Raw genomic sequence first — 144,179 nt, 5'->3', positions numbered from 1 at the left:
GATCCTAGAGCCTGAGAAGGGAGATATGGAGAACTAAAAGAAGGAAGAAGTGGGAGTTTTGTTTGTTTTGGCAATGTACTATTTTTATTAGGGTGGATTGTTAGAATCACTATTAAGTATGGATATATTTATTTTAATTTTATTTTTGGTTTCAAACCGTCCAGTTGGTGGCGGCAATACAACATTTGGATGTAGTCCTCCATAAAACCCACAGAAGAAGAAGAAGAAGAAGAAGAAGAAGAAGAAGAAGAAGAAGAAGAAGAAGAAGAAGAAGAAGAAGAAGAAGAAAATTGACTACTTAAAAATGTAGATGGCCTTAATGGCATTGCCCATTCTCTCACAGATGACATAATGGAACAGATACAATGTTGTATCCTCTAATTACAGTGCCTTGCAAAAGTATTCATCCCCCTTGGCGTTTTTCCTATTTTGTTGCATTACAACCTGTAATTTAAATTGATTTTTATTTGGATTTCATGTAATAGAACTTTGAACATCCCATGGAGCACCATTATATCCATTATAAAAAAAATGGAAAGAATATGGCACCACAACAAACCTGCCAAGAGAGAGCCGCCCACCAAAACTCACGGACCAGGCAAGGAGGGCATTAATCAGAGAGGCACCAAAGATAACCCTAAAGGAGCTGCAAAGCTCCACAGCGGAGATTGGAGTATCTGTCCATAGGACCACTTTAAGCCGTACACTCCACAGAGCTGGGCTTTACGGAAGAGTGGCCAGAAAAAAACCATTGCTTAAAGAAAAAAATAAGCAAATTTGTTTGGTGTTCGCCAAAAGGCATGTGGGAGACTCCCCAAACATATGGAAGAAGGTACTCTGGTCAGATGAGACTAAAATTGAGCTTTTTGGCCATCAAAGAAAACGTTATGTCTGGCGCAAACCCAACACCTCTCATCACCCCGAGAACACCATCCCCACAGTGAAGCATGGTGGTGGCAGCATCATGCTGTGGGGATGTTTTTCATCGGCAGGGACTGGGAAACTGGTCAGAATTGAAGGAATGATGGATGGCGCTAAATACAGGGAAATTCTTGAGGGAAACCTGTTTCAGTCTTCCAGAGATTTGAGAGTGGGACAGAGGTTCACCTTCCAGCAGGACAATGACCCTAAGCATACTGCTAAAGCAACACTCGAGTGGTTTAAGGGGAAACATTTAAATGTCTTGGAATGGCCTAGTCAAAGCCCAGACCTCAATCCATTTGAGAATCTGTGGTATGACTTAAAGATTGCTTTACACCAGCGGAAGCCATCCAACTTGAAGGAGCTGGAGCAGTTTTGCCTTGAAGAATGGACAAAAATCCCAGTGGCTAGATGTGCCAAGCTTATAGAGACATACCCCAAGAGATTTGCAGCTGTAATTCCTGCAAAAGGTGGCTCTACAAAGTATTGACTTTGGGGGGGTGAATAGTTATGCACGCTCAAGTTTTCTGTTTTTTTGTCTTATTTCTTGTTTGTTTCACCCCAAAAAATATTTTGCATCTTCAATGTTGTAGACATGTTGTGTAAATCAAATTATACAAACCCCCCAAAAATCTATTTTAATTCCAGGTTGTAAGGCAACAAAATAGGAAAAATGCCAAGGGTGGTGAATACTTTCGCAAGCCACTGTATCTCTATGATATTCATACGGTAAGCATTACATTATTCCATGATTTAATGCATTTATTTTTTACATGAATAAAAATACATACTATCTCCTCGCAACAGCCCCCTTATTCCAAAGGTTTTATTTAGCAATTCAGAGGGTGTCTATGTATCCCTGTCTTTTAACAAAGCCTGCACTCCTAGTAAAGCACTTCAAAGGCCTATCTTGATTGTGCCAAGAGCAAGGAGAGGGAGAGCCAAGCGCTTCTCTCTAATGTAATATTAGAGTAATTAAAGCCAGGGTCCCACAGGATGCTGCTTCCTCTACAGAACTTCATCAAACTAATGACCTGTGCTCTGACACTAGGGGTCAACACTCAATTTCAATCCTTAATTTTGCTCTGATTACAACTGATGGGCCCGTGAGTGGCTGGGAGGGGAGTTAGCTCACTTAGTGGATGGGTTCACAGTTAACGATGGGAGAAACAAAGTTAGCAAGTTGTTTTCTCTTTAGAAGTTTCTCTAAGTTCTAGCTCATAAAAACATCCACTCCTACACATATCTACATCCGTCTCTCCTCCTCCCTCTTTTACTTTGACACAGACTGTTAGACAGCTGAGCATGTTTTTTATTTATTAATAAATACATTATTATCAGTTATTATAATCATGTTACATGATTATAATTCAGGCTTATCTATTTAGATGTATTTCTTACCTAGTAAGTTGTTTTGTAAAAATATATATAAAAAATAAGTGTATTTATTGAATCAATTGGTCAAAGGAATATTGGGGGAATCTTCTTCTTCTTCTTCTTTTTCTGCATGGTGAGTTCTCTGTTGTTCATCTCAGGCCTAGTTCCACAGGGAGGAGAAGCAGCTGCATTTCTTATTGGCCTTCTTGTCCTGCCTCTTCTGAGGCTTCTCTGGCTCCTCCACATTGGGCTCTTCCTCCTTCGTCTCCTCCTCCATGACCACCACCACAACCTGCTGCACTTCCTCAGGCTGAGGCTCCAGGTTGCCATGCCCCTGGGTGAGCACCTGTGACTCTTCCTCCCCCACCTCCTGTGGATGCTCCACCTTCTGGCACAGACTCTCCAGGGTGGCCTGCAGCCTCTGGACTTAGTCAAACACCTCGTTCCCCTCCAGCCTGAACTCTTCTATCTTATCAATGACAGCCATCAGTGAGCCAGTGCACTGCCCCAGTCTCTCCTCTTCCACAAGGAGAATGTTCTCCAGCTTGGCCAAGTTGTCTTCGTTCTCACGGACCCACTCCTCTGCGCTGCCCACTGAACAGCCCTCTCCTCCCTCAGTACCTCAGTGTGGAGCTAGTAGCTCTTCTTCTTCAGCTTGGCGTTCATTCTCCTCCTCCTGGACACAGATCTGCAGGTGCAGGTTGGCAAGAATCAGGACCAAGGGGTCGTCCGTCCCAGGGACAGATGTAGAAGCAGCCTCTGGGGCTGTTGGGAAATAGTTTGCCTAAGTCAGTCATTTTACTTCTACTTGAGTAAAATGTAATTAAAGTAAGAGTACTTCTACTTGACTGGGATACTCAGTTCTCTTTCCACCCCTGGTGATTGAGTGAAAGAGGGAGTTTGTCAGTGAGTGAGTGAGTGAAAGAGGGAGTGAGTGAGGGGAAAAAGAGGGTGAAGTGAGGGAGGGAAAGAGTGAGAATGGGTGAGTGAGTGAATGTCCCATTCCACACATCCCTTTCCTTCCAGCCAGATTCAACAGTACCAGTAATGTTTGCGTAGATCTGTCAATGAGAGATTAATATATTTTTGGACAAATCCTTCATTTTTTTACATACGGATGTGTCTTGTTGCAACTCATAAAATAAATGAACTTAATTCCTACTGTACATTCATTTCCTCTCTTCATTTTTCCATTTAATGCATGGAAAAAATCACGTGTAACAACGTTCAGGTAACCTTGGGGAAATTAGCTAATTATCAAGGTCGATGTTTTTATTTTAAAAGTAACTCAATTACTTTTACTCAGTACTTTTTAAATGAGCTACTTTTACTTTTACTTAAATAGTATTTTTAACCCTGTATTTGTACCTCTACTTGAGTAAAATGTCATTAAAGTAACAATACTTCTACTTGAGTAGGATATTTCAGTACCCTTTCCACCCCTTCCACAACATACACGAGAGGCTCCTGATCAGCAAGGGGTAGTCTGTGTTCAATTTAATTGTGTATTAAAAACACAGTTTGAAATCATTGTGAGGGGTTTTCATCATTGGTTTGAATGAGGAATTGGGCTTCCCATGAAAATGTTGACAGAGGTTGCAAAAGTAACCAAGGGGGGCGGGGCTTAGTGAAGAGCCAATTTGTTTCTGAATATTCCATGTTGTTGTGTTGCCTAGCAACAATCAATGGTAACGCATCATTTTGGTCAAACAATCTAAATCAGATTTGTTTTTGTTTTATATATGTTTTCAAGTGTTGTCAGCAAGTATCCATGGTAATGGAACATGTTGAACACATTATTATTATTATCATAATTTATTACATTTCTATGGCGCTTTTCATAGAATCTCAAAGCGCTTCAAGAGCAAAAAAACAAACAAGCAATATATCATGGCAGGTCAACCAATAGAGGCCAAGTCTTTGAAAGCTGCATCCTCCGAAGATGGAGAGGGTCAGTTCATGGCTTGAGCGAAGGGAGCTGGACAGAGGATGGTAGATGATGGTGATGGAGTCTGCTGATGATCTTGTAGAGGGCAAGTCTGGAAACCAGCCTGACTCTTATAGCCACTGGACCTCCGCTTCCACTCTGTTTAGCACCCACTTGGGTGATGCCTCACCAGCATTGGGCGCTAGAAAACTCACCACACAAAGTTCAGAATAGTAGCCAGTCGTCCTCACTACAAGCCCTCTGCCTCAACACTGCTGTATTCCTCTATCTCCCATTCCTCTCACGCTTCAGTTGATTCCTCAAATGATGTTTTCAGAAGATCAGGAATGTGCAGCCAGGTGAAACAAAAAAGCTGGTACTGTGTCCAGATGCATTTTTTCAAACAAGTACATTAGCCAGCTAGCTAGCTAGCCAAGCCAAAAAGTGTTAACCTGTCAGTCAATCTGCAAATCTGTGGCTCAAAAACACCAGATATATGCAATAAAAATTCAATGGGGGACAGAATGCGGTCGGACCATCATATAATTGGCATATACATTACTCTTACTGAATTTCCACGTGGGCGAGGATATTGGAAATTTAATCAAAGCCTATTGGATGATAACTTGTTTTTAACTAGGACAGAGGAATTTATAACTGATTTCTTCCGACATAACATAGGTACAGCAAATCCCCTTATTGTATGGGACACCTTTAAATGAGCCTTTAGAGGCCATGCAATTCAGTACTCATTTCGAAAACAAAAGCAATTTAGGTCAAAAGAGTCCATCCTAACAAAGGAAATAGAAGGTCTAACAGAACAGATAGATAGCAATAAAAACTGTAACATAGAGGCTCAGAATAATAAATTAGAGGAAAAACAAAAATAAATGGAGAAACTTATTCAAGAAAGATCAAGTGTAATATATTATAAAAAATAAAGCAAACTGGATGGAATATGGGGAAAAATGCACCAAATTCTTTTTTAATCTTCAACATAGGAATGCTTCCAAAAAGAATTTACTGAAACTGGTTACAAATGACGGAGTCACCCATGATTCACCAAATGATATTTTGAAGGAGGAAACAAAGTACTTTAAGCATATGTTTTCGTTTCAGTTGCCTCCATCTCCTCTAACTGAAGCTAATTGTAGATATTTTTTTTCTATTGATAATGTAAAATTAACAGCCATACAGAAAGACTCATGTGAAGGTGAAATTACAGAGGAGGAACTTCTGGATGCAATTAAAGACTTTAAGTCCGGGAAAACTCCTGAGTTGGATGGCATACCAGTCGAGGTATACCAAACCTTTTTTTATATACTCAGAGAACCGTTATTAGCATGTTTTAACCACTCCTATGTAAATGGTAGATTATCAGACACTCAAGAAGAAGGTCTGATTTCATTATTACTGAAACAGGATACAAGTGGATAATATAAAGATCCAGTCCATTAAAAAAATTGGAGGCCCCTTACACTTCAGTGTTGTGATGCAAAAATTCTAGCAAAATGTATAGCGCATAGAATTAAAAAGGTATTGTCGGACATTATTCATTCTAATCAGACAGGTTTTTTTACATGGAAGATACATTGGAGATAATATAGGGCAAGTACTGGAAACAATAGAACACTATGAAAAATCTGGGAAACCAGGCCTGCTATTCATAACAGACTTCGAAAAGGCATTTGATAAAGTACAACTGGGGTTTATATATAAATGCCTGGAGCATTTCAATTTTGGAGAATCTCTTATAAAATGGGTTAAAATCATGTACACTGCTCAAAAAATAAAGGGAACACTTAAACAACACAATGTAACTCCAAGTCAATCACACTTCTGTGATATCAAACTGTCCACTTAGGAAGCAATACTGATTGACAATACATTTCACATGCTGTTGTGCAAATGGAACAACAGCATGTGTTGTCAACAAATGGAACAACAGCATAGACAACAGGTGGAGATTATAGGCAATTAGCAAGACACCCCCAATAAAGGACTGGTTTTGCAGGTGGTGACCACAGACCACTTCTCAGTTCCTATGCTTCCTGGCTGATGTTTTGGTCACTTTTGAATGCTGGCGGTGCTTTCACTCTAGTGGTAGCATGAGACGGAGTCTACAACCCACACAAGTGGCTCAGGTAGTGCAGCTCATCCAGGATGGCACATCAATGCGAGCTGTGGCAAAAAGGTTTGCTGTGTCTGTCAGCGTAGTGTCCAGAGCATGGAGGCGCTACCAGGAGACAGGCCAGTACATCAGGAGACGTGGAGGAGGCCGTAGGAGGGCAACAACCCAGCAGCAGGACTGCTACCTCTGCCTTTGTGCAAGGAGGAGCAGGAGGAGCACTGCCAGAGCCCTGCAAAATGACCTCCAGCAGGCCACAAATGTGTCTGCTCAAACGGTCAGAAACAGACTCCATGAGGGTGGTATGAGGGCCCGACGTCCACAGGTGGGGGTTGTGCTTACAGCCCAACACTGTGCAGGACGTTTGGCATTTGCCAGAGAACACCAAGATTGGCAAATTCGCCACTGGCGCCCTGTGCTCTTCACAGCTGAAAGCAGGTTCACACTGAGCACATGTGACAGACGTGACAGAGTCTGGAGACGCCGAGACGACGTTCTGCTGCCTGCAACATCCTCCAGCATGACCGGTTTGGCGGTGGGTCAGTCATGGTGTGGGGTGGCATTTTTTGGGGGGGCCGCACAGCCCTCCATGTGCTCGCCAGAGGTAGCCTGACTGCCATTAGGTACCGAGATGAGATCCTCAGACCCCTTGTGAGAACATATGCTGGTGCGGTTGGCCCTGGGTTCCTCCTAATGCAAGACAATGCTAGACCTCATGTGGCTGGAGTGTGTCAGCAGTTCCTGCAAGAGGAAGGCATTGATGCTATGGACTGGCCCGCCCGTTCCCCAGACCTGAATCCAATTGAGCACATCTGGGACATCATGTCTCGCTCCATCCACCAATGCCACGTTGCACCACAGACTGTCCAGGAGTTGGCGGATGCTTTAGTCCAGGTCTGGGAGGAGATCCCTCAGGAGACCATCCGCCACCTCATCAGGAGCATGCCCAGGCGTTGTAGGGAGGTCATACAGGCACGTGGAGGCCACACACACTACTGAGCCTCATTTTGACTTGTTTTAAGGACATTACATCAAAGTTGGATCAGCCTGTAGTGTGGTTTTCCATTTTAATTTTGAGGGTGACTCCAAATCCAGACCTCCATGGGTTGATAAATTTGATTTCCATTGATAATTTTTGTGTGATTTTGTTGTCAGCACATTCAACTATGTAAAGAAAAAAGTATTTAATAAGATTATTTCATTCATTCAGATCTAGGATGTGTTATTTTAGTGTTCCCTTTATTTTTTTTAGCAGTGTATAATAACCCTAGGTGTAAAATAGTAAATAATGGTTATTTCTCAGAAAGTTTTAAACTGTCAAGAGGAGTGAAACAAGATTCTCCACTATCGGCATATCTATTTATTATGGCCATCGAGATGCTAGCTATTAAAATCAGATCCAACAATAATATCAAGGGATTAGAAATCCAGGGCTTAAAAACAAAGGTGTCATTGTACGCTGATGATTCATGTTTTCTTTTAAATCCACAACTTTAATCCCTCCACAGACTGTTTTAACCTCTCTGGATTACAACCAAATTATGATAAATGTACTATATTACATATTGGATCACTAAATAATACAATTTTTACATTACCATGTAGTTTACCAATAAAATGGTCTGATGGTGATGTGGATATACTCGGAATACATATCCCAAATTAAATAAATGATCTCACGCCAATACATTTTAATAGAAAGTTAGCAAAAATAGATAAGATCTTGCTACCATGGAAAGGTAAATACCTGTCAATATGTGGAAAAAACACCCAGATTTACTCTTTAGTATTATCCCAGTTTACCTATTTGCTTATGGTCTTGCCTACGCCTAGCGAACAGTTTTTTAAATTATATGAGAAAAAAATATTCAATTTTATTTGGAACGGCAAGCCAGACAAAATTAAAAGGGCCTATTTATATAATGAATATGAATTCGGAGGACAGAAATTATTAAATATTAAAGCATTAGACCTATCACTAAAAGCTTCAGTCATACAAAAGTTATTGTCACGATCGTCGGATACAGAGGACCAAGGCACAGCGTGGAAGGTGAACATATTTAATAAATAATGATTACACGAACAAAACCAACAAACGATAACGTGACGTCCAAAGGTGCAAAACACAAACCTATACAGGAACAAGATCCCACAAACACTGTGGGAAAACTGGCTGCTTAAGTATGGTGCCCAATCAGAGACAACAAGCAACAGCTGATACCCGTTGCCTCTGATTGAGAACCACACTGGCCAACATAGAAATACTAAACTAGAACGAAAACTCACACCCTGGCTCAACATACTAGAGTCCCCAGAGCCAGGGCGTGACAGCCCCCCAAAGGCGCGGACTCCGACCACGCCAACCAAACACCACAGGGGTGGGACCGGGTGGGCACTCCGCCTTGGCGGCGGATCCGGCTCCGGGCATGATCCCCACTCCCTCTCTAACCCCCCAAAGTACCCCTGGTCCGGTCTGGCCCTGCTGACCGGAGCTGGACTGCACACTGGTGGAGCGGATTGCTCTAGCTCCGACGTGAAGCAGCTGACCCGTGCCGAACCAGGCACCGGTGGAACAGGCACGGGCTGTGCCGGACTGACGACGCACACCACTGGCTTGGTGTGGGGAGCAGGAACGGGCCGAGCCGGGCTGACGAAACGCACCCCTGACTTGGTGCGGGGAGCAGGAGCGGGCCGGACCAGGCTGACGAAGCACACCACTGACTTGGTGCGGGGAGCAGGAGCGGGCCGGACCGGGCTGACGAAGCGCACCACTGACTTGGTGCGGGGAGCAGGAGCGGGCCGAACCGGGCTGACGATGCGCACCATAGGCTTGGTGCGTGGAGCAGGAACAGGCCGGGCCGGGCTGACGACGCGCACCACAGGCTCGATGCGAGGAACAGGAACAGGCCGGACCGTACTGGGGACACACACCACTGGCCCTACGCAGGGATCAGGAACGGCCGGACCGGACTGGTAACACACCCCAGTACCTCTCGCCGTGCCTCTACACTTTCCCTCTCCTCTGTGACCAGTGGCCCCCTTAACCTGGCGGCCTCCTCTGCAAACCCGCTGGACCGCTCTATCGCGGCCTCCTGCTGCCCCGTCGTCCACGGCGTGAGCCCCCCCCTGAAAATGTTCTGGGGGTCTCTCCTCCCCATGGGCCAGGCCCAGCCGAGGTTGATGTCCTTTAGCGATACCTCTGGCGCTGGCTCCTGGACACGCTGCTTGGTCCAGTGTGGGTGGGATCTTCTGTCACGATCGTCGGATACAGAGGACCAAGGCGCAGCGTGGAAGGTGAACATATTTAATAAATAATGATTACACGAACAAAAACAACAAACGATAACGTGACGTCCAAAGGTGCAAAACACAAACCTATACAGGAACAAGATCCCACAAACACTGTGGGAAAACTGGCTGCTTAAGTATGGTTCCCAATCAGAGACAACAAGCAACAGCTGATACCCGTTGCCTCTGATTGAGAACCACACTGGCCAACATAGAAATACTAAACTAGAACGAAAACAAACGAAAACTCAACATACTAGAGTCCCCAGAGCCAGGGCGTGACAGTTATACTTAAATCCGAACTGGTTCTCTAGCAAATTAGTAAGATTGTCTCACCCAATGTTCAAGAATGGCCTTTTTCCCTTTATTCAGATTACAACCTCTCACTTTCAGTTATTTGAAAAGGAAATCATCTCCCAAATATCACTATTTCTAAAACAAGCCATAGAAAGTTGATTGCAATTTCAAATTAATCCTCCAGAAATGACAGAACAAATAATGCAACAAATATTGTGGTTAAACTCAAATATACTAATTGATAGAAAACCTTTTTTTTGGACAAAATGTTTTAAAAAGGTATAATCTTCGTAAATGATATCATCGTAGGACTGGTGGAGTTATGTCGCACATGCAGATAACAAAAACATATGTAAATGTCTGCTCTACCCAAAATTACAACCAAATAATTGCAGCATTACCGCAGAAATGGAAGAGGAAAGTGGAAGGGGGAAAAAGTAAGGAACTTGTCTGTCGGCCCTGCATTAAAGAACATAATTGGTTAAAGAAAACTGTGATAAATAAAAAAGTATACCAGTTTCATTTAAGGACCAAAGGATTGACAGCCGTCCCATGTAGATTGCAAAATAGTTGGGAAGAGATTTTTGACGTACCAATCCCATTGCATAGTGTTTATGAACTGATACACAAAACGACACCGGATTCAAAGCTTAGAATTTTTCTATTTAAGTTATCATATAAAATTCTTGCTACCAATAGAATGTTATTTATATGGGGGATACAATCTTCCCAGCTCTGCAGATTTAGCTGCGAAGAGACAGAATCATTAGATCATTTGTTTTGGTACTGTCCATTTGTAGCTTGTTTTTGGACACAGGTCCAGGAATGGCTAAAGGATTGCAATATTTACCTGGAGCTAACCCTGCAGATAGCATTACTGGTTGATCTGAAAAGTCATAGTCAATCAATCAATAATATAATAAATCCAATATGGATGGTGTTAACAGATAGATGGGTGGTGTTGAATGGAGTTGAAGGATGGGACTAATAACAACTAACAACAACTAATAACAACAAGATAACTAATAATGTAAGCATACTGTGTCCATAATAAGTATATAGGTTATAGGTTGAGAGCTTTTGTGAAAGAGCACAGTTAGATAGATATGGTATATAGAAGCAAACCGGATGGACATCATGAAAATGATCGGAGAGGTTGAGGGTAGAGGAAGTTCAGGAGTAAAAACAAACAAAATATAATTATTGTAAAATTGACTGTGTCCATAAAATGTATAAAGTATGTATAAGCTGGAAGTAGAGGACTAAGCATTGTTGTTCACTAGTTTACTCCAATTAGGGAAGGGGTGGTGGGATTGGAAAGTAATAAAGGGAAATATATATTTTTTAAAGGATATGTATGTGTATATATGTATGTATGTATGTATGTATGTGTATATAGTGGGGAAAAAAATTATTTAGTCAGCCACCAATTGTGCAAGTTCTCCCACTTAAAAAGATGAGAGAGGCCTGTAATTTTCATCATAGGTACACGTCAACTATGACAGACTTATTTTCCACCATCATTTGCAAATAAATTCATTAAAAATCCTACAATGTGATTTTCTGGAATTTTTTTCCTCATTTTGTCTGTCATAGTTGACGTGTACCTATGATGAAAATTACAGGCCTCTTTCATCTTTTTAAGTGGGAGAACTTGCACAATTGGTGGCTGACTAAATACTTTTTTTCCCCACTGTATATGTATGTATGTATGTATACATATATATATATATATATATACAGTATATGTATATATATATATATAATTGTATTTATTTTTAGAAAAAAAAAACATATGGGGGATTGGAAGTGATGCAGACAATTACATTGATGGAAGTTACAATGTATCTGCATGTCACGAACGTTTATAGACGGGACGGACCAAGGCGCAGCGTGATAAGCATACATGTTTATTTAAATGAATAAACACACGACAAAACAACAAACGAAAAGTGAAGTCCAAGGTAGCACACAAACATACCATAACTGGAACAAGATCCCACAACTAACAGGTGTCAAAAGGCTGCCTAAGTATGGTCCCCAATCAGAGACAACGAGCTACAGCTGCCTCTGATTGGGAACCACACCGGCCAACATAGATCTACACATACTAGATCTCAACATAGACATAACCACAATGAATATACACAACAAGGAAAATCACACCCTGACTCAACAAATAAGAGTCCTCAGAGTCAGGGCGTGACCCCCCCAAGGGTGCGGACTCCGACCGCGCCACATAAACATAACAGGGTAGGGGCTGGGTGGGCATTCTGCCTCGGAGGCGGATCCGGCTCCGGGCGTGACCACCACTTACTCTCCACCTCCCTGTTGTGCCCCTGGTCTGGTCTGGACCTCGGCGCGCTGCTTCCCCTCTCCTTCCTCCCACGACGTACCAAGCCCTGTCTGGACCCTGGTGTGGGAGACCCCGAACCTGGAGAGGGGCTGACGTCTGGGTCTGGACTGGAACCGCTGACTGGAGCTGGACCCGACGACGGTGGATCGAACTGCTCTGGCTCCGGAGTGGAACCGCTGACCGGAGCTGGATCAGGCACCGGTGGAGCGGATTGCTCTGGCTCCTGAGTGGAGCCGCTGACCGGAGCTGGACTAGACCCCGGTGGAGTGGATTGCTCTGGCTCCGGAGTGGATCCGCTGACCGGAGTTGGACCGGACACCGGTGGAGCGGATTGCTCTGGCTCCGGAGTGGAGCCGCTGACCGGAGCTGGACAGGACCCCGGTGGAGCGGATTGCTCTGGCTCCGGAGTGGAGCAGCTGACTGGTGCCGGACCAGGCACCGGTGGAACAGGCACGGGCCGTGCCGGACTGGACACACGCACCACTGGCTTGGTGCAGGGAGCAGGAACGGGCCGGACCGGGCTGACGACGCGCACCACTGGCTTGGTGTGGGGAGCAGGAACGGGCCGTACCGGACTGGCGACGCGCACCACTGGCCTGGTGCGGGGAGCAGGAACAGGCCGGGCCGGGCTGGCGACGCGCACCACTGGTTTGGTGCGAGGGGCAGGAACAGGCCGGGCCGGGCTGGCGACGCGCACCACTGGCTTGGTGCGAGGGGCAGGAACAGGCCGGGCCGGGCTGGCGACGCGCACCACTGGTTTGGTGCGAGGGGCAGGAACAGGCCGGGCCGGGCTGGCGACGCGCACCACTGGTTTGGTGCGAGGGGCAGGAACAGGCCGGGCCGGGCTGGCGACGCGCACCACTGGTTTGGTGCGAGAGGCAGGAACAGGCCGGGCCGGGCTGGTGACGCGCACCACTGGTTTGGTGCGAGGGGCAGGAACAGGCCGGGCCGGCGACGCGCACCACTGGCTTGGTGCGAGGGACAGGAACAGGCCGGGCCGGGCTGGCGACGCGCACCACTGGTTTGGTGCGAGGGGCAGGAACAGGCCGGACCGGGCTGGCGACGCGCACCACTGGTTTGGTGCGAGGGGCAGGAACAGGCCGGGCTGGGCTGGCGACGCGCACCACTGGTTTGGTGCGAGTGTCAGGAACAGGCCGGACCGGGCTGGCGACGCGCACCACTGGCTTGGTGCGAGGGACAGGAACAGGCCGGACCGGGCTGGCGACGCGCACCACTGGCTTGATGCGAGGAGCAGGAACGGGCCGGACCGTACTGGGAACACACACCACTGGCTTAGTGCGGGGAGCAGGAACGGGTCGGGCCGTACTGGGAACACGCACCACTGCCTTAGTGCGGGGAGCAGGAACGGGCCAGACCGGACTGGCGACACGCACCACTTGCTTGGTGCGAGGAGCGGGACTGGGTTCCTTTATAAACCCCCGCTCCTTCTGCTGCCTAACCAGCTCCTCTCGCCGTGCCTCTACACTCTCCTTCTCCCTTATCGCCTCCTGTAGCGCCTCCCTCTGACCTAATAACTTCTGCTCCCTCTGAACCAATAGCCCCCTCAACCTGGTGGCCTCCTCTCCTAAACTGCAGATCCGCCCTGTCGCTGCCTCCTGCTGCCTCGTCGTCCACACCGTGTGCCCCCCACCAAAATGTTCTTGGGGTTGCCTCTCGGGTCTCCGTCGTCGGCACTGTTGGCGCCGTTTCTCCTCTCCTACCTGGGCATCCTCCTTCATCGCCTTCTGGTAGCGGACAGCCTCCTCCTCCGTAATTCTCCCCCAACCGAGGAGGACATCTACTAAAGTAACCTCCTGTTTAATTCCCGGCGTTTGCTCCTGAACACGCTGCTTGGTCCTCATTTGGTGGGATCTTCTGTCACGAACGTTTATAGACGGGACGGACTAAGGCGCAGCGTGATAAGCATACATGTTTATTTAAACGAATAAACACACGACAAAACAACAAACGAAACGTGAAGTCCAAGGTAGCACACAAACATACCATAACTGGAACAAGATCCCACAACTAACAGGTGTCAAAAGGCTGCCTAAGTATGGTCCCCAATCAGAGACAACGAGCTACAGCTGCCTCTGATTGGGAACCACACCGGCCAACATAGATCTACACATACTAGATCTCAACATAGACATAACCACAATGAATATACACAACAAGGAAAATCACACCCTGACTCAACAAATAAGAGTCCTCAGAGTCAGGGCGTGACACTGCAATATTAAAGCTGATCTACCCCCTAAAAATTTAATTAAAATCAACAATTAAAAACACCAAAAAAATAACTAAATATGTGCACATTTACAGGAGCTCTGTGCTTAGGCTGCTACTAGGGCACCATGGCAATTACTGTATAGAACTCAGAGTTTATAGTTTAATCCATGTTCAGCATTCGAGTCCTGATTTGTTTTGGCAGGTTTAGTGTGTGAGATAATAAATAGAAGGGAAAAACCTTTTTCACAAATAATCATTATCTCATGAATGAATACATAACAGACAGGTGTTCTAATAATTCAAATCAAAACAGGAGTGAATCAATAAAAACATATATAAATATATATTATTCAAGGTGTTCACAGAGCCTAAAATACACCAGTTCACAATGCGGTGGATGTGGTTTACAGTCCCTGTCTCTCCTCAGATGGGAAAAGAGCATTTGCAATGTGACGAGGAAAATAAAGGAGTAAATTACTGTAAAAGTAGAAAAGTTAATTAACTAGGTGAGCCTAAGGGCTCTTACAAAATGCCTCCCCAAGCAAGATCAGAGAGCAAGAATGACCCCCAGCTACCACAGACCTGCTTACTGATACAGAAAATGTGATTGCTTTTCATATTCCACCGCATTTTGAACATTTCCTATTTTACCTCCAGGACAAAGTGATGCCCAGAACACATTAAAATAGGTGCATTGTGGGAAAGGGGGGCAGGGCGTGTGGGCGTTATTAGATACATGTATTTTAATCAACAGCATTGAAACATAATGCAACATAAGTAAACATATTATTCTTTATTTAACCAGGTGAGTTGACTGAGAATACATTCTCATTTACAGCAATAATAATATGCCATTTAGCAGACGCTTTTATCCAAAGCGACTTACAGTCATGTGTGCATACATTTTTACGTATGGGTGCTCCCGGGGATCGAACCCACTACCCTGGCGTTACAAGCGCCATGCTCTACCAATTGAGCTACAGAGGACCACATGACCTGGGGAAAGTTACAAAACATAGGCCTAGTTACTGTACATACAAGATATAAGCAAGAAAAAAAAACACAACACAATAATAAAACAAATATTAATAAAAACATAACATCAATCATAGAATCATTTTAAAAAAACATATTGTTGCTTAAAAAGGTCCTCACTTAGCTGTCTGAACAGCTCCAGATGCACCAATTCATTCAATTTCAGTGAATTCTGTAGACCATTGACATGACACATAAAGATGGCCTGGTCTCTCATTGTATGTGTCCATGTGAATGTTGCCAGTAATGAACAAGCTGTTCTGTACACCCTGCTGTATGTGTGAGTGTAAAATAGATAGAGGTTTCCGCAACATACCACCACTCTCTTTCTGACACGTTCTACTGTCACCTCTGTGTAGCCTACTGTCTGTCTGGGTGGTACAACTACCTAGTCTGTCACATTGTCTCTCTTCATTAGAGTCACAGAAGAGGACGATGAGACAAAATATGGCATGCTGTTAATGTAAACCCCCTCTGGAGCATGGTCTTTGACCACATATACATTCTGTAGAAACACGGCAGGCTCACTGCCTCCCAATGACTTACTGTAACAACAAAGACATAGAACAACATCCTGTTGCTGATTTACGTGTACGGTAATGAACAGATTCTGTCAAATACAACAGTGTCTCTTATGAGCTTCTTAATGAGAGGCTTATTCCTCACCACAGCAGTGTATGGAGCTTCCCTGGGATAGAGGTGTAATCCAGTCACACTAATGGTGAGGAGCAGAGGGAGTGGAACCAGGACACCTGTGTCTGTCTGCTGAATGATAATGAATATGGTGAAGATGGATAACATATTCACTCTACTGACACTGCTCTCTGGTGGGGAATCATTACAGAAGTAGCTGAAGTCATTTGGGACTGCTTGAGATATCTGTGCACAGATGTAGATACAGTAACATTGATGTTACTTATTTCAACTCAAAACCAGATCAACAACAAATCACAGTTGAAAATGCAGTAATCAATATCAATTTAGCACTAAAGATAACATAAGCTAGAACAAAAACCCATGAGAAATAAAAACAAGAATAAGAAATAAGAAGATGCACCAATTCAGGGTTAAGGTTAAGGTTAGGGTTAGAGGAAGGGTTAGCTAAAATGGTTAAAAGGTTAGGGTAAGGCATAGCCACGGGAAGTAGGGTGCTGAGGGTGCTGCAGCACCCCCTGATAAATCAAAATGAAAAATCATTTAAAATATATATATTTTTAAAGGCCACCTACATTATGAGATTATAATGGTTATTTGTATTTGTCAAACGGCAGCCAAGCATCGATCAGTCATCAGATGAAATAAGTTATGATGAACACCACAGGGTGGTGAAAGTGCACGGTGATGAGCTTGATGCTTCTTTCAATAAATATCGTGGGTCTTATTCTGGTGACATGATGATCGATGCTCGGCTGCCGTTTGACAAATGTAAAATAATCTTGCACTTTTGTACATAATAATCATCATGTAGTAGGCTATACCCGCACTGTATCTGATAGCTGGTGGCTAGAGCGCAAGTGCCAATACCAGAGTGGGCACATTCGCTATACCTACGCAACATTTTTTGTGACAAAACCATCAGTAGGCCTAGAGTTGAAAATGCTATGGAAACCCATTTATCTTGTATTTTTTATTCAGTACAAGGGAATTTAAACGCAAAAGTAATTTTTATGTGCACTACGTATTTAAGCACAAACTCCGATCCACAACAAGTCAATTTGATAGAAACACATTGGGAGAATGTGCATATTATTTTTATGCAGATTCTAGAATATTTGCATGAAAATGTGTCACCAAAGGGATGGAAACCTAGCTATAGAGACCCTTAAGAATTTAGCAAGTGCGCTAGTACAGTGTCATTTAGATTATGCCTGCACATCATGGTTCACCAGCAGCTCTGTATCTATGTAATGTCTGTATCTATGTAATGTGTCTGTATCTATGTAATGTGTCTGTATCTATGTAATGTGTCTGTATCTATGCAATGTGTCTGTATCTATGCAATGTGTCTGTATCTATGTAATGTGTCTGTATCTATGCAATGTGTCTGTATCTATGTAATGTCTGTATCTATGTAATGTCTGTATCTCTGTAATGTGTCTGTATCTCTGTAATGTGTCTGTATCTATGTAATGTGTCTGTATCTATGTAATGTCTGTATCTATGTCATGTGTCTGTATCTATGCAATGTGTCTGTATCTCTGTAATGTGTCTGTATCTATGTAATGTGTCTGTATCTCTGTAATGTGTCTGTATCTATGTAATGTGTCTGTATCTATGTAATGTCTGTATCTATGTAATGTGTCTGTATCTCTGTAATGTGTCTGTATCTCTGTAATGTGTCTGTATCTATGTAATGTGTCTGTATCTATGTAATGTCTGTATCTATGTAATGTGTCTGTATCTATGCAATGTGTCTGTATCTCTGTAATGTGTCTGTATCTATGTAATGTGTCTATATCTATGTAATGTCTGTATCTATGTAATGTGTCTGTATCTATGTAATGTCTGTATCTATGTAATGTGTCTGTATCTATGTAATGTGTCTGTATCTATGTAATGTGTCTGTATCTATGTAATGTCTGTATCTATGTAATGTGTCTGTATCTATGTAATGTGTCTGTATCTATGTCATGTGTCTGTATCTATGTAATGTCTGTATCTATGTAATGTGTCTGTATCTATGTAATGTGTCTGTATCTATGTAATGTGTCTGTATCTATGTAATGTGTCTGTATCTATGTAATGTGTCTGTATCTATGCAATGTGTCTGTATCTATGTAATGTCTGTATATATGTAATGTCTGTATCTCTGTAATGTGTCTGTATCTCTGTAATGTGTCTGTATCTATGTAATGTGTCTGTATCTATGTAATGTCTGTATCTATGTCATGTGTCTGTATCTATGCAATGTGTCTGTATCTCTGTAATGTGTCTGTATCTATGTAATGTGTCTGTATCTCTGTAATGTGTCTGTATCTATGTAATGTGTCTGTATCTATGTAATGTGTCTGTATCTATGTAATGTCTGTATCTATGTAATGTGTCTGTATCTATGCAATGTGTCTGTATCTCTGTAATGTGTCTGTATCTATGTAATGTGTCTGTATCTCTGTAATGTGTCTGTATCTATGTAATGTGTCTGTATCTATGTAATGTCTGTATCTCTGTAATGTGTCTGTTTCTATGTAATGTGTCTGTATCTATGTAATGTGTCTGTATCTATGTGATGTGTCTGTATCTATGTAATGTCTGTATCTCTGTAATGTGTCTGTATCTATGTAATGTGTCTGTATCTATGTAATGTGTCTGTATCTATGTAATGTGTCTGTATCTATGTAATGTGTCTGTATCTATGTGATGTGTCTGTATCTCTGTAATGTGTCTGTATCTATGCAATGTGTCTGTATCCCTGTAATGTGTCTGTATCTATGTAATGTGTCTGTATCTATGTAATGTCTGTATCTATGTAATGTGTCTGTATCTCTGTAATGTGTCTGTATCTATGTAATGTGTCTGTATCTATGTAATGTGTCTGTATCTATGTAATGTCTGCATCTATGTAATGTGTCTGTATCTCTGTAATGTGTCTGTATCTCTGTAATGTGTCTGTATCTATGTAATGTGTCTGTATCTATGTAATGTCTGTATCTATGTAATGTGTATGTATCTATGCAATGTGTCTGTATCTCTGTAATGTGTCTGTATCTATGTAATGTGTCTGTATCTATGTAATGTCTGTATCTATGTAATGTGTCTGTATCTCTGTAATGTGTCTGTATCTATGTGTCACGTTACTGATGTGGATGTGGTGGAGGAGTCAGGCGCAGGACACTGAGGTAAAGTCCAACAGTATATTTAATAGTCCAAAGAAACTGGAAAACCTCTGACCTCAAAAACACAAAGAGGCGAGGGAGAATTACGCACACGCGTAAACACTAAACACAAAACAAACAGGGAGCAAAGACGTAGCTCCGACACTGTGGCAGTAAAAATAACAACACACAATAATACTAACACAAAACAAGGAACTTATAGGGCACGCAATCAACACACAAATGGCCACAGGTGATACAGACAGACAAAAGCAATCGACTGACGAAACATAGAGCGGTGGCAGCTAGTACTCCGGGGACGGCGCTCGCCGAAGCCTGCCCGAACCAGGAGGAGGAGCAGTCTCGGCCGAAACCGTGACAGTAACCCCCCCTTGACGCGCGGCTCCAACCGTGCGCCGACCCCGGCCTCGGGGACGGCCAGGAGGACGCGGACCCGGGCGCGTGGGATGCCCATGGTGAAACTCAGTCAGGAGGGATGGATCGAGTATGTCCCTCCTGGGCACCCAGCACCGTTCCTCCGGACCGTACCCCTCCCACTCCACGAGATACTGGAGACCACTCATCCGGCGCCTCGGGTCCAAGATGGTCCGGACCCGGTACGCCGGGGCCCCCTCGATGTCCAAAGGGGGCGGAGGGGTCTCTCCTATCTCATCTTCTTGGAGTGGGCCAGCTACCACCGGCCTGAGAAGAGACACATGGAACGAGGGGTTAATATTTTTATACTCTATAGGCAGTTGTAACCTGTAACACACCTCGTTCAATCTTCTCAGGACTTTGAAGGGCCCCACAAACCGCCGACCCAGCTTCCGGCAGGGCAGGCGGAGGGGCAGGTTTTGAGTCGAGAGCCAGACTCGATCTCCCAGTGCGTACACCGGTCCCTCACTGCGGTGGCGGTCGGCGCTCGCCTTTTGTTGACGGATGGCACGCTGCAGATGGACATGGGCAGCGTCCCACGTCTCCTCCGAGCGCCGAATCCACTCATCCACCGCAGGAGCCTCGATCTGGCTCTCGTGCCATGGTGCCAGGACCGGCTGATAGCCTAAAACACACTGGAAAGGTGTTAAATTGGTGGAGGAGTGGCGGAGAGAGTTCTGGGCCATCTCTGCCCAGGGGATGAACCTAGACCACTCCTCCGGCCGGTCCCGGCAATAGGACCTCAAAAACCTACCCACATCCTGGTTGACACGTTCCACCTGCCCATTGCTCTCTGGGTGGTACCCCGAGGTAAGGCTTACCGAGACCCCCAACCATTCCATGAACGCCCCCCAAACTCTGGAGGTGAACTGGGGACCTCGGTCAGACACTATATCCTCGGGGACCCCATAGTGCCGGAAAACATGGGTAAATAGGGCCTCAGCGGTTTGTAGGGCAGTAGGGAGACCCGGCATGGGAAGGAGACGACAGGCCTTGGAAAACCGATCCACAACGACCAAAATGGTGGTATTCCCCTGGGAGGGGGAAGATCGGTTACGAAATCCACCGATAGGTGGGACCATGGTCGTTGTGGAACGGGCAGGGGGTGTAGCTTACCCCTGGGCAAATGTCTAGGCGCCTTACACTGGGCACACACCGAGCAGGAGGAGACATAAACCCTCACATCCCTAGCTAACGTTGGCCACCAGTATTTCATGCTAAGACAGTGCACGGTCCGGCCAATACCTGGATGTCCAGAGGAGGGTGATGTATGAGCCCAATAAATCAGTCGATCACGAATCTCGAGCGGAACGTACGTCCGCCCCACAGGACACTCGGGGGGAGTAGGGTCGGTACGCAGTGCCCGCTCGATTTCCGCATCAACCTCCCATCCCACCGGAGCCACCAAACAAGACTCTGGCAATATGGAAGTAGGCTCGTTGGACCTCTCCTCTGTGTCATACCGCCGGGACAGGGCGTCTGCCTTACCATTCTGGGACCCAGGGATGTATGTGATCTTAAAAACGAACCGGGTTAGGAACATGTTCCACCTAGCCTGACGAGGGTTCAATCTCCTAGCTGCCCGGATGTACTCCAGGTTACGGTGATCAGTCAGAATGAGGAAAGGGTGTTGAGCCCCCTCAAGCCAATGCCTCCACACCTTTAGGGCCTGGACTACGGCTAACAGCTCCCTGTCCCCAACATCATAATTACGCTCCGCCGAGCTGAGCTTCTTGGAGTAGAACGCACAGGGGGCGGAGTTTAGGTGGCGTGCCGGACCGTTGTGACAGAACTGCCCCAATACCGGTCTCGGACGCGTCTACCTCTACTTGGAAGGGTAAAGAGGGATCCGGATGCGCCAGCACAGGGGCCGAGGTGAACAGGTTCTTTAGTTTGACAAATGCCCTGTCCGCCTCAGCCGACCACTGCAAACGAACCGGACCCCCCCTTTAACAGGGACGTAATGGGAGCTGCAACCTGTCCAAAACCCCGAATAAACCTCCGGTAGTAATTAGCAAAACCCAAGAACTGCTGCACCTCTTTTACGGTGGTTGGAGTTTGCCAATTACGCACGGCCGATACCCGGTCTACCTCTATCTCCACGCCAGACGCGGACAACCGATAACCCAAAAAGGAGACGGACTCCTGGAAGAACAGGCATTTCTCTGCCTTGACATACAGGTCATGCTCCAACAGTCTTCTCAACACTCGGCGCACCTGGGCTACATGCTCGGCTCGTGTAGAAGAATACACTAGGATGTCGTCGATGTAAACTACTACACCCTGCCCATGCATGTCCCGGAAAAATCTCGTCAACAAAGGATTGGAAGACTGAAGGAGCATTCATTAACCCGTATGGCATGACGAGATACTCGTAATGACCCGAGGTGGTGCTAAATGCTGTTTTCCATTCATCCCCCCTCCCTAATGCGCACCAGATTGTACGCGCTCCTGAGATCCAACTTTGTGAAGAACCGCTCCGCGTAATGACTCCGTCATCGTCGCAATCAGTGGAAGTGGGTAACTGTATTTAACTGTGATCTGATTGAGACTACGGTAATCAATACACGGGCGCAATCCCCGTCCTTCTTCTTCACAAAGAAGAAACTCGAGGAGACCGGGGAAGTAGAGGACCGTATGTATCCCTGTGCCAAGGACTCGGCTATGTAAGTCTCCATAGCCGCTGTTTCCTCTTGAGACAGGGAATACACATGACTCCGGGGAAGGGCTGCTCCTGTCTGGAGATTTATCGCACAGTCCCCCTGTCTGTGAGGAGGTAGCCGTGTTGCCCTCGATTTGCTAAACACGATTGCTAAATCCTCATACTCAGGGGGAATGCGCAGTGCGGGCACTTGGTTCGGACTCTCTACCGAGGTCGCCCCTACGGAAACACCTAGACATCTCCCTACACACTGGGCAGACCACTCCATAAGAGCCCTCTGTTGCCACGCTATGGTAGGATCATGGGTGCTTAACCAGGGAAGGCCCAACACCACGGGGTACGCAGGAGAGTCAATCAGATAAAACTGAATGGTCTCCTCATGACCCCCCTGCGTCGTCATCGTCAGTGGTGTTGTGACTTCCCTGATCAGACCCGACCCCAACGGCCGGCTGTCTAATGCGTGGACAGGAAATGGAGCTTCTACCGGCCGAAGGGGAATTCCTAACCTACCACAAAATGCCCGATCAATAAAGTTCCCAGCTGCGCCTGAATCTACTAGTGCCTTATGCTGGGAATGAGGTGCCACCTGTGGAAATCTCACAGGAATACTCATGTGACCAACAGAAAGCTCTGGGTAAGTAGGGCGCCTACTCACCTGAAATGACTTCCCAGTGCGTGGCCTGCTGTCACCTCTCCCAGGAGACCCTCCCCAGCACCTGGCCGCGGTGTGTCCTCCACGACCACAGGTGGTGCAGGGGATGGCCCCCCTCGGGTTCCCTCTCCTCCTCTCTATAGCGCCAGCACCCCCGAGCTCCATGGGAATCGGCTCGGAGGTGCTGGAGGGTGGAATGGACGACCCCCACTCAGGACGTCCGCGGGTAGCCAGCAGGGTGTCTAGACGGATGGAAATGTCCACCAACTGGTCGAACGACAGGTTGGTGTCCCTGCAGGCCAGCTCACGTCGAACGTCCTCTCGTAGTCTACACCGGTAGTGGTCGATGAGGGCCCTCTCATTCCACCCCGCATCAGCCGCTAGTGTCCGGAACTCCAGTGCGAACTCCTGTGCGCTCCTCTTCCCCTGTCGAAGGTGGAATAGACGCTCTCCCGCCGCTTTCCCCTCAGGTGGATGATCGAAGACAGCCCTGAAGTGGCGGGAGAACTCCGCGTAGGTGATGGTTGCGGCGTCTATTCCCCTCCATTCGGCGTTGGCCCACTCCAACGCCTTGCCGGATAGACAGGAGATGAGGGCGGAGACGCCTCGTATCCCGAGGGCGCCGGGTGTATGGTGGCAAGGTAAAGTTCCACCTGCAGGAGGAATCCCTGACACCCGGCTGCAGAACCGTCATATGCCCTCGGGAGCGAGAGCCGAATGCCACTGGGTTCCGGTGCTGAGAGAGGAGGACTGGCCGTTGGTGATGGGATGTTGTAAGAGTGCGTGGGCACCTCTCGATTCACCAATCGGCGCAGAGTGTGGGACACCTCGTCCATGGCGGTCCCGAGTTGCCGGATCATGTTGTCCTGGTAGTTGATCCGGTCCTCCAGGGATTCGGGTACCGCCGCTGTTCCTGCTGACTCCATGATGGTGTGTTGTTCTGTCACGTTACCGATGTGGATGTGGTGGAGGAGTCAGGCGCAGGACACTGAGGTAAAGTCCAACAGTATATTTAATAGTCCAAAGAAACTGGAAAACCTCTGACCTCAAAAACACAAAGAGGCGAGGGAGAATTACGCACACGCGTAAACACTAAACACAAAACAAACAGGGAGCAAAGACGTAGCTCCGACACTGTGGCAGTAAAAATAACAACACACAATAATACTAACACAAAACAAGGAACTTATAGGGCACGCAATCAACACACAAATGGCCACAGGTGATACAGACAGACAAAAGCAATCGACTGACGAAACATAGAGCGGTGGCAGCTAGTACTCCGGGGACGGCGCTCGCCGAAGCCTGCCCGAACCAGGAGGAGGAGCAGTCTCGGCCGAAACCGTGACACTATGTAATGTGTCTGTATCTATGTAATGTCTGTATCTCTGTAATGTGTCTGTTTCTATGTAATGTGTCTGTATCTATGTAATGTGTCTGTATCTATGTGATGTGTCTGTATCTATGTAATGTCTGTATCTCTGTAATGTGTCTGTATCTATGTAATGTGTCTGTATCTATGTAATGTCTGTATCTATGTAATGTGTCTGTATCTATGTAATGTGTCTGTATCTATGTGATGTGTCTGTATCTCTGTAATGTGTCTGTATCTATGCAATGTGTCTGTATCTCTGTAATGTGTCTGTATCTATGTAATGTGTCTGTATCTCTGTAATGTGTCTGTATCTATGTAATGTGTCTGTATCTATGTAATGTCTGTATCTATGTAATGTGTCTGTATCTCTGTAATGTGTCTGTATCTATGTAATGTGTCTGTATCTATGTAATGTCTGTATCTCTGTAATGTGTCTGTTTCTATGTAATGTGTCTGTATCTATGTAATGTGTCTGTATCTATGTGATGTGTCTGTATCTATGTAATGTGTCTGTATCTATGTAATGTCTGTATCTATGTAATGTGTCTGTATCTCTGTAATGTGTCTGTATCTATGTAATGTGTCTGTATCTATGTAATGTGTCTGTATCTATGTAATGTGTCTGTATCTATGTAATGTCTGTATCTATGTAATGTGTCTGTATCTCTGTAATGTGTCTGTATCTATGTAATGTGTCTGTATCTATGTAATGTGTCTGTATCTCTGTAATGTGTCTGTATCTATGTAATGTGTCTGTATCTATGTGATGTGTCTGTATCTATGTAATGTGTCTGTATCTCTGTAATGTGTCTGTATCTATGTAATGTGTCTGTATCTATGTAATGTCTGTATCTCTGTAATGTGTCTGTTTCTATGTAATGTGTCTGTATCTATGTAATGTGTCTGTATCTATGTGATGTGTCTGTATCTATGTAATGTCTGTATCTCTGTAATGTGTCTGTATCTATGTAATGTGTCTGTATCTATGTAATGTCTGTATCTATGTAATGTGTCTGTATCTCTGTAATGTGTCTGTATCTATGTAATGTGTCTGTATCTATGTAATGTCTGTATCTCTGTAATGTGTCTGTATCTATGTAATTGTATATATATTTATGTCAAAAATAGGGACCACAATGGAAATAAGTCCCCGACTTTATTGTGCAATCTCGGTCACTTTTAAAATAAATAATGTATCAATCAGTCAATCCAAACTGTGCAGCGGCCATTTGGTGAATGGAAAGAGACACCAAAACGTTTAATGACATTCGGAAAATGTCAAGCCAAGCCTTCGATACTGGGTAGGTCTACAAGGTAGGGAGAGAGGTTTGTCGAGATTGACATCTATTTATTGTGGTGTTGAAAACGCAAACCATGATATTGCAGTGCCCGAAGTTGGTATGCTTTGTTTATTGGTTGTGTTGTGCATTGGCACAGAAACCTGTTGTTGGAAAATTCATTGCATATATTTTATATCAGGGATGGGCAACTTCAGTCCTCGGGGGTCAGAATGGTGTCACACTTTTCCCCCCATCCTTAGCAAACACAGCTGATTAAACTACACTGAACAAAAATATAAACGCAACATGCAACAATTTCAAAGATTTTACTAAGTTACAGTTCATATAAGGAAATCAGTCAATTGAAATAAATAAATTAGGACCTAATCTATGGATTTCACGTGACTGTTCAGTTGGTCACAGATACCTTTTTTTCTTTAAAGTAGGGGCGTGGATCAGAAAACCAGCCAGATTCTACTGTGACTGTCACGCCCTGGCCTACAGAACTCTAGCTAGTTTGGTCAGGGTGTGAATATTCTAGATTTGTATTTCTATGTTGACTGGTGTGGTTCCCAATCAGAGGCAGCTGTCGCTCGTTGTCTCTGATTGGGAATCATACTTAGGCAGCCTTTTGGCACTGTCTAGTTGTGGGTTCTTGTTCCGTGTAAGGTTTGTTGTGTTGTACCTTTGGACTTCACGTTTCGTTTCCTTTGTTGTTTTGTCGTGTGTTTATCGTTAATAAACATGTACGCATATCACGCTGCGCCTTGGTCCGACCCTTCTTTAAACGAACGTGACAGAAGAACCCACCAAATGAGGACCAAGCAGCGTGCCCAGGAGCAGCAGACACCCTGGACACAGGTGGAGGAGCTGAGAGTATGGACTTGGCGGGAGATAAGAGAGGATCTGGCAAGGCAGATGGATGCCCTGAAAGGGATCAGCGTGGAGAAGGAGAGACAGCCCCAAGAAACATTTTCTGGGGGGCTAAAAGGGTGGTCGGGGAGCGACAGAGAGGAGCCCCGACCACTGCACTCGTGGGGGCTCAAGGAGGAGTCTTCACTGGAGGAGGACGGGGCGCGGAGTGTAAAGGACGGAGACAGTCATAGACCTACAGCACCGGTTCCCAGTCCGGTACGCCCCGTACCTGCTCCCCGCACCAAGCCAGTGGTGCGTGTTCCCAGTCCGGCCCGGCCTGTTCCTGCTCCTCGCACCAAGCCAGTGGTGCGTGTTCCCAGTCCGGCCCGGACTGTTCCTGCTCCTTGCACCAAGCCAGTGGTGCGTGTTCCCCAGTCCAGCCAGGCTTGTTCCTCCTCCTCGCACCAAGCCAGTGGTGCGTGTTCCCAGTCCGGCCCGGCCTGTTCCTGCTCCTCGCACCAAGCCGGTGGTGCGCGTCGCCAGTCCGGCCCGGCCCGTGCCCGTGCCACCGGTGCCTGGTCCGGCACCGGTCAGCGGCTCCACTCTGGAGCCAGAGAAGTCCGCTCCACCGGTGCCTGATCCAGCTCCGGTCAGCGGCTCCACTCCGGAGCCAGAGCGGTCTGCTCCACCGGTGCCCAAGCCAGCTCCGGGCAGCGGCTCCACTCCAGAGCCGGAGCCGTCACCGAGGCTGGAAGCCCACCCGGACCCTCCCCTATTCAGTCAGGTTTGTGCGGCCGGAGTCCGCACCTTTAGGGGGGGTACTGTCACGCTCTGGCCTACAGAACTCTAGCTAGTTTGGTCAGGGTGTGAATATTCTAGATTTGTATTTCTATGTTGGCCGGTGTGGTTCCCAATCAGAGACAGCTGTCGCTCGTTGTCTCTGATTGGGAATCATACTTAGGCAGCCATTTGGCACTGTCTAGTTGTGGGTTCTTGTTCCGTGTAAGGTTTGTTGTGTTGTTGTGTACCTTTGGACTTCACGTTTCGTTTCCTTTGTTGTTTTGTCGTTTGTTTATCGTTAATAAACATGTACGCATATCACGCTGCGCCTTGGTCCGACCCTTCTTTAAACGAACGTGACAGTGACCACCATTTGCCTCATGCGGCGCGACACATCTCCCTCGCATAGAGTTGATCAGGCTGTTGATTGTGGCCTGTGGAATGTTGTCCCACTCCTCTTCAATGGCTGTGTGAAGTTGTGAAGTACTGCCAAAATCTCTAAAACAATGTTGGAGGCGGCTTATGGTAGAAAAATGAACAGTAACTTCTCTGGCAACAGCTTTATTGGACATTCCTGCAGTCAGCATACCAACTGTACGCTCCCTCAAAACTTGAGACATCTGTGGCATTATGTTGTATGACAAAACTGCACATTTTGTGGCCTTTTATTGTCCCCAGCACAAGGTGCACCTGTGTAATGATCATGCTGTTTAATCAGCTTCTTGATATGCTGATTATCTTGGCAAAGGAGAAATGCTCACTAACAGGGTTGTAGACAAATTTGTGCACAAAATCTGAGAGAAATAATCATTTTGTGCGTATGGAAAATTTCTGGGATCTTTTATTTCAGCTCATGAACCATGGGACCAACACTTTACATGTTGCGTTTATAAATGTTTTCAATGTAATTGCATTCTAAACTGAAGATCATGATTAGTTGATTATTGGAGTCAGGTGTGTTAGCTGGGGCTGGGGCAAAAGTGTGACACCAATCAGGCACTCGAGGAATTGCCCATCCCTGTTTTATATAATTACAAATATGGCATCAAAAATGTTGAAAATCTGATTTCTTCCTAGCTGAGCATTGTTAGGATACTCATGGCCACTATCGACAGGGGGAGGTGGGGGTTTACGAATACACAATAGACCAGACTACATGCAACCAAATAGGCCTACCCCAGGTGGTTCCTGGGGCCATGTATTTCACGCAAGGCTATACAGTTGTAAAAACATGAAATGTTGTCATGTAAATAAACCATGGCTAGCCAACACACCAGACATTGGAGATTATGATTCTGAAATGTAAGATGACACAATTACTATCTACTATCTCCTCAACCTATGCTAACCGGTAGAGCGCCTAGGCTACAACACAATAAGATCAACTCGAACTTCAATGATTAGACTATATACCTCCGCACGCTAGCTTTGATGCGTCGTCTTCTCAAAAGCACCTCTGTATTTTGGCACGGCACCAGATACAGTCAATGGGAACACAGAAGGTACAGCTGTGTCTTTGAGTTTTCTTCAGTGTTTTGTTCCTACCATTTCCGACTGTATATCTATTTCGTAGTCATCGTCAATGAAGTGCTTACTACAGACGTAGATTTGCAAGATTGGCTGTAGGAGTGTTTACATTGTATTTCCTGTTTTTTATCGCTACTAGCCATCTTCTGCATCTGTCTGTATCTTTCAACAGAAAACAGTGAAATGTTGTGCCTTTTTCCTTCGATGTCTTATATAAAGTGCAGCCAGGGACCGAAGACCAGCTTACTCTTGCTGCCATATCTTTGGATTTCCACTTTTCAGTACTAACTTCAGGCTATCTGTGATAAGTCTTTCAACTTTTGCGCCAACTCCTTCTCCCCCCCATAAAACTTGCATCTGCAAGCTCCAAATAATGGCATATACGTCACAGACCTTGCCCACGAGAGCGCACATGCGCGGTTGTTACCCATCTCCGCTGTTGTTGCAGTCAGCCACATTAAATAATGATATAAAATAATCGCAATCATTTTAGGTGGAAAAGTACACATTTCCTGACTGAAATCCGATAGTGCTTTTGATAAAAATAGCTCAATCGGCCATAGACATTCAATAAAACAAAGAATTTGTCCACAATTCTTGGATTTCTCAATCGTTCTTTGACTGACAATGGAGCAGAGCTAGCATTGCCGGGAGAGAGAGAGGGGGAGAAGGCAAACTCCACCTAACGAGTTCCAATGTATGGAATCACTTGGGAAATGTTTGATTTTAGGTCAAATTCCCCTTTAAGGCCCCCATTATTAACCAGATAATGATCAGTTTGCGCAAAAAAAAATAATAATTAGACAGGCTTACTGGGCTAAAATTGGACCAGCCCATCTGGCATTTGCCCAAAATGCCAGATAGCAAGTCCGCCATTGCACCTGCATCCCACACAGCTCTACTGGACAGATGGGACATGGAGGAAGAGAGAAAGAATAGCCTATGTCTCTAACAAGCCTTATAAGACCTGTATAGAAAGACACCGTAGTCATCATTCTACTGCTGAAGTTAGAAAGTGATGAGAAGCACGATCAGGGTGAGATACTGAGATAAAGGTAGCTAATTACCGGCTTAAAAGGGTAACACAGCTTCCGGTTAATCAGGTGAGGTGCCTGTCATCAGCAGTACATATGAGACTGTGTTATGGGAATGTTCTTACCAACATACAGTAAGAAGCCTCCACTAATACAATATGGCCAGATTTGATTTCCCGTCTGACACTTTACAAACCCCAAGTCAATTGCAAATAGGTTTTCATTAATTCTCTGGCCATGCAAACATGCTATCATACTGTCAAGACATTCAAGAAATGTTAACATCCAATCTCACCAAGTCAAATACTAGTTACCACTGTATGACATTGGATGCAGATTGTCATTAAAAGTTTGCTTCATCACATGGAATGTGTCTGAAAAGAAACTTAGAACAGGCCTAGCTAGAGTCATTGTCAGGTGGCCTCTTGGGAGTTCCTCCACTCCAGTGAGGGGTAGCTAGTATGACTATAAAGTGCAATTAGAGGGGTGATGTGATGGGTGTCCTCCACGTAGTGTCCCAGTAGAAGGAGGAGGAGGGGGGCTATTAATGACCATCTGCTCAGAGAGCGGCCAGCATCACCTCTTTAATGAAGATGAATATGTAGATAGGAGGGCCTGACCAGGAGGTACCATGCAGGGGGCTAATGACACATGGAGGGTCCACTGCCCAGGCTCCCTACTGAGAGAGATTGGAACCTAAAGACTTAACACAATCAGTATCAGACATGAGCAGTACACTAATGTTACAGAGAGATTGAGTAACCCCTGCATGACTTTACACTATTCAGTGAGCATCAACTACGCACTTATCAAACACAACTTTTGATGGCCTGTCACATTTAATGTGATGTTATGTCTATTATTCAAGAGGTTGAATACGTTTGAAAGTGTCAGAAAAGGATGTAAAAAGTGTAAAGCTATATGTAACGGTGACATCTCTTTTTGAAGTGGTTATGCCTCTAGTTTGAAGTGATGGGGCGGCAGGTAGCTTAGTGGTTAAGAGCGTTGTGCCAGTAACCGAAAGGTCGCTGGTTCTAATCCCCGAGCCGACTAGGTGAAACATCTGTTGATGTGCCCTTGAGCAAGGCACTTAACCCTAATTGCTCCTATAAGTCGCTCTGGATAAGAGCGTCTGCTAAATGACGTAAATGTAATGCTGCATTTGTATTATCATTTCAGAGTTCATGCTCAACAGCTCTCCACCCACGAACTACTTGGAATGTTGAGACTCTTCTCCTATGAGTGCTAATATTTACTCACTGCATCAAGAGGAGTCAGTAAGTGACAACTGCAAATGAGAACTATATTCAACCCATGTTCAATTCAATCCAATCTAAAATCCTGTAGGCCTACCTCATTCACAAGCCTATTGATTATTTTTTTCCCTGGGATGTTCACAAACTCATCTGGAACAGACCTTGCTTATTTTCTCAACTACCTCTCAAAACTCACAATAGCTCTGAAAAATAGCAGCTCCAGCTCTTTTATGTTTACACATCCACAGATCACCACTGCAGTGGAAGACGATGATGAACAACTCTGTACTTCATGTTTCAAGTTACTGGATTTCCATTCAAATGTATACAAAAAAAGCGCTTTCATGCAAAACATTTTTAATGAGCTGTTAATGCCAATTTCAAAGCTTTTTAAACAGAACAAATGTCCTGTATCTTTTCATGACATTTTACAAAAAGACTCCTTGTTTCCATTGTTTGCCTTAATTTAGGTGTAGTGCTGGCCCGGGCATCCTGTCAGATTGTCAGAGGGAGTAGAGGAGCTGAAGGATGCCCAGTACACTCTTGGAAAAAAGGGTTCCAAAAGGGTTCTTTGGCTGTCCCCATAGGAGAACCCTTTTTGGTTCCAGGAATAACCCTTTTTGGTTCCATGTAGAACCCTTTCGGGAACCAAAAATATTATTCAAAGGGTTATCCTATGGGAACAGCCGAAGAACCCTTTTAGGTTCTAGATACCACCTTTTTTTCTAAGAGTGAATTAGGCAACATATCAGAGGTCCCATATAACTGTGCTGTTAATAACATCCAAAGACACACACCCCCAGGCCTGATCCTGCAGGTCTACTGAAATTAAAAACAAGCCTTTGGCCCGAGGGCTGTTTCCAATACGAGCTGTTCTGTCAGCAGTATTTTATTAGAATCATCCTGTTCTCAAAGACAACAGTGAGAACAGAAAAAGAACACATGGCAAGAATGAAAGAGTGGGGGCTTCTGTCTATATCTCTGCATCCATCTTCTGACTGCAATCCATTAATTGTCCTCAGTTAGTGGTTATTCTGTTGCAAAGTTCATTAGTGAAATAGAGTAAGATTGATGGATGGAAGTGAGAGACATTTAGAGACCCATCTCTCCTTCGCTCATCCCTGTCTGGAGGATGGGGGGGAGGGACTGCCTTCAGAGGGCAGAGGGATGGATGGCTGACACTCCTCCTTTACATTGGCATTCACGCAGTGGATGGCATCATCCATACTTCAGAGGAGAGAGAGAGAGTTTATGGCCTTTAGAGTGATGACGAGGCATTGTTTCCTGGGCAGCTCAGAGTGCCAGCACTTTTTAACACCCACTCCACTCCACAACGTTGTTTACAGTGGAAAGCCACTCATGATTATATAGTATGAGATTACTGTATGTTACAGGTTGTCCAACAGGAAATAAAAACATTAATCCTTTACGTAATGGACGTGTGTTGGCGTATCTATTGAATATCTCTTAGGTTTTCTTGATTTTGCATTCCAGAAAAAATGAATAATGACTGTCATTTATAAAATGTAATAAATGGATCACTTTAAATCACTACACACATTCCCCCTGTCTCGCTCTGCCTGCACTAAAAGGGTTGAGTCACCCTGTAGTAACCTTGTGTTTGACTTGTATTGTCATTAGCAAATCAAACGTGGATTAATTAGCCAGCAGTCCAGCGGGACGTGCATTACAGTAAGTGATTATTTTAATATAACTTCAAGAAAAATTGCCAATAGTCTTTCACATTGACACCAATGCTTTGCTGCTTTTGGAAGTGCTGCTACTGTCATTAAGTATGGAAATTGATTGGCTAAGTGTCAGAAAGCCCATAAATGCATTAATACAAGTACAAATGGATCTCTCTTTCTTAGAAACGGTTGTCACCCCTTTCCCCCTCGCTACTCTCTCCCCCCTCTCTACTCTACCCCCCTCTCTACTCTAGCCCCCCTCTCTCTCTCTCTCCCAAAGTATACACTCATTTACACATCAACTGTTACAGTATATACTTTTTACATTCACAATAGCAGTTTAATGTGTGACATCCAAAAAACTGCCATATTTACCTAGACCATCGCTAAGCTACTGAATCTACAGTATACAGTACACAAATACATAGTTGGAAAGAAACATCTTAGGGTGAAAAAGTAACAATCTCGGTTACGTAAACAGTAAATACCATCTACAATGGACATAAACCCTATTGTGGTGTTCCTGCTGTATCAGTGTTTGTAGTGAAGATGGAGAGCATGTGTTGTTGCTCTGCCCCCAGCCCTACTGCTGTATCAGTGTTTGTAGTGAAGATGGAGAGCCTGTGTTGTTGCTCTGCCCCCAGCCCTACTGCTGTATCAGTGTTTGTAGTGAAGATGGAGAGTCTGTGTTGTTGCTCTGCCCCCAGCCCTACTGCTGTATCAGTATTTGTAGTGATGCTGTTATATTCTGCCACGCTCTGACATTTGCAAACCCACCGTGACTAGCTTAGCCAAGGGAAGGAGAGGGAAAGGAGAGGCCAAATCACAGTGGGATCAGCCGAATGTTGCTGCTTGAAGGAAGCATACCCTGAAAGTATATAGAATCGTCATGATAATCTTGTAAAACAACATCCAATCACATAGTTGACCTCCAAAGGCTGCAAATGTTGCCATTTCATGTATTTTAAGAGGTATGTCTGTCCAAAAGGGACTCTTAACTACTGTACTCCTAAACTATCTCATTGGTGTACTAACAGTAGCCCCTGCTGGCAAGAGGGAGAACTTTTTACATACAAGGAGGTTACAGAACAGACAATCACACATAGCCAACGTCAGTCCTGTGAGCTGATTAATATTACACACATTTATATTTTAGTCATTTAGCAGACGCTCTTATCCAGAGCAACTTACATGAGCAATTAGGGTTAAGTGCCTTGCTCAAAGGCACATCGACAGATATTTCACCTAGTCAGCTCAGGATTAGAACCAGCAACCTTTTGGTTACTGGCACAATGCTCTTAACCACTAAGCTACCTGCCGCCCTGTACACACAGTACTATTCGTATGCAATTAATATCAAATATTAAATGATAAATGGGGAATTAATTAATATTGACAGCAAGTGAGAAGAGGGAAAGGAATGTGTGGAAAGGGATGTGTGAAATACAGAGGAGGCTGGTGGGAGGAGCTATAGGAGGATGGGCTCATTGTAATGGCTGGAATGGAATAAATGGAACGGAGTCAAACATGTGGTTTCCATATGTTTGAAGTGTTTGATACCGTTCCATTAATTATATCCCAGCCATTACAATGAGCCTGTCCTCCTATAGCGCCTTCCACCAGCCTCCTCTGGTGGAATCCTGTTTGTTGAGGATTAAACACATGCCATCCTTCTACTCTCCACTAGAGGTCTTCATCACACTGACTTCCTGCTGAAAACTGATATCGAATTGATGAGGCCAAATTACCAATCTGCCACACTTCCACTCTAATACACAGCCTAAAATTCACAATGCAGACTTACAGTGCAAATGCAATATAAATTATCATTTGACATGTATTTCCCCAGTAATACTCTCATTACTTTACCTGCGTTTTCTTCTTGACACTGAAACAGTTGTAATCAGAGAGGAGATGGGGGCTGAAAGATGACCCACTGACCGTAAAAGGCATAATACATCCCTGCCCACTTCAGAATCTCAGAACCTCCCTGATATCACACTGATTTGGCAAAAATTATTCTATTTCTATGGTACCCGCATATGTCAATGTCCCCAATATAGTGTTTTTGACCCTGTCTCAGAGACAACATATAAAATGCATTTATTTGGCAGTGGCACAATGTGTCATATATTCCCCTCATATTCCCCTTACATTTCTCTTGACACTATTATTGACTGTGTTGCCCCTGTCCAGAGAGTTCCTCCTCTATATGGTTCCCAAGCACGACTACTTTCAAGTCACCCTGGAGTAAACACAATAGTTGCTAAGCCAACTTGGAGCAGGATCCACAGGGCAAACACTCAAGAAGCCAGGAGAAAAGTTAACAATGGAGCCTGAACTGGGGTTGGTGGGGTTGGGATGGAGTTTTTTTTTTTACTAGATGGGTTACAGATTTAGGCAGATTTGACTTTTCGTAGCAGGTTAGCAGAATTTACGCAGCAGGTTAGGAGGATTAGGTTAAAGTTAGGAAAAGGGTTAGGGTTGGCGAAAATGCAAAAAATCAACTTTTTACGTTTATTTGACAAAAGCTGTATCCATTTATAGCCATGACCGTGGCGGGGTACACTCTTAGAAAAAAAGCTGCTATCTAGAACCTGAAAGGGTTCTTCGGCTGTCCCCATAGTAGAACCCTTTGAATAACCCTTTTTGGTTCCAGACAGAACCATTTTGGTTCCAGGTAATATTAAGCAAATTGTGCACAATGTTAATAATTTGCCCAGTTGTAAAATACTACCAACGGTTTTTCGATTTGCATAGAGCAGAGTTACATAACTTTCTCTTGAATATGGAATCATATCTCTCACACACAAGGGCAAAACGGTAACCGATACACGTCCCTGCTGGAGATGATGACCAAAACGAATAGTCTACGTAGCCTACAAACAAGAGGCGCAGTGACTGAGTGCAAAGAGCGCGTGCCACAAACTTCCTCACAATTTCTCAAACTCTCAGAGAACGAAGAGGGGAATAAAATATCGACACAGCGAACAATAATTTCGCCGTAAACAGTGTGGTGATATCGAGAAATTATCGTATAACCTAGATACATAATTTTATCGAAGGCATCATCACCTTGCCGTTTCCAGTTTTCACCTGTAAATCTACTGCGCGAGAATTCACAGAAGAGAGTTTCAGGTGAATAATTTTCAGGTGAGTAAAAATGTCAGTGGCAGTATTTCCAATTCAATAGGTTGGCATTGTCATTAACTTTAGTTGACTTTACTGTAAACGTTAAGTCTGCGTAATGTATTAATACTACAAACTTTAAACATTATATTTCTTAAAAATTACACTGCTAATAAATGCTAATCTACCAAATTATTAATTGTGCAATGAATTTGCAATGAATCATCAGTAACAAAGTAGCCAACAGTAATTTGAAACTGCAATTGGTCTTGTGTAAAGTTGTTTTTAATGAAATAGCAAGATCGATTTGATTGACAATCGTGTGTTGGACAGAAAGTGCATTAGTGAATTCATTAGGCCTACATCACCTCTTGAATACACTTATCTTGCAACATCCTGTATTATTATCCTTGTTCATAAACAGTTTGGTCCTAATCACAATATGTGAACTTAGAATTTATATAATTTTATTACATTGTAGACATGCTTGAAAATGAATGTAATATTTTGCATTTGTATGTGAGAGAATAGAGTAGACTATATGTGACCGACCAGCTTGATTCGGTCTTATGTAGCAAAATTTGAAATTGTGTTTTTTACATTGGATAAAAAAGTAGAGACTCAGAGCTAGAAAATGGTATATCATACACTAAAGTTGAGGAACAATGGGAAAGTAATTCTGCTTTGAAAGTTGATGAACTTGTAACCTCACTTATGAGAACATTCTATTGTCGCCCGACATCAAACTTGTCGTTATGAAAAAGTATAAACACAAAAACTACAGGCTACATGGCATCAGCAGCCTGGTGGTCCAAAATAGTATAACTGGTGTATTTTAACAACAATAAACCCACCTGTTTAAAAATGAATTTAGTATATGTCAATCTAGCAAACAGGCAACTAAAAGCAACTTTCTAAACAATGTTTTGGTTAATTTCTAGCTTGTTAGCTAGCTAGCTAATGTTAAGTTAGCTGGCTAGCCAGTTCAAATAATGGCCATATCATATAGCTGACAACGTCTTCACTTTAGCTCATTTGTCTTCATTATTACAGGAAAATAAACTCTCACAACAAGATCATTATTTACAAGTTAATGGCGAGCCAATTACAGAAAATAGCTTACGGATGTGAGTGTGATGAAATAAAAGCAGGGCATTCTACCTGATATTTTTTTTACTTGGACACTGTCTGGTTGGCCTAACGTTATATCCTAATTTGACTTTGGTGCAGGTCACGTTCTTCACATTACTGTCTCTGGTAAACACATACTATATCAAATAAAATCAATGTTTATTTGTCACTTGCACAGGATACAGAAGGTGTAGTGAAATGGTTACTTGCATAGAGTAGTCTTTTGTTTAGACATGTAGCTAGCTAGCTAAACAATGAACCATAATCCCAACTCATAACATTACTACCCTGCATGAATCTGCAGGTAGCTAACCAACCAGGTTCAATGTTAGCTAGCTAGCTAACATTAGGCTATAACTAGCAATGCAAATGGCTCTGAGATACGAATAATATCAGATCATACACGTAACGTTAGCTAGCGAGCCAGCAGCTAACGTTAGCTAGCTAGCTAACAGTATGCTTTAACTTGAAATGAAAACGACTTTGACGAAATTAGAAACTTATAATATCTGAAAATGTAGCTAGCTAGACTATCTTACATGGATGGACGCATCTCCCTCTCTGTCACAGATGCCATGGTTGCCCTTAGTTAGAAGATTTAATCCGGAGGCAGATTTTTATACAACAGACTTCTGTTTGTTCTCTTTTCGACTCCCTCCGCACATTTGCAATCAAACGCCAGAATTTTCTCCATCTCCTTAGCTATCATACTCTGCTTCCACCGGGCATTCCACTGATTTCAAAACTCGGTCCTCCAGAAAGTGGAGAGCAACACTTTTGCAGTTATTTGTGATATATATTTTTAAACGCGTTAGAAAGGATTGCCTACACATACTGAGCAGCCCTTTGTTATAGACAGAAGCGTGTTACATGGCAGACCAATCCGAACTCATTTCTTGGCATTTCCAGCCAATTCATTATCTCAGCCAATCATGGCTAGCTGGAAGGTTCCTGTCTTTTTCCATGGCTAAACCAACTAGGCTCGTAATTTAACAATGTTATTCGTATTTACCGATGGCATACAAGTTTGTTATTAAGGCACATGAAAGTTCACATGTTCCAGAAGGCATTTCTGCCAAAAAACGCATTTTGATAAAAAAAGTTTACGTTAATAATAATAATAATAATAAGCCATTTAGCAGACGCTTTTATCCAAAGCGACTTACAGTCATGCGTGCATACATTTTTTTTTTGTGTATGGGTGGTCCCGGGGATCGAACCCACTACCTTGGCGTTACAAGTGCCGTGCTCTACCAGCTGAGCTACAGAGGACCACGTTCAAATGCCTCTCCTGTGAAGTAGTGACGCACGACATACACTTAGTTTCCTGAAACGGGTCACATATGGCAACATATTGTTTTGAAGATATCAGTGAATTCTTCCGTATGCCAGTTATAGTTTGTGTTCTCCCTTATTACACATTACTATAAATATGTGCCTGTCTCACTGATATATTTCAGATGCCTTTGTCCATATGGACAGACCACTGAGGGCCCGAAGATGCAGGAAAGGGAAAGGAGATACATAGTCAGTTGGACAACTGAATGCATTCAACCGAGAGATGCTGATTTAGCTGCTGCTCTTCCTCTTCTGCCAGACTCAAGCATTACTTTTGAGAAGAGGAGCATTGTGGGACAAGGCATTATTTTCTCCTAAACTCTCCAAGGCTGTTTGTTTAGAAGACACTGGGTCAGACATGAACGGTAAGGGCTGTCATCTCCTGGTCTCCCCCTCTGGTGTGCCCCCTTCGCTGGGCATGATCACAGGACAGCAGGCCCCCTCCATCAGGATACCTATACGCACCACCCTCTCCCCGGGATGCTGTGCCACCCTGAGCCCCTCTCCGGTGGGTAGCAGGGGCAGAGGAGGGGGTGTCCAACACTCCCAAGTACCCCTTAGCTCCAGGACAAACTCTGGGAATTCTGGGAGTTCTGTCCTGCTTCCTGCCCTGAGCCTCCACAAGCAGGTGTTGACCAATGGGAAACAGCCAAATGTTTTAGGTGTCTCACAGATGTCATGGCAACAAATGCCCACCCTTCAACTCCCACCCACCAGCCTTGCAGCCACCAATCAGGGCATGGCGTCCGACTGCTCTGACAGTGGTGTCAAAGGTAAGTTCTTCTAAGCCTTGTAAATAAACAACGTTAAATACAGAGTAATACATTTACACATGGGTAAACACCCAATGATGATATCTTGACCTTCTATGTAAGATAACTGTTATGGACTTGAGCAGCCTCAGCCTTTGTCCCATCAGTAGGATATAGTGTGACCTTAATGACCTTAGAGCAGTGGTCATCACTCAACATGCTAACTGCTGATACACTTGTAAGTGAGGATGTCACTCCAAATAAGTCGGAAGTGTCCTATTGAAGTAACCAGTTGCTGTTTCCTACCATAAACTATTATTTAAAACTTAAATCTTTTTGAGGAACTCTTCTTCCCTCTCAACTGAAAGATCCCAGTGTGCACATGTCCTAGAACAGAAGACAGGCTCACAGTGATATGTTGTAAGCAGAGTCGTTCAATCAGCCCCTCTCTTTTCCCCTCTCTTGAAAGTAGCACTGATTTACTGTACATAGACGTCTTCATACTTCACTTTACCTCAATGTCGTCCGCCCACCCTAACCTACGCTCCTCCCCAGACCTCCTTTCTCCCTGGCCTGTTTATTGATATTTAACCAAGCAGAAAGCTTGTCCCTAAATGAGCCAAGGAGGAAAAAGAGGAAGAAAAAACATCTAATCGGTTTGTTGGGGGGAATTTCAGGATTCATAAGCTTCCCCTTACAGAAAAAGCACAATTTCACATGTGGAAAATCATGTGAAAACATGTGTTTTTGGAACACTTCACGTGTAATCACATTTTCACATGTGTAGTTTCATGTTATCACATGTTGCTTTACATGTTCACATCTTATCACATTAACTTCACATAAGAGCAAGTGATCACATGAAAATGTGTTTTTGGAACAATTTACATGTGATCACGTGAAATTCATAATCATTCGTAAGGGTCTACTGAACACGACAAAAAACGTTAGGTTTGTGTTTGATTTCTGTTGAAGATGTCTGTCTCATAGGTCCCTGGTGTGCAAACACAGGTTGCTGTGTTAATATGGTTAAGTGAACTGTGATGGAGATGATACTGTGATCAAAGTCAGATACTGCCAGTGCAAACTAGAAATGTGTGTCAGATACAGTATGATGACAATGGTTGGATGCAAATGTCAATGCCACAACCACATTGAAGCCTAAAGTAGTTGAAGCGCTCACTACAAATACACACAGGGAGAGTTCTCCACAATCTTCTTTCTATTATATAGACAAGTTGTCTTGTCTATAATTTACTTAGAATAGCTTAATTCTATAATTAATTAACTTACGAAAGTGGTTATTTTTAATCTTGTTTCAAGCTGTGTTGAACAATGTTGATTGAAAGACTTTAGAACAAGCAGCAACACTGGAATGTTGAGGCTGGAGTGCTCAGATATAGACTTCTGATTCAATATGATTTTTGTAATACAGGGTTTTTTCTGGATAAAAAGGGAGTTATGGTGGTGGGCGTGGGAGGAGGCGTGGTAATGGCCGCAGTCGGCACGGCTGAATTTTAGAGTAAACCCCATCTTGGTGTAGAGAACTTTTTGCATTTGCCAATTTCCTGCAATTCTATACATTTCTACATGGAGCTGAGATTAAAAATAAAATAAAAAATCAGTTTTATAGCTAATTTCCTTCAATTCTACAAATTTTGCCATGGAGCTGAGAGAAAATTGTGCAGTTTTCAAGCTTATTTCCTGCAATTCTATACATTTTGCCATGGCTAATAAGTCTGTGTTCGTTTCCTCAAACATAATAACAAAACCAATACTGCTAAATTCATTGTTTTTTTTATTTTCAACTCTCCCTGACTGTCTAGCTTTTATTTTGGTGATTGTTAGTTCTCAAAGATTATATTATAAAAAATACTTTATATCTGGTTTTAGTCATTAAAGTTTACACTGAAAGCATTTTTCCAACCCATAATGTTGACACTGTTTTGATTTGTAAAGTATATGGTCTAATTTCCTATGTCCCTGTATAGTATGACCTTGGTGGTGAACCCTCAACCCTCTAATGGTGAACTTGTCTCTACCAGGTTACTCTGTCTCAGGACCAAGTATGCAGGTGTTGGGCCAGCAGGCTGGTGCTAACCTCTGGGTCACCAGTAGTCCCATGGTGGTCCAGAGCCTGGGCCCAGTGTCTCCTGTCACGGGCCAGGCCTACACCTCTGAGCCTCTGGTACCACATCCCCAACCCCCACAAGGCCTGGTGGTACCGTACACAGATGCCAGGTGAGTCAACCTCTACACCACTCTAGGTGAGGGAGTATACCGCCAAACTCTTGTCATTACACTGATTTCTGTGCTACTCTAAACAAAATCAACATACAGTACTCTATTAAACAGTTGTGATACTCATTTGTGAGATTTCCCTGGTACTTACTTACATAGTACGATGTGTTGTTTCTCAGGTCCTTGCTCTCCAGAGAGTCCCTGGCATCCACCACCCTGAGCCTAGCAGAGACCCAGTCAGTTCTGAGTGGCAGACAGGAGTGGCCCTATGGCTACCGGGTCCTTCCTCCACTCTGCCCACAACAGGGTTCCACCCAGGCCAGCGATGGGGGTGAGCTGCTCAGCCTGCCCCCTGGCACTGCCATGTCCGGGGGCACCAGCATCTCCAACTCTGCCTCCCTGCCCTCCTACCTGTTTGGGGGAGATGCCAACAGCCCCCGGCAGTACTCAGCCCGCTCCAAAAAGAGGGCCCTCTCCATGTCACCTCTGTCAGACGGCTATGGCATCGACTTCAACGCCATCATTCGTACCTCGCCCACCTCGCTGGTGGCTTACATCAATGGCTCCCGGAGCTCTCCAGCCTCCCACCACACCCTTTCACCCCTCCAGCCTGAGGTCTATGGCCACTTCCTGGGGGTAAGAGGGAGCTGTATCCCCTATCCTCAGCCTCCAGGCCTCCGCAGCCTCCCAGGCTCCACGCTGGCTCTGACCCCACTGAGTGACCCCCACCATGGGATGGATTGTGGCCGCATGCAGAGGCTGGAGCAGGGCGGGGCGCTGGAGAGCCAGATGGCTAACATGGTGGTGGAGCAGCAGTGTCTCCCAGAGGCGGGAGGGACACCACAGAGGGCTGCCAGGAACACTAATGACCTGGTACCATCTCTACACTTTCAGCTAGAGTTGGCCACCATCATCAGATCAGATAGTCCACCGCAGGGCCCCCCGCCTCCCTACCACTCTCACCAGCACCGCCACCTCCAAAGACCTCCTAGCCACATCCAGGGTCAGGCCCAGTCCCAGGGCCCTGTCGCTCAGGCCCCCCCAGCTCCCCCTGGGCATGGGGCCAGCCTCGTGCCCCATCCCCTGTCCCTGTTCCCCATGCTGGAGGAAGAGGAGGGGGAGCTGGAGGACTACAGTAGGGGGCACTGCTGCCGCTGGGTGGACTGCAGTGCTGTGTATGACCAAAAGGAGGAGCTGGTTAGGCACATAGAGAAGCGCCATGTGGACCAGCGTAAGGGCGAAGACTTCACCTGCTTCTGGGCGGGGTGTCCACGCAGGTTCAAGCCCTTCAATGCCCGCTACAAACTCCTCATCCACATGAGAGTCCACTCTGGAGAGAAGCCCAACAAGTGCACGGTACATAGCAAATCAATCTCTGGTGAAGGCCTCAAAACTGTCTTTAACATGCAAGTGTGTATCTGTTTAGTCATCCACTTCAGAATCCATTGGCTTTACCTGAACCACATTTTACCTCAGCTTTACATACATCCCCCTTATGCACAATGGTTAACATCCTTTTTTCCATAAGTGTGTTACAGGGGGTTCCCTTCCCGACTGTCTCTCCTGTCTACTGTGAGTCAACCAGCCAGGGAAATAGACATCTCGAAGTACGCACGTTGTACCTCTTTAATGCCTTTGTGTGCTCTGATGTACGTTTGAAGGCTGAAGGTTGGGGTCAGAAATATGGTCTTTCTCCTCTTAACTGCTGCCACGGGCTAATTAGCCAGCTCTGTGATAATTGACATGGGAGTTAACTCAATTATGTAGTTATTAAATCAGCACAAAGACAGCGCTGTGCTTAAGATCTGGCAGGGCACCAGTCAGTAAGCCTCCTGCCCCCCCCTCTCTCTCTCTCTCTCTCGCTCTATCAGGCAGTCACAGGGCCTGTAAGCAGCCCATAAGGCTTATTAGTGCCAAGTCAGGTACAGACTTGGCTGGGGTTCTGGGAAGGTGATGCCCCCTGGCCCGGTTCTTGATCGGTCTGGTTCTGTGGCCAAGGAGAGAGACACTTGAATGGAGTTAATCTGAAAGCCATGTATCCTTGGACATGGTTCTGATGAAGGGATTGGCTTGATTCCCCTGAGACAGGTGCTCCCAGGCCTAGTGCTGCTGCTGCTGGTGCTCTCAAATGTGCCGCTAGAGAAGGCTAAGTTTGGTTCTCTTCCCTAGTCGCTTTTGATGTTTGTTTTCTGTCGGTTGACAGATGAGTTGTACTGCACTGTATATTAGAGCTGGGCGATATTGACACAAATCCATATTGCACTAAATTACCTGAATTGTTGTGATAATGATAAGGATAACGATACGTTTATAACATTAATGTGCACCAGTTTTTTAAATTATCCTTTAAACTACTACTACATGTTTATGGTTGTTGCCATCAATTCTCCCATTAACAATCACCCATATTAGCAAACTTATTTCAAACTTATTTACATTTCTGTATTATAGGCTACTTATCGTAATGAACAATATCAGCAAAATGCCTGCGATAAGTGATCGGTATGGTCGTTGTCAATAATTTTCAGTTAATCGTCCCAGCTCTACTGTGTTGTAATTGCAGTTAAAAGGTATCCTTCAGGAGCCATAGCAGCAAAACATCTATGCACATTAGTTGCAGTAAAGAGCTTGGGCTCTGTTTTAGGATCATTAAACTGGATGAGTAGAGTTAACTGGGTTTCCAAGGAGAGAACATCACACTCATACTCAAGATCATAGTCTGGATGATTGTAGAGATACCCCGCACCCTCAACCCCACTGGGAACATACTTGAGGTTCAGATGAAGAAGAGACAAGCCATTCTCGTTCCTTGTCTCGTTTCGCTGCTTCTTGGTTAGTCAATTATTAATTGGATGCATACCTGTGGTCGACCTTTCGCTCCAAAACACTCACTTATTAGTGCCAACCAGTCCCGTTGCTATGGAGGCTGCAGCTGCAGTCGGATGGGTCTGTGTGCCATGTAATCTCACCTCCTACCCAAAAACAGAACAGACATTGGGTGTGTCAGAAATGGTGCCTTATTCCCTATTTAGTGAATAGAGTGCCATTTTATACGTACAGATGTAGGATCTTCATTTGACCCGTATTGTCGCAGCAAAATAATCCTGCAGCAACAAGATTTGAACATTTAGTCCATAATGTTGCTTGACCAGTGGTTAGGCTAGCTAAAATTAGACTACATGAAAATGCAATACTGTTACTATAACCGTGTATTAGTACGGGTTTTTAGTGAATTAATGTAAATCACGAATTTCATCTGCATTTCCAGCAACAAAAGAGTGATCAAATTAAGATCCTACATATGTACAAATGTAGAATCTTAATTTTATCACCCTGTTGCCAGAGAACTTTCTTGACAGGCTTGACTCAGCAGCATAAACTGAAAAAGTCCTACTGAAAAGAAATAGAACGGTCAGTCCATTATTGGCAGAAACGGTCAGAAAACCCAGACTTACTGAACAAAAACAGTCTAAGCAATCAAAGTCAGAGCCGAGGAGCCAGACTTAGACAACAGAGCCTCTCACAGAGAGAGAGAACCAGGTCTTAGATGCCATGCCAGCCAATTGTCCAAGAATTACACTCTAGCTTATTGTGAGGAATGATTGACAGGAATAGGGTTGCAGAATTCCAGGAACTTTCAATAAATTCCCTGTTTTTCCTGAAATCCCAGTTGGAGGAGTCCCTGAATCAGGAATGAATAAGCAGGCCTTTCTTACGCATGCGTTTCTTCCGCACTTCTCAGTAGTTGGTATTCAGACTTACCTTATGCAGGTGTGTAACGGACTTTGCAGGTATGGTAATTCAACCGCTGAAAACCCTCCCACTTGCTGGCCAATAGATTTTCTTGTGTAATTTTCATTCAATACATTCAGTACATTTATCTAAAGCTATCCCTTTAAATTTGGTGTACCTTTTAATTTGAATTTTCTTGACAGACTCACTAGAATATATGGAGAGAACGGTTCAGAATATTAGGGATCAATGAAAGAAATCCATGTAAATACTCACATATTCAACTCCTTTTCAGTACCAATTGGTAGATTTAAACCTACTCTGATCTTGTATTATTTAGGTTTAGAAAAACAGGTTTAGAGAGCCTTTACGTACTAAATATAATATTGGTGAATCAAAAATTGTGTTTTGATTTATCCTGAAAGTTGCCGTATTCAATTGTTCAGTCCCTGAAATATTGGAAGGTGAGAAAAGTGTACAATAGGGGTTGAACAATAGTCCTATAAATAAATATACCCTAATAATCCTCACTAATCGTGGAACAGTGATGACAACGGTCCAGTCATTGTGAATCGTGCGCAGATAAACCCTTCCCACTGGGCACCGACATCAATTCAACGTCTATTCCACGTTGGTTCAACGAAATTACGTGGAAACAATGTTGATTCAACTAGTGTGTGCCCAGTGGGTTATCATTCCAAGCTCTCGATATGTAGACTACTGTATATCTTGACTTACCCTGGAGTTACCCGTTTTGATTGATTGGGCCTCAAAGTATGTCACTTACGGTTAACCAAAAAAGGCCCTCATTCATATACCATTTCCCTTTCATACTCTAAAAAAATCTGGTTATACATTTTCTTGGTGTTGGGTGTTCTATTCTGCACTAGGTTCACTTGAATAATAGGTTCACTTGTGTAATCACAGTGTGCATTTGAGCATATCAGTTATTAAGTTGAAAGAAGACATTCAGACTGAGACCCCAGTAGTTCCGTGTTAATCCACTTAGTTCCTTACAATGGACAGCTTGAAATTCTAGTCCTGCCCACATCACCACAGAATGCAGGCCTGATGAGATTTCTGGTTTGCCAAGATTTTTAGCGGCATCTCTACAACCGCAAGGAGGGAAATAACTTGGCACCAAAAAAACAGTTCAGACTTCAAAGTATTTTAACAACCCAGCTTCTTCTCAAGTTTCTGTAACCATTTTTAGCTCTTGTTTTAAAGTAACTGTCCAGCGTTTCCAGAGTTCTATGAAGTATGCCATATAATTAATTATAATATGAGTGAAATAGTTTTTCTTCCAAACAATTGCATTTGAGTATGTTAAAAAAAACGGATTTTCTGTGTTTGAATGGTGTGGGTGTAGCCCAACAACAGAATTGTATGGGCGTAGATGAGTCAGTAAAAATATTCACTCAAATAGACCACTGATTGGCCAGCTCAGACAATGAGCCAACCCTGACATTGTATTATATGAGGAAATTCTATGAGGAAACAGACCGTTTTTTAAACGGTCTGTCTGAGATACAAATTTGAGGTTAGGTTTTTTAAGTGTTTTTTTCTCCAATTCATGCTTTGGCCACCAATACGCGTGTAGGATGAGTCAACAACATTATTTGGGTATGAGTTAACAGAATATTAACTTTTAAAAGTGAGATTTTCACTGGACAGTTACTTTTAAGACCTAAAAATCTCATGCACTAACTTTTTGCATTTAAAGAAGATGATAACAGACGAGGATAATTTGACTGAGAATGAGGAGAGGATATGTGAGAGTGAGGTGAGACATGAGTCTGAAGAGGATAAGAATGGGAGTTGAGCTGTACATAAGAGTAAGGAAAGCATCATGTAAAGATGTGAGTGAGAAGAAGAGAGAGTGGATATGTGAGAGAGTGGAGAAGAGAGAGTGGCTATGTGAGAGAGTGGAGAAGAGAGAGTGGATATGTGAGAGAGTGGATATGTGAGAGAGTGGAGATTTGAGAGAGTGGAGAAGAGAGAGTGGATATGTGAGAGAGTGGAGATTTGAGAGAGTGGAGAAGAGAGAGTGGATATGTGAGAGAGTGGAGATTTGAGAGAGTGGAGAAGAGAGAGTGGATATGTGAGAGAGTGGAGAAGAGAGAGTGGCTATGTGAGAGAGTGGAGAAGAGAGAGTGGATATGTGAGAGAGTGGAGAAGAGAGAGTGGATATGTGAGAGAGTGGATATGTGAGAGAGTGGAGAAGAGAGAGTGGATATGTGAGAGAGTGGAGATTTGAGAGAGTGGAGAAGAGAGAGTGGATATGTGAGAGAGTGGAGAAGAGAGAGTGGATATGTGAGAGAGTGGAGATTTGAGAGAGTGGAGAGAGGCTGAGGCACTACAGTGGGCACTAGACTGACTCTGCTGGCACGATGTGGGCGGGTCATTGTTCCCCAGGGCATAGGAGGCTGCCAGGACCTGTCAGGAGGCTGGCTGTGGCATTTAGCTCCACTGAGGAGCCATGTTGCTATCTATTCAGACCCTCTGTCCTTCAAAGCAGCTAAAAGGGGACTATTAGCTTTATTAGAGTGTGTGTGTGTGTGTGTGTGTGTGTGTGTGTGTGTGTGTGTGTGTGTGTGTGTGTGTGTGTGTGTGTGTGTGTGTGTGTGTGTCGGGCAGGCGGGCCACTCCTGGGCACCGCTGGGCTCCTGGCAGTATATTTGTGTGTGATGCTGCTTCTCAGTTCTTTTCCCATCCCCAGGCTGAATGACTATTTGTCCTGCTCATTCTCTCTGGCCTGTGTTTTTATTCTGCTAGCCCGTCTGAATGGTCCGATGCTGATCCCTTTCTCTACACTGTTGTTTGGAGTGTCTGGTCGTGGGGTACTTTCCTAGGATGCCACTGTATTAGACAGCATTTGGACAGAATATCCTGCTGTGTGTGAAGAAGACTTGTTTAAGACTAAGACTGGTGGCTTTCTCCGCTTTCAGTAATACACAACTGCTGTTAGGTCATGTCCCAATACAAGCAGGACATGGTAAACACCCACAAGGAGAGAGATCATCATCGTTGCATGGGAGACCCCGTCTGTAAGCACTAAAATGCTGTTGAATGTACCCCCAAATTCACACATTTACTATGATACTGTCATGCAGAATCAATTTTCCATCCCTTATAGACTGGTGAGCACTAATAGAATTCTCAGGCATATCCGCCTCCCTCGAACCCTCTTGAGTTACTTAAGGCTTATAAAATATATCCTTTACTCCATTCCTTTGGCATTAAGAACATATGTTTCCCATCAGAAGCAGTCATAATGGCCTTACTGGAATTGAGTTTTGGCATAATGACAGTACTCTGCTGGTGGTTGTGGTTTTGCTCTGCAGGGTGTATGTTCGTGCCTGCTGTTTGCCAACTTCGAGAGAGAACATTTGCGAGTGTAGGGTCTGGAGTAGGTAGCGCTTTGCCTGTACAGTATGTTAGATATGTGAATTTCATCAAGATGCTGTCTTGCAAGAAGATACCAGCAATGTTGATTCAGATAGAGTTCAGAAGAGAAATACAGTCTGAAATTAGCGGTATGTTATTACATTAATTAAAGGAATGGGAAATATGTCCCATAGAATGAGATGAGTCAGATATAAAAGGAACTATATTTAGTCAGCTCAGACTGAGGGAGAGGTATAGCTATGCAAGGAATCCAGTCCTGGAGGAACAATAATAAAATGGGTCATGGTTCCATGACTTTACTCTGTGAAGCTGAAGCAAGGACATTCCAAGCACCATGACCGCAGAGAGCGCAAAGTGCTAGGCTTGGCTTACAGTAAGAAACTGTGATGATTCACATGTCTTGAGGGTGAGGTCATTGCAGTGAGGTGGGTAGTACTGCACAAAGGAGAGCTGTTCAGTTCTGCTGACTTGAATCAGCTTCCATCCACTACTCCTGAATCCCATAGCTTGTGACAGCGAGTGCAGTAGACCTGGGCAGGGAGCAAGCTCTTTTGACAAGGAACAAACCCCTCTACTGGTAGCAGTTTTCTACAATGAGTTACTCTGTCATCACATTTAGCTCCTATGAGACCCTAGAGACAAGATAGTTTTCACAGACATTGAGGTCTGTTTACACACAGATACTGACCCCTGCTGGTTACATTGACAACCTCACCTCTTAAATAGTGTTTGCCAATGTTATTTTTTCCCGGAAATTGTTTTGTGGTTAGTGCTATCCGGGATCCTTGGGACGTCTGTACCCTAACCATTTTACATTTCAACTTCAATGGGGTATTGTCAGAGTTGGGACGTACCAAGGATCCAGGATAACATGTACCATTGATTTGTGGACCCCTGATGTACAGAATAGGTTCATGATAGGTATACTAATTGTAGACGATCACTCCTCTCCCTATGCCCTATGTGTGTGGTTTCAGTTTGAAGGCTGTCAGAAGGCTTTCTCTCGGCTGGAGAACATGAAGATCCACCTGCGCAGCCACACTGGAGAGAAGCCTTATATATGCCAGCACCCCGGCTGCCACAAAGCCTTCAGCAACTCCAGCGACAGAGCCAAGCATCAGCGCACACACCTGGACACGGTGAGTTGAGTGGCATAACACAGACACACAGAAAACACACACACACACACACACCGAAAGTTGTTGGTTTTGTGACATAATTTATAGTTGTTTGTGTCCGTGTGTTTGTGCAGAAGCCGTACGCGTGTCAGATCCCTGGTTGTGTAAAGCGCTACACTGACCCCAGCTCCCTGCGCAAACATGTCAAATCCCATTCCTCCAAAGAGAGGCAGTTGAGGAAGAAGGTCAGTATTGAGCTGCCTGGACTCTACTCTTAACAGTTATACCTGATAATCAGCTCAATCACACTTTGCAGTCAAAGGATCCACTTGGCTTAATCACAGTCTCAATGTCTCTTTAGACATTCTCTCTCTTTCACTGCCTCTTATTTTTCCTCACTTACTGTAAGTGACATGGACACTTCTGTTGTATCACAAACACATCCACTCGTACAATACACTAAATACAGTATGGCTACACATAATATTGTATACATCTTCACTAGTTAGTTGATTTGCTTTGCTGCGCTGTAATACTCAGACCTTATTAAAGTTCCTGTTGGTAAAAATAATGCTCATTAACTCAATCTTCGAGTTAAGGTTATGTAACCATAGATACCAGCCACAGGAGGTGGGTTGTTTCTATAAAAACGAATGTTTCTATAGTTTACGAATGTGTGCTCCCACATTCACAGCTTCTTTCATTAGCAAGTTACTGTATTCTCTACTTGCATTTATGCTGATCTCTGTACCTCTGTTTCTATGTGATTGGTCTAAAGCTGAGGTCATCTATTGACATGAGCCAAGAGGCATTAACGGACTGTCTAACCATCCAACCCCTGCAACCCAGCCTCTCTCCTCTGGACATGATTGACAGCAAGCTGGGCCAATCACCAATACCTTCCCTAGATCTCTACACAGGTACACATTTTTCACATGCATTGACGGTGCCTTTAGTACAGTAGTTCTAGCAAATATAGGCTTACTCAAATGTGAAAAGACATGGTTTCATACACTATACATATATATATATATATACACAGAAGTATGTGGACACCCCTTCAAATTAGTGGATTCGGCTATTTCAGCCACACCCGTTGCTGACAGGTGTATAAAATCGAGCACACAGCCATGCAATCTCAATAGACAAACATTGGCAATAGAATGGCCTTACTGAAGAGCTCAGTGACTTCAACGTGGCACCGTCCTAGGATACCACCATTCCAACAAGTCAGTTCATCAAATGTCTGCTCTGCTAGTGCTGCCCCGGTCAACTGTAAGTGCTGTTATTGTGAAGTGGAAACGTCTAGGAGCAACAACGACTGAGCCGCAAAGTGGTAGGCCACACAAGCTCACAGAACGGAACTGTTGAGTGCGGAACTGTCACTACCGAGTTCCAAACTGCCTCTGGAAGCAACGTCAGCACAAGAACTGTTCGTTGGGAGCTTCATGAAATGGGTTTCCATGGCTGAGCAGCTGCACACAAGCCTAAGATCACCATGCGCAATGCCAAGCGTTGGCTGGAGTGGTGTAAAGCTCGCCGTCATTGGACTCTGGAGCAGTGGAAACGCGTTCTCTGGAGTGATGAATCACACTTCACCATCTGGCAGTCCGATGGACGATTATAGGTTTGGCGGATGCCAGGAGAATGCTACCTGCCCGAATGCATTGTGCCAACTGTCAAGTTTGGTGAAGGAGGAATAATGGTCTGGGGCTGTTTTTCATGGTTCGGGCTAGGCCCCTTAGTTCCAGTGAAGAGAAATCTTAACTCTACAGCATACAATGACATTCTAGACGATTCTGTGCCTCCAACTTTGTGGAAACAGTTTGGGGAAGGCCCTTTCCTGTTTCAGCATGACAATGCCCCTGTGCACAAAGCGAGGTCCATATAGAAAGGGTTTGTCGAGATCGGTGTGGAAGAACTTGACTGGCCTGCACAGAGCCCTGACCTCAACCCCATCGAACACCTTTGGGATGAATTGGAACGCCAACTGCGAGCCAGGCCTAATTGCCCAACATCAGTGCCCGACCTCACTAATGCTCTTGTGGCTGAATGGAAGCAAGTCCCCGCAGCAATGTTCCAACATCTAGTGGAAAGCCTTCCCAGAAGAGTGGAGGCTGTTATAGCAGCAAAGGGGAGACCAACTCCATATTAATGCCCATGATTTTGGAATGAGATTTGAGACGAGAAGTGTATGTTCTTATACGCCTTAATTTGAGTCTGGGTTACAGGCTTATGTTGTGTGTAGCCTTGTCCGTTGTATCCATATCTCTCCTTTGTTGTCTGTGTTTGATAGATCTGCTGACCAGTGGGCAGTCTAGCCACTGTGTGTCTCTATCCATCCCTGTCCCTCCAGCTGTTCCACAGGACCAACCCTCCTCAAACGGCTCACACCTGGCTCTGCTGCGCCCCCAGCAGGACAGTTATAGGTACTGCAGCCACACATCAGAACGACTATTATTAGTCTTCTAATCTGAGTTCACCACATAAGTTTTTTCAGCTTTGACTGTGAGGCAATGCTAGAGTTTGTTTAATGTCACTGCCAGTTTTACATTTATATGTGGATTGAACATTTGCATTTAGGATAAACAATTGGTATTCATACAATGGTGTTTTTCCTATGGTCAGATTATGAAAATTCATAGGCAGCTGTCACAACCTGGACCATGCTAAACTTCCCTGACTTCTGTCACTTAGTATGTGTTGTAGTTATGTGGAAATAATTTTCTAAGACATTGATGGCGAGAACATTTCCATTTTAAAACTATGTGTGCATGTTATACTGGAATTCTGTCTTAAACGTTAAGAAGTGTAAGAGACAGTCTTGAACTAGAAAAGTGGGTACTGTTTAAACCATTCATCATAGTCATATTTAGTCACATATTTATATCGCTGTAATGACATATTCTCACCATAAATGCAGTAATCTATTTATAATAAACCAGTGGAGGCTGCTGAGGGGAGGACGGCTCATAATAATAGCTGGAATGGAGTAGAATGGATGGAATGGTATTAAACACATGAAAACCATGTTTTTGATACCATTCCATTAACTCCATTCCAGCCATTATTATGAACCTTTCTCACCCCAGCAGCCCCCACTATAATAAACATATATGAGTAGGAGTCATGCAAGGATGTCTATAACTGCATTCAATGTGGTCCTCTGTAGCTCAGCTGGTAGAGCACGGCGCTTGTAACGCCAAGGTAGTGGGTTCGATCCCCGGGACCACCCATACACAAAAAATGTATGCTCGCATGACTGTAAGTCGCTTTGGATAAAAGCGTCTACTAAATGGCTTATTATTATTATTATGTTCCTTCCTTGAGACTCTGAGAATTCAGTAATTTTCCCAGGTCTTGTGTAAATGTTGAAGCACTTACATTTCATGTGTAGTTAACTCTTTAGTTGATTTAACAGTATATCTAACCCAAAGCAACAATCCAAATCAGTTTATTAAAAAGAGTCGCTGTGTGATTATTTCTTTTTGTTACTTTGTGGATAGTTGTGGACCGTGGTCCTCTGTAGCTCAATTGGGAGATCATGGCGCTTGTAACGCCAGGGTAGTGGGTTCGATCCCCGGGACCACCCATATGTAAAAATGGATGCATACATGACTGTAAGTCGCTTTGGATAAAAGCGTCTGCTAAATGGCATATTATATTATTATTATATATGTGTTTCATAGTTATGACAAGTGCTGGCTAATGAAAGTTCTGAAGTCATTGCCTTGAGAACTGTCTTTCAGTCTCACTCCCAATGACTTATAATATATACACTAGATGACTGATGGGGATGCTCTTTTGAAGCCCCCGCACCTCTATCTTGGCACCACCGGCAGTGTAAAAAATATTTTGGAAGCTATAGAAATGCATTTATTAATGTCAACGTTTGTTTTTGCCACATTTATTCTATTACAGACACCTTAATGCATACTTTTAAATTATATTATGTAAGATAAAAAATAAAATAAACATATATTAAAACATTTTCCTTAAAGTATAATTTTTGGAAAGTTCTGTTACTGTCCCCACTACAACAACAAAATACTTCAATACATACACTATATATACAAAAGTATGTGGAGACCCCTTCAAATTAGTGGATTCCGCTATTTCAGCCAGACCCGTTGCTGACAGGTGTATAAAATCGAGCAATCTCCATAGACAAACATTGGCAGTAGAATGGCCTTACTGAAGACTTCAGTGACTTTCAACGTGGCACCGTCATAAGATGCCACCTTTCCAACAAGTCAGTTCGTCGAATTTCTATCCTGCTAGAGCTGCCCCGGTCAACTGTACGTGCTGTTATTGTGAAGTGGAAACATCTAGGAGCATCAACGGCTCAGCCATGAAGTGGTAGGCCACACAAGCTCACAGAACAGCGCGTAAAAATCGTCTGTCCTCGATTGAAACACTCACTACCGAGTTCCAAACTGCCTCTGAAAGCAACGTCAGCAAAGAACTGTTCGTTGGGAGCTTCATGAAATGGGTTTCCATGGCCGAGCAGCTGCACACAAGCCTAAGATTATCATGTGCAATGCCAAGCGTCGGCTGGAGGGGTGTAAAGTTTGCCGCCATTGGACTCTGGAGCAGTGGAAACATGTTCTCTGGAGTGATGAATCACGCTTCACCATCTGGCAGTCTGACGGATGAATCTGGGTTTGGCGGATGCCAGGAGAACGCTACCTGCCACAATGCATAGTGCCAACTCTCAAGTTTGGTGGAGGAGGAATAATGTGCTGGGGCTGTTTTTCATGGTTCGGACTAGGCCCCTTAGTTCCAGTGAAGGGACATTTTAATGCTACAGCATACAATGACATTCTAGACGATTCTGTGCTTCCAACTTTGTGGCAACAGTTTGGGGAAGGCCCTTTCCTGTTTCAGCATGACAATGCCCTCGTGCACAAAGCAAGATCCATACAGAAATGGTTTGTCGAGATCGGTGTGGAAGAACTTGACTGGCCTGCACAGAGCCCTGAACTCAACCCCATCGATCACCTTTGGGATGAATTGGAACGCCGACTGCGAGCCAGGCCTAATCGCCCAACATCAGTGCCCGACCTCACTAATGCTTTTGTGAATTCTATTCATTCTACTGCTCCTTCTGGGGAGTGCCAATATGGCCGACCGGTGGCTTCAAAGCCTCTCACTGGCCAATACATAGCATCAGCAATCCAGGGTTTATATACATCATTGCTTTTTCCCCTACTGGGTTACCGATCAACAGCGTTCTTGGTATTCTGCAGGTGAAAATTATACCTTTTTATATAGTGACAGACCTTACCTACAGTAGTCCTGTTGAAATCCACAGTCCCTTCAACATACTCTATTGATGGCTCCTGGCAGATACTTATTTTCTGTCTGTGTGTCTAAGACATTGATGGGCAGATATGTGTTTTAATGGCATCACTGGTTGCATAATGTCCGACTCTGACAATGTGTCAGACAATGGTGAAATAGATGGTTATATTTAAAGTGGTTTGGTTTTTGAACCGTGTTCACATCTACTTTCTGTGAAGAGAATCTGCAGGCCCAGTTGCATCTGTTGGGCAAGCGACTTGCTATTTTCTATTCATTTTCAGTTCCCATTGGCACAGTCACTGTAGCCATGACTGATTCAAATGCCTCACCCCTTTTCTCTCTTTTTCTTCTCATCTGCAACAAATACGTACTTAAACATTGGTTGTCATGGCTTTATGGCAGTAGGCTCATAGTTAGAATAATCTGATTTAAAATAGAGCATCATTTTCTCCCCTTGTGAAAGACTCCAAAAGGCTTTTTGTGGCACGCTGCACCTCAGCTGTGAAGAGAGCTGTTGAGAAGAGGTTTTACAGGTTGGGATTGGCCAGCAACACTGTTGCCTGGTCAGCCCACAAAAAAACATAACTTCATCCATGCACTTCAAAGGCGGTGAGAAGGAGGGTTTTCTGTCGTTTTGGGCAGTCAGATGCTCATGGCTTCTCACTGACACTGATTGTCCTGGTAGCAGCAGTAGGCTGCAGCATTCACCACGGGATTCTGGGTGCACAATCGGCCAATGAAAGCACTGGTCATTGGTCTCAAGGACCTGCATTAGTGGAAGCTATAGCCACCAACTAGAGTGGCTCAGGAATTCAATAAGTGAATCATAACATCTGAAAAATACCATTCAGAGGCTCTGGGAAGAGGATTGCTGTAATTACCTTTCTAGATGTTAAATCGGTTGTAAAATCCCTGTTGCCATTTTCTTCACTGCCGTTATGTGATTTCGTTATTCCCTCATTCAGCCTGTGCATCGTTATTCCCTTAATCAATTGCATTGTAAACACCTCAATTATTTTAATTACACTGGTGCCAGTAAGAAAAATGAAAAAGGTTTACAGCTACACAATAAAAGCATTCATCCAACTCATTGTTTGGCCTTTCAAAGCATTTTCTTGTCTCTTACTTTCTGATGCTTGGTATGGGAAAATACGTTTTTTAGTCTTGGCAAACAAACAGGTCATTAAGATTTCTCTCACATACCGTCTGCCAAATAAGAAACTTCTATCTGTGCTTAGTTCAAATTGGTTATTTAAAGTTGGAGAAGTGTGCTATGTTACTACCCTCAGTTATGAAGTAGCTGCCTCTATAAACAGACTTCTACTTGTCAGCTATCAGTGTCTTTTGACTGAAAAAGCTGTCAGTGGTTTGAGGCAGAGAATGGCATTCACGGCATCATGATATTGTGTGTCTTTTGACTAAAAGAGCTGTCAGTGGTTTGAGGCAGAGAGTAGGGTTAACAGCATGTTATTGTGCAGTAGGTATGCAGGTCAAATTACAGCGAGCTCCAAAGGTATTGTGACAGTGACACATTTTTTGTTGTTTTGGCTCTGTACTCCAGCACTTTGGATTTGAAATGATACAATGACTATGAGGTTAAAGTGCAGACTGTCAGCTTTAATTTGAGGGCATTTTTTTGTCACCTTTATTGTAAATAAGAATAGAAAACACTTCTACATTAATGTGGATGCTGCCATGATTACATGGGGTATGATATTTGTGCATCTGTAGGCCGTCATTGTAAATACGAATGTTCTTAACTGACTTGCCTAGTTAAATAAAATTTAATATATAATAAAATCTGTAACTTCCTCACGATTCATTATTCACGATTCATTCAGGATTATCTGTAGGCTAATCATGGTAACATCCACATTAATGTAGAAGTGTTTAGAAACATATTATATTCTTATTTACAATAAAAGTGACTCCAAAATGACACAATACATTATTCACCATTCATTTCTATTGGGCACAAAATAATCTGAAACACAACCAAAACAAATAGCAAATGCATCCAACCAATTTTTAGAGTCACAAGCTTGATGTTGTCATTGTGTTCTATGAATATGGGACCAAATGCTTACTTTTTACTACTTTAATACACAAGTGAATTTGTCCCAATACTTTTGGTCCCCTAAAATGGGGGGACCATGTACAAAAAGTGCTTTAATTTCTAAACGGTAAATACCCTCAAATTAAAGATGACAGTATGCACTTTAACCTCGTAACCATTGTATCATTTCAAATCCAAAGTGCTGTAGTAAGAGCCAAAACAACAACAAATGTGTCACTGTCCCAATACTTTTGTAGCTCACTGTATGTCTCCATCTGTGACTGTATGTCTTATTTGAACAACCTAATATTCACTCATATATATTTGAAACATTTCAGGTTTGTCGATAGGTCCACCCACCACCTCAACCCTGGGTCCCACCAACACCAACTGCCTGGCCCCTCCAGTCCTCACACTCACCATCCTACTGGCTTATCCCTAAAGACCAGCACACCCCTGAATCATCCCAGTCACACTCCTGTAGTAAACACAGACCAACACCCAGGTAAATGACACCTACTAACTACAGGTACCTCATATACTGTATGTTCGCTGCATTAATATATTAGGTGTTAATGTACTCAATTGGTGATATCCTTTCTTGGAATGTCAAAAGTGACATTCGGTAATGCATCACAGAGATCTGCATAGAATTACACCTACACCTACAGAGGGGTTTAGCTTATTGACTGTGGAAATGTGCCTGGGGAAAGAAAACAATTGGACAATTCCTCAGGGAAATTTCTACTCCGCAATGAGAGTTATTGTTCGTTTTATTATGAAAAAGTCTATTAAAGAATTGTGTGGGTGGTTTGACATTCTGTAGGTTGATCTTGGCTTATTTCTATCTGTTGTGTAGCTGGTGGCTGATGTTTTTCTCTGTAGGAAAGAAGAAGCAGTTTCACTCTCTAGATCATAGCTTAAAATAGTAAGCACTTTTCCCCCCACTGGACAGCAGCACTTAATGTTGACAATGTGTTCACACCGTTTCTATTGTTTTTATATATCAGATTAATAGTAGTGCTTCAATAAGATGGTGATTGTAATGGTTCATAGAACTTCAACTGAGTATTATTACTATTATTACTTTTATCAATACCGTATTTAGAGATCGATATGACCTCTGTTTTTAATATGTCTACATATGCATGTTCCCACTGGGCACACACTTGTTGAATCAACATTGTTTCCACGTCATTTCAATGAAAATACGTTGAACCAACGTGGAATAGACGTTGACTTGACGTCTGTGCCCAGTGGGTTGCCTGTTTGTACAGTGGGGAAAAAAAGTATTTAGTCAGCCACCAATTGTGCAAGTTCTCCCACTTAAAAAGATGAGAGAGGCCTGTAATTTTCATCATAGGTACACGTGAACTATGACAGACAAAATGAGAAAAAAAATTCAAGAAAATCACATTATAGGATTTTTTATGAATTTATTTGCAAATTATGGTGGAAAATAAGTATTTGGTCAATAACAAAAGTTTCTCAATACTTTGTTATATACCCTTTGTTGGCAATGACACAGGTCAAACGTTTTCTGTAAGTCTTCACAAGGTTTTCACACACTGTTGCTGGTATTTTGGCCCATTCCTCCATGCAGATCTCCTCTAGAGCAGTGATGTTTTGGGGCTGTCGCTGGGCAACACGGACTTTCAACTCCCTCCAAAGATTTTCTATGGGGTTGAGATCTGGAGACTGGCTAGGCCACTCCAGGACCTTGAAATGCTTCTTACAAAGCCACTCCTTCGTTGCCCGGGCGGTGTGTTTGGGATCATTGTCATGCTGAAAGACCCAGCCACGTTTCATCTTCAATGCCCTTGCTGATGGAAGGAGGTTTTCACTCAAAATCTCACGATACATGGCCCCATTCATTCTTTCCTTTACACGGATCAGTCGTCCTGGTCCCTTTGCAGAAAAACAGCCCCAAAGCATGATGTTTCCACCCCCATGCTTCACAGTAGGTATGGTGTTCTTTGGATGCAACTCAGCATTCTTTGTCCTCCAAACACGACGAGTTGAGTTTTTACCAAAAAGTTCTATTTTGGTTTCATCTGACCATATGACATTCTCCCAATCCTCTTCTGGATCATCCAAATGCACTCTAGCAAACTTCAGACGGGCCTGGACATGTACTGGCTTAAGCAGGGGGACACGTCTGGCACTGCAGGATTTGAGTCCCTGGCGGCGTAGTGTGTTACTGATGGTAGGCTTTGTTACTTTGGTCCCAGCTCTCTGCAGGTCATTCACTAGGTCCCCCCGTGTGGTTCTGGGATTTTTGCTCACCGTTCTTGTGATCATTTTGACCCCACAGGGTGAGATCTTGCGTGGAGCCCCAGATCGAGGGGAGATTATCAGTGGTCTTGTATGTCTTCCATTTCCTAATAATTGCTCCCACAGTTGATTTCTTCAAACCAAGCTGCTTACCTATTGCAGATTCAGTCTTCCCAGCCTGGTGCAGGTCTACAATTTTGTTTCTGGTGTCCTTTGACAGCTCTTTGGTCTTGGCCATAGTGGAGTTTGGAGTGTGACTGTTTGAGGTTGTGGACAGGTGTCTTTTATACTGATAACAAGTTCAAACAGGTGCCATTAATACAGGTAACGAGTGGAGGACAGAGGAGCCTCTTAAAGAAGAAGTTACAGGTCTGTGAGAGCCAGAAATCTTGCTTGTTTGTAGGTGACCAAATACTTATTTTCCACCATAATTTGCAAATAAATTCATTAAAAATCCTACAATGTTGTTTTCTGGAATTTCTTTTCTCAATTTGTCTGTCATAGTTGACGTGTATCTATGATGAAAATTACAGGCCTCTCATCTTTTTAAGTGGGAGAACTTGCACAATTGGTGGCTGACTAAATACTTTTTTTCCCCACTGTATATAATGTTTTCGTGTTTATTGTTCACCTGCCTGGGGACTGCAGATGTAAATGAGCTGTTAGCTCTGGTGCAACGCATCACTTCTCACTTCTGAGACTTATGTTTTGTTGTAAATTGTCCCTGTTCAAATCAAATTTATAAATTACATTAAAATAAAGCCAAGGTGGTTCTGAAGAAATAACAATGAATGAAGGTGAAACATCAGAGAATTAAAACAGATACTACAGTGTCCCTCTTCATCTATTAGGAAATTAAAATAACAAGAAGTACCTGTTATTTTCCTCCTCAGGTTTTAGTGGTCAGATCCAGATGGTGTACTCTCCATCATACAATAATGGTACACATAAATCCACCAAGCAGACAAACTTCTGTCACCTGATGGAAATCCCAGAGTTTGATGAAAGCCTTGCGCCAACATTCACCACTCAGAACAGACTAGACATCTCCCAACGAGCTCTGTCTGGGCTCACAGGTAATAAAGAGACATAAAGGACAATTAGAGTACAGTATGGATCAACATGCATTCATTTGCATCTATCTTATAGTAATGACTCTGTTTGTTATTGTTGCATCCACAGTATATGACCTGCAGGGTGCATCACAGGATCTGCTTGTTAACCCGGTGCCAGTGATGTCAGAGGACGCTTATTTACATGTCAGTGCAGTGGACCGTTGCCCTAGCCAGCTCTCCTGTATCTACACTGAGGGGTGATGTCAGCAAATCTACCTCCTTTCTAAGGCAGATACTTTCTGGAATGCAACTCCTACAACAACATTGTTCTTCAGCTACATGTTCCCTGACATTGACCTGAGTGTGATGCTCATCTTGGGTGAGAACTGTAGACAAGAGGGGACATTCAGTAGTTTTAATTAAATGGGCAAAATGAACATGTCCACAATACTTATTAACTGATATTAGTCAATGAACATTGTTTTCAAAATGGCAAGTCATGATAATTCTGAGATCCTTAGATGCTGTCTTCATTCATGTCAGTATCATCAGATCTCAGAATCTAAGCCCACAATGAAATATGCCTCCTAAAGATTGTATACTGAAAAAGAATCACAGTTCTGTGGATGCCAATGATATTGAGCTTTGGATGATTGTTTTATGTTTACATTAATTGAATGCATTTGTACAGTTATCGAAATATTGTCCCTCCTTTTATGTAATTATTAAATGTAAATACCATAAGAAGCACATTGAAGGCACGTTGTTTTGTTTTTCATGTTTGTTCTTCGTAGCATATGAATTAATTACGTGAAACAGAATGTCCTTCGATAAATCAAATATATTTTTGTGCAAATATGTTGAGGAATCTAACTTGAATTGTTGTTTTTCTGCTTGTCAGAATTTAAAAACATGACTGAGCATAGAGAAAATTGGAGGTTGTTGTAAGAAGGCATGTCTATCTACTATTATACATAGTTGTGTAAGAAGAAAAGAAAGCTTGTAATTTATTACATTTAGTTGCATTGGTAGATGATGAAACCCTGATATTTAATTTGGTCCTAAACAATAGAAAGTATCTAGTGTAAATTGCATGTAATTATTTAATGACAAAGTAATTTCTATTACAGAAGTAACCCTAGTTTTTTTTTTCCCCAAGTCTCTGAAAATGCCCTTTATTGGTTGGATGGAATAAAGCAATTATGTATTGAAAGGCATCACAGAAACTATAAAATGTCCCTCAATAACATAGACATTTGTCTAACAGGTTCATTATCCGTATCAGGTAATGAGATTATGTATATCACTAACACACAAGATCTGTCTGTAGCTTTCAAGTTTAGGTTGGCTTGAAAATCACAGGTGTGTGTGTGCGTGCGACAATGAGAGTGTGGGAGGGGGTTGCCTCCTTTCTTTGTTATCTCAACCACTCTTTATCACCCAGTTGTGTAAGGTAGTCCCGCTTTGGGAAAACAACTTGATTCAATGAACTAATGCGATTATTAATACTGTTTTCCATGTTGTAATGTGCGCATAATGAACAATTCTGTGATATTTATATCCGCAATTTTCATACATTAGATTAAATGAAACATGAATAGTATGACCCGATCCACCTCAATGTTTCCAGACGTCCCACGCTCTGCAGCAGAGCAAATTGACGCTCTGCAGCAGAGCAAATTGATGATTCACTATATTGATGTTAACATCCTCCTTAATTAATTGCAATACCGCTTATAATACTAAAACTGTTTTTCTTGTATCATTATTTTCTCAGCAGCACATCCATCCAATACGCCATCCTTGTAGCTCCTCCTACAGAAGACTCAGGTTAGGTTGCGCGGGGTGAGTTTTATAGCAACTGTTGCCCTGTGAGGCAGCGCCATAGTCACCGTAGTCCTGGCGACTGTAACTCACCAACAACAACAACCTCTCGTTCCATCATTACCACCACACCATCCTCATCAACCAGTCTTCAGCCCAGGTTTGAATATACTTATATTTATACCAGCATGTGTTCTCTATTTCACGCCGAAGGATTCTACTTTATAAAATGTCTACCGTGCTATTTTTGTCATAAGCAAGTTAATGTCTACTCTCCTTTATTACATGGTTAGCTAGCTGAGCTAACGTTAGGTGTTATTTCCTTCCAGGTAACGTTAGAAAGCAAGGTGCTTATTTGCGAAAGTAGCAAGCTAATAAACAGCGTTTATACCCCCAATTTTTTTATTATGTTGGGTAACTAGCTAACGTTAGCTATCCTACCCAAGTTTGCTGTGGCTCATCGGCCGTGCAATGACAGCTAACGCTAGCTAGCCAGCTAGCTTGTTTTGGCTAACGCTAGTTAACAACTAGCTAGCTACAGTCAGAGCAGGTGTCTGATTTGTCTTTCAATGACCATCGCTAACTTCCTGGTATGATGGCTGTCAAGATACCTCACATTTTTAATAATACAAAAAATTGGTAGTTTTGTCATTTTGAAACAATTCGAGCTACCATCCTCATTCAGTAATTGTTGCTAATTGAGGTTAGCAGTAGCTTCTCCCTTTTGTCTTTTGCTTGCTAGCGTACACTTGGTTAGCCAGCTAGCTTCCTTTGTAGCTAGCGTTGCGGAGCAGGTGCCACAAAGGCTTCGGTAGCGAACACTGTGTTAGCGAGAGCGGCTAGCCAAGTTAGCTAGCTAACTACTTTAGCTAAACCTTTCAATTGTTATTGATTTCAGGTCTCTTTTAAGTTGAACGTGTCATCACAATTACCCGTTAACCAGCTAGTTTCATAAGTCATAACCTATCTATAGCTAGCTAGCTAGCCAGTTTGAAATGCATATGCTATGGCACAGTGCACTAGCTAGCTAACGTTTATAATTGTTTAAGCTGACGCAAGTAAAAGCGACAATAGCTATCACATTGACATTTACCTAAAGTTGTAGTGTGTGTCAGAAAGATGCAATTGTGCTGTGAGCAGGTAGAAGAGTGCAGTTGATACTTGAAGACAAAGCACAAATAATAAATGCAGTCATCTATCAAATTCCTTTAATTGACAAGTTACATTTGGCTAATAACTGCTGATCAAACTGAACCTGATGATGACAGGTGTTTTTTTTACTTACTTGTGGGATTGGGTAGGTTAATAGAAGTGTAACCACCCTGTTTCAGCTGCGTTCTGGACTCGCTGGTCGTCTTCCCCTGCTCAGACGTTGCGTGCATTGTCATCGACTGTGTCATTGACTGACAGATTGCTATAACATATGAGGTGATTGGCTGATACGTAAAATACCTATCCAGGCGTTGTAAGATCTGGCAGATGTCAGCAACACGTGGACAGAGGAACGGGCCCACTGATTCAACCAAGCAGGGGAAATCTGCAAATTTGGCCTAAAGCTTACTGCAAATGACAGTCGTGCCTCTATCTCACAGACATTCATTGCACGGAATACAAGGTTCATAACTTTTGAATATTCAATTATAATTGGGATTGTACCATGGGTTTTCAGATGTCATTTCGTTAGGCCTACATTTTCTGACCCTCCTTGAAAATGGAGAGCAGTATAGAATCGCTGGGACAATGAAAGGGACAGCAGACAGTCAGGTTCTCAAAGTGGGAATGATGATTATATCTGGAATAGGCTGGGTGGCTTTGTAATCATTCTCAGGGCCATATCCCAGTTCTCTCCACTAAAGCATAATTAAAATGGCTTTGAACACACTTTTTTTACTCTCTCAAACCTCTGCAATTTGCATTAAGGTGCACCACAAGTTTTATTAATCTGCAGCATGGAAATATCCTTGGCATCTCTGCTCTGAATGCTAGTTTGGTGTTTGCTCAGTCAAGAGCGGTTTATAGGCCTGCCGCCCAGATTCAAACATGTTTTCCTCTCATGCTACTCCTTACAGACTATTTTTTCACTTGATAAATTATAGGCTACATTATTGTATTATTGTTCACAGCAAATTGTCTATGAAAGTGTAGAGACACATGAATCTCTAAAGATTATCAGTTTCCTCCAAGTGATTTTGAGGCTCTTATGTCCTCTTGGATGATTATACATGTATTTGGACCCCTCTGCTCACTTGTTGTGAGGAAGGGAAAGCTCCAGGTTTCTTTATGTTGCATTATACTTCTTTACAGTCAGGTCCACTGGGTGTTCTCTGCAGCCAGCCGCAGCCCTCTGGTCCCACTAAGGGAGAGGAACAGGTGTGTGTCGAGATGGGGGAGGGGCGACAGGTGCACAGTGGGTCTTGTTGGGTCTCCTGACCACATAGGCCTAATTGTTTGTGAGACACCCTCACATTACCTTTCCCTGACAAACAAGCCAAGAAATTACTGGTACAGTGCCTTCAGAAAGTATTCACATCCCTTGACTTTTTCCCCATTTTGTTGTTACAAAGTGGAATTAAAATTGATTTAATTGTCATTTCTTGTCAACGATCTACACAAAATACTCTGTCAAAGTGGAAGAAAAATTATAACATTTGTATAAAAAAAAGTTTTAAAAAACATCTTGATTTAGATAAGTATTCAATACATGTTACAATTACCTTTGGCAGCAATTACAGCATTGAGTCTTTCTGGGTAAGTCTCTAAGAGCTTTTCACACCTAGATTGTGCAACATTTGCCCATTTATTCTTTTAAAAATCCTTCAAGCTCTGTCAAATTGGTTGTTGATCATTGCTAGGCAACCATTTTCAGGTTTTGCCATAGATTTTCAAGCAGATTTAAGTCAAAACTAACTCGGCCATTCAGGAACATTCACTGTCTTCTTGGTAAGTACAGTGCATTCGGAAAGTATTCAGACCCCTTCCCCTTTTCCACATTTTATGTTACAACCTTATTCTAAAATGGAGTGAACATTTTTTCCCCCTCATCAATCTACACACAATACCCCATTTTGACTAAGCGAAAACTGGTTTTTAGAAATTTTAGCAAATTGATTGAAAACAGAAATACCATATTTACATAAGTATTCAGACCCTTTGCTATGAGACTCGAAATTGAGCTCAGGTGCATCCTGTTTCCATTGATCATCCTTGAGATGTTTCTACAACTTCATTGGAGTCCACCTGTGGTAAATTCAATTGATTGGACATGATTTGGAAAGGCACACCTGTCTATATAAGGTTCCACTGTTGACAGTGCATGTCAGAGCAAAAACAAAGCCATGAGGTCGAAGGAATTGTCCGTAGAGCTCTGAGACAGGATTGTGTTGAGGCACAGATCTGGGGAAGGGAACCAAAAAATGTCTGCAGCGTTGAAGGTCCCCAAGAACACAGTGGCCTCCATCGTTCTTAAACGGAATACATTTTGAACCAGCAAGACTTCCTAGAGCTGGCCGCCCAGCCAAACTGAGCAATCGAGGGAGAAGGGCCTTGGTCAGGGAGGTGACCAAGAACCCGATGGTCACTGACAGAGCTCCAGAGTTCCTCTGTGGAGATGGGAGAACCTTCCAGAAGGACAACCATCTCTGCAGCACTCCACCAATCATGTCCAATCAATTGAATTTACCACAGGTGGACTCCAATCAAGTTGTAGAAACATCTCAAGGATGATAAATGGAAACAGGATGCACCCTGAGCTCAATTTCGAGTCTCATAGCAAAGGGTCTGAACACTTACAGTACCAGTCAAAAGTTTGGACACGCCTACTCATTCCAGGGTTTTTCTTTATTTTTACTATTTTCTACATTGTAGAATAATAGTGAAGACATCAGAACTATGAAATAACACCTATGGAATCATGTAGTAAACAAAGTGTTAAACAAATCCAAATATGTTATATTTGAAATTCTTCAAAGTAGCCACCCTTTGCCTTGATGACAGCTTTGCACACTCGTGGCATTCTCTCAACCAGCTTCATGAACAGGTGTGCCTTGTTAAAAGTTAATTTGTGGAATTTATTTCCTCCTTTAATATGTTTGAGCCAATCAGTTGTGTTGTGACAAGGTAAGGGTGGTGTACAGTCCATATCATGGCAAGGACAGCTCAAATAAGCAAAGGGAAACGACAGTCCATTACTTTAAGACATGAAGGTCAGTCTGGAAAATGTCAAGAACTTTTGAAAGTTTCTTTAAGTGCAGTCGCAAAAACCATCAAGCGCTATGATGAAACTTGCTCTCATGAGGACCGGCACAGGAAAGGAAGACCCAGAGTTACCTCTGCTGCAGAGGATAAGTTCATTAGAGTTAACTGCACCTCAGATTGCAGCCCAAATAAATGCTTCACAGAGTTCAAGTAACAGACACATCTCAACATGTTCAGAGGAGACTGTGAATCAGGCCTTCATGTAGGAATTGCTGCAAAGAAACCACTACTAAAGGACACCAATAATAAATAAATAAATGCCATTTAGCAGACGCTTTTATCCAAAGCAACTTAGTCATGTGCGCATACATTTTTACCTATGGGTGGTCCCGGGGATCGAACCCACTACCCTGGCGTTACAAGCGCCATGCTCTACCAATTGAGCTACAGAGGACCACAAAGAAGAAGAGACTTGCTTGGGCCAAGAAACACAAGCAATGGACATTATACCGGTGGAAATCTGTCCAAATTTGAGATTTTTGGTTCCAACCGCTGTGTCTTTGTGAGACACAGAGTAGGTGAACGGATGATCTCTGCATGTGTGGTTCCCACCGTGAAGCATGGAGGAGGAGGTGTTATGGTGTGGGGGTGCTTTGCTGGTGACACTGTCAGTGATTTATTTAGAATTCAAGGCACACTTAACCAGCATGGTTACCACAGCATTCTGTAGCGATATGCCATCCCGTCTGGTGTGCTCTTAGTGGGACTATAATTTGTTTTTCAACAGGACAATGACCCAACACACCTCCAGGCTGTGTAAGCGCTATTTGACCAAGGAGAGTGATGGAGTGCTGCATCAGATGACCTTGGCCTCCACAATCACCTGACCTCAACCTAAATGAGATGGTTTGGAATGAGTTGGACCGCAGAGTGAAGGAAAAGCAGCCAACAAGTGCTCAGCATATGTGGGAACTCCTTCTAGACGTTTGTTTCTGCCACTGTCTCTTATGACCAAAAAGAGCTTCTGGATATCAGGACAGCGATTACTCACCTCGTATTGGACGAAGATTTTTTCATCAACGAGCCGGACGCGGAGGATATCCTACAGACACCCGACAAGGCCCAAATCCCCGTCATTCGCATGAGAAAGAGACATAGGTGGACATAGGTCAGGGGGTGCTTTGTAAGGATCCGACGGCGAGCGAGTAAACTGCCTCTTCCATCAATCCTATTAGCCAATGTTCAATCATTTGAGAACACATTGGATGACCTAAGATTATGGTTATCCTACCAACAGGACATTAAAAACTGTAATATCTTATGTTTCACTGAGTCGTGGCTGAACGACGACATGGACAACATACAGCTGACGGGATATACGCTACATCGGCAGGATAGAACGGCTGACTCCGATAAGACAAGGGGTGGCGGTCTGTGTATATTTGTAAACAACAGCTGGTGCACAAAATGTAATACTAAGGAAGTCTCTAGGTTTTGCTCGCTTGAGGTAGAGTATCTCATGATAAGCTGTAGACCACACTATTTACCAAGAGACTTTTCATCTATATTTTTCATAGCTGTCTATCTACCACCACATACCGATGCTGGGATTAAGATTGCACTCAAAGAGCTGTATAAGGCCATAAGTAAACAGGAAAACTCTCATCCAGAGGCAGCGCTCCTAGTGGCCGGGGACTTTAATTTGTGCTTATAAGCAAAAACTAAAGCAGGAAGCACCAGTGACTCGGTTAATAAAAAAGTGATCAGATGACGCAGATGCTAAGCTACAGGACTGTTTTGCTAGCACAGACTGGAATATGTTCCGGGATTCTTCAGATAGCATTTAGGAGTACACCACATCAGTCACTGGCTTCATCAATAAGTGCATCGATGACGTCATCCCCACAGTGACCGTACTTACATACCCCAACCAGAAGCCATGGATTACAGGCAACATCCGCACTGAGCTAAAGGGTAGAGCTGCCGCTTTCAAGGAGCGGGACTCTAACCTGGACGCTTATAATAAATCCCGCTATGCCCTCTGATGAACCCACAAACAGGCAAAGAGTCAATACCGGACTAAGATTGAATCGTACTACACCGGCTCTGACACTCGTCGGATGTGGCAGGGCTTGAAAACTATTACAGACTACAAAGGGAAGCACAGCCGCAAGCTGCCCAATGACACAAGCCTACCAGACGAGCTAAATCACTTCTAAGCTCGCTTCGAGCAAGCAACACTGAAGCATGCATGAGAACACCAGCTGTTCCAGATGACTGTGATCACGCTCTCCATAGCCGATGTGAGTAAGACTTTTAAGCAGGTCAACATTCACATGCTCGGAGTACATTACCAGGACATGTACTCCGAGCATGTGCTAACCAACTGGCAAGTGTCTTCACTGACATTTTCAACATGTCCCTGACTGAGTCTGTAATACCAATATGTTTCAAGCAGACCACCATAGTCCCTGTGCCCAAGGACACTAAGATAACATGCCTAAATGACTACCGACCCGTAGCACTCACGTCTGTAGCCATGAAGTGCTTTGAAAGGCTGGTCATGGCTCACATCAACACCATTATCCCAAAAACCCTAGACCCACTCCAATTTGCATACCGCCCCAACAGATCCACAGATGATGCAATCTCTATTGCACTCCACACTGCCCTTTCCCAACTGGACAAGAGGAACACCTACGTGAGAATGCTGTTCATTGACTACAGCTCAGTGTTCAACACCATAGTGCCCTCAAAGCTCATCACTAAGCTAAGGACCCTGGGAATAAATACCTCCATCTGCAACTGGATCCTGGACTTCCTGACGGGCCGCCCCCAGGTGGTAAGGGTAGGTAACAACACATTTGCCACGCTGATCCTCAACACGGGGGCCCCTCAGGGGTGCGTGCTCAGTCCCCTCCTGTACTCCCTGTTCACCCATGACTGCATGGCCAGGCACGACTACAACACCATCATTACGTTTGCTGACAACACAACAGTGGTAGGCCTGATCACCGACAATGATGAGACAGCCTATAGGGAGGAGGTCCCACACCTGGCTGTGTGGTGCCAGGATAACAACCTCTCTCTCAACGTGATCAAGACAAAGGAGATGATTGTGGACTACAGGAAGAAGAAAAAAAAGAGGACTGAGCACGCCCCCATTCTCATCGACGGGGCTGTAGTGGAACAGGTTGAGCGCTTCAAGTTCCTTGGTGTCCACATCACCAACAAACTATCATGGTCCAAACACACCAAGACAGTCGTGAAGAGGGCACGACAAAGCCTATTCCCCCTCAGGAGACTGAAAAGATTTGGCATGGGTCCTCAGATCTTCAAAAAGTTATACAGCTGCACCATCGAGAGCATCCTGACTGGTTGCATCACCGCCTGGTATGGCAACTGCTCGGCCTCCGACCGCAAGGCACTACAGAGGGTAGTGCGTACGGCCCAGTACATCACTGGGGCCAAGCTTCCTGCCATCCAGGACCTCTATACCAGGCGGTGTCAGAGGAAGGCCTTCAAAATTGTTAAAGACTCCAGCTATGATTACTGCAGTGCATGCTTATTTGGGTTGTGTCTCAAAATAAAATAGTTTCAATCTTACCTTTTTATAGTATTGCAAGCTACATCAATAAATCTGTTACGTCGTAGTCCACTGAATTTGTCATGTGGCCCCTGATGCGTTAAGAAACCTCTGCAGGCATCGATTCCAAATGAACGGAACAGACTGGCAAAGGCAACATCTGGAAAACAATTCATTGAAATGAATGAATTACAACGAATTAGCGTAATGATTATTTGCACAGCTTGATTTGAGAAGTTATTGCTGTGATATGGGGACTCCAGTTCTAAAGCATGAGCATTTGAAGGTCTGTCTTGACACTATTATTGTTATACATTGTTAAAGTTGGGCCCATAAGTTATAGGCTATAGCCTAGGCCTATTTCTTAGGAACATGCAACCACTGTCGTGTGTGCCTCCCCCTCTTGATTTATATTCAGCCGACTCCTCTCCTATCTACAGATGTTTAAGGCAACACACACACACACACGTCTGTGTACAGAGGACAGGATGTCAGAAACGGCTAGTTATCAGATCACATTACCACTTACCTGAAGTCAGGTGTAGGGCAAAATAGGACCATGCCACCTGTTCCCTGGATCCTGTTCCGTTTCCCATCACTTAAAGAGCAGCTGATTTAATTCAATTATTCATCCGTCCATTTTCATAGCTTACCAGCATAAACTGGGGGTTTTGTTTTCTTATCTGCACCCACAGCACAGCAGCCGGTGTACACTACATGTGGATCAGACATTGTTGACTGAACAGGAGACCTTTACATGTTTAAATAAGCACACCTCTGCCTGTCATCTCATTGTGTTTTTACATGACAAGGTGTACTGTATCACTGGTGTAGTCCTGTTCCATAATTGTAAAGGAAATTGGTTAATGCTGCCGCTTCAGACAGTGTTTTTATTACCTAACATTGAGTATGGTTGTATGCACACAATAATACGATTATTGTGGATAGTGAGATTAATATAATAGTTTGATTAAAACAACATTTACACACTTTGCAAGAAACAATTTCCCTAATTATCCTGTTTACTTGGACACATCTGAAATCAGGTTACCTAATGGGACTTTGATAAATGCAGAAAATCGGCAATCAAAATAAACATTTTACCACAGCAATATTTTTGGGAGGCCTATTTGATTCTGAATTTGGGTGTAAATTTGTATGTGAAGTACTTCTGCAAACGTTCAGTTGTTCTGAACTCGGCTGGTGCTAGCACATGCGCAGATCAAATACATCACTGTAACTCAGATTTAAAGGTGTTTACATGTCCTAATAATTCGAAAGATTGCTCAGAAAACCAGGTGTTTTAATCGGCTTATGCTTACTTTGATTATGATCTTACGCTGATTTAAGATAGTCATGTTAACACCTTACTGTGCTTAATGCCATACTCCGTCTACTACTATAATCAGTTTAAAACCAGATTATTAATGTGCATGTAAACGTTCTCATTGCCACATAGGTCTATTATGATGGAGCTGTGAAGGAAATGAGATCAATACAAATCAGACATGCCTCTTTATTTGGGGTTGCCTTTCTTCGACAGTGTTACCACCCCTCTCTAAAACATGTTGTTTCAGGACATTCATCAATACATTTTAGGTTTAGGACAATCCACTTGCTACCAGTCTCATGCTGAAAATGGATATTGGAGGCATCAGTATTTTAGACTTTCAAGATACTGTATTCAATTTGGTTATGCCAATCAAGTTGCACCTTTATTGGCGCTGATAATGTGACGACATCTCACTCTGATCTTCTGATGTAATAGCCCCCCACCCCATTTCCTCAGCTGTCAGTCAAAGTCAAATGGGGAGGAAGGAGCCAGGGAGGTGAAGGAGAGGCGAGTGTTGCCCTCCTCAGTGGCCTTTGTTCCTGCGTGGCTTTGTAGAACATGCAGTTGCTCAGTGGAGCACAGCGCTTAAGTGGACCACAGGGGAGTGAGAGCAGGCTGAATAAAGAGCCTAGGGATGGGGGGGTGTAAGGGGCTGCGGGAGTGCGGCAGGTGCCCTGTTTACTTCCAGAAAGTCATTCCTCTCCTCGTCTCCTAATCATCAGGGGTCTCGTCAGGGGCAGGCTGCAGGGAGCAGGTGGCCTTTGTGTAGTAGGGTTCGACAGGGCCCTGCACTTTAGCTCTCCTACGGCAGGCTGCAGGGAGCAGGTGGGCTTTGTGTAGTAGGGTTCGACAGGGCCCTGCACTTTAGCTCTCCTACGGCAGGCTGCAGGGAGCAGGTGGGCTTTGTGTAGTAGGGTTCGACAGGGCCCTGTACTTTAGCTGGCAGGCTGCAGGGAGCAGAAGAAAAATGGAACCTGTAGAGACTAGAGAAGAGAGCATGACCTGCAGGGGACCTCTGGATTACTTAGCCATGTCAGCATCATCTCCCTGGCACCGACTGTCACTGTCATGTTAGTTTCTGTCGTCTGCGGTCTTCCTAGCATCGCCTTGTGATCAGGTACCTGGGCTTTTGGAGCTTTTTACACAATGTCAGGCTATCAGCAGAACATATGGAAAGTTAACTGAGCGACATTAAAAGGCCATCATCGAATCAGAGATGGAACGATAAGTGAATTAAGTCATGCAGGATTTTCATCTTCACCGGATGCTGGGAGCTCTTCAAAATGTTGAAAGTGTTTCTGTCTTGGGTTGTATCAAATGGCTAATACATTACAGAAACAAGGGGAATACTTAAACCCCTGCTGCCCCATAAAAGTATAGGCTATGTTCCTTCCTTCAACTGAGAGGTTTCAGTTTGAAAGTCGTGACTGACGGCAGAACGACAGCAGCAGAATGTTCTGACAGGTCTCTGGTTCTTTCTGTGAACAGCATTGAACCACCTGTCTGAATCATCAGTGCTCAACTGTTTCAGTGTTTTAGCAATAAAGGATGGGAAAAAATACTATTCCATCCAATCCAGCCTCTTGAGTTAAATGGGAATGCTGCTGAGTGCCACCCTGTGCACTCGCTCTCTGTGCTGTGCAATCAGACATTATGAAGGGAGAAATGCATCTTAACAAAACACCTGTTAACCTCCGTTATATCACTGAAGATGAAGAGATGGGGGAGGAGTAGGAGAGAGAGAGAGAGCGAAGGTGGAGGAGGCCAGGCAGACCCTGGAGAGATCCAGAGCTATTAGGAGACAGGTTAATTAACCAGGAGAGGCTTGGTCATGGAAACTAAGTTGAGCAGAAGAGGGGGGTAGAAGGAGGGAGGAGAGGGGGGGCACCATGGAGGACGGAGGAGGAGGAGAGGGGACTGTTCTATGATTAGCCTACATGCTGCGTCACTGTGAATGTCTCCCTCTGCCCAAGTCCTCATCTCACTGTAGCTCTGTGTGTTCAAGGTTTGGTCGTTAGCCAATAAAGCTGGATTCTAAATCACTGACACCCTGGATTTTGGGACATCTATGGATGTGTTCCAATGCAGAGGTGGGAGAACTAAGTAAAATATGTGGTTTGACAGTGATGGACATGACCAGATTTTCACAAAGTTAACCTAAATGAGTTTGGCAATAAATAAATCAAAAGATGTCTGAATGATAAAAAAACTGTTGGAAGTTGTAAAGTAAGAAAATGTATGCATTCACTAACTAAGTCGCTCTGGATAAGAGCGTCTGCTAAATGACTAAAATGTAATGTAAATGTGAAGAAAACAGATTTGTGAGAGCAGAGAAAGCAGCTCATTAGGGCTGTTAAATATTAACTGGATTTTATTGCTATGAACACGGAGACAAGAACCCGCTGCTCGGACCACTGACTCGTACACTACCTCAGTGACCTGAGTACATTCCGTACAGCAGCCATAATATCACAGGTACAGTCAGTGTGAGGGGTTCCTACTACTTTGTTGGAGCTTGAGCACTGTCTCCATTTGAGAGTCTGTTCTTATTCCATTTTAGCCATTTCGCTCTTATCCAGAGTGACTTACTGGAGAAATTAGGGTTAAGTGCCTTACTCGAGGGTACATCGGCAGATTTTTTTCACCTAGTCTGCTCGGGCACTCGAACCAGCGACCTTTTGGTTACTGGCCCAACACTTTTAACCGCTAGGCTACCTGCCATTTCAATGGTACTGTGATTGTATCCTTGCATGTTGTGCATAAATGATTGGTACAGAAGCTTACTTCCTGTCTTGCCAGGATCTGAATAATCACTGTTCATTAGTCAACCCGTATAATAATAATAATAATAATAATAATAATAATAATAATATTATTTATTATTATTATAAAAATGTCAAATCATCTAGGATTTATGTCTGAGTGATATTGATTTTATACTCCCAGACCCAGACACACCGTATCTTAAATTGTTCTGGTACGGTGCGTGCAAACCAAATTGAGAAGAAGGTTGCTTGTGGAGTTCGTTGCAGTGGAGTTTGTTTTGCCACAGTGGTGCCAGGCCAGAGTTCAGAGCTTGTTGTTCTCTATAGTCCCTTCCATCAATGGCTCTGGTGGTATCCAGTTGACCAATGTGTCCTCTCGCTCTCCTGCAGGCGCCATGCAGACCCCTGAGGCAGGCGCTGACTCCGCCTCCACTGTCCATACCGCCGTGCCTGTGCAGCCCGCAGGCTCCGCCCAGCAGGTGACCTCTCAGGTGCCTGTCCAGCAACAGGTACACTGTGTGTGTGTGTGTGTGTGAGAGAGATTTTTATCTAACGCTTCGCTGTGTCGTTGCAGGCCCAGACTGTTCAACAGGTTCAGCATGTATACCCAGCACAACAGGTGCAGTACGTGGAGGAGAACAGTGGCGTCTATACCAATGGGAACATGTGAGTGTTTTTAGTGTTGTTTACACACCTTTGCCACCACTCCGCTACAGTGGCACTACACATAGTCACTTTAACGTATTCTCTGTAGTCAATGGCAACAGCTATAGTCACGGGCGCAGGGGAAGTAAGTACCAGCACAGTGAAGTACTGTATGAATGTGTGCAGTCACCTGGAGATGACCAGGAGTATCGATAAGTGCTACTGACTCTTCTCCTGGACTTGGGGGACAGGGTACACTCTCCACTGGCTAGGCCAGGCTGTGGCTGTCCCATAGTGACAGACACACAGTCACAGACAGACAGACAGCAGTCTCCGAGGGAGGGGTTCAGGGAGAGGCACGGCCTGGCTAACAGGCAGAACATGTGAGCTGAGCACACACTTACACACTATTTGAGTCTGTTAACTGTGTGTTAGTACCACATTCTTGTCTCCTCCTCCACAGAAGTAGACATAAAAGAGTACAGTAATGTCTTCTACATGACAAAGGGCGGTGAATATTTCTTACAGTTCAGATGATTTGTCAACAAGAATCCTCCCAGCGCCCCAAACTTTCCTCCATACCCTGTTATCTGTCCACCCTTATAAAAAAAGATGGCATTTTTGAAACTGCACTAAAAGTGCATTAACTGCAGTTGACTGTGGTATTTTGGATGCAGTAATTGCAGAATAACTGCAGTTACACTGCAAAATTACTGCAGTAAAAAAATGGTGTTGTTTTGGACGCAGTATTTGCAGCATACCACAATTTTTTCGTAAGGGCAGAGTTCTGGCATATGTCTTTATAAAGGGTTGAGCGAGAATATGTTTCTGGTCCACTTGAATTTATACCTGCCATCATAAAAGGGAGTTGTGTCAAGGCACTGAAGGGTGTCATTATATCAGAGGCCAGGGTAATGGAGTGACTGCAGTGAAAAACGACAAACACAGAAATCTCTGTTGGCGCAGCCACTCCTCAGGTGATTTGAGTAACTATGGAAACTCCACTTTCAATAACACAGGAATATTGAATGCCCACGAAGGCTCAGAATGGCACCGCTAATTCACATCCAATAGGCACTCTAGCACTCTATTGAAACATGCCTTTATGTAAAGGGACATTATCCTGAACCTATTGCTCTGGGGGGGGGAAATGTGTAACTTTTTCCTCCACTGTTTTTGCCTAGACGAACATACTCGTACTCCGAGCCCCAGCTGTACAGCCAGAACAGTGGAGGGAGCTACTTTGACACGCAGGGCAGCTCTTCCCAGGTGTCCACGGTGGTGTCATCCCATAGCATGGCTAACAACGGAGGGGGGAACGGGGGGCTCACCATGAGTCTGGCTGGGGGGCAGATCATCAGTAGCTCTGGGGCCTACCTCATTGGGGGCAACACCATGGACAACTCTGCCCCCCACCCAGCAGCCCAGACCACCCGAGCCTCCCCGGCCACTGTGAGTGTACGGCCCCCCTCTACTTACTATTCTCTGTCCTGTCTGTCCCTGTCCATCCCTGTCTGTCAGGCCACTCTCTTCTGCCTGTCATAATGCATGTCTGAAGCCTTTCTTCAGTAACTATAGCACCACTTAGCTACTTCATGTCTGAGAATGTCTGTAATTTTGTTCTCTCCCTCTTTCCTGTGTTCTTCTCAGCTAGTACTTCAGTTTTCTATAGACATCTACCCATCCAGTACTGTGAAATTGAATTTCCTCTCTTTTGCTGTGTTTTATCTAACATGTAAATAAATATTAAATAGTAATCCACACCATAATATTTGTTAGTACTGCTTTAATGTGTAGGGAAGCTTTTAGATCCGAGTGCGCTCCACCGCAGTGGATCAGTGCTACCCTCTGGTGGCTGAATATGGTAGTATCACAATATGGTAATTTCACAGCTTCTGAGATAATTTATGTTATATTATTGTGGTGCAATGTCAACTATTCTGATTGTTTTGCTTGACTTTCAAAAGCAGAATTATGTCCATGTATAGACAAGACCGTATATAAAAAATAAATAAATATATACAGTTGAAGTCAGAAGTTTACATACACCTTAGCCAAATACATTTAAACTTCGTTTTTCACAATTCCTAGTAAAAATTCCCTGTCTTAGGTCAGTTAGGATCACCACTTTATTTTAAGAATGTGAAATGTCAGAATAATAGTAGAGATTTATTTAAGCTTTTATTTATTTCATCACATTCCCAGTGGGTCAGAAGTTTACATACACTCAAGTAGTATTTGGTAGCATTGCCTTTAAATTGTTTAACTTGGGTCAAACGTTTCGGGTAGCCTTCCACAAGCTTCCCACAATAAGTTGGGTGAATTTTGGCCCATTCCTCCTGACAGAGCTGGTGTAACTGAGTCAGGTTTGTAGGCCTCCATGCTCGCACACGCTTTTTCAGTTCTGCCCACAAATTTTCTATAGGATTGAGGTCAGGGCTTTGTGATGGCCACTCCAATACCTTGACTTTGTTGTCCTTAAGCCATTTTGCCACAACTTTGGAAGTATGCTTGGGGTCATTGTCCAATTGGAAGACCCGTTTGCGACCAAACAGTTCTATTTTTGTTTCATCAGACCAGAGGACATTTCTCCAAAACACACAATCTTTGTCCCCATATGCAGTTGCAAACCGTAGTCTGGCTTTGTTATGGCGGTTTTGGAGCAGTGGCTTCTTCCTTGCTGAGCGGCCTTTCAGGTTATGTCGATATAGGACTCGTTTTACTGTGGATATAGATACTTTTGTACCTGTTTCCTCCAGCATCTTCACAAGGTCCTTTGCTGTTGTTCTGGGATTGATTTGCACTTTTCGCACCAAAGTACGTTCATCTCTAGGAGACAGAACGCGTCTCCTTCCTGAGCGGTATGACGGCTGCGTGGTCCCATGGTGTTTATACTTGCGTACTATTGTTTGTACAGATGAACGTGGTACCTTCAGGCATTTGGAAATTGCTCCCAAGGATGAACCAGACTTGTGGAGGTCTGCAATTTGTTTTCTGAGGTCTTGGCTGATTTCTTTTGATTTTCCCATGATGTCAAGCAAAAAGGCACTGAGTTTGAAGGTAGGCCTTGAAATACATCCACAGGTACACCTCCAATTGACTCAAATTATGTCAATTAGCCTATCAGGAGCTTTTAAATCCATGACATCATTTTCTGGAATTTTCCAAGCTGTTTAAAGGCACAGTCAACTTAGTGTATGTAAACTTCTGACCCACTGGTATTGTGATACAGTGAATTATAAGTGAAATAATCTGTCTGTAAACAATTGTTGGAAAAATTACTTGTGTCATTCACAAAGTAGATGTCCTAACCGACTTGCTAAAACTATAGTTTGTTAACAAGAAATTTGTGGAGTGGTTGAAAAATGAGTTTTAATGACACCAACCTAAGTGTATGTAAACTTCCGACTTCAACTGTATATACACACACACACACACACACACACTCTACCGGTCAGAAGTTTTAGAACCCCTACTCATTCAAGGGTTTTTCTTAATTTTTACTATTTTCTACATTGTAGAATAATAGTGAAGACATCAAAACTATGAAATGACACATATGGAATCATGTAGTAACCAAAAAAGTGTTAAACAAATATGTTATATTTGAGATTCTTCCAACAGCCACCCCTTGCCATGATGACAGCTTTGCACACTCTTGGCATTCTCTCAACCAGCTTCACCTGGAATGCTTTTCCAACAGTCTTGAAGGAGTTCCCACATATGCTGAGCACTTGTTGGCTGCTTTTCCTTCACGTTGCTCAATTGGGTTGAGGTCGGGGGATTATGGAGCCCAGGTCATCTGATGCAGCACCCCATCACTCTCCTTCTTGATAAAATAGCCCTTACACAGCCTGGAGGTGTGTTGGGTCATTGTCTTGTTGAAAAACAAATGATAGTCCCACAAAGCCCAAACCAGATGGGATGGCGTATCGCTACAGAATGCTGTGGTAGCCATGCTGGTTAAGTGTGCCTTGAATTCTAAATAAATCACAGACAGTGTCACCAGCAAAGCACCCCCACACCATAACACCACCTCCTCCATGCTTTACGGTGGGAACTACACATGTGGAGATCATCCATTCACCCACACCGTGTCTCACAAAGACACGCTGGATTTGAACCAAATATCTCACATTTCGATTCCAGACCAAAGGACATATTTCCACTGGTCTAATGTCCATTGCTCTTGTTTCTTGGCCCAAGCAGGTCTCTTCTTCTTATTGGTGTCCTTTAGTAGTGGTTTCTTTCAATTTGACCATGAAGGCCTGATTCACACAGTCCCCTCTGAACAGTTGATGTTGAGATGTGTCTGTTACTTGAACTCTGTGAAACATTTATTTGGGCTGAAATTTCTGAGGCTGGTAACTCTAATGCGCTCCACACTGCCCTTTCACACCTGGACAAAAGGAACACCTGTGTGAGTATGCTATTCATTGACTACAGCTCAGCGTTCAACACCATAGTGCCCTCAAAGCTCATCACTAAGCTAAGGACCCTGGGACTAAACACCTCCCTCTGTTAACTGGATCCTGGACTTCCTGATGGGCCGCCCCCAGGTGGTAAGGGTAGGTAACTACACATCCGACACACTGATCCTCAACACGGGGGCCCCTCAAGGGTGCATGCTCAGTCCCCTCCTGTACTCCCTGTTCACCCATGACTGCATGGCCAGGCACGACTCCAACACCATCATTAAGTTTGCAGATGACACTACAGTGGTAGGCCTGATCAACGACGAGACGGCCTATAGGGAGGAGGTCAGAGACCTGGCCGTGTGGTGCCAGGACAACAACCTCTCCCTCAACGTGATTAAGACAAAGGAGATGATTGTGGACTACAGGAAAAAGAAGAGGACTGAGCACGCCCCCATTCTCATCGACGGGTCTGTAGTGGAACAGGTTGAGAGCTTCAAGTTCCTTGGTGTCCACATCACCAACAAACTAACATGGTCCAAGCACACCAAGACAGTCGTGAAGAGGGCACGACAAAACCTATTCCCTCAAAGGAGACTGAAAAGATTTGACATGGGTCCTCAGATCCTCAAAAGGTTCTACAGCTGCACCATCGAGCATTCCTGACTGGTTGCATCACTGCCTGGTATGGCAACTGCTCGGCCTCCGACCGCAAGGCACTACAGAGGGTAGTGCTTACAGCCCAGTACATCACTGGACCCCCCCCCATAAATAAAAATAATAATAATCTTCCTGCCATCCAGGACCTCTATACCAGGTGGTGTCAGCGGAAGGCCCTAAAAATTGTCAAAAACTCCAGCCACTCTCTGCTACCGCACGGCAAGCGGTACCGGAGCACCAAGTCTAGGTCCAAGAGGCTTCTAAACAGCTTCTACCCCCAAGCCATAAGACTCCTGAACATCTAATCAAATGGTTACCCAGACTGTTTGCATTGACCCCCACCCCTCTTTTACGCTGCTGCTACTCTCTGTTTATTATCTATGCATAGTCACTTTAATATCTCTACCTACATGTACATATTACCCCACTTACCTCAACTAACGGGTGCTCCCGCACATTGACTCGGTACCGGTACCCCCTGTATATAGCCTCGCTATTGTTATTTTTACTGCTGCTCTTTAATTATTTGTTACTTTTATTTCGTTTTATTTATTATTTATTAAAACTGAATTGTTGGTTAAGGGCTTGTAAGTAAGCATTTCACTGTAAGGTCTACACCTGTTGTATTCGGCGCATGTGACAAATAAAATTTGATTTGATATGAACTTATCCTCTGCAGCAGAGGTAACTCTGGGTCTTCCATTCTTGTGGCGGTCCTCATGAGAGCCATTTTCATCATAGCGCTTGATGGTTTTTACGACTGCACATGAAGAAACTTTCAAGTGGTAGTGTGTGTATGTATGTATGTACAGTGAGGGGAAAAAAGTATTTGATCCCCTGCTGATTTTGTACGTTTGCCCACTGACAAAAAAATTATCAGTCTATCATTTTTATGGTAGGTTTATTTGAACAGTGGGAGACAGAATAACAAAAAAAAAATCCAGAAAAACGCCAGAAATGTTATAAATTGATTTGCATTTTAATGAGGAAAATAATTATTTGACCCCCTCTCAATCAGAAAGATTTCTGGCTCCCAGGTGTCTTTTATACAGGTAACGAGCTGAGATTAGGAGCACATTCTTAAAGGGAGTGCTCCTAATCTCAGCTTGTTACCTGTATAAAAGACACCTGTCCACAGAAGCAATCAATCAATCAGATTCCAAACTCTCCACCATGGCCAAGACCAAAGAGCTCTCCAAGGATGTCAGGGACAAGATTGTAGACCTACACAAGGCTGGAATGGGCTACAAGACCATCGCCAAGCAGCTTGGTGAGAAGGTGACAACAGTTGGTGCGATTATTCGCAAATGGAAGAAACACAAAATAACTGTCAATCTCCCTTGGCCTGGGGCTCCATGCAAGATCTCACATCGTGGAGTTGCAATGATCATGAGAACGGTGAGGAATCAGCCCAGAACTACACAGGAGGATATTGTCAATGATCTCAAGGCAGCTGGGACCATAGTCACCAAGAAAACAATTGGTAACACACTACGCTGTGAAGGACTGAAATCCTGCAGCGCCCGCAAGGTCACCCTGCTTAAGAAAGCACATATACAGGGCCGTCTGAAGTTTGCCAATGAACATCTGAATGATTCAGAGGAGAACTGGGTGAAAGTGTTGTGGTCAGATGAGACCAAAATCGAGCTCTTTGGCATCAACTCAACGCGCCGTGTTTGGAGGAGGAGGAATGCTGCCTATGACCCCAAGAACACCATCCCCACCGTCAAACATGGAGGTGGAAACATTATGCTTTGGGGGACAGGACAACTTCAACGCATCAAAGGGACGATGGATGGGGCCATGTACCGTCAAATCTTGGGTGAGAACCTCCTTCCCTCAGCCAGGGCATTGAAAATGGGTCGTGGATGGGTACTCCAGCATGACAATGACCCAAAACACATGGCCAAGGCAACAAAGGAGTGGCTCAAGAAGAAGCACATTAAGGTCCTGTAGTGGCTTAGCCAGTCTCCAGACCTTAATCCCATGGAAAATCTGTGAAGGGAGCTGAAGGTTCGAGTTGCCAAACGTCAGCCTCGAAACCTTAATGACTTGGAGAAGATCTGCAAAGAGGAGTGGGACAAAATCCCTCCTGAGATGTGTGCAAACCTGGTGGCCAACTACAAGAAACGTCTGACCTCTGTGATTGCCAACAAGGGTTTTGCCACCAAGTACTAAGTCATGTTTTGCAGAGGGGTCATACTTATTTCCCTCATTAAAATGCAAATAAATTTATAACATTTTTGACATGCGTTTTTCTGGATTTTTTTGTTGTTATTCTGTCTCTCACTGTTCAAATAAACCTACCATTTAAAATTATAGACTGATAATTTCTTTGTCAGTGGGCAAACGTACAAAATCAGCAGGGGATCAAATACTTTTTTCCCTCACTGTGTGTGTGTATGTATATGTATATGTGGATTTATTTATTTATTTTACCCAGTCGGATAAACACTCCTAACAGCCTACCCGACCACTCGGAGGCGTCCGCATGCTCCGAAAGCACACTGTTGCCTCGTTTTGTATCATAATCTAATGATAAAACCGAGGGGGACAAAAATGCAAGTTCAGAATGTGGGGGGGACATGTCACCCCCGTCCCCAGTGAAAATTGTGCCCCTGGTGTCAGTACTGTCATTATTCTACTGCAACTTTTTCCTTTGTTGTTTTTGCTCCTTGGTTTATCAGATTGAAATGGCGATTGAGACGCTCCAAAAGACTGAAGGTTTATCCAGTCAGAGAAGCTCGCTGCTCAACAGCCATGTAAGTCGCCACTCTAAACGCCTCACCTTGTGCTCACTCTCTTCTAGTATCTCCAGCTCTCTCTCTCCCTCTCTTTCGCTCTGTAGTGATGGGGATGTCTCCTGTGCTCTGATTTAAATGTTTCACTCCTTTAGTTAATTGTGCTTTTAATGCCAGGTCAGTGGGTGATGGTATTTTACAGACAAGTGGGGAGGGTGATACATGGAACTATCTGCTAATGACATACCTGTGTGTAAATAACACCATATTTTCTCTCCCCCCACAGCTGCAGTGGTTACTGGACAACTATGAGACAGCGGAGGGGGTGAGTCTGCCTCGCTCCACCCTCTACAACCACTACCTGCGCCACTGCCAGGAGCAGAAGTTGGACCCGGTCAACGCTGCCTCCTTTGGCAAACTCATCCGCTCCATCTTCATGGGGCTCCGCACGCGACGCCTGGGCACACGGTGAGCTACTGAGAGAACAGATACGCTCTAATAATTAGCTCTCTTTCTCTCTCTCCACTCTCCTCCTACCCTACCCTATCTCTACATCTCCAGTCCTCCAGTCTCTCCTCTGACACCTTCAGTTTAGTATTTCCCTTTTCCTTGGCCTTTTTCCTTGTCTTTCTTCATTAGGATTTCTTGTTTGGTTTGGTATTACAGCATGTTTTGATTGGTATAGGGTTCTTCAGTACTGAGAACAGTTAGCTGATCATTCCTGACTTTGTGTTGCAGTGGGAACTCAAAGTACCACTACTATGGGATCCGGTTGAAGCCGGACTCTCCTCTCAACAGACTGCAGGAGGACATGCAGTACATGGCCCTCAGACAGCAGCCTGTCCAACAGAAACAGAGGTACAACACACACACAGGCTTTCACAAACACACACACACAGGTTTCACACACACACACACAGGTTTCACACACACACACACACACACACACAGGCTTTCACACACACACACACAGGCTTTCACACACACACACACACACACACACAGGTTATCTCACACACACACACACAGGCTTTCACACACACACACACACACACACACACAGGTTATCTCACACACACTCACACACACACAGGCTATCTCACACACACACACACACACACAGGCTTTCACACACACACATACAGTACTGACTGAGGCATTGTTATTGTAGGTTTAAGCCGATGCAGAAGGTTGATGGTGTGTCTGGGGAGAACTTCTCAGGCGGAGGCCAGCACACCCCCAGTGCAGCGGAGCAGACCGTCATCGCACAGAGCCAGCACCACCAGCAGTACCTGGGTGAGTGAGCAGTGTGTATGCTTGTGTGTGTAGACTGACTTGCAGCATCAATAGATTGATACCGTTTGATGCTCCCAGAAGGTCTCTTTATTGACACAATTTGTTTTATAGTACTTTCTGAAAGTGCTCCTCTGCTGAGTGCTGTAAGCAGTCTGCTAAGTATTCCCCTGTAGGTTATATTCTGCACTGAACCATTAGCACTGTTTTCTCAGCCTTTAGGATTTCCTTGTTTAAATATCTACCCCTGTTTTGTTTCTCTGCTTGTTACTGGATTGATAACGTGAGTTGTTGTTGTTGACCTTGATTTCCATGTGGCCCTCCCTGACAGACGTGTCGCGGGCGCTGCCAGACTTTGTGGAGCTGGACCTGGGAGAGACCAACATGGACAACATCGGCCCAGATGACGTCAAAGCTCTCCAGTCACTGTACAGAGAGCACTGTGAGGTCAGAGATTATCCATCACCTCTAACAAAGTTCCACATCAACGTTTTTATTATGCTAAATGTGCAAATGAATGGGAGCTTTCTTTGGCATGCATGATATTTCCAAGTCTTCATCTCCACTGATCACCAGATCATCCATGCTAATCAGAATGACAGTGAATGAGCATTGTGTGATGTTGACAGTGTCGTGTGTCTCTTGCAGGCCATTCTGGATGTGGTGGTGAACCTCCAGTTCAGTCTAATAGAGAAGCTGTGGCAGACTTTCTGGCGCTATTCCCCTTCTGACTCAGTGGAGGGCGCCACCATCACAGAAAACAGGTCAGCTTTCTCTCTGTGTCTCTAGGGCTCACTCGCTCTCTCACCCGACTCTCTCTCTCTCTCAGTTTCTCTCCCTCTCTTGTTGTCATTAATCATTGTCCGTTAGGGATGGATCGAGATTTACAAAATGGTTACCTGGAGGAAAATGGGGAATGGTCATGCTTTTTCAATTTCAGTCAAAGGAAGGGTTTAGTATTATAATATTTCTATCTAGTCCAGGGGAGGGTCATGTAATTTGTAATTGATGAAATGTAAATATTTCTCAGTGTTTTTCAGTTTCCCATGTGTATCAAGAATGGTCCACCACCCAAAGGACATCCAGACAACTTGACACAACTGTGGGAAGGATTGGAGTCAACATGGGCCAGCATCCCTGTGGAACGCTTTCAACACCTTGTAGAGTCCATGCCCCGGCGAATTGAGGCTGTTCTGAGGGCAAAAGGGGGGAGGGGTGCAACTCAATATTAGGAAGGTGTTCCTAATGTTTGGCATACTCAGTGTATACCCATGTGTGCCTGATGCCGCCCCTCACCTCTGATTCTCCGCTGGGCGCGCAATATCAAGTGCGCCTATAGGCTATTTAGTGTTTGACTCAATCAAATGATCCATAGGCTAAAGGCTACGAAGTGCATGCTCGGAGAAGCACAGAGCAAAGTTATATTTCTAAGATAGCTGCTGGGATGGTGTAAATAAAACTATGCAGCATTACACACTGCAATGGATATTCCAACCCTGAGCCACGGCCTGCTCTGCTATTGCTGATCAAAAAACGTTTTGGTGTGCCAATGGCTGTGCTGTGTAGGTCTACGGTGACAGTTCAGGAGGAGAGTCAAAGGTTTCTTCCGAAGATAATTTTTGACAAGGCATAGTCCAAAAAATGCACTATCTTGCGCACTGACTAGCCTGTGTTCAGTTCAGTTTGAGAAGGACAGTGCGACGATGGGAAGGAGGACCGGAGGTCAACTTTGATAGTTTGCTACTATAATTGATTTGATTAAAAACAATATGTTTCCTGCCCATGATGTATTTATCAGAGTTATTGACCTCACAATAAGCCAGATTCGAGTAACTTACATTGTGGTGCTAAAACTTGAAGCAGCAGCCGCGGCACAATCAATCAGAAATGGACAGCTCATGATGTTGAAAGTAGGCAAATTCAGGTAGGCATAATTAATTTCAACCGTCTTCATTTTAATGAGACTTTACTAACAACTAGAGGGCTTTACATGTATTTAACCCCTTATTTTTGGTATTTAACAGTCTCCATATATACTGTACTTCCATACATGTTTTATGACTGGTACCGGGGGACCTTCAGAAGAGTCTTGTGAGGCCTTTGGGCGTCTTAGAGCAAAACCGACATGTTCGTGAGAGTCTCACCTTTTCACAGAGGGGTCAAATTAGTGTGTAGCACAAGTTTTTTGGACGCTACAGACAGAAGTTGGCAGATCGGCTGTACTGACTTCAGATGAGTCCCAAGACGCTTGTGGGGGTCGTAGAGCAAAACGTAGAACACCATTGTGTTCGTGAGAGTCTCATCTTTATGGGAGGGCGCTAAACCGTTTGGAGCTACAGACGATTTTGTGAGAAGACTGATTTTCGTGATGTCTCATGGTCTGACGAACACCGTTCTAGCTTTGTCACCTTTAACCGCATATGTGTAAGTCTTACATAGGCGGATCTCTATCTTAAATGGATGGATTTTAATGGATGTATTATGCTAATTAGATTTCCTCGGGGGCGTGGACATCGACCTTAGGGGGTTATGCTAGGAACAAGCTGTAAAATACCCGGGAAAGACGTTGTTTTTTTTTACATTCATAGGCTGAGCTACAACCTTCTATAGCCAAGGAGAGAAAAAAATTGACTTTGCTTGGGAAGTAATCTAATTCTGTCACTATCTGCACAAGAGATGTTTCAATCCAGACAGCTTTTAGGGAAATAATTGTGACCTTCTCTCGTTGGGTTAAGCCACGGAAGAAGAGTATATCCAGCTGTTAAAGCTTTCACTTTTCTGCGTTGGTAGGCCTACTCTGTCTTGGTTGGAAAGGTAGGCCTAACCTTTGAAAGTACCATGCTCAGATTCCTAATGGTGTCACAGTTTTGTTGCAAACAAGACACACTGATTTGGCATTAGAGAAATCTGATAAGATGAACACAGGCCTATCTCTCTGTCCATTCTTAGCCTGTCATTTCGGTAATTTTTGTGGTATTAAAAAATATTCTGCTAATATGTAAAATGACGTAGAATTGCATGAATGTTTCTACATGTTTTTGTTTTTTTTCAGACCTGCAAATACGATGATAGATTCATGCAATGCTTTTACTATAAAGGAGATATTTCCATCCCTAGTCTTGTCCACGGTGGTCTGCGAACCCACAACCTTCTGTCAAAAGTCCTGCATTGCAATGTATTTTATATTTTATTTTAATTCAACCTTTATTTAACCAGGTAAGCCAGTTGAGAACAAGTTCTCATTTACAACTGCGACCTGGCCAAGATAAAGCAAAGCAGTGTGATAAAAACAACAACAACAACAGAGTTACATTTGGAATAAACAAAACGTACAGTCAATAACACAATAGAAAATCTATATACAGCGTGTGCAAATGTAGTAACTTATGGAGGTAAGGCAATAAATAGGCCATAGTGCAAAATAATTACAATTTAGTATTAACACTGGAGTGATAGATGTGCAGAAGATGATGTGCAAATAGAGATACTGGGGTGCAAATTAGCAAAATAAATAACAATATGGGGATGAGGTAGTTGGGTGGGCTAATTACAAATGGGCTGTGTACAGGTGCAGTGATCTGTAAGCTGCTCTGACAACTGATGCTTAAAGTTAGTGAGGGAGATAAGTGTCTCCAGCTTCAGAGATTTTTGCAGTTCATTCCAGTCATTGGCAGCAGAGAACTGGAAGGAATGGCAGCTAAAGAGGTGTTGGCTTTGGGGATGACCAATGAGATATACCTGCTGGAACGCATACTACGGGTGGGTGTTGCTATAGTGACCAATGATCTAAGATAAGGCAGGGATTTGTCTAGCAGTGATTTATAGATGACCTGGAGCCAGTGGGTTTGGCGACGAATATGTAGTGAGGGCCAGCCAATGAGCGCGTACAGGTCACAATGGTGGGTAGTATATGGGGCTTTGGTGACAAAACGGATGGCACTGTGATAGACTACATCCAATTTGCTGAGTAGAGTGTTGGAGGCTATTTTGTAAATGACATCGCCGAAGTCAAGGATTGGTAGGATAGTCAGTTTTACGAGGGCATGTTTGGCAGCATGAGTGAAGGAGGCTTTGTTTGCGAAATAAGAAGCCGATTCTAGATTTAACTTTGGATTGGAGATGCTTAATGTGAGTCTGGAAGGAGAGTTTACGGTCTAACCAGACACGTAGGTATTTGTAGTTGTCCACATATTCTAAGTTAGACCCGCCAAGAGTAGTGATTCTAGTCGGGCGGGCGGGTGCAAGCAGCGTTCGATTGAAGAGCATGTATTTAGTTTTACTAGCGTTTAAGAGCAGTTGGAGGCTACGGAAGGAGTGTTGTATGGCATTGAAGCTTGTTTGGAGGTTTGTTAACACGGTGTCCAATGAAGGGCCAGATGTATACAAAATGGTGTCGTCTGCGTAGAGGTGGATCTGAGAGTCACCAGCAGCAAGTGCGACATCATTGATATACACAGAGAATATAGTCGGCCCGAGAATTGAACCCTGTGGCACCCCATAGACTACCAGAGGTCTATCTGAGAAGTAGTTGGTGAACCAGGCGAGGCAGTCATTTGAGAAACCAAGGCAATTTAGTCTGCCAATAAGAATGCGGTGATTGACAGAGTCGAAAGGTTTGGCCAGGTCGATGAAGACGGCTGCACAGTACTGTCTTTAATCGATCACGGTTATTATATCGTTTAGGACCTTGAGCGTGGCTGAGGTGCACCCATGACCAGCTCGGAAACCAGATTGCATAGCGTAGAAGGTACGGTGGGATTCGAAATGGTCGGTGATCTGTTTGTTAACTTGGCTTTCAAATAATTTCGAAAGGCAGGGCAGGATGGATATAGGTCTGTAACAGTTTGAATCTAGAGTGTCACCCCCTTTGAAGAGGGGGATGACCGCGGCAGCTTTCCAATCTCTGGGGATCTCAGACGATACGAAAGAGAGGTTGAACAGGCTAGTAATAGGGGTTGCGACAATTTCGGCGGCTCATTTTAGAAAGAAAGGGTCCTGATTGTCTAGCCCAGCTGATTTGTAGGGGTCCAGATTTTGCAGCTCTTTCAGAACATCAGCTGTTTGAATTTGGGTGAAGGAGAAGCGGGGGGGGCATGGGCAAGTTGCAGCGGAGGGTGCAGAGCTGGTGGCCGGGGTAGGGGTAGCCAGGTGGAAAGCATGGCCAGCCGTAGCAAAATGCTTGTTGAAATTCTTGATTATTGTAGATTTATCAGTGGTGACAGTGTTTCCTAGCCTCAGTGCAGTGGGCAGCTGGGAGGAGGTGCTCTTATTTTCCATGGACTTTAGTGTCCCAAAACTTTTTGGAGTTAGTGCTACAGGATGCAAATTTCTGTTTGAAAAAGCTAGCCTTTGCTTTCCTAACTGATTGTGAATATTGGTTCCTGACTTCCCTGAAAAGTTGCATATCGCGGGGGCTGTTCGATGCTAATGCAGTACGCCACAGGATGTTTTTGTGCTGGTCAAGGGCAGTCAAGTCTGGGGTGAACCAGGGGCTATATCTGTTCTTAGTTCTGAATTTTTTGAATGTGGCATGCTTATTTAAGATGGAGAGGAAAGCACTTTTAAAGAACAACCAGGCATCCTCTACTGACGGAATGAGGTCAATATCCATCCAGGATACCCGGGCCAGGTCAATTAGAAAGGCCTGCTCGCTAAAGTGTTTTAGGAAGCGTTTGACAGTGATGAGGGGTGGTCGTTTGACCGCGGACCCATTACGGACGCAGGCAATGAGGCAGTGATCGCTGAGATCCTGGTTGAAGACAGCAGAGGTGTATTTAGAGGGTAAATTAGTCAGGATGATATCTATGAGGGTGCCCATGTTTACGGATTTAGGGTTGTACCTGGTAGGTTCCTTGATAATTTGTGTGAGATTGAGGGCATCTAGTTTAGATTGTAGGACGGCCGGGGTGTTAAGCATATCCCAGTTTAGGTCACCAAGCAGTACGAACTCTGAGGATAGATGGGGAGCAATCAATTTACATATGGTGTCCAGGGCACAGCTGGGGGCTGAGGGGGGTCTGTAGCAAGCGGCAACAGTGAGAGACTTACTTCTGGAAAGGTGGATTTTTAGAAGTAGACTGTTTGGGCACAGACCTGGATAGTATGATAGAGCTCTGCAGGCTTTCTCTACAGTAGATTCCAACTGTAATGCTTACATGACGAAGAACAGTTTTTAAAACTGCATATATAAGGCTGTCTGTCTGTCCAAGAAATGAGGGAAAAAGGTAGACATGTTCTCTGCTATCCACTTTGTTTTAATTATTATTTTGGGTGTAGGAGAGGGTCACTTGTTTTCAAGCGTTCAGGAAGGGTTAAGGTAAAATATATTTTGCTGATGGGAGGGCCATCCATTTTCATTTCAGAGAGGTCCGATTTTCTCCATGTAACCCTTATTATAAATAACGTCACTCCCTTAGAAACAGATATCCATTTGAAATATATGTCCATTAGAAACAGAGTTCGTCATAAAGTTAGCCTCAACTCTTTGAATGGAACGATTTTCATCCTCTTGAATTACTCAAAAATCCTTTGATAGGGAAACGTTTCAAATATCTTCCAAACGGACAGATGTCTTTTGATTGGAGAGATGTAATGTGGCTGGTCAAAAGTCAACCCCATCCCCTGACGGTAGGGCCAGTGAGATTGAGGTGAATCTGATCCAGTAAATGAGACGAGTATGTGTAACTTTGAACCCTGTCTCCACAGTGGTGTGAGTGAGATTGAGGGCCGTCTGCCCTGCTCCAGGCTGCTGGTGCTCTGTAGGAACGAGGCTGTGCTCAAGTGGATGAGTTCCTGTGACCACCTGATGTACCAGGCCCTAGTGGAGATCCTCATCCCTGATGTCCTCAGACCCATCCCCAGTGAGTGGCTCACACACAGTCACACACACACACTTTCGCGCTCATCCCTAGTTGGGTATCAGAATTGTAATTGTGGTCATTAAATAGACTGCTGTGCTTTGTATCTGTCCCCCTCTAGGTGCCTTGACTCAAGCCATCCGCAACTTTGCCAAAAGCCTGGAAGGCTGGCTCAACAATGCCATGAACACCATTCCACAGAGAATGATCCAGACTAAGGTAAACACACACACACCTACTCGCTCACTTACTTACACACGTTTCGGCAAATCAACTTAAATTGCTTTTTTATTTGTATTTGCTTTGATCCTGACTTTCCTCTTTTATCTGTTCTGACTGGTCTTGGTCTGATTCTAATTGGCTGCTGTTTAATCCTCTGTGTGTTTGATTGGCTGCAGGTTGCCGCTGTTAGTGCCTTTGCTCAGACGCTGCGTCGCTACACTAGTCTGAACCATCTGGCCCAGGCAGCCCGGGCCGTGCTGCAGAACACCTCCCAGATCAATCAGATGCTCAGCGACCTCAACCGCGTCGACTTCGCCAACGTGCAGGTCCGTCTGTCCGTCCCTCTGTCCGGCTGTGATTTTGTCTGATTGTATGTGTATGTAGTTATAGAGATACATCGGCTTATTGTATTGCCATCTGTCCTTATCGGTTAGTCCTCTCTTTGCTTGAAGTTGCTGTTTATTTAATCAAAGGGTGTGTGTGCATCTGTGTTTTTGCAAGCCCACACTGACCCGTCCCATCTCTCTCTCTTTCACTTTCTCTCTTTAGGAGCAGGCGTCGTGGGTGTGTCAGTGTGAGGAGGGCATGGTTCAGAGGTTAGAGCAGGACTTCAAGGCCACCCTGCAGCAGCAGAGCTCTCTGGAGCAGTGGGCTGCCTGGCTGGACAACGTGGTCACCCAGGTCCTACAGCCCTTCGAGGACCGGCCCAGCTTCCCCAGGGCCGCACGACAGTTCCTGCTCAAGTGGTCCTTCTACAGGTCAGCTACTGTACCGTCCATAGAAATAGAATGAGATCATAGACATTGAATGAGATCATATAATTTTAAATGTGATCATAGGCATTGAATGAGATCATAGACATTGAATGAGATCAAAGACATTGAATAAGATCATAGACATTGAATGAGATCATAGAAATGGAATGGGTTCTGTGAGTTTTCAACGTTTTCCCATTTCTATGGTTTTGCTCCCTTACCCAATTTAAGATGTGTGTTGTGAGATGTATTGTTTATGATATCAATTGAGCTAGATATGTATGTCAGCTTATTATAAGTTTTCCAGTGGTTGATGAGGTTCTCTTGTTGTCCTTCTCTTTGTCAGCTCCATGGTGATTCGGGACCTGACCCTGCGCAGCGCGGCCAGTTTCGGCTCGTTCCACCTGATCCGCCTGCTCTACGACGAGTACATGTTCTACCTGGTGGAACACCGCGTCGCCCAGGCAACCGGCGAGACACCCATCAGTGTCATGGGAGAAGTAAGGCCCAGAAGAAATGAACACGCGCATACAAACACACACACACACACACAATTGTAACGGTCCCATTACCTCTTTGCTCAGTTTCAGTATGGTTTCTGTGTGCGGTTTAATGTATTGCAGTTTGAAGACCTCAACGCCATGTCACCTGCTAACATAGACAAAGGTAAGCCAACCCCAAGCTGTATCTACAGGCTAAGTCTCTGTAGGTTTCTGCTTCTTCATTACATGGAGTTATTAAGATCTTTGAGACATGTCCGTCCAGCATGGCTGTGGGACATTCTTCTTTCCTGAGCCTTACCTCGTTTCACCTTCATCTCAACGTGCTGTCACTTAAAGAGCAGTGCCTTCAATTATTACCCATTGACAATTTAGTTAAACGTAATACTAAAATGTTAATAAGAAAAGGTTAGGACCATTTAAACAGCTGTTTTTTGTGTGCAGCCTTTCCTGTAAAAACAATGGTCCCGCAGGACTACTGAGAATCCTGGAGAATCATTATTTTAACCCTGTACCTCTGTTGGTCTTCCTGGCCGTCTGTCTGACCTTGTTCCTCTGTCCAGACGAGATGAGTGAGATGGACAGTGACCTGGAGGAGGACATGGAGGAGTCTGGGGAGCCGCTGGCCAAGAGGGAGAAGGCTGAGGTGGAGCATGAGCACCAGGTGATCCAAGTAATCCAGGTGGGGGCTCTGGAGGACGGCAGTAACCCTGTGGTGGGGGTGCTCCAGCCAGGCATCCTGCACTCCCTGCCCCAGCCCCCCCAGAACCGCGCTGAGCACATCCTCACCCCGTCCGCCGGCACCCCCACCATCCGCCACTGCAGCGCCACCGGCAACACCTACGCCTCTGTCTGAGAGGGAGACGCCCACCCTGGGCAACCTCTCTTATCTCTGTCGCTCTATCTGTCTCTGTGTCTCGCTGTCACACACGTCTGCACTGTCCACTCTGTCATACGCTGTGTCACACACTCCTCCCTCCCTCCACCCTGACCAGTAGGGGAGCTTGAAAAACATCATGACCACAGCTGGCGTCACACAGTGGAGGGATGAGTAGAGCTGCTGGGGAGAGTCATGTGGACGGGCTGCCTCTGTCTACTGTCATCCCATGTGTCTGTCCTCGGGGAGGGGTGGCTGGGTCAGGAATGGGGATTGGAAAGGGGGGTGGGGGTTGATGAGATGCTGCCATGTACAGACGTGAGACACTGACTGACCCTAGCTGTGTAGAGGGGAAGGTCCCCTTACTGAGAGATTATCACACATATTTACTGATGCTTAAAAGCTCAAATCCAAGCTACCAGCCCCAGAAGAGCAACGTCATTGATTGACAGAAAACACTTGGTTCTCTCTTAGATTGGGTTGTTTAGTATATATCTAAACAACCACATAGGTGCTATTCTCTTACAATACCAGATGTTCAGACAGAATTCAGTTGAATGACATAAGATTCATTACTTTTTTTAGAATATTTCGAAGCTTTGTTTAGATATGACATTTGGTGGATTATGATTGCTTAATGCTTGTAACGTGACCGTTGTTTGGCATCCTATGATTTATTGAAGAGTATATAATGGTAGCCATGATCCCCTGATAAGCACTAATGGCTTTTAGCCGTGAAGCTAGTTCTGTGCATGAAGAAAGACATTCTGTTATCTATGCTAGAGAGAGAGAGAGAGAAAGAGAGAGAGAACCACTTGTACAACACTGGCTTTTCTACGCACTTCATGCATAGTGTGGGGTGCGCTTGACTTATGGCCTTGGTTTGGTTGGATTTAGATGCTCGCTAGTGTGACAAAATGACATTAGTTGGACTTATAATCTACTGATATGTTCTCAGTACAGTAGGTGTGTTTTTTTTTGTAGTTATATCTTGGTAGATTTCTTAAGTTCTGAATGGACCAAAAACCAACCAACCAGAGGAAACTGGCAGAGAGCTAGAGAGCCATCATGGCCGCCACAGTGACCACGGCGAGGCTGCTGCGTGTTCTGTTTCCTGTCCCAACAGTGCCGTGTTGCAGAGCAGAGTGAATGTCAGGGATTCTATGTACCTCGGCTTCATCGTAGTGCCTTAATAACCCTTACTGCAGCTGTCCATGTAGTCCTGACATTGTGTGGTTGAGGGGAAGGATAGCACACACACACACAGCTCCTCTGCGTTACTGTCCCAGCCACAACTTTGGCTCTCTCTGGTGACTTGTGGCTGGATTTGGGCTGGCTCAGCAGTGTTACTGCAGGGCTGGGGAGATGCAGGTTCAGAGGTGCTTGTTTGTTCTCTGGATTGTGCTGGTTCTATGAAATGTTTTGTTTGTTTGTACCTGCTCTCACTCTCCACATTGTGTGAAGTGTGTGTGTGCGTGCTATTGGGTGAAGTGTGTGTGTGCATGTGCAGATAGGAGGACTTGATTGAGATGATGATTGTTGATTGTGTGCGTGGCATTGTTGTGTGCGGATGAATGCATGTGTGTTTGAGCACACCCACTAGTCACCCTACCTCACCAGCGTTGCCAGCCCTTTGACACATGCAGCACAGTCACCAAACTTGTTCTCAGACACATACACTCATAACCGTACTACTCCTTCAACACATCACACTAACACTATACATGCCTTTTGCACCACACACAGCTAAAATACACATTCTCATTTCAGCCCCTTCAGTTCATAGTCCACAATGTCATCACCCCTTATTCTATCTGTTCTAAAGTGCATATTTGTATAGTGGACCAAAAGTAGATATTTTCTGATATTTTAAAGATATATAAGGATGATACAATGTATTAATTTTTGTTTGTTTTGTTTTCATGTGGTTGATCTAATTGTCATCTGTGGTTGTTTCTTTGGTAGCTCTTCTGTGATTGGTTGATTTGACTGTGAAATGGGTGGGGGCATGGGAACCAGCTTCTCTGACCACACTGGATACACATTTTGTACTTGAACTGTTATTGATAGCTTTTAGGAAATGGAAAACACACAGGCAAAATGTGTTGAACTGAAAGAATCTTGTTGATACTACTGAAGTTACTTTTCTGTTTTTTAACTCTCATCGGGAGAACTGTCTGCACCAATGCTTTGCCTAGTCTTCATTTATTAGTATTTATAGTACTTTTGTTTTACTATTTGAGAAAGTATTCTTAAGTTATGCACATGTATCCATGCTTAAACCAGTCCTGAAAATGGAATTATGACTTCTGAAGAATTTTACTGAGAAACAAAATGTACCTGCAAAAGGACTGGAATAATGTTTTCAGGGGACGTGGATTTATTTGATAAACTACATTTTCTTTACAGGTATATGGTACTTTATGAGAAAGGGTCATTCTACTGGTATTGCCTTTCATTCGTTTTCACGGAAGATAAAGTGCATTCACTTTAAACTGAAGGTCATTGACCTTGCTTACAGGTAATAGAAGGCCTTGGGCATTTGTTTACATGCCAAACTCTGACCTCACAGAAATTACAAGATCTTACTTAATGACTGTACTGTCACCCAACATGCCGTTAGATATGGCTCTTGGACTTTGACCTTTTTTGTCATGAAAATACAGAAATGTTAAGATTAATTGTGTATTCATTTGTGCCTGGAGTGCAAACAGCTTACAGGTGTGCTTTAGAATCTTGAAAGTGCTTTTTCTGGTCTTGCATGACTTTTTTGTGCTGCTAGAATCTATTGGTTTATCTAATTAGTTTATTTTGTTAAATGTGCCAGACAGTAAATGCTGTATTCACTCTGTAACCTCATCAAATCTGCCTGTTTTAACACTGGATTCAAGCCAATGCTGTCAACACAAATTATGTTTTAGTCATAGTTGACCATTCACAAAAAGTCTTACATTTATATTTTAGGGCCTTCCCTTTTTGGTTCCTTGATAATTGAGCCCATTTCAAACGTAATAGGTTAGATCCAGCAACTACAACAAAAAACTGAAAAGGAAAAATTCTTCACATCCTGCAAAACATATCAGCTGCTCTCAAACTATGTCAGTTGGGAGGGGTGAGAATATGGCAGCTTCACTGATCCACAAGAGACCCAGTGCCTTTGATTTTGCCCAGACAGGTGGGCCTACGTCTCTGGTCTGACTCCATGGTTACAAATGCAGGCTCTTTAGATAGACTTTCTATAGTAGTGAGGTGAAAATGGCTGCTCACGTGGAGAGGAGGGATCGTACAGTTCTACCCTTGATCCTGACCTCCTCCAAACTATGACTACTGTCACTGACCAATGACCACACATGACAGTTTACAATGGGTGGAGCTTGCTCCAGATATTTGCTGTTGGACTGAGCATTAGGAGAGAACTACTATTGTATAGATTTACTGTATCACAAAACTAACAAAGATTGGAGTGTAACTGGACTGGAATATTTGCCAATAGCAACACTGTACTATCACTTTCATTGTTGTCACGATCATTTCCTTTCGTTGTATGATATTCACTGATTGCTGTATGTTTGCTTTATTCAGTTTGATTTTGAATATTTTCCTGATCTATTTTAAGTGCCATTTGACAGTCTAGTGAGTTGTGGCCAGCTGTAGCACGCTCTAATGCAAGCACACACATTTGGCAGTGGATTAATGGGGAAACCTTTTAGTTGAAAACCCCCCAGATGTAACCAAGTTGTAAATATAGACAAAATGGGAAGAAAGGATATTTATTTAGTCTCATTAAATATTTTTGTTCTTTTTGGATGAGTTTTATTTCAGCCAAAAAAAAATGATTTATCTTTTTGGATAATGTATTGTATTCATATACAGGTAGCTGCCAAGATAATGTTAACACTTCAGTAAATGAGGGATACAAAGTATATTAAAAAGCAGGGGCTGAGTTAATTAAGCAATTAACATCTCATCATGCTTAGGGTCATGTATAAAAATGCTGGGCAGGCCATTATTTTGGCATGAGTGGTCATCTGAATGGTTTGATGAGCATGAAAACGATGTAAACCATATGCCATGGCCGTCTGTCACCAGATCTCAACTCAAATGAACACTTGTGGGAGATTCTGGAGTGGTGCCTGAGACAGCATTTTCCACCATCAACAAAACACCAAATTATGGAATTTCTCGTGGAAGAATGGTGTCGCATCCCTCCGATAGAGTTCCAGACACTTGTAGAATCAACAGTGTTTTTAGAAAGTATTCACACCCCTACATTTCTTTCACATTTTGTTGTGTTACAGCCTGAATTTAAAGTTGATTAAATTGAGATTTTCTTGTCACTGGCCTACACACATTACCCTCGTAATGTTAGACATAAAAAAAAAAATTTACATAGCTGGAATGTCTTGACTCTAAGTATTCAACCCCTTTTTTATGGCAAGCCTAAATAAGTGCAGTAGTAAAAATGTGCTTAACAATCACATAAGTTGCATGGACTCACTCTGTGTGGAATAATAGTGTTTAACATGATTTTTGAATGACTACCTCATCTCTGTACCCCACACATACAATTATCTGCAAGGTCCCTCAGTTGAGCAGTGAATTTCAAACAAAGATTCAGCCACAAAGACCAGGGAGGTTTTCCAATGCCTCACAAAAAAGGGCACCTGGTGGTAGGCGGGTAAATAAAGAAAAAAGCAGACATTGAATATCCCTTTTGAGCATGGTGAAGTTATTAATTACACCTTCCTAACTCAGTTGCCGGAGAGAAAGGAAACTGCTCAGGGATTTCACCATGAGACCAATGGTGACTTTAAAACAGTTAGTGTTTAATGGCTGTGACAGAAAATTGAGGATGGATCAACAACATTGTAGTTACTCCACAATACTAACCTAATTGACAGAGTGAAAAGGAAGCCTGTACAGAATAAAAAATATTCCAAAATATGCATCCTGTTTGCAACAAGGCACTAAGTAATACTGCAAAAAATGTGGCAAAGCAATTCACTTTTTGTCCTGAATACAAAGTGTTCAAATCCAATACAACACATTACTGAGTACCACTCGTCATATTTTCAAGCATAGTGGTGGCTGCATCATGTTATGAATATGCTTGTAATCGTTAAGGACTGGAGAGTTTTTCAGGATAAAAATAAACTGAATGGAGCTAAGCACAGGCAAAATCCTATCTTATGTTTGTGTAGTAAATATTTCAGCTTTTATTTTCATTAGTTTTTTCCTGTAAAGCACATTGCGTTGCATTCCATGTCTGAAATGTGCTGTATAAATAAAGCTTGATTTGATTTGATTAGAGGAAACCTGGTTCAGTCTGCTTTCCCTCAGACACTGGGAGATAAATTCACCTTTCAGTTAGACAATAACCTTAAACACAGGCCAAATCTTCACTGGAGTTGCTTACCAAGAAGACCGTGAATGTTCCTGAATGGCCGACTTACAGTTTTGACAAATCTATGGCAAGACCTGAAAATGGTTGTCTAGCAATGATCAGCAACCAATTTGACAGAGCTTGAAGAATTTTTAAAAGAATAATGGGCAAATATTGCACAATCCAGGTGTGCAAAGCTCTTAGAGACTTACACAGAAAGATTCACAGCAGTAATCGCTGCCAAAGGTTATTCTGTATTGACTCAGGGAGTTGAATACTTATCTAATCAAGATATATTAGTTGTATTTGTTAATGTATTTTTTTTTTTTTTTTTTACAAATGTTAGATTTTTTCTTCCCCTTTGACGTTAGAGTATTTTGTGTAAATCGTTGACAAAAAAGGACAAATCCATTTTAATCCCACTTTGTAACACAACAAAATGTGGAGAAACTCAAGGGGTGTGAATACTTTCTGAAGGCACTGTATGCCAAGGTGCATTGAAGCTGTTCTGGCTCGTGCTGGCCCAACGCCCAAGACACTGTTGGGGTTTCCTTTATTTTGGCAGTTACCTGTATATACATACTGTATATCTCAACTGACTTTCTTTTTGTGTGTTGTTTCAAGTTACCTCTTAGCTAGTATATTATATCTTCTTAAATTGGCAAGAGCAAACCAATAACTGTAGGGTGATTTGTATTGTGTATTTTACATAAAAGATTAGGAAAACTGGGAAACTTTTATATTTATAAAGGCATATATTAACATTTAGTTTGTCGTAATGATGAAAATATAGGAACTATTAAAGACACGTAGTTTGGTTTTCTGAATATTTCAGACTTGAGCTCAGGCTAGCTTAGTGTTGTTTTCTTAAAATTTGTGGCTTGTCTTTAAATTAATAAACTTTTTCTTGTTGAAAATAAGTAATTGTCATGACTGTTGTAGCTCAATTAAGTTGTCATAGAGAATGGACACACCGAGAAGATGAACGTATAAAAGCAGTGGTTGGCATGTTAGTGATCACCTGCTGTATGGCGAACGGTGGCAATTCAATGTGGAATTGTTGGGAAATTGACGGCACATATTCTGGTCAGAGGCAATAGGATGGCCACCCGCTGCTTAAAGGAAACGTCTATTCAAACTATATTTTGGTATTTTTTTCATTATTCCACAGTTAATACAGTCCCAAAATGTTTTGCATGTCAGCAGTCAGGTTTTCAAGATATATGATCATATGATGCAAAACTTGATGATGTGGCAAGTGACACTTGTGGTGTGTTCAAGACAACTGGGAACTCTGAGAAATACAAGATTAAATTACATTTACATTTACGTCATTTAGCAGACGCTCTTATCCAGAGCGACTTACAGTTAGTGAATACATATCTTTTTATACTGGCCCCCCGTGGGAATCGAACCCACAACCCTGGCGTTGCAAACGCCATGCTCTATCAACTGAGCTACATCCCTGCCGGCCATTCCCTCCCCTACCCTGGACGACGCTGGGCCAATTGTGCGCCGCCCATGAGTCTCCCGGTCGCGGCCAGCTGCGACAGAGCCTGGATTCGAACCAGGATCTCTAGTGGCACAGTTAGCACTGCGATGCAGTGCCTTAGACCACTGCGCCACTCAGGAGACACAAATCATGTCAGTGAGCTTCAGGTCGTAAAGTCTTGAGTTCTAGAACGAGGTCTGTGTTCCCGAGTTGGATGACCGTTCAAAACGTTTTTTCCCCAGTCGGAGCTTGTTTATTTTCGAGTTCTCAGCTTTCTTGAACGCAGTCGGAGATTTCCGAGTTCCCAGTTGTTTTTGTTGGCTTCTTGAAAATCCTATATCTTGAAAACCTGACATGCAAAACATTTAGGTAATGTATTAACAGTGGACTAATAAAAATAAAATAAAAAGATAGTCTGAGTGGATTTGTCCTTTAAGTACTCGACCAACATATCTTGCTCTGTGGGGGAGTGGAACTATTATAATGGCGCCGGAGGGGATGGCTGCCGTTTTACAGGCTCCTAACCAACTGCTATTTTGTGTGTTTTTTCACATGGTTTAACTTTTTATTTTTAACTTTATTTTATTTAGTAAATATTTTCTTAATTTCTTGAACTGCATTGTTGGTTAAGGGCTTGTAAGTAAGCATTTCACGGTAAGGTCTACACCTGTTGTATTTGGTGCATGTGACAAAATTTGATTTGATGCAGCTATGTGATAAAACCAAGCAAAGGTATAAAAACACCAAACAGAAATGATACACATTCAATATCATACGTTTTATTTCCATTAATAGTAGGTAGAAATTATGAAGGTAAAGAATGAGCACTGTTTCCTCAGCCTACATTTCATTTTCTAACTTTCTTTAAAACATGATAGATGGTCATAAGGTAGCAAAATGAGTATAAAATATTGTTATATATATAATATATATATATATATATATATAAATAATTGTAAACTGACAAGCAATCCAGACCCACACCATTGCTGATATTCTCAAATCCATAATTTGGGGACCAAATGCAGAATCTGGTCATAAAAACAATGTATTTACAAGTTTCACAATACTGACCGACATGACTGTGCCATGACCTGTTTACACCTTTCATATGGGTCCATTTGGTATCAATATGGCTTCCTTCACTTTCCTCCAATATCTCTAAGGAATGTTATCACAAGTCTAGGGCTGGGAAGATACCAGTATCGCGATACTCGTTAGCGTCGTGGCAAGGAAACAAAACACAAAGCAGATTTAACTTCTTTAGGAAAACAGCCCTAAGGTTGGAAACAAACATATTTATGTTATCATCCAGAGTCACATTAATTTTTTTCTCCAAGCTATAGCACAAAATATTTTCCATACAGCAGTTTTTTTAAAGGATCAAAGAGTTTGGTCTACTTCATGTTTTCATTTTTGCCATGGAAAAAATATTGCGATACTGGTTTCATCACAGCCCTTAAGTCAATTCATCCAAGTCATGATTACGGAACTTCTGGTGGAGATAAAAATGGACCGAAACTGAAATGTACAAACGCCATCTGTCTAGACATTGAGGCATCTGAAAAATGTATTTAAGTCAATGATGTGAACACCATCTTCCAAAAGCTCTGCCCTGGATCACACTCATTGCTACAAAAGCTGAATATTCTGAGACACACATACATACTTTCAAATATAAATGTATGTGGAAACCACCGTCACACTGCATACCAAAATTTATTTTCTAAACTATCAACAAGACATAACATACTGAAAACAAGCACATGATAAGCAAACCAATAAAGTGCTAATTTAAGCTAAAGTCATTAAAAAAACATAGCACTGAAACAACTCAAAAATACAGTATATAAACTGACATGACACTGTCAATGAATAGGATGGTACGAAAATAGATATTTATGAATAGAACAAAGAGAATGAAAAGCATCCATGAGTCATGACTGTATCCTGATTCTGAGGCGAGTAGAAAACAGATTCATGAGCTGGTATCTTCAGAGAGGGAACCCTGGCTGGCTGTGATGCCAGCGGGTAGAAAATATAAATCATATCCATTGCTCCGCTCTCTCATCACATTTAGCACAGCAGGATGATAGATAGTTAAGATGGGCTAGCCTAGGGGGCATGGACAGTCCCTCTGTCAGTTCAAGGGTTGGCTGGCTATGGACAGTTAATGTTGCTGTTCCATAACTCAGTCCAGGGGCTGGGGGTCAGCGATGGGCATGGTGTGCAGCACCTCATCCAGTAGCTGCAGGGCCCGGTGGAGATGGATCTCAATCCAGCACGGTGTCTCCTTGATGCTCTGCCGGGGGTAGTCAGGCCCCCAGCCCTTCACAAAGCTCATCCTCAGGATACACAACCTGCGCAGGTCGTCCACTCCTATACCCGCAGCCGCAGACATACCTGGAGGAAGGTCGTTAAAAACACTCAGTGGTTAGAGGTTGTAGTTTAGTACTACATATGATAGAATGAATCACTTAGTTATTCACCACCTACTCAAGGGAATATAGAGTTTCATATCTGAGACAGTGCATAGATTTCCCCATTTCTGTGAGGTCCTGAGATGCTCTGAGACAAGACAGATGGATATATTTCTAGGCAGACAGGTTAAAGGATGAATAGTGCGAAGAAAGACACTCACTGATGGCGGGGGCGATGCCTCCCACAGAGCCAGGCCCGGGGATGTTTCCAGCCACTGCTGCTGCCTGTGCTGCGGCTGCTGCCTGGGCTGTGGCTGCCTGCTGCTGCATCTGCCTGTGGCACTGACGCAGGTCAAACACCTGCACAGCACACAGAGAGAACAGGGAGGGTTAGGGATAGGGGTTCAACTAGGGATGGCCATCTGAAATAATTTCACTATTCGAATCATATCATGAAAATGTTTTGGATATCCGGATAGTCGATATTAGGGCTGTGCCGAGTACTCGGACAAAACGAGTATCGTAACGGATACGGAGAATTTTCCGAATACGATTATGACATGAGTATTTTTTGTAATTATCTGTGATCTGAAAGAAAATAATTTTCAGCTGCCAGCACGCATCTCTTTCACTCAAACAGTGTGAAGCACTGTGTTCTCTAAACATCTATTGGCTAGTTCTTATGTTGTGGTATCAGTTGAGCCTGCTGCAACGATTGGATTAGAACAAGCCGCTTTCTCTCTGCTCTCATTTCCCCAGACAGACACACTCGCGGCTCTTTTCTCAAAAGTGAGGTTACAAGTTTATCAACTTTCAAAGCAGAATTACTTTCCCATTGTTCCTCAACTGTAGTGTATGACATACAATTTTCTAGCTCTGAGTCTCTACTTTTATCCACTGTAAAAAAACACAATTTCAAATTTTTCTACATAAGATCGAGCCGGTCGGTCACAAATGTTGATCGTTTATCTTGATTGCACAAATGTGGCATAAGTGTCGGGAGAGAAAAGCTTTGCTCCTCTCCAAAGTGAAACAATATATATGGGGCAAGCGAATTAGCCTACCTTCCTTTAACTCTGCGACTGGAAAAAATGCAGGCAGTAGTAGCCAGCCATACTATTTATTAGCCTATTTTGTTGATAATTTAATAGGACTAATTAAGTAAATCATGTGAATTTTGATCTGTCGGTGTCGTTTGCTAGGCTTGGGCGGTATACCGTATATACCGGGGTATTTGGAAAAAGTTACACTTGTATGCAATTCCTTACTAAATGTTTGCCATCAGATATCTTATAACGGCTTTCTGCCGGAAGTCAAAGGGCTCTGGATGAGTTCTGTACAGTTGCCATTTTTTCACTGTGCTTCCTACTAGCATTTTTTCCCCCTCCTCCGTTCTTCTCCCCTCTGCTCCGTGTACACATGCTGCTCTTTCTTTAGAAAAGCATGCATCACAACTTTGTTAATTTGCACAATTTCTCTCATTCACTTTCGCTTGTAAATATCCACACATTTGGTAGCTATTAGCTACGCTTGTATAACTTTATGAGCTGGATTTGACTGTCTTTGCAATTAGTTAATTTTTCGCGCGTTAGCGAAATCACATAGCTAAATGCTATTAGTTTGTGCTAATTTTGATAGCATTCTGGTAATAGAGGACTTGCGTTTTTAGCGCCCCCTTGTGTGATGCCAGTAATACCGAAAATCCAGAGATGAAACGATATGAAAATCTGGATACTGCCCAAGCCAATTGTTCACCTTTGAACAATGTGTGTGAATGAGTGAAGGAACATAACGCTGCGCTCTGAGTGATAGCTAGCGCAGTAATGCACACTTGAGGTATATGCTTTCCCGGCATTTAATGCGCACTTCCGGGTTTTCCGATTACGAGTAAATCCGATGAATATCAAGTGTGATAAAACGGATATGATTACTAGTATGACAAGATCGGCACCCCCCCAGTCGAAATATATATACACTGCTCAAAAAAATTAAGGGAACACTCAAATAACACATCCTAGATCTGAATGAATGAAATAATCTTATTAAATACTTTTTTCTTTACATAGTTGAATGTGCTGACAACAAAATCACACAAAAATTATCAATGGAAATCAAATTTATCAACCCATGGAGGTCTGGATTTGGAGTCACCCTCAAAATTAAAAGTGGAAAACCACACTACAGGCTGATCCAACTTTGATGTAATGTCCTTAAAACAAGTCAAAATGAGGCTCAGTAGTGTGTGTGGCCTCCACGTGCCTGTATGACCTCCCTACAACGCCTGGGCATGCTCCTGATGAGGTGGCGGATGGTCTCCTGAGGGATCTCCTCCCAGACCTGGACTAAAGCATCCGCCAACTCCTGGACAGTCTGTGGTGCAACGTGGCGTTGGTGGATGGAGCGAGACATGATGACCCAGATGTGCTCAATTGGATTTAGGTCTGGGGAACGGGCGGGCCAGTCCATAGCATCAATGCCTTCCTCTTGCAGGAACTGCTGACACACTCCAGCCACATGAGGTCTAGCATTGTCTTGCATTAGGAGGAACCCAGGGCCAACCGCACCAGCATATGGTCTCACAAGGGGTCTGAGGATCTCATCTCGGTACCTAATGGCAGTCAGGCTACCTCTGGCGAGCACATGGAGGGCTGTGCGGCCCCCCAAAGAAATGCCACCCGACACCATGACTGACCCACGCCAAACCGGTCATGCTGGTGGATGTTGCAGGCAGCAGAACGTTCTCCACGGCATCTCCAGACTCTGTCACGTCTGTCACGTGCTCAGTGTGAACCTGCTTTCATCTGTGAAGAGCACAGGGCACCAGTGGCGAATTTGCCAATCTTGGTGTTCTCTGGCAAATGCCAAACGTCCTGCACGGTGTTGGGCTGTAAGCACAACCCCCACCTGTGGACGTCGGGCCCTCATACCACCCTCATGGAGTCTGTTTCTGACCGTTTGAGCAGACACATGCACATTTGTGGCCTGCTGGAGGTCCTTTTGCAGGGCTCTGGCAGTGCTCCTCCTGCTCCTCCTTCCACAAAGGCAGAGGTAGCAGTCCTGCTGCTGGGTTGTTGCCCTCCTACGGCCTCCTCCACGTCTCCTGATGTACTGGCCTGTCTCCTGGTAGCGCCTCCATGCTCTGGACACAGCAAACCTTCTTGCCACAGCTCGCATTGATGTGCCATCCTGGATGAGCTGCACTACCTGAGCCACTTGTGTGGGTTGTAGACTCCGTCTCATGCTACCACTAAAGTGAAAGCACCGCCAGCATTCAAAAGTGACCAAAACATCAGCCAGGAAGCATAGGAACTGAGAAGTGGTCTGTTGTCACCACCTGCAAAACCAGTCCTTTATTGGGGGTGTCTTGCTAATTGCCTATAATTTCCACCTGTTGTCTATTCCATTTGCACAACAGCATGTGAAATGTATTGTCAATCAGTGTTGCTTCCTAAGTGGACAGTTTGATTTCACAGAAGTGTGATTGACTTGGAGTTACATTGTGTTGTTTAAGTGTTCCCTTTATTTTTTTGAGCAGTGTATATTTATACTTTTTATTTTTTGTACTTATTTTTTAACCTGAGCACTTATTGCTGCACGAGGGAGAGACGGTGGCGCTCTGCTGTTCAGAGGGCAGGAGAGGGGCTGGTGTGTGAGAGACGCGGGGTGCAGGGCAAGCAGAGAGGGAGAGAGACTTGTAGCTGCCATAGGTTATTTATTATCCCATCTGATAGCGCTCGTCTTGACAGCGTCAGTAGAGAAGCTAGCCAGCTACTACATTTTGCTGCGCTTTCTTTCTCCCTGTCCTTGTCTACTAATAACACCCACAGCCTAATCCTTCTAACTTTTAATTGAGTAATTTTAATTCCATCTTGCATTGATGAAAGATCTGTCATATACATTGAGCCTCTGACTGTAGTGCCGCTTTTATTGGCAGACAAAAACAACAACCTACACACTTGAAACGGGTTTGTTTTATTCAATTAAATGCCCAGTGCAGTCAAATACATGATTTTCCTGCGCTTTATATGTATTTCCACACTACGAGGTTGGAATAACACTGTGAAATTGTGAAAATTATGATAATGCCCTTGTAGTGTAAGGGCTGTTTGAAAAGACCGCCTGAAATTTCAGCCTGTTTTGGTGGGATGGAGTTTTGGCCTACCCACTCAGACCACTCCCAGTTTGTCTTAACAAAATTCTTCCTTGAGAAACAATTTTAATTCAAAACAAATCACAGTAAGTTACTTAATTGTTACCCAGACATGATTTGATAGAGATAAAAACGGCTGCATTGGACCTTTAAGATTTTAAAAGGCTGTGGCAGCGAATGGGGAGTTTTCAACCCGCCATGCCGGAAACCTCTTTCTCAAAGCTACGGATCCGGATCATGTCTGTGCATTTGTTATTTTACGTTTTAAAACATCTACTTAGCTGCTGCTCACTTCCCCCTCCCTTCAGGTTTCTCTCTTTACTCTCTTCCTCTTCTGAACCATGATGACGTAGCCTATGTACGGCAACTGCACCGCCCGCAACCGCAGGGCTCTCCAGAGGGTGGTGCGGTCTGCCGAACGCATTACCGGGGGCAAACTACCCGCCCTCCAAGACACCTACAGCACCCGATGTCACAGGAAGGCCAAAAAGATCATCAAGGACATCAACCACCCGAGCCACTGCCTGTTCACCCCGCTATCCAGAAGGCGAGGTCAGTACAGGTGCATCAAAGCTGGGACCGAAAGAATGAAAAACAGCTTCTATCTCAAGGCCATCAGACTGTTAAATAGCCATCACTAGCACATTAGAGGCTGCTGCTGCCTATTGAAATCACTGGCCACTTTAAGAAATGGAACACTAGTCACTTTAATAATGTTTACATATCTTGCACTACTCATCTCATATGTACAGTGAGGGAAAAAGGTATTTGAACCCCTGCTGATTTTGTACGTTTGCCCACTGACAAAAAAATGATCAGTCTATTATTTTAATGGTAGGTTTATTTGAACAGTGAGAGACAGAATAACAACAACAAAAATCCAGAAAAACGCATGTCAAAAATGTTATAAATTGATTTGCATTTTAATGAGGGAAATAAGTATTTGACCCCCTCTCAATCAGAAAGATTTCTGGCTCCCAGGTGTCGTTTATACAGGTAACGAGCTGAGATTAGGAGCACACTCTTAAAAGGAGTGCTCCTAATCTCAGCTTGTTACCTGTATAAAAGACACCTGTCCACAGAAGCAATCAATCAATCAGATTCCAAACTCTCCACCATGGCCAAGAGCAAAGAGCTCTCCAAGGATGTCAGGGACAAGATTGTAGACCTACACAAGGCTGGAATGGGCTACAAGACCATCGCCAAGCAGCTTGGTGAGAAGGTGACAACAGTTGGTGCGATTTTTCGCAAATGGAAGAAACACAAAATAACTGTCAATCTCCCTCGGCCTGGGGCTCCATGCAAGATCTCACCTCGTGGAGTTGCAATGATCATGAGAACGGTGAGGAATCAGCCCAGAACTACACGGGAGGATCTTGTCAATGATTTCAAGGCAGCTGGGACCATAGTCACCAAGAAAACAATTGGTAACACACTAAGCCGTGAAGGACTGAAATCCTGCAGCGCCCGCAAGGTCCCCCTGCTCAAGAAAGCACATATACAGACCCATCTGAAGTTTGCCAATGAACATCTGAATGATTCAGAGGAGAACTGGGTGAAAGTGTTGTGGTCAGATGAGACCAAAATCGAGCTCTTTGGCATCAACTCAACGTGTTTGGAGGAGGAGGAATGCTGCCTATGACCCCAAGAACACCATCCCCACCGTCAAACATGGAGGTGGAAACATTATGCTTTGGGGTGTTTTTCTGCTAAGGGGACAGGACAACTTCACCGCATCAAAGGGACGATGGACGGGGCCATGTACCGTCAAATCTTGGGTGAGAACCTCCTTCCCTCAGCCAGGGCATTGAAAATGGGTCGTGGATGGGTATTCCAACATGACAATGACCCAAAACACACGGCCAAGGCAACAAAGGAGTGGCTCAAGAAGAAGCACATTAAGGTCCTGGAGTGGCCTAGCCAGTCTCCAGACCTTAATCCCATATAAAATCTGTGGAGGGAGCTGAAGGTTCGAGTTGCCAAACGTCAGCCTCGAAACCTTAATGACTTGGGGAAGATCTGCAAAGAGGAGTGGGACAAAATCCCTCCTGAGATGTGTGCAAACCTGGTGGCCAACTACAAGAAACGTCTGACCTCTGTGATTGCCAACAAGGGTTTTGCCACCAAGTACTATGTCATGTTTTGCAGAGGGGTCAAATACTTATTTCCCTCATTAAAATGCAAATCAATTTATAACATTTTTGACATGCATTTTTCTGGATTTTGTTGTTGTTATTCTGTCTCTCACTGTTCAAATAAACCTACCATTAAAATTATAGACTGATCATTTCTTTGTCAGTGGGCAAACGTACAAAATCAGCAGGGGATCAAATACTTTTTTCCCTCACTGTATATACTGTATTCTATTCTATAATATTCTACTGTATCTTAGTCCATGCCGCTCTGTCATTGCTTGTCCAGATATGTACAGTGGGGAGAACAAGTATTTGATACACTGCCGATTTTGCAGGTTTTCCTACTTACAAGGCATGTAGAGGTCTGTAATTTTTATCATAGGTACACTTCAACTGTGAGAGACGGAATCTAAAACAAAAATCCAGAAAATCACATTGTATGATTTTTAAGTAATTAATTTGCATTTTATTGCATGACATAAGTATTTGATACATCAGAAAAGCACAACTTAATATTTGGTACAGGAACCTTTGTTTGCAATTACAGAGATCATACGTTTCCTGTAGGTCTTGACCAGGTTTGCACACACTGCAGCAGGGATTTTGGCCCACTCCTCCATACAGACCTTCTCCAGATCCTTCTGGTTTCGGGGCTGTCGCTGGGCAATACGGACTTTCAGCTCCCTCCAAAGATGTTCTATTGGGTTCAGGTCTGGAGACTGGCTAGGCCACTCCAGGACCTTGAGATGCTTTTCACTTCTTACTTGCCCTGGCTGTGTGTTTCGGGTCGTTGTCATGCTGGAAGACCCAGCCACGACCCATCTTCAATTATCTTACTGAGGGAAGGAGGTTGTTGGCCAAGATCCCGCGATACATGGCCCCATCCATCCTCCCCTCAATACGGTGCAGTCGTACTGTCCCCTTTGCAGAAAAGCATCCCCAAAGAATGAGGTTTCCACCTCCATGCTTCACGGTTGGGATGGTGTTCTTGGGGTTGTACTCATCCTTCTTCTTCCTCCAAACACGGCGAGTGGAGTTTAGACCAAAAAGCTATATTTTTGTCTCATCAGACCACATGACCTTCTCCCATTCCTCCTCTGGATCATCCAGATGGTCATTGGCAAACTTCAGACGGGCCTGGACATGCGCTGGCTTGAGCAGGGGGACCTTGCGTGCGCTGCAGGATTTTAATCCATGACGGCGTAGTATGTTACTAATGGTTTTCTTTGAGACTGTGGTCCCAGCTCTCTTCAGGTCATTGACCAGGTCCTGCCATGTAGTTCTGGGCTGATCCCTCACCTTCCTCATGATCATTGATGCCCCACGAGGTGAGATCTTGCATGGAGCCCCAGACCGAGTGTGATTGACCGTCATCTTGAACTTCTTCCATTTTCTAATAATTGCGCCAACAGTTGTTGCCTTCTCACCAAGCTGCTTGCCTATTGTCCTGTAGCCCATCCCAGCCTTGAGCAGGTCTACAATTTTATCCCTGATGTCCTTACACAGCTCTCTGGTCTTGTCCATTGTGGAGAGGTTGTAGTCTGTTTGATTGAGTGTGTGGACAGGTGTCTTTTATACAGGTAACGAGTTCAAACAGGTGCAGTTAATACAGGTAATGAGTGGAGAACAGGAGGGCTTCTTAAAGAAAAACTAACAGGTCTGTGAGAGCCAGAATTCTTACTGGTTGGTAGGTGATCAAATACTTATGTCATGCAATAAAATGCAAATTAATTACTTTAAAATCATACAATGTGATTTTCTGACAAATCGAGTTTCCAGAAAATCTGGAAGCGTAGTCACTTCCGAATTTCAAATGTCATCGTATATCCTTGTACGTAACAATGTCAAATGGATAATTTAATTTAGACCAAGCCTTTTCATTGTTGAAATAGACCCAACTTTTTTTTCTCTAAAATGTATACTTACAGTGCATTCGGAAAGTATTCAGACCCCTTGACTTTTTCCACATTGTTACATTACAGCCTTATTCTAAAATGTATCTAATTAAAAGTTTTCCTCATCAATCTACACACAATACCCCATAATGACAAAGTGACATCTAAAAAACATACCTTATTTACATAAGTATTCAGAACCTTTGCTATGAGACTCGAAATTGAGCTCTGGTACATCCTGTTTTCATTGATCATCTTTGAGATGTTTCTACAACTTGATTGGAGTCCACCTGTGGTAAATTAAATTGATTGGACATGATTTGGAAAGGCACACACCTGTCTATATAAGGTCCTACAGTTGAGAGTGCATGTCAGAGCAAAACCAAGCAATGAGGTCGAAGGAATTGTCCGTAGAGCTCCGAGACAGGATTGTGTCGAGATCTGGAGAAGGGTACTAAAAAATGTCTGCAGCATTGAAGGTCCCCAAGAACACAGTGGCCTCCGTCATTCTTAAATGGAAGAAGTTTAGAACCACCAAGACTCTTCCTAGAGCTGGCCGCCCGGCCAAACTGAGTAATCGGGGGAGAAAGGCCTTGGTCAGGGAGGTGACCAAGAACCCGATGGTCACTGACAGAGATCCAGAGTTCCTCTGTGGAGATGGGAGAACTTTCCAGATGACATCCATATCTGCAGCACTCGACCAAACAGGCCTTTATGATAGAGTGGCCAGACGGAAGACACTCCTCAGTAAAAGGCACATGACACCCCGCTTGGAGTTTGCCAAAAGGCACCTAAAGGACTCTGACCATGAGAAACAAGATTCTCTGGTCTGATGAAACCAAGATTGAACTCTTTGGCCGGAATGCCAAGTCTGGAGGAAACCTGGCACCATCCCTACAGTGAAGCATGGTGGTGGCAGCATTATGCTGTGGGAATGTTTTTCAGCGGCAGGGACTGGGAGACTAGTCAGGATCGAGGGAAAGATGAACGGAGCAAAGTACAGAGAGATCCTTGATGAAAACCTGCTCCAGAGCGTTCAGGACCTCAGACTGGGTCGAAGGTTCACCTTCCAACAGGACACCGACCCTAAGCACACAGCCAAGACAACACAGGAGTGGCTTCGGGACAAGTCTCTGAATGTCCTTGAGTGGTCCAGCCAGAGGCCGGACTTGAACCCGATCGAAAATCTCTGGAAAGACCTGAAAATAGCAGTGCAGCAACACTCCCCATCCAACCTGACAGAGTTTGAGAGAATCTGCAGAGAAGAACGGGAGAAACTCCCCAAATACAGGTGTGCAAAGTTTGTAGCATCATACCGAAGAAGACTCAAGGCTGTAATCGCTGCCAAAGGTGCTTCAACAAAGTACTGAGTAAAGGGTATGAATACTTATGTAAATGTGATATTCCCGTTTTTATTTTGAATAACTTTGCAAACATTTCTAAAAACCTGTTTTTGCTTTGTCATTATGAGATAGTGTACCCATCCCTAGGTTCAACTGTCTAAAACATAATGGATTTTAACCTGTTTTGAAACAATAAACCTTCCCAAGCAGTCAAATAACCACTGAGACAAAATTCATTTAAATAATAAGCATCCAAAAACCCTTCCTTGTTGACTTGGGTGCCCTTCCTCAGCAGTGAGTCTGTGATATAAAATCGAATCAAATCCAGTTTGTGTACACATTACAATGAAATGCTTACTTGCAAGTACACCTCAACTTTGCGACAACAATTAGAAGTCAAATAATAATAATAGTACAAAGCAAACGCTCAATGGAATACATTAGAATAACATTTAAATAAAATCTCTCACCTTGATGTAGGCGCTGGGGTAGATCTTGTGCACTGCGTCTCCAGGGGCCCGTCCTGCCTCCCTGTCCAAGTAATAACTCTGCACAAACACTGCATGATCGCTAAGGCAACGCACCCACACGTCACCTTCCCCTTTACACTCCAGCTGCACCCCTTTACCAATGTGAAGTCTAGAGCCAAGAAGGGAGGAGGGAAGGGCAGAAGCAGACAGACAGTATGAGAATTAATACAAATCTACTTAAAGAAGCCTCAAAAAAGCCTTAACTTATTGCTAGTGTGTTTTTCCCAAAATATGGATGGTTCTGCTTAGCCATTTAATTTAGCAAAGACATTAAATCATTCATTGTTCTATAAATCTTTCCTTTTTCTATTTGATATGGTAGAGTACCTAGCTCTCTCGATGGCCTCTGTCCTGTGGACGTTGCTGAGTTGGCCCAGGCAGAAGCGGTCCCCTCCTGAGGGATCCACGTACCCATCCACCGTCACTGTGGGGCAACTGGCCGGAACCTTGAACGTCTCCCCCACCTGAACATCCATCTCAAAGTAGGCAATGGAGCACCAGTAGTCAGGGGCTGGAACAGAACGATAGCACCACCATCAATTCACATGGTCTCTGTACTATCTATTTCACACCACATACCGGAACAAATGAGGATGCATACGTACATACAGACCTAACTCTCTGAGTAATGTTTCACACAGACTCACCCGGGTGATTCGAGATGGGGGGCTGGAATGCAATCTCATTGTTGACCATCCCTGGAAGAGAATGTCACGTAATTAAGACACAACCATCGAGAGAACGGTGCTGTTTGGTGTTGTTTGTACTGCTCGGCCCAAATGAGCACAAATGAATGTTGAATGACATCATAACATTGACTATTTGACATTACATGTGCACATTCACATCCTTTCTGGGAACACCACCATTTTTGCATTAGTTCAAGGTTAGCTTGTTGCTTTGAGGGATATAGCATCTGTAAGGCTCTGAGATGTTGGCAGCACCACTAGATGTATGCCCAAATAGGGGGATAACACAGCCACTCACAGTAGTGTGGGGTGTGGGGCATGGGTTGGTGGTGCTGCAGGTGCCCATTCTGGTGGTGAGGCACTGAGGGGGTGAAGTTCCCGTTTCTCGGCCAGCCTGAGGTGGCATCTGAAAGCAGAACAATAACCTGTTGCATCAGACCATAAGCACATAAAGAAAATACCATGACCTAAAAATAACTCACAATCACACTCAACACATTTCTAATCAACTATAACAACGGGCTATAGTCACAGGGCTGAGAGGAATTATATAACTGACCAAGGAGGAATTAACACCCTGGAGAGGCAATGTGGTGATGCTGAAAAGCTTTTTTGAGAACAAAATGTTGTTTAGTAAATGGGGTTACAGTGAAAAGCAACAGGGCAGTAATTTGTGGGCTGGCGGAAGTACACTGAGTGTACAAAACATTAGGAACACCTTCCTAATATTGAGTTGCACCCCCCTTTTGCTCAGAACAGCCTCAATTCGTCAGTGCATGGTCTCTACAAGGTGTCGAAAGCGTTCCACAGGGATGCTGGCCCATGTTGACTCCAATGCTTCCCATAGTTGTTAGGTTGTCTGGATGTCCTTTGGGTGGTGGACCATTCTTGATACACATGGGGAACTGTTGAGTGTGAAAAACCCAGCAGTGTTGCAGTTCTTGACACACTCAAACCGGTGCGCCTGGCACCTACCACCATACCCTGTGCAAAGGCACTTAAATATTTGATCTAGTCCATTCAGCCTCTGAATGGCACACATACACAATCCATGTCTCAATTGTATCAAGGCTTAAAAATCCTTCTTTAACCCGTCGCCTCCCCTTCATCTACATTGATTGAAGTGGATTAAACAGGTGACATCAATAAGGGATCATAGTTTTCACCTGGTCAGTCTTTGTCATGGAAAGAGTTCCTAATGTTTTGTACACTCAGTGTAGGTTTCCATTGTCATGGTATATGGAGGGCAGATGAATGTGAGTGCTACCTGTAATGGTTGTTTGAACGTGCAGGTCATTTCTGTGATTGTTAGTGACATAGGCAGTGTGCTCACCTGTTGTTTTTAGGCTGTTGAATGCAGGTGCCCACTCACTTTAATGGTGTTTGACAGGGTTGGGGTCAATTCCATTTCAATTCAGTCAATTCAGAAAACAAATGGAATTAACCCCAAACTTGGTATTGTATGAAATGTGGAGGGTTGAGTGTGGGTGCTTACTGTGATGGTATGTGGCACTCTGTGCCAGGGGGAAGCCGTTCTGCTGTGTGCTCTGCCCCCGTGAAGGCCCTGGGCCTGGCCTTGAGGATAGCTGCCGCAGCCCTTCACTGCTATGGCTCCCTGACAGAAGGCTACTGGACTGGGCTACAGAGGCAGGAGCAGGATGGGCCAAGGTGGGTGGGTAGGGAAAACATACAAGCAAACACACACACCCAGAGACAAACAAACACACCACAATACAATACAGAGACACACAAACAAAAGTGATCAGTAATGACACCTCTGAAAAAGGAAAAAGCTTCTCAGCATGACCCTGACTTTGGGTATGAGGGAGCCACTGTATCCTGTATTTATGTCAGGAGCTTATTCACCACAAAATGAAGCTTTACATTTAAGGGGAGTAATGAACTGCAAGACAGGGGAGGGTTAAACACAATGCAGTGTCTCACTTGAGGCTCCAGCAGCAAGGCTGGAGAAGGCAGAGGTAGAGGCTGAGCTGCTGCCCTCAGGGGAAGGGAGCAGAGCCGGGCTGCTAAACAACTCCTGGGGACCCCCTGGTCTGGAGGGCTGGTGCTGGATGGTCTGATGGTGGCCATCTGCACCAGAGTGAGATGGCTGGTTCTCAAATTCATACTCATCTTTGACCATGAGTGTGCCTGGTAAAGCAGGGAGGGTGAGATGGTCAACGTTTTGGGGAACTTCACTTTAATCCTCCATTGTGAACTGCAAATTACTAGTTCAAGGTGAGAGTCTTCCTTACCTGAGCTTGAAAGAGTCAGTCCTGAAAGGTCTGTGAAGAAAAGTTGAGGGACACAAATAAGATCCAACTTAAAATTCAGAGGCGCTAAACAACAGTATTCAAGAGAGAGGAGAAAACAAATCCCACTCACCAATCCCTGGTGATACCACCCTCTCGTAGTGGTACGGGTTAACACACACGTTGTCAGCTTTGAGGTCAAAGGCAAACTGGCAGTATTTCACATGCTTCAGTTCATTCTTGTGCAGGTCAGGCCACCGCCACAGTCTGGCATAGATCACATGGGGGAAGCCTTTACGCCCTGCGACCTGAGAGCACAGAGGAGAAGATAAGAGTTATGAACTAAGCACAGCAGTCATCTGAGAAAATAATTCAGCCTGTAATGTGAGTGTAATATCTTCTATCCATCAGCAAGTTGGTATTCAGTAGGCACCAAAGGGACTGCATGAACTTGTCCAATAAGAAACACTTTTCGTGCCCTATTAAATGACCCAGCTACCCCATTACCTGCAGGCGTCCATCCAGTGTACGCTGTATGGTGACACACTTGCTGGGGTGAGCGCCGTTGGTGGTGATGGCTGTGATGAGAGAATCTAGCTCATCTTTCTTCTCCTTCAGTTTCTTGACGAGGCTCTCGATGGCTCGCTTAGCAAATGTCTCACTCTCTCCACCCTGTCTGTGGCACATCAGGCTGTGCACGATACTCAAGCAAGCGTCGTTGCTTGTGGGGGTGTTTGTGATCGACATCTTGCTCACCGTTCTACAGTCTCTATTACTTGAAGTTCAATCTTAAGGAGGCTCCCAGTTTAGTCCTCACTCTAGGAATGAGTCAAAAACACCTTCTCTGAAGCCTTTTGCTAGGGTGAGAATGGAATGTGTCCCGTTCACTCTACAGAACGAGGGGTGTCCAGAACAGTCTGCAGTAAGGGAGACAGAACATAACGTTACAGTTGTACTAGCTTGCTACTACCATTGCTGTGCTTTCACATCAATGCACAAAAGCATTGCCTGACAGCAAATGAATGATGCCGACAAACGTTATCTAGCTACTTTTCTACAAAACCCAAAGTTAGTTACAAAAACAAAAATATTACTTAGCTACAAAAGCAAACTAACGTTGCATAAAACGCCTCAAATCGTGTCTAAGAGACTAACGCGAATAACGTTATCTACAGTAAGTTAACTTAGCTAGTTAACATTTACATCTGCACACATTTGCTAACATCTAGCTGGCTAAGTATGCTAGTAGCTTACAAATCCAATGATGATGTGCCCCGTTTGGTTAAATTGTAATAGTCAATGGAAATTACATTAAAAACGAACTGATTATAACTAGCTAGTTAGTTATCTGACTTAAAATGCACAAATGCCTTACCTGGGGTCTCCAGTGATTAGCAAATAGCTAGTTACTTTAGCGTTAGCTTGCTAACGTAACGGTAGCCTTCAATAAAACCAGTGTTTTCTGAATCGAAGTTCGAGCCAATACTCGATTATCTTCTGGTTATGAGATATTATGCGACTGTATTTTACGTTTTTCAACTGTGCCAGTAACTGTACAAAACCAACATGTTTTCAATATACTGGTAAACAATGCTATAGTGCTAGCTACGAAAATAAACTCCCCTGCAACGCCCTCGCGACTCCAGTGAGCGCATTGCTCCAGCAGTGCCACTCATGTCATGTCAGCAGCAGGGGGCGCATGTTTTGTGAGCGCTTTGCTCGAACTCAGAGGGGCCAGTCTGTTCGGCTGAAAGTTGGCCATAGGGCTGATAAAGTCAGTTTTGATTTCTTATCGGTTGTATGTGTTCATTCGATTTTCCATTCATGACAGACAAATGTAATTTAAAATTGTAAAGGCAATTTCAACTGTCTACAAACTAATGTAGAAGTGTTTAGTCCCATGAGGTCTGTGAAAAACAAAGATATGCCTGGATCAGTCTCTGCTCCTGGTTGTGTATAGCCTAGAAATTTATATTTAATTGCCACAGGATTAAATGTAAAATGAAATTTACAAAATAAATAACCATCATAATTCATGAAGTGAGTAATCTGAAATAATATCTGAAACAGCTCCATAGGTAAGTACAGTATAGTTGTGATTCACAAATGCATGGCAGTGAAGTGCAAATCTGGACTCAGTCGTTCACCGTTATTCCATTGAGGTTGTCTCTCCTTCAGTCCGCTGACAGCAGAAACTGGGTAATGATGTGACATGTGTTTTTCCATCTGTCCTGTAGACAAAGCCATGATTAGGTCCTCCGAGTGGCCATGTCAGACAAGGGAGGTGGGAGGCAGCGGTGGGTAGAGAGAGAATGTCCAATACAGAAAGGCTCGCTGGGGGGTGGATCGTCCATAGAGATTGTTGGTGTTGGGTCCCAGGAATCTGACATCACCCTCTCCCAACTGCTCACCACTTGGAATGGCGTCTCATCCTGAGTGATGGTCTACAAGTCACCAGGCCCTGACACCTCCTTATCACCGCCACATGGGGGGAGCGGCTCGCGTGGCATGTGGCTTTAGAAGGAAGTGTGATGGTGGGGTGGTAGGGGGTGTGAGTCAGTCTGGGGCAAATAGATTACCCTACAAATAAGTGGGCAGAATGGATTTGAAACATCCATTTGCTTCCATGGACATGGACAGTATTATGTATTCAGGAAAAAGAACATCTAGCAAACAAACTTAATCTATGGCTCTGCATCATATGTACATATTCTGCTTCTGTTTTCTACAATTGGAGAGGTTTGATGTATTGCAGAGACAAAATATCTGCAATAAAGAAAAGCAATGACACGTTTGTATTGTTTTTCTTTTGCTTTCACATTCTCTTCTCTGATTTAACACTCTTCTTGAAAGGTCGTCCATATGACAAGTTCATTTTTCAGTGCCCTTTTTGCACAATGCCACACTATTCAAAGCAAGATTCATTTCAGGTTCACTTCTGCTGTAGTGCACGTGTCTGCATGCCTTTGTAATAGAGAACCTCTATAATACATTTCACTAGGCTACGTCTAGTCAATCATGGACGCACACAGGGTTGGGGAGTAACTGATTGCATATAATCAATTACATGTAATCTGATTACAAAGAAACGGTAACCGTAATCAGTTACGTTACCAGCAAAAATATTGTACTCTGATTACAGGTACTTTTGAAAAACAAGATGATTACTTCTTGGATTACTTTTAAATTCAGAAAGGGTGTTTGCAAAAAAACAAAAAAACCTTGTGATGCCTTTCTGTTTTCTCAATGACATTCAATTCAGCATTGGAAAAAGATGCAAGTTTAAATTTGTTCCACCTGAGCGAGTCTGATCTCAAGTCAGAGACCACTATGTTGACACACCAAATGTGTTTGATGGATCCTTTTTGTCTTCTTCTAACGCCTCTTAATGGGGAAAGTAATATAAAAAAGTAATCAGATTACGTTACTGAGTTTGGGTAATCCAAAAGTTACATTACTGATTGCAATTTTGGACAGGTAACTGTAACTTATTACATTTAGAAAGTAACCTACCCAACCCTGGAAGCACTCACATTTGTAATAAACATCAAACACCATTTATTGTGCTCTGCTTTAGAATACACCTCTTTGTCTTTCCATGTAGGATATATACGAGTTATCTGTTATAGTTTTGCTTTCATTTATAATATACACTGAGTGTACAAAACATTATGAACACCTACTCTTTCCATGATATAGACTGACCAGGTGAATCCAGTTGAAAGCTATGATCCCTTATTGATCACACTTGTTAAATCCACTTCAATCAGTGTAGATGAAGGGGAGGAGACAGGTTAAAGAAGGATTTTTAAGCCTTGATACAATTGAGACATGGATTGTGTATGTGTGCCATTCAGAGGCTGAATGGGCAAGACTAAATCGGGCGGCAGGTAGCTTAGTGGTTAAGCCAATAACCGAAAGGTCACTGGTTCTAATCCCCGAGCCGACTAGGTGAAAAATCTGTCAATGTGCCCTTGAGCAAGGCACTTAACCCTAATTGCTCCTGTAAGTCGCTCTGGATAAGAGCATCTGCTAAATGACTAAAATGTAAATATTTAAGTGCCTTTGAACAGGGTATGGTAGTAGGTGCCAGGCGCACTGGTTTGTGTCAAGAACTGCAACGCTGCTGGGGTTTTTCACGCTCAACAGTTTCCAGTGTGTATCAAGAATGGTCCACCACCCAAAGGACATCCAGCCAACTTGACACAACTGTGGGAAGCATTGGAGTCAACATTGGCCAGCGTTCCTGTGGAACGCTTTCGACACCTTGTATAGTCCATGCCCCGACAACTCAACATTAGCAAGGTGTTCTTAATGTTTTGAACACTCAGTGTAGAATAATATATAATAACAATATATGCCATTTAGCAGACGCGACTTAAGAGTCATGCTTGCATACATTTTACATATAGGTGGACACGGGAATCAAACCCACAATACTGGCCTGGTAAGCGCCATACTCTACTACTCTACCAACTGAGCCATACAGGACCAACCATTTAAACCAAGAGCTATTTAAACCACTAAAGTTTTATGCATATCTGACGGTACATACCAATATCGTCACAACGAAAGTAAAATGTATGATCATAAACATATACAAACTACAAATAAGAGCATGATATTCACATGTAACTTTTTTTCTCTTTTGTTTTAAATAATTGTGTTGCTGGCATTGTAAAATAACATTTTATATCTCAATATAATAAGAAATGTACTTTTACAAATGGCAAATTTACATACTTTAATGCACATACATTCAGGCCCCTCTTGCTCTGTCATCTTCCTATTTACACCTCCACTGTTTATCTTTGTCATGCAATGTAGTTGAAGCTGCAATAGATAGATATATAAATTATTCATGCACTTAATATGGTGTACTGTATCCATTCTGTTTACACTATATGTCTGCTACTAGCTCACAAAGCAAGTATCCTTGATGATTGCAGAAATGTGTTATTTTCAAATGGGCACTTTTGATCTGATTTTCTTCTTGATAGTGAAATTGATGACCACTCAGTCTATGTTAATCCACAGTCTCTATACCTCTCTCCTGAACCTACAGTCAGTTCTATGACTATCTACAGCCGCACTCTGACACCACCATGCCCTCGTACTTGTGCTTGTAGGTGACCACTCCTCCGTCCTCGACGTAAAGGAGTGAGATGGGCTGTAGCTTGGTGGGAACACAGCAGGCTGGTGATGCCTTCTGTGGAATCTTACTGCTCAGCCGAGTCTGAACAATGGCGTGCTTGGTAGGCGAGACCTCGTTGGTCATAGGGTAGCTACATACACCATTGCACTCATAGGCTTCATAGCCCAGGGGCTGTATGACCCAGGTATCCCAGCCAATGTCCTTAAACTCCACATAGAGAGGGGTCTTCTTACAGGGGTCACCCTTGGAGTTGCGGCGGATTCGGGGAGGCGTGTCGTAAATTAGGTTGGAGTGCAGTTGCATGAGAGTCTCCTCGTCCAGCTCCTCTCCATCAGCGTTCCCAGCATCGTTCCCAGCCTGGTTCCCCCAGTTCACCTGTGGACTCGGCTCCAGGTCAGCCGGCAGGTCATTCTCATGTTCTATTATCTGGTTGAGCTCCCGCTTGTTCTCCTCAAGATGGTCTCTGTTCTGATCATCTGAGAACACAATCACCACTGGCATGTGTTTACCATCTGAGCCCATGTCAACATCCACATCAACCAACTCTTTCCTTCCATCCTCTTGTCTGACTTCCTGGGGGGTCTTCCCACCTTCAGAACCCAGACTTGCAATGTGGACCTCCAGTCGATGGGTGGAGCTCTCTGCCTTCCGCCAAAGGTTGACCTGATGGGTCAGGTCGAAGGTAATCCAGGCATCGTCATTACCGTAGACTTGCCGGGCTGCCAGCTCCTCCATTTCCTCAATTTCTGCTGTCTCCTGCTCATTCCTTCTTCTGTCCCTCCCCTCTTCTTTCCTCCAGTGCCCCCCCTCATGGATCTTGTAGACGGTAACCTTGCGGTCAAGGCCGGCGTAGTGTCTGCGGTCCTTCTGGACCAGGGTGTAGAGGCGGAGCTCGGCGGTGATGATGTGCTCGTGGTGGGGGATGGAGATGTTGAACAGCAGGGGGTGTGTCCTCACGCCCCTGACCGTCACACTGTAGGGGGAGGAATCTGGAATTAAAATATCAATGAAGGTCTGAATTTAATCAATTTTATATTAAATAATGCATCAATAGTAAGGGTTATATTTTAGCTCTTTTTTAAATGGTTAGATTTCATTGCAGTCATATCATGTGATCTGACTTCAAGAGGAGGAAATAAGGGACTGTTAAACCAATTACAATTTAATAAAAGTTTCTTTAAGGGCAAATATCATATTTCATTCTTGTCCATCTAGGGCTAAACTTCATAACACTTTGAATCATTTAAAGTTAACCTCAGCTATCCAAACAAAGAGTGATTTACAGTTACAGTCAAATCTTAACTTCTCTAAAAGAAAACAAACAGCTGAGTATCAGTGTACCTTTTAATATACTTTTTAAGTTGTATTAGTCAACAGATTGTATAATGCTATAGGTCTCAAGTTAATTAGAGTTGCTTTATAATGTTAGCTAAATAAACAATTAATCATATCCAAAGATACATTTTTCAAAATGATAAAAAGATTAACATTTAAAAAACAATGTCTTCAGACAAAAAAAGTAAACGTTGTACCTTCATTCTTGAAACTACGCACAATGTTGGCAGAGGGCATGGCCGTGTGATCGTTGGCGAAGCGGTTGTACAGTTCCAGCATGTATTCTGGTGTCTCTTTACGGGCCGCACGGGGCATTGGCTGGGGGCCCAGCTCTGTGAGGTTCAACGTGGACAGAAACTGACCCAGAAAGTCCTGCATGTCCAGGTCTTCATCCTGCTCCAACATGGAGGTATCCACCAGACCCCTGGCCCCAGGGCCACTTCGAAGCTCCTCAGCTGACATGATGGGACTGCCCTGGCTCCAACCAGGCAGCAGCAGGGGCAGAAGACTCAGAGAGTAGATGTAGCCCAGTATGGAGAACACTGGAGTAACCATGGCTGCCTGAGTCAAAGGCAGGTTCAGGTCCAAAGGATGAGTATCAAGTATGGAAATAGGATAGGATCCTCAGCAGAGGACACCTGCAGAACAGTTACACCCTATCCAACGGCAGTTTGTCTCGGGGCTGACAGGGTGGTGTGGGGGTCGAGGGAAAACAGCTTTGTCCTTGTTGATCTTGTGATTGGGTGCAGAGGGCAGGGCGGGATGTGTTGTTCACCTCACTGTGCTGACATGTTTGGAGATGTCACTAGGGCTCTGCTCGCACCCTGCCTCTCTCTGGGCCAGCCAGCTTGCTGACGACCACTAACTCCAACTCCACTCATCTCCTTTTTACTACTTTCTCTGGTTGTTCATGGGCCACATTAAGTTGTACACACAACTTTCAGCTTAAATTCTCTTTTACCTATAATGTGATATCTGTTTCTTTATGCTTGTAGGATGAACTATGTATTTATTTATGACATCTGAGTGAGAGCACTGGATATCAGCATTAATGCATTTTCTTGGAAAGAGTAACCTCTGGGATAACCCCCATAAGTATTAATGTCTTTGTGTCCCTCTCAATCTCATTGGCTGATGCAAGCTGAAAAATGAGTTAGAAGTGATCATAACTCGTAACACCACTGTCATTGACAATCTAATGCATTGCTGCAGGTGTCCCACAAGATGTCCGAGTACATCCAGAGACCATAGATCAATGACAGTGCTTTCCTTTCTTCAGGTTACTGTACAGTACACTGAGTGTACAAAACATTATGAACATTATGCTCTTTCCATGACATAGACTGACCAGGTGAATCCAGGTGAAAGCTACGATCCCTTATTGATGTCACTTGTTAAATCCACTTCAATCAGTATAGATGAAGGGGAGGAGACAGGTTAAATGAGTATTTTTAAGCCTTGAGACAATTGAGACATGGATTGTGTATGTGTGCCATTCAGAGGCTGAATGGGCAAGATAAAATATTTAAGTGCCTTTGATCGGGATATGCTAGTAGGTGCACCGGTTTGAATGTCTCAAGAACTGCAATGCTGCTAGGTTTTTCACACTCAACAGTTTCCCATGTGTATCAAGAATGGTCCACCACCCAAAGGACATCCAGCCAACTTACATTTTAGTCATTTAGCAAACACTCTTATCCAGAGCAACTTACAGTTAGTGAGTGCATACATTTTCATACTGGCCCCCCGTGGGAATCAAACCCACAACCCTGGCGTTGCAAACGCCATGCTCTACCAACTGAGCTACACACAACTATTGGAAGCATTGGAGTCAACATTGGCCAGCATCCCTGTGGAATGCTTTTGACACCTTGCAGAGTCCATGCCCTGACAAATTGAGACTGTTCTGAGGACAAAAGGGGGTGCAACTCAATATTAGGAAGGTGTTGGTTACAATTATGCTTATCGGTAGTTGTCATATTCGGCAATAAACATTAGTGTGTCAATACACTTCTTGATTAGATGTGTCAGTGACATTTCTTGATTAGATGATAAACTAATTCATTTAATAAGCACCATCTAAAATCTGCAAGAGCAATTACAAAGCTTCGAATTCTCTTGATAAACAGATATTATCTATTGATTGACATCTTACAGCTGATTTTAATGAAGCCCTCTGTGGTGTAGCCTACCTGCTGTGCTGCCTAATGACAGCCTCTGGGGCAGTGGCATTTCATTGGGCAGACACCTTCATAGTGCTCAGTGCAGTCCCTCCGTACTTACATTTACATTTTAGTCATTTAGCAGACGCTCTTATCCAGAGCGACTTACAGGAGCAATTAGGGTTAAGTAATACAACAACCAGAAATGCCCATGCAGGAACATATGGATCAGGCCATGAGGTAGTGCTGTACACTTTAGTGTTAAAGGTATTGTACATTCTTAAAAGAAAGGGCTCGCTTCCTATTTGGTCTTCAAAAAGGTTCTGTATAGAACTGGAATGGCCATTATTTTAGCAGTGTACTATACAGGATGATGAGATTAGATTTCTTAGTGGAGTAGTGCTTGAAGTTCTGCAACGAGGTCTCAGGGCAATTCGTATTATTCTGTATGTAAATCTGTGAAAGTCCATTTAGTATGATATATTACATTATGTTAGGTTACATTATGAACGAAATAGCTGTCATACAATATCATACGAATTATAGGACGTATAGTATCATATGTCATACCCGGTCGTACAATAGCATCCGAATTGGATGACTTAACTAACTTATCATATAGTATTCCAATTTGATTTGTCACATGCTTTGTAAACAACAGGTGTAGATTAACAGTGAAATGCTTACTGACGGTCCTTCCCAACAATGCAGAGAGAAAAATATATAAATAATAAAAAAGAACACAAGGAATAAATACACAATGAGTAACGATAACTTGGTTATATACACAGGGTACCAGTACCGAGTCCATGTGCAGGGCTACGAGGTAATTGAGGTAGATATGTACATATAGGTCTTTCTCTGAGACCAGGTTGCTTGTTGTGCTCTAGCAACAAAGGAGAGTTACGGGGAGAATTGACATTGGCGGTTAGGGGAACTAACGACAAAGGTTAGGTGAATTGGGTTAAATTTAGATTAAGGATAAACTAAAATGCTATAGTTGTCCTCGATGTGACTCGAACACGCAACCTTTGGATTGCTAGACGGTCGCGGATTACGCCCACCCATCCTCCCCGACCAATCTCACTACTTTCGTTTCTGTGTAATGTAACTCAACCATTAGTAGGTATGTATCATACTGTACGTCTTGGCGGGAATATGGTGTAGTTGTAGACCGAAATTCGGGCCATTTCTTGATGTGGTTGTTCTCTGATATCAGGAAACGTCCATTGATACTTGCAATTGATCAGTTCCGGTATTATGAGACTAATGGTTTCTCAACACAGATTATTTGTTTACATAGCAGGTTAGGATAACTACCGTGGCAGGTTAGGATCATTAACGTGGAAGGTTAGGTGAATTAGCGTGGCACGTTAGGAGACTAGGTTATGGTTAGGAAAATAGTTAGGGTTAGGTTTAGCTACAATGCAACTGTTGTCCCCGACACGAACGAAACGGCCACGGACCAATGGCGAGCGTTAATGGGTGTAACTTGACATCAAGAAACGCCTATATCAAAAAACGCCCCTAATTGCCATCTGCAATTACACCCTTCTCCTTGGAGGTGCTCAGAAATACGTAAAGTATGTTTGTATGGCTCTGAGGTCAGGCTGAGCATTGATGCGGAGGAATGCTTTCACAGTACTCCTCGCATGACTGTTAAGCTTCGCAATACTGACTGGCATGGTGGTTATGCTTTAGCAAAGTTTAGCAGTTCTCTCCAACACTGAACCATTTTTTAATCAGTCTGTCTCCTCCTCTTCGGAAAAATGTCATGACAACACAATGGGACACAAATAGTTCATGATAAGCAAGTCATCATCTATCTAACAAAACGGGACGATAATACAAGTGGCTGTACAAGAGCCTAAATAACAGGGGACAGAGAGACTTGTAGTCATCAAGTAATCAACAGTTTGATTTGTGCAATCTTGGGCTATTGTTATTGTCTGAGTGGCCTCCCAATGGGTGCTTCAACTGTGTCACACTGGCTGTAGTGATGTCATCAGGTGTGTTTGTCACCTCCAAGCTGTAGGAATTCAATAAACCATTAATCATTACATTCCTTGCAGTGTTTCAAACGTTTTGTATAATCTTTTATTTACTTTATTGTCAACAAACATTGACAGACTTTGAGTGCAAAGTTTTGAATGATACAAGAACTTCATGTATAGTATGCATCATTGCACTCCAACCTATTATCATCTTAATGAGTCTGAGCTGTCAGGCAGTTAGAAAACGGATCTGATTGTACTCTTCTCTTTTTTTCTATTACACTGATTATGCCCAAGGATTTCTGCAAAAAGTAGATTCATGAATATGTCTGTCATAAACCTATTTACAGGTATGTCATCAAATGACATGTGAGTGAGAAATGTATTAATTTCATCTTATATGAGAAGTGCGTTTTGAGGGGATCCAGCAGTGTTGCAGTTCTTGACACAAACCGGTGCGCCTGGCACCTACTACCATACAGCGTTCAAAGGCACTTACATTTTTTGTCTTGCCCATTCACCCTCTGAATTGCACACATACACAATCCATGTCTCAAATATCTCAAGGCTTAAAAATCCTTCTTTAACCCATCTCCTCCCCTTCATCTACACCAGTGTTTCCCAAACCTATCCTCGAGTACCCCCAGCCACTCTTCCTATTTCATGTATTCCAGAACTAGCACAGCTGATTTAACTAATGAGGATCTTGATGATTAGGTGACCTTTTGAATCAGCTGTGCTAGTTCTGGAACACATCAAATACCTGGACAGGCAAGGGGTACTCAAGGAGAGGTTTGGGAAACACTGATCTACACTGGTTGAAGTGGATTTAACAAGTGACATCAATAAGGGATCATAGCTTTCACCTGGTCAGTCTATGTCATGGAAAGAGCATAATGTTTTGTATACTCAGTGTATGTACATTTCTCCTTGAATGACAGATTACATACTTTAGTTTAAACACTATGCTATAGTGGTAGCAAATTGGTAGAATACATTATAATATAGAATCCCCCATAAATAAGCACTGTCATTCTAAGTGATATAAACTAATCCAACATGTTTTCCATGGTTCTTCCATAATGTATGTGGTAAAGGGTTGAACCATCTTCACTCTCTCAGATGTAAAGAATTATGTTTGTAGGAGCACATTTTGTGATATAACAATACTAAACTATTAATAGTAGTTGTTGTGTAAGTCCTGTTTTGATTCCTTTGATCCAATGCTGTTAATGGCTGGTTGAAGTATTGCTATAGGTAATGACAAAAGTGTTGTTTTCTTATTATGTAAGTGATTCATTTTTACATTTTACTCATTTAGCAGACGCTCTTATCCAGAGCAACTTACAGTTAGTGAGTGCATACATTTTCCAGACTGGCCCCCCGTGGGAATCGAACCCACAACCCTGGCGTTGTAAGCACCATGCTCTACCAACTGAGCTACAGGAGGCCTTTTCCATCAGAATACCATATTTGGCAGGATTGCAGAGCGTCCATTATCTAAGGCCACTCTGCTCTCTGCCTCTGCTTCTGTTCTCCAATGCTGAATTCATATCCAAGGTGGTATGGTGGAAATTAAGTTGTATGTATTGTGTTTAAAAGAGGACACCGTTTTTTTATTTTTTATGTTAAAACTCTTTCAGAATCACATGGTCAACAAAAGTACATTTCAGTGAAATCATACATTTTACTTTGTAACAAAACTAAATATGCCCTACTTCTACATACAGGACTTCTCAATTGGAACATTTAAATTCTTGTGACCTAACAGCCATTAGCTAAAGTCTGACTAAAAGGACTCACTTTGTTCAAAACTCCAAGACCTGTATTACAAAGCTTTCTCTACCTTATTTCCCTCACATTACAACTTAAACTACCGGCACAAATAGCATCTACTGGATCTAGGCCGCATGGCTATAGAGTCAACCAGTCAAATTAAATCCACTCTGGACTGCCTCCTAAATATGGAACATGTACCCCATTTAACGGTATCCTCCAGATCCGTTGTTATGTATTATGGTGATCAGGAGACAGTGGGAGGCCTGATGACATGGCAAGCACAGAGACAGACAGTGCATCTCACCGCTGGCTTTTTATCATCTGCTGACTGACTGGCAGCCAGTCACTATTAAAGTCCTACTCCAGGCTCCTTTTCAGCTCATTTATTACCTGATTTCCTTAACAAAAGGTACATCTCAATAGGTGGCCCAGGTATCCTCGACATAGCACAATGCCTTTCATTGGCCTTTCCTCTTTTGTTCTCAATTGCTCCTCTATTGTTCCTCAGGTAAGGGGGAGGCCGATGACATCACAAATCCCTATCAGACCAACTCCTTGAAAGCCCTACTCCTTGAAATTTGCAGTTGTTTCTAAAAAACAGTTGTGTCTATTTTGCCCAAAACTTATTATTTTTACTCTTTAGTGTGTGTACCGGTACTTTACTGTATTTATACTTGGGATATTGCTTTTCAACAGTAAAAGTTAAAAAATCACTGGAGCACGTCTTTAAATGTCACAAACTGTCACTCAATAATCTATGTTTAAACATACACACAAACATGCCATGTTCTTCATCATGTTTCATACATGTCAAGAAATTATATTTGATAGACATGATCGAAATGGTAAATCCCGTTAACAACTAATGTTTTTATCACTGATGACTACTGAAGTACAGATGGCTATCTTAATTTAATAACTGTTGTCGCAGAGAATTTTCCCAGTGCAGCAGGAAATGCAAACTTATAGTGTATTCAAGGTTTAAAAAGTCTTCTAAAGTTTGTAATTTCCATTTACAAATGTCAGACTTGATTTGCCCTAACGAAAAATATATATAATCCTACAAAATGTCCATTATTTATAATCCACATGATAATTCACATGTCCTGTTGCTGCAGGATTATTTTCCTGCTGTGAGAAACTGGTACAATTAAGATATTACATCTGTAGTGTTTTTTAATCCCAGTAACAAGACACAACATGGGGGTGTGCATGTTTTAGTGTACTTTATTCAAAGATAACAAGCAATTATGATACATTATTGATCAGGGGAGTTATTACCTTCTGTTTCTGATTTAGGGATTTGACGTGAAAAGGAACTAATTGGAGCAATCTCCATACATCATGCACTAATGAGCAATCAATAGGAAAATAACATTTGATGGGATTAATACGATGAGAGGATGGGGACTATTCAGAAACAAAAACATCTACATGCAGTACTGTCTGTCTCAGGAGAATGCAGTGGTGCAGTTGGTATAGAAGAAAAGGGAATCATTTTTGTAATTTGGATAGCTTCACTCAAATTTCTATCAACGCTTCACCTGATAACACTTTATACAAGAATACCATTAAACAACAATTTCCACTTAACAACCAAAGCAGGACGTAAGGACAATATCTAACATGACACCATTATTACAAATAGTTCGAAACTCTGTGTGAGGTGGATATCAGTCCTATTTAAACTGAAAGCTACGAAACATACTTATCTAGAACAGTCCATCGACAAACTACAATCTGGTAATGCAAATGTACCTCAAGATCACTAATATAATTTACTGTATACAACCACATCACTGTCTTGCACTATTTTAGGTAAAAATTACATTTACATTTACATTTACGTCATTTAGCAGACGCTCTTATCCAGAGCATTATTTGGATAGTACATCTGTAGACGCGCTACAGACTATCTACAGACTATCAGTAACATTTCAACTATCTATCTACTCACCCTAACCCTAGCCCTAACCCTAATCTTAACCCTTATCCTAACCCCAAACTTAACCCTGGCCCTAACCTTAACCCTTACCCTTATTGTAAAACTAACCCTAACGCTAATCGTAACCTTAGCTAGTAGCTGCTTATCAAAAGATAGTTTGTTGATAATATGACCGTCTGTAGATGCTATCCAGACTATCCAAATAAGTGTGACCCTATTTTACTACTCCAATAGTTAAAGCAACATTCTATGGTAGCTGCAAAAATAAATACACAAAAATATACTGACAATCACAAACACAGATAAATCACTTTTTCACATTGTAAACACAGCACTTTGATCTGTATTCATACACAGTCCACACCAACATCAACCTGTTTATAATTCAAGTTTGCAAGCCACCTGTTAGTGCAGGGGTTCTCAAACCTTTTGGGTCCAGGGACCCATTTTGTGATAGCAAATTCATCAGGGACCCCTCATAATCAGAACACAACTCAAGTAAAAAAAACTGTTTTAAAAAAGGATACAAGGAGTTTTACTATGACTTCGGCAGTGCGTGGAATAAAAAAACTAGTCTCAGGCCCAGTATGAAAAATGTATGCACTCACTAACTGTAAGTCGCTCTGATAAGAGCGTCTGCTAAATGGCTCAAATGTCTGTAAAGGAACATTTTAAAGGCCCACCTCTTGACATTGTAGAGAAAATGTTTTTGCAATTCTACACATTTTGTCATGGGGCAGAGAGATATTTTGTTGTTGCAGCTTTAAAGCTAATATCCTGAAATTCTACACGTTGCCATGAGGCAGAGAGAAAACGTTGCAATTTTAAAGCTTAAATTACAGTGCATTTGTGTCCCCCCCCCAAAATTGAGGAATACAAGAAGTGTTGAGTTGAAAATTGTATAATTGGTGGAGTACAGTGGATACCAACATCCCTGTGAGCCTCCCCAGACCTATGTTGCCCGGGGTTAAGAACCTAAATTGTAGATTCATAATATTATTAAGAACATCAATTGTAGATTCATAATATTACATTATATTGTATTACACCCTCTAAACTTATTCCACTAATCCCTCAAATTTGTTTATTCTGTTGATGTAGGTAATATTCATATTTTTAAAAATGGTTTCCATGTGTTTGATGCCATTCCATTCGCTCCGTTCCAGCCATTATTATGAGCCGTCCTCCCCTCAGCAGCCTCCACTGCCTGTGGACCCCACTTTGAGAACCCCTGTGTTAGAGCATGTAAGGTTACATACTTCAAGAGAACACACACTTGCATTACCAATTAGCCTTGCAACAGCTTGCAACCCTTGCCAGTTCATTTCAGTTACTTTCTCGACGTCATATCTGCTCTGCATTCTACCATCTGGAATAGGCTCATATTTGGTTCACCACACATCAATATTCATACAGTAAGTAACAGGAAACTTTGTCATCAAAATGTGTATAGTTTAAATCAAAGAAATGTTGCTATCATGGGATGTCATTTCTTGACCAGAAGAAATTAAACAACGTGCTATTTGCATGTGAAAATGTAATCTCCATAGTCTTTTTTTGTGGCCAACTTTTTCTGGGTGAGTGTATTGGATATCAGCCATAAGGTCAACTCAAATGGCTAATGAATGTCAGTAATACCCAGTTAGTAGTAAGATATGAATGTCCTCTTACATTACCTAAAGATTTCCCTAGGCCATTATTTAGCTAAGCAAGCTGTAGCGAACAACTCTGTAGCTGGAGGACAGAAAGCTGAGCTGGAGGACAGAAAGCTGAGCTGGAGGACAGAAAGCTGAGCTGGAGGACAGAAAACTGAGCTGGAGGACAGAAAGCTGAGCTGGAGGACAGAAAGCTGAGCTGGAGGACAGAAATGCAGGTGGTTCACTTTATTCTTCCCTCACATGTATTATACTATAATGGGTCTCTGCAATGACAGCTGAATTGAGGGCTCCTATATAGGACACATCTAGTATTACAGTCAGGTAGAAAACGCTTTTTCACAGTCAAATGTCATGACAACATCCTCTTATCTCCAACCTGTTCATTCTCCAACCTCACCATGCACACACACCCCACTGTTGTTGTCCACCTCACTGCCTTTCAATGCTCCCACGCCTGACACACAGCAACCCCCATTGGAGAGAGTCCATCGACATCCTCCGCATGAAGACCCCTTTTTATTGACACTCCACTGTTACTGTTACTTCCCTCTACCCCCGAGCCCCGCAAGCCTCCTGTCTCTGCCGAGCCCTCCTCCTTCCTCTGCTCCATCTCTAGACACACGCAGCCCGTCAGGTCGCTGTCGGTGTGGATGCAGTTCCTCACCCCCCGGGTGGTGAGAGGATTGGCGCTGAGGGCTGTGTCCCGGGGCACTCTGGCCTTGCACCCCTGCTGAGCCTTGCTCACTGCCTCCTCCTGAGGGACTACGCTGCAACAGGATCCAGGACAACAGGCAGCCTGGAAGCCCTTCTTAAAGTTCTCATTGAAGTAGCCATAGATGATGGGGTTGATGCTGGAGTTGGAGAAGGCCAGCCAGTGGGAGAAGGGGAAGATGTAGCCTGTCAGAAGGTCCAGCTGGTCCCCTTCAGGTCTGGCGTAGTCTGTGAGGAGCATCAAGGTCCAGAGTGGCAGCCAGGACAGCATGAAGAGGAGAGCCACCACAATGAGCATCTTAACCACCTTGACCTTCCTCTGGGAGATAGGGGACTTGATGTCTGGGTGCCCCCTGCTGGACAGAACAGCTGTAGCGGAGAGCTTGGCTCCGATCCAGCCATACATGATCATGATGAGAGCCAAGGGAATCAGGTAGATGTGTGTGAACAGGACCATGGTGTAAACTTTCCTCATCTCAGGGTCAGGCCAAGTCTCATAGCAGTAGTAGAGAGGGTAGATTTTGTTATCACTGGATACCATGAAGTGACCCTCCTCTTGATCCACCGTCAGCATCACAGCCGACGGAAGCATGATCACCAATGCAAGAGCCCACACCAGCCCTGTAGTTGCCTTAGCAACAAGAAAGGTTAGCTTGGGCTTAAAGGGGTAAACAATACAGCGGAATCTAATGGGAGAGAGAGAGAGGAGAGATAGATGAGAAGTGATGAAGCGATTCATTTCACTAAGGCTTCTTTATACGCCACATACAGATGTAGGATCTTAATTTGATCCCTCTTTTGTTGCTGAGAATTGTCCTGCACAGCAGGAAATGCAAACTTGTAGTGTATTTGAGGGTTAAATGGCTTCTAAAGTTTGTAATTACCACTTTAAAATGTCAGACTTGATTTGCCCTAATGAAAAATGTATCAACCCCTACAAAAAATGTGGATTAATTATAATCCACAAAATAATTCACATTTCCTGTTGCTGCAGGAAAAAAATTATACTGTAGCAAACCGGCTCAAATTAAGATCCTACATCTGTAGATTAAACTGTTTACTGTACAACACAAAGTGTTTAACATGCATACATGAAAGCCTTTCTATCCCCTTCCAATTCACATGTGCAGATACTTGTAAACAAGTACCCTGCATGCCTAAAGGAGACAATGGGGGAGGGAGGAGGTGGGGGACTTACCTGTCCACAGCGATGGCAACCAAGGTGAAGACAGATGCAGCCACTGATATCCCCTGTACCAGGCCACTTAGCTTACACACTGCATTGCTAAAGGGCCAGCCTGCCAAACAACAATAGCAACAATAACACTTTACTGGTGAGCTGCCAGACATGTCAGTTAGAGTCAATAGCCATACTGTGAACAGGTGCTTTTGGCATGTTTGGTACACGTGAGTTAGTTTGGTACACGTGAGTTAGTTTGGTACATGTGAGTTAGTTTAGTACAAGTGAGTTAGTTTGGTACGCGTGATTTGGTCAGAATAATAAACAACTTCAGGAGTACTGTACATTTCAAACCTGCATAAAAGATGCCAATATACCTTTTTGCACAAGAGTGGATGAAGTGGATGAAGTATTTGTACCTACCCAGCGTGAATATGCAGCCAACAAAAGGTGTGTTTTGAAAAGGTAATTACTATAAGTGAAGTCTTCCTGACTGAGTGATTTTATGGCAATGATTATTTCACACTTTTGTACATTTGGGGTTTTCTAAAAGCACTTTTACTGCCTGGACTCTACTAATTTCTGTATTGAAGAGATTAATAAATTGTGAAGAACTGTCTAAAAATGTAAAGCTATTCATCAGGCTGTCAAATGAAAGACAGCTGCAATCATCATGTTCAGACCCACTAATATTCTCTCAGTTCTGAACTATTCAAACATGAATCCGCAATATCCAATTTACATTTAGATTTTTTTCATTTAGCAGTTGCTTTTATCCAGAGTGACTTACAGTTAGTGCATTCATCTTAAGATAGCTAGGTGGGACAGCCACATATCACAGTCATGGTAAGTACATTTTCCTCAATAAAGTAGCTATCAGCAAAGTCAGCGCTAGTAAGGTTGAAAAGAGTCAAGTGCGAGTGTTAGTTTACAAAAGGCTTTTTTTCTTTCTTTCTTTCTTTCTTTCTTTCTTTCTTTCTTTCTTTCTTTCTTTCTTTCTTTCTTTCTTTCTTTCTTTCTTTCTTTATTTCTTTCTTTATTTCTTTCTTTACAAGACAATGTTAAAAAGGTTCGCTATTAATAATAGTTTAAAAATATATATTTAAAAAATGCAATAACAGGATGGCGATTCAGCTTGTGAGATGTGTGAAGATGTATTACTGTGAGAATGAATTGACCTTATCTAAACCATTGCAAAGCTGGCTGGGCTGGGGCACGTGCATGTGCAACTTCAGACACATATAAGACCCCTGCTGAAACAGTCATACATTACATGTGAATGACTACTGGGGATAGCTATAATTATGTTTCTTTCAAGGCACAAGAGGGGTTATCCTAATAATTGTCGTAGTCAATAGCTAAAGGCAACTGGCCAATCAGTTATAGAAATAACTGTCTTTCTCTAAAGGTTGCATCATTATTTTCATCAAAGCTAACTGTAACGATCCCGGCAGTCTGAGTCGGGTCCTGTCTGGTGACCAGTGTTTTGGGTTCGTAGTCTCCAGTTTCCCGAGGGTTCGGGAACGCTCCGGGGAGCTCTCTGGTTTTCCGCACCTGCATCCCGTCAGCAATCTGCACACCTGGCCCTCATCATCACCCTTTTTAGGCTCTGGCCAAACATCCAGTTCCTGCCGGATCGTTAGCCATGAACAGTAGGTGTTCTGTGTATCAGTTTAGAGTTTCTAGCGTGAGTTTTGTTGTTTTGTACTTTGTTGAGTTTTTGTGTCCTTACCTCCGTTTTTGTTCCACCTGCAGTCACACGTCCGGAACCTTCACCCCACCTCTGCCTGATGGTCGGCGTCTGCCGAGCCATCACTGGACCTAGTGCTGCACCCCCAACTACTCATCCACGCCGCCCGCTCTGTCCCTGGATTATTCTGCACCTTTTGTTGTATCTAAATAAACCCTCACCTTCGTTCAACTCTCCTTGTCCTGGTCTGCTTCTGGGTTCTGGCTGAGGGAACTGTGACAGAACGATCCGGCCAAATATGAACCCAGCGGACCTGGACTCTGTTCGCCATGCCATTACCCAGCAGGAGAAGATGTTGGGCCATCATAGCATGGTACTACAGGAGATCGCGTTGTCAGTTCGGAACCTTTCTACCGGCCTGACGGAGGTCCAGAACCAACGCCAGTGTCCGGTGGAGGACCCACTACCGGTTTCACCCATCTCGCCTGCCGCTTCTGAAGTTGTGTCCCTCCGTGAGCCCAAGGTTCCGACGCCGGATAAATATGAGGGGGAGCTGGGAAGATGCCGTTCCTTCCTTATGCAGTGTGGATTAGTGTTCGATCTACAGCCCTACTCTTATGCCACTGACAAGGCTAGGATAGCCTTTTTGATTGAGTTGCTGCGTGGTCGAGCGCTGGAGTGGGCTTCAGCCGTTTGGGAACGACAGGATCCCTGCATGGCTTCATACCAGGGGTTCACGGCCGAGATGAGGAAGCTCTTCGACCATTCCGTCCGAGGGAGGGACGCAGCTAGGCGTCTGTTTTCTCTTCACCAAGGAACTCGCAGCGTGGCCGACTTCGTGATCGAGTTCAAGACGTTGGCTGTGGAGAGTGGATGGAACGAGGAGTCTTTGCAAGCGGCCTTTTACCAGGGCCTGTCGGAGCAGCTCAAGGATGAGTTGATCTCCTATCCGGAGCCTAGTGACCTGGACAGCTTGGTAGCCTTGTCTATTCGGGTGGATAATCGAGTCCGAGAGCGAAGGAGGGAGAAGCAATGGGGTCCGTCCAGTCGATCAGCTTCTCAGTTCCCAGTCGGGTCGGGTGGTGGATCAGAACACGTCGATCATTCTCCACCACTAAGGATTAGTGGAGAGGACCTCTCCCGATTCTGAACCCATGCAAGTGGGGGCGGCACGGGTTAACCAAGGAGGAGCGTCAACATAGACGTAAGACCAACTGCTGCCTCTACTGTGGTCGCTCGGGACATTACATCTCCACTTGTTCCCGGCGGTCGTCCAACTGCCCGGCTCGCTAAAGTTGGGAGGACTTTTAGCGAGCCAGTTTCAACCTCTCAGTACCTCTGTCAGACCCCGCTTCCGGCTACCCTTGTGAACAGGAATCAGAGCTTAGCGCTTAACGCTTTTATCGATTCAGGTGCCGATGGAAGCTTTCTTGATGCCGAGTTGGTGGAACAGCTGGGGCTTTCCAAGGAGCAATTGCCGGAAGCCATTGAAGCGACCACTCTGAACGGCAGTAGTCTGGCACGTATCACGATGAGGACTGAACCGGTTAAGATGCGGTTGTCGGGGAATCATTCTGAGATGATTTCATTTTTTCATTCTGCCGTCTTCCCATGTTCCTCTGGTCCTTGGATACCCCTGGCTGAAGGAACACAATCCCACGTTCGATTGGGTGACGGGCAAGGTAACGAGTTGGAGCCTTGATTGTCATGCTAACTGTCTCAAGACTGCCTGCCCCCATTCGGTTCCCAGTCAGGTGATTGAGGCTAAACCCCCAGATTTGTCCCTGGTTCCCGAGACATATCACGATTTGGGGAAGTTTTCAGTAAGCAGAAGGCTCTGTCACTTCCTCCCCACCGACCATATGATTGTGCCATCAACCTGGTTCCTGGAGCTGTCTACCCCAAGGGAAGGTTATACAGTATCTCCCGACCTGAACGTGAGGCGTTGGAGACCTACATCAAGGAGTCCCTAGCTGCTGGTCTCGTTCGTCCCTCGTCATCACCCCTGGGGGCAGGATTCTTCTTTGTGGGAAAGAAGGATGGCTCTCTTCGACCGTGTATTGATTATCGGGGGTTGAATGACATCACGGTCAAGAACAAGTATCCCCTGCCCTTGATGAGTTCTGCCTTCGACTCCTTACAGGGTGCTACGGTGTTCACCAAGCTAGACCTACGCAATGCGTATCACCTGGTCCGGATCAGAGAGGGGGACGAGTGGTTGACGGGTTTCAATACACCGATGGGTCACTTCGAGTATCAGGTGATGCCGTTTGGACTGACCAATGCTCCAGCGGTATTCCAGAGTATGGTGAACGACGTCCTGAGAGATATGATCGGTCTCTTCGTGTTTGTTTACCTGGATGACATTCTGATCTTCTCGAAGGAACCTTCCGACCACGTCCAGCATGTCCGGCAGGTTCTGCAGCGATTGTTGGAGAATCGTCTGTTCGTGAAGGCCGAGAAGTGCGAGTTTCACGCCCACACTACATCCTTTCTCGGGTACATCATCTCCAGGGGTGAGATTAGGATGGATCAGGAGAAGGTTAGAGCGGTTCTGGAATGGGCCCAGCCCGGTACGAGATTGCAACTCCAGAGATTTTTGGGGTTTGCGAATTTCTACCGCAGATTCATCCGGGATTACAGCCGTGTGGCCGCTCCATTAACTGCCTTGACTTCCAGTCTCAGGACCTTCAAGTGGAATCCGGAGGCGGATCGAGCGTTTCTGGATTTGAAGAGGCGATTCACCAACGCACCGATTCTCTCTCAACCGGACACGGCCCGTCAGTTCGTCGTTGAAGTGGACGCGTCTGATGTGGGAGTTGGCGCCATCCTGTCGCAGCGATGCTCCACGGACAGTAAACTCCATCCCTGCGCCTACTACTCTCGTCGCCTTTCGCCTGCAGAGAGGAATTACGATGTGGGTAACCGGGAGCTTCTCGCGGTGAAACTTGCCTTGGAGGAGTGGCGCCACTGGTTGGAGGGGGCGGAGCAACCGTTTATTGTCTGGACTGACCACAAGAATCTTGCTTACGTGCAATCGGCTAAACGTCTCAACTCCCCGTCAGGCCAGGTGGGCGTTGTTTTTCGGACGATTCAAGTTTGCCCTGACGTTCCGACCTGGATCTAAGAACGGCAAGGCGGACGCCTTGTCCCGGATGTTCTCCAAGACGGAGGAGAGTGGGTCCAAGACCGAGACTATTCTCCCCCGGAACTGCGTCGTGGGAGCAGTTATGTGGAAGATTGAGGAGGAGGTGCTGGCGGCCCTTCGGACTCAGCCCGGTCCCGGTAACGGTCCACCCGGTCGGTTGTTTGTGCCTGAGTCGGTTCGTCCTGCTGTCCTCAAATGGTCCCACGCCAGCAAGATGGCTTGTCACCCTGGCGTGGCTCGGACTATGGCGTTTCTTCGCAGACGTTTTTGGTGGCCTGCCATGGCCGAGGATACTCGGGGGTTTTGTTGCTGCCTGTCCAGTGTGTGCGCAGAATAAGAGTACCAATCGGCCCAGCGCTGGACTACTTCACCCCCTTCCTATTCCCCGGCGTCCATGGTCGCATCTGGCCCTGGACTTCGTCACGGGGTTGCCCGCTTCTGAGGGGAACACGGTCGTTCTGACTATCGTGGACAGATTCAGCAAGTTCGCCCACTTTGTGCCTATTGCCAAGCTTCCCTCTGCCTCGGAGACGTCCGAGATCCTGGTTAGGGAGGTTTTCAGGGTCCACGGTTTGCCCAGTGATATCGTTTCCGACCGTGGCCCTCAGTTTACCTCTGCTGTCTGGAAGTCCTTCTGTTTGGCCATTGGAGCTACAGTCAGTCTCACATCTGGTTTTCACCCCAATCCAATGGTCAGGCGGAGAGAGCCAACCAGAAGATGGAATCCACGCTACGCTGTCTGGTCTCTTCCAACCCCACCTCCTGGGCCTCTCAGTTGCCTTGGGTTGAGTATGCCCACAATACTCTCCCTACATCTGCCACTGGGATGTCTCCCTTCCAGTGCCTGTATGGCTACCAACCTCCCCTGTTCCCTTCTCAGGAGAAGGAGCTATCAGTGCCTTCTGTTCAGGCTCATATTCGTCGTTGCCACCGGACCTGGCATCGGGCCAGAAAGGCACTCCTTAGAGGTTCGGATCGGTATCAGCTCCAGGCGAATCGTCGCCGGATCCCCGCTCCCACCTATACCATCGGAGATAGGGTTTGGTTGGCCACACGGGATCTTCCGTTACGGACTGAGTCTAGGAAGTTGTTACCGAAGTTCATTGGTCCGTTTGTGGTGGAGAAGGTGATCAATCCGGTGGCAGTTCGACTCAAACTACCGAGGACGCTCAGAGTCCATCCCACCTTTCATGTCTCCTGCCTCAAGCCTGTCTTCCTCAGTCCTCTGTTGCCTCCTCCGCCTCCTCCTCCTCCTCCTCGGATGATCGGAGGTGGTCCTGCCTACACGGTGCGTCGCATCATGGATTCCAGACGGCGGGGCCGGGGTTTCCAGTATCTCGTGGACTGGGAGGGGTATGGTCCTGAAGAGAGGAGTTGGATTCCGCGGCGACAGGTCCTAGATGCTGACCTCATCAGGGGATTTCTACCGCCTCCATCCTGGCGCTCCGGGAGGTCCGCCCGGTGGCGTTCGTCGGAGGGGGGTACTGTAACGATCCCGGCAGTCTGAGTCGGGTCCTGTCTGGTGACCAGTGTTTTGGGTTCGTAGTCTCCAGTTTCCCGAGGGTTCGGGAACGCTCCGGGGAGCTCTCTGGTTTTCCGCACCTGCATCCCGTCAGCAATCTGCACACCTGGCCCTCATCATCACCCTTTTTAGGCTCTGGCCAAACATCCAGTTCCTGCCGGATCGTTAGCCATGAACAGTAGGTGTTCTGTGTATCAGTTTAGAGTTTCTAGCGTGAGTTTTGTTGTTTTGTACTTTGTTGAGTTTTTGTGTCCTTACCTCCGTTTTTGTTCCACCTGCAGTCACACGTCCGGAACCTTCACCCCACCTCTGCCTGATGGTCGGCGTCTGCCGAGCCATCACTGGACCTAGTGCTGCACCCCCAACTACTCATCCACGCCGCCCGCTCTGTCCCTGGATTATTCTGCACCTTTTGTTGTATCTAAATAAACCCTCACCTTCGTTCAACTCTCCTTGTCCTGGTCTGCTTCTGGGTTCTGGCTGAGGGAACTGTGACACTAACAGCACTGAATACAAAGCATCATGTTTTTATTAATTTACGGAATCATTATAGCAGTAGGGTAAAACCAACTCAGTGGCTTCGTGGTTAGAGTTTCCGCCCTGAGATTGGAAGGTCATACCAAAAATACTCAAAAAATGATAGGACTCGATGCCTCTCTTTTTGACACTCAGCATTAATGAGATGGATTGGAGGTAAGGCCCTGCGATAGACTAGCCTCTTGTCCAGTGGGTGTACTTGTACATCAAGCTGCCTCACGTTACAGAGACAGGAGATGGGCCATTCTTCTATAGCAGTAGGGTATTACTGTACCTGTGATGAGGTTGTCCACCAGCGTGGTTGGGATGCAGAAGATGCCCACCAGCAGGTCACTGATAGCCAGGTTGAGGATGAAGAGGTTGGTGACCGTCCGCATGTGACGGTTCTTAACCACAATGAGGCACACCAGGCAATTACCCACCATGCACAGCAGGAAGATGAACAGGTAGGCCAGGGTGAAGCTGGCTGCTATGGCCAGAGAGTGTTGGTAGTAAGGGGAAAGCTTGACGCTAGAGACGGTGCAGCTGGAGTTGGTGTTGGTGCAGTTGGTCAGGTTGGTGAGGTTTGTGGAGAATATAAGGTCAGAGGTCATGTAAAGAGTAGTGGTCAGTTGAAGTTCCCATGTGTCCTCCATCTTCAACTCCTCTTATTAGACCAGGAGGACAGTGTCAATCATACAGTAGGCTAAAAATACCCCCCAAAACAATAACAACATATTTATTACACAGGAGTAAATAATTACAAATATTTGGTGTCTTTAAAAAAAAGTTTAATCACATTATAAGTATTTTGTCACTTTGGTAAATTATATTTTTTTGTTGACTTGTTTTATCGACTTGTAGTAGATAGATATGGTTGTCCAGGTCATCAATTGAGAATACAGTGTATGGTTTAGGCCAATCCACTGTAGGACCTCAGGATCATGTGTACAGTATGTTTCAGTAATCCACCAAAAATAGGTATGTTTGTCAGCTGTCTCCATGAAGCGACAATGATATGCATAAGAAGCATTACAATTAATTATGGGTAGTGAGGTGACAATGTTGTTGCAATTATCGCGAGATGGTGAATGTCAATTAATGAATATCAGAACTTCTCTATGATAACCATTCAGCTTGGATGGCCAACAACCATTCTATTTGCCAGAATACATTCTGTAAGTAACTATTTCTCACATTTTAATTTAAAAAACGAATAAAAGTTATACAATATAATGATTTGGGGTTATTTATTAGCACATTATTGAAGCAAGTGTTCACAGAGATGTTCTGACAGGAGCGAATCTCAAGTCAATTTCAATGGAACTTCTAAATGGAATGGGATTTTTTTTTTTTTATCATCATCATTCATTTTATTCGGACATTCCAATAACGAGAATCAGAGTTCTATCATACTTTTTATTATTTAATTCACCTTACATTTCCCGAAATAAGGTGAAGGCGTCTGTCTACCTTATCAATATCATTCAGTTGAGAAATAAATCCCTATAAGGACAAATTGTAATAAAAGCCGTAGATGATTTGTAGAAGAAAGCACATACCTTAAGTGCCTTTTTAAAGACCTCCACGTGTGCAGTAAAATAAGAAAACAGGCAACCAAATCTCAGATAGTCCCCACACTAAATTACGAAATAGATACAGAGAGACCGACTGAACTTGCATGCACTAAAACACTTTTAAATACTATTTTGCTTGATTGTTTCATCCTCACATCTGATCCATAAGGTCTATGCATCCGGCGAATGAGGAGGCGCGCGTGAACGGCTTTTATAGCTACCACGCGGTCGTGCGTGCTCCACATGGAGACGTTCTAGAGACCTCATACTCATCATGAGTTTTCGAAGAAAATCAATTATCTAGATTATTGCTTTACTTGACAATTCCAATAAATCCCAATAATGAAATCAGCCTACCATGTCAGAATACTGTAGGCCTATAAAGATTGCTTCGAAGTTAGCGGAAGGAATTAATTGTGTAAATTAGGCCTACAGGGTTACTCCATTGTCAGCATCAAAAGGGGTCACAAGTCAACACCGATACTATAAAAATGTTTTACCTTAGCTGTAACCCTAGCCCTGTCCCATGACAAGTGATAGCCTGCTGCTACTTGTGGTTGCACTTTTAAGGGCTAGTCTTAGCCTACATCCCTTTCCACAATCCAACTAAGATCCCCCTTCCCTTTACCCATGAAACCCAAGGCAATAATCACTTTATTACCATGAGATCATATCAGTTCACAATATATATATATATACACTACATGACCAAAAGTATGTGGACAGCTGCTTGTCGAATATCTCATTCCAAAATCAGGGGCATTAATATGGAGATGGTCCCCCCTTTGCTGTTATAACAGCCTCCACTCTTCTGGAAAGGCTTTCCACTAGATGTTTGAACATTGCTGCGGGGACTTGCTTCCATTCAGCAACAAGAGCATGAGTGAGGTTGGGCACTGATATTGGGTGATTAGGCCTGGCTCGCAGTCGACGTTCCAATTCTTCCCAAAGGTGTCCGATGGGGTTGAGGTCAGGGCTCTGTGCAGGCCAGTCTAGATATTCCACATTGATCTCGACAAACCATTTCTAAATGGACCTCGCTTTGTGCATGGGGGCATTGTCATGCTGAAACAGGAAAGGGCCTTCCCACAACTGTTGCCACAATGTTGGAAGTACAGAATCATCTAGAATGTCATTGTATGCTGTAGCATTAAAATGTCCCTTCACTGGAACTAAGGGGCCTAGCCCGAACCATGAAAAACAGCCCCAGACCATTATTCCTCCTCCACCAAACTTTACAGTTGGCACTATGCATGAAGCTCCCAACAAACTGTTATTGTGCTGTTGCTTCCAGAGGCAGTTTGGAACTTGGTAGTGAGTGTTGCAACCGAGGACAGACCATTTTTACGTGCTACACGCTTCAGCGGTCCCGTTCTGTGAGCTTGTGTAGCCTACCACTTCACCATTGTTGCTCCTAGATGTTTCCACTTCACAATAACCGCACTTACAGTTGACCGGGGCAGCTCTAGCTGGGAAGAAATTTGACGAACTGACTTGTTGGAAAGGTGGCATCCTATGACAGTGCTATGTTGAAAGTCACTTAGCTCTTCAGTAAGGCCATTCTACTGCCAATGTTTGTCTATGGAGATTGCATGGCTGTGTGCTCAATTTTATACACCTGTCAGATTCTTCACCTTATTGGCTCAGGTATTTGAACCAGCAACCCTTCGGTTACTGGCCCAACACTCTAACTGCTAGGCTACCTGCCGCCCTATCATCAACTCATAGCCTATATCCATGTCTCTTGCACAATCAACTTCAGTGTAGGTATCACGCATAAAGGCACAGTAAGAGCGGACTGTCATACATAGTATGACTGAGGGATGAAAGTTGTAGCCATTCGTTTAAAAATGAGAAAAACTGTTATGTGTGGGCTATTCTTCAAGGGGGGAATTCAGACCTGAGTTATGCACACGTAACTTAATTTCCTTTTTATGCACCTTTCTCTCTACACGTATTCTGACCTTGGACTTAAGCATGAGATAAAGCATATGCCAGCCATCTATTCGTTTGGGGTGGAGTTCATAAAAATTGAGATGTGTCTACAGATACGCTGTATTCTGACCTTGACTTAATTCCCTCATAATTCCACCACCTTTAAGCACCAGGAAACCATGAATAAGGTCGAGCAAAGTGGAAAAGCATCAACTTAATTTTTTCCCCGATATAAATAATACCAATCTCCATGCACTGTAATTTATAAATTGATAAGAGCTATTGATAAGACCTAGGTAAATGAGTAATCCATTTGGATAAGGGGATTGCAAATATAATTTACAATTTAGTTATTTAGCAGACGCTCTTATCCAGAGCAACTTATGACAATTGTTTTAGATACATTTTACTTTATGATCATTTGCTTGTTGGTCTTAATTTAAGGTTAGGGTTAGGCATTA

At 43.8% G+C, this 144,179-nt stretch overlaps 5 protein-coding genes, 1 long non-coding RNA gene and 1 other non-coding gene across 12 annotated transcripts; 2 read left to right on the top strand and 5 right to left on the bottom strand.

The window, feature by feature from the left end:
* The first annotated feature begins 35,851 nt into the window (after positions 1–35,851).
* On the top strand, positions 35,852–61,608 carry LOC121573844 (zinc finger protein GLIS3). Its single transcript, XM_041886182.1, has 11 exons — positions 35,852–36,070; positions 38,638–39,288; positions 41,313–41,508; positions 41,688–42,864; positions 49,626–49,787; positions 49,901–50,011; positions 50,545–50,686; positions 52,063–52,195; positions 57,465–57,631; positions 60,294–60,476; positions 60,583–61,608. Exons 2-11 carry the CDS (start codon positions 38,874–38,876, stop codon positions 60,714–60,716), a joined length of 2,820 nt encoding a protein of 939 aa, XP_041742116.1. The 5' UTR covers positions 35,852–36,070; positions 38,638–38,873; the 3' UTR covers positions 60,717–61,608.
* LOC121573848 lies at positions 57,911–60,384 on the bottom strand. The gene is made up of 3 exons (XR_006002103.1): positions 60,275–60,384; positions 60,032–60,124; positions 57,911–58,005 (listed from the first exon to the last, which is right to left on the bottom strand). It is a non-coding gene; the product is annotated as an uncharacterized LOC121573848 (long non-coding RNA).
* Positions 61,609–62,338: 730 nt separating the features above from the next.
* Positions 62,339–96,631, top strand: LOC121573845 (transcription factor RFX3). 5 transcript variants are annotated; one of them, XM_041886186.1, is made up of 17 exons: positions 62,339–62,439; positions 74,548–74,636; positions 74,732–74,823; positions 75,987–76,260; positions 82,565–82,639; positions 82,905–83,086; positions 83,357–83,476; positions 83,790–83,914; positions 84,243–84,358; positions 84,560–84,675; positions 90,617–90,771; positions 90,890–90,987; positions 91,167–91,316; positions 91,540–91,748; positions 92,092–92,245; positions 92,369–92,411; positions 92,809–96,631. In XM_041886186.1, exons 2-17 carry the CDS (start codon positions 74,553–74,555, stop codon positions 93,099–93,101), a joined length of 2,286 nt encoding a protein of 761 aa, XP_041742120.1. In that variant the 5' UTR covers positions 62,339–62,439; positions 74,548–74,552; the 3' UTR covers positions 93,102–96,631. The 5 variants fall into 5 exon arrangements, with proteins under 5 accessions (XP_041742120.1, XP_041742119.1, XP_041742118.1 ...); XM_041886185.1 differs by having other exon boundaries at positions 74,548–74,648; XM_041886184.1 differs by having other exon boundaries at positions 74,548–74,666; positions 75,987–76,254.
* A 4,125-nt stretch (positions 96,632–100,756) lies between these two features.
* On the bottom strand, positions 100,757–117,139 carry LOC121573846 (mothers against decapentaplegic homolog 4-like). Of its 2 annotated transcripts, XM_041886188.2 has the most exons (12): positions 116,787–117,139; positions 115,919–116,328; positions 115,545–115,719; positions 115,415–115,444; positions 115,104–115,310; positions 114,655–114,798; positions 113,458–113,565; positions 113,118–113,168; positions 112,798–112,981; positions 112,411–112,579; positions 102,639–102,777; positions 100,757–102,400 (listed from the first exon to the last, which is right to left on the bottom strand). In XM_041886188.2, exons 2-12 carry the CDS (start codon positions 116,156–116,158, stop codon positions 102,189–102,191), a joined length of 1,659 nt encoding a protein of 552 aa, XP_041742122.1. In that variant the 5' UTR covers positions 116,159–116,328; positions 116,787–117,139; the 3' UTR covers positions 100,757–102,188. The 2 variants fall into 2 exon arrangements, with proteins under 2 accessions (XP_041742122.1, XP_041742123.1); XM_041886189.2 differs by lacking the exon at positions 114,655–114,798.
* A 3,002-nt stretch (positions 117,140–120,141) lies between these two features.
* On the bottom strand, positions 120,142–122,571 carry LOC121574391 (bone morphogenetic protein 10-like). Its single transcript, XM_041887011.2, has 2 exons — positions 122,099–122,571; positions 120,142–121,555 (listed from the first exon to the last, which is right to left on the bottom strand). Exons 1-2 carry the CDS (start codon positions 122,454–122,456, stop codon positions 120,489–120,491), a joined length of 1,425 nt encoding a protein of 474 aa, XP_041742945.2. The 5' UTR covers positions 122,457–122,571; the 3' UTR covers positions 120,142–120,488.
* Positions 122,572–127,433: 4,862 nt separating this feature from the next.
* trnav-uac lies at positions 127,434–127,509 on the bottom strand. Its single transcript has one exon. It is a non-coding gene; the product is annotated as a tRNA-Val (tRNA).
* A 4,369-nt stretch (positions 127,510–131,878) lies between these two features.
* On the bottom strand, positions 131,879–140,862 carry LOC121574213 (neuropeptide FF receptor 1-like). The gene is made up of 3 exons (XM_041886848.1): positions 140,502–140,862; positions 133,349–133,448; positions 131,879–132,836 (listed from the first exon to the last, which is right to left on the bottom strand). The coding sequence occupies exons 1-3, from the start codon at positions 140,860–140,862 to the stop codon at positions 131,879–131,881; spliced, it is 1,419 nt and encodes a 472-aa protein (XP_041742782.1).
* Between the last annotated feature and the right edge of the window lie 3,317 nt (positions 140,863–144,179).

Source organism: Coregonus clupeaformis, chromosome 9, assembly GCF_020615455.1.
Source record: "Coregonus clupeaformis isolate EN_2021a chromosome 9, ASM2061545v1, whole genome shotgun sequence".
In the NCBI taxonomy this organism is placed as follows: domain Eukaryota; kingdom Metazoa; phylum Chordata; class Actinopteri; order Salmoniformes; family Salmonidae; genus Coregonus; species Coregonus clupeaformis.
This window is presented reverse-complemented; position numbering and strand designations above follow the sequence as displayed.

Bases quoted from the DNA above. Each gene is read 5' to 3' on its own strand.
- LOC121573844 (XM_041886182.1), top strand. From the start codon at position 38,874: ATGAACGGTAAGGGCTGTCATCTCCTGGTCTCCCCCTCTGGTGTGCCC. The intron at 49,788-49,900 runs GTGAGTTGAGTG...GTGTTTGTGCAG, and splicing joins AGCGCACACACCTGGACACG to AAGCCGTACGCGTGTCAGAT. The intron at 50,687-52,062 runs GTACACATTTTT...TGTGTTTGATAG, and splicing joins TTCCCTAGATCTCTACACAG to ATCTGCTGACCAGTGGGCAG.
- LOC121573845 (XM_041886183.1), top strand. From the start codon at position 74,553: ATGCAGACCCCTGAGGCAGGCGCTGACTCCGCCTCCACTGTCCATACC. The intron at 84,676-90,616 runs GTCAGCTTTCTC...CTGTCTCCACAG, and splicing joins GCCACCATCACAGAAAACAG to TGGTGTGAGTGAGATTGAGG. The intron at 92,246-92,368 runs GTAAGGCCCAGA...AATGTATTGCAG, and splicing joins CCATCAGTGTCATGGGAGAA to TTTGAAGACCTCAACGCCAT.
- LOC121573846 (XM_041886188.2), bottom strand. From the start codon at position 116,158: ATGTCGATCACAAACACCCCCACAAGCAACGACGCTTGCTTGAGTATC. The intron at 115,445-115,544 runs GTGAGTGGGATT...TTTTCTTCACAG, and splicing joins GGTGGTATCACCAGGGATTG to ACCTTTCAGGACTGACTCTT. The intron at 112,580-112,797 runs GTACTCTACCAT...TCTTGGCTCTAG, and splicing joins GAGGCCATCGAGAGAGCTAG to ACTTCACATTGGTAAAGGGG.
- LOC121574391 (XM_041887011.2), bottom strand. From the start codon at position 122,456: ATGGTTACTCCAGTGTTCTCCATACTGGGCTACATCTACTCTCTGAGT. The intron at 121,556-122,098 runs GTACAACGTTTA...TTTTAATTCCAG, and splicing joins GCGTAGTTTCAAGAATGAAG to ATTCCTCCCCCTACAGTGTG.
- LOC121574213 (XM_041886848.1), bottom strand. From the start codon at position 140,862: ATGGAGGACACATGGGAACTTCAACTGACCACTACTCTTTACATGACC. The intron at 133,449-140,501 runs GTACAGTAATAC...GTTGTTTGGCAG, and splicing joins GGTGGACAACCTCATCACAG to GCTGGCCCTTTAGCAATGCA. The intron at 132,837-133,348 runs GTAAGTCCCCCA...CTCTCCCATTAG, and splicing joins GTTGCCATCGCTGTGGACAG to ATTCCGCTGTATTGTTTACC.